Source organism: Equus asinus, chromosome 1 (genome assembly GCF_041296235.1).
Source record: "Equus asinus isolate D_3611 breed Donkey chromosome 1, EquAss-T2T_v2, whole genome shotgun sequence".
NCBI lineage: Eukaryota > Metazoa > Chordata > Mammalia > Perissodactyla > Equidae > Equus > Equus asinus.
In genome coordinates, this window is record NC_091790.1 from 189,289,965 (window position 1) to 189,406,794 (window position 116,830).

Here is a 116,830-nt window from a genome sequence, read left to right on the forward strand (position 1 = left end):
CCATTCGATCCAGACAATACATGAAGCACCTCCTGTCACAGAAGGCAGTTCTATTGCTTCCTAACGTGAGGACTTACTAATTCCTGCCTCTAGGCCTTCAGTCAAGAGTTTCCACCAACATAAAAGGTCGTTCTCTTTCCCTGCTGATAACTCAAATCCAAGATACCACAGTACGAATCAATTCCTACTTCTTCAGTAAAGCCTCCCAACATTATAGGCTCCACCGATGTCTCTCAGATTCCAGTATTACATAGTTACCATTTTCATCCATAATCTGATTTTATCTCTTCAACTACACTGTGAAGTACTTGAAAGTAGTGTCCATATTTTAGACTTCTTTGGTATTACCCACATGGCTTAGTTTATTGTTGGGCAACTAGGAACCCAAATAGTCATTGTAATTGATTTCATATTTTATTTTTAAATGTTTACAATATTTAGGGGAACTTAATTTTAAATTTGTGTGTGTGTGAGGAAGCTTGGCCCTGAGATAACATCTTTGCCGATCTTCCTCTATTTTATGTGGGACGCCGCCACAGCAAAGCTTGACAAGTGGTGCTAGGTCTGCACCAGGGATCTGAACCTACAAACCCTGGGAGCCCAAAGTAGAGCATGCAAACTTCACCACTACGCCACCGGGCTGGCCCCAAATTTAACTTTTAATGTTATAAACAGCTTTGAGATACATTACTAGTAATTAAAATGCCACGTTTCTAAATGATTAAAACAAAACATAATTATACTGTAATATACTTTCTTGAAGAGAAGGAAAAACAGAGTATCAGGAACTGAACACTTAGTGTTTCATAAGTGAATGTCACATAGAAGGAGAGGATTGAAAAATGTCACACTGGATTACCTACTAGCTACCATTATCAAATGAACAAATATCATGAGTGCCACTGATGTGCAAACGACTATGATACGTACTACCAAGCTTACGTAAATTAACTTCACTGTATCAACTTCTCACTTCACTGTGTCAACAGGCACAAACCATACTCTCTTAACCCACCTACTTGTCTTGAAAATGAAATGTTGTTGGTCACAAAGGAAATAGAGCCAAAGAATTTTGATGGATCTCTGTAAATTCATCTACCAACCTTGCTAAAAGCAGATGAACAAATGCCTTGCTGGTAATAGCACATTATTATAATAATGCTGTGTCATGCCATATCTTAAAAGTCATGACAAGGGATAAAAATACATTTTATGAGTTATGTTACAGAGAGAGGAACTACTCTATTTTACTTGAGAGAATCAGGATAGGAACAAATTCTCTTTTTTTACCAATCATCTCTAAAGCCCAAATTAAATGAAAAAACTACAAATAAGAATGATTCCTTTATATATTGTCACTTGACCTAAAATATGTTATATTGGACCTTAAAACGCAAAGTTTTGAAAACTGCAAGGACAGCAGTACAGAATCAGAAGTATTCTGAGCTCACTTACAGAAACCTAGTATTTTCCCAAGAAATAAAAACATAGATCAAAAGGGAAAATGCCTCTCGTTGAACAATTTCTTTTTCACAGAAAGTATACTTATGCACATATGATATGTCCGTGAAACACTAATAATCAGAGTTCTCAAATATTAAGTATTTTAGTAACATATAGTATAGTTTTGAGGTGTGTGTGTACATGTGTGTATCAGTTGAAATAAGCAATTGCCAAAAGTAGCTAGAGAGAGGCTTTATCCCTCATGCTCTCACTAATTACAATTTTTAAACATTTTTCTGAACCAGTTTACTTTTAGAATGTATATTCAGAACTTTTACTATGTGTTGGACTTTATAGCACCATAATTTCAGAGCCCATTTTTTTTCTTTTTGCATTTATATGCCATATGAAGGGTTAGTAACTATCCTATAAGTAAAATGCTTCCAAGCAATAACTAGGTATAATACTCCACCATCCTTATAAAGCTCAAATTACAAGGCATCCATCCAATTAAAAGTTTTCAGATTATGGTAAGAACTTTAATTTTTTTCCCCATAGAAATTTCCAAGACCAATGATAAGTACTCTCTGGTATTCAATAGTACCCTCCCTACCCACCCAACGACCTGAAGATGTGAATTAGTCACAAATTCTCAAAGGCTGTAAATGAACCTACCTGCTATAGGAATCCCTCCCAGACCTGTGTTGTGCTGTGGCGGGAGATTCAAGTCCAAGAAATTACTATTTGAGGTGGGGTTTGCTGTGTGGTTCAAGTGCATGATGCTATTGCATGGAAAAGCCATCCAAGGATAGCGGGCTGCCTAGCCTGGGAAATTGAATGAATTATAAACCGCTCGGTGCTGCTGAAATTGAGGGAACCTCTGTGGCAAGACTGAAAAGGTACTATTGAGAGAGTTGGCGTTTGCAGGTGCAGCGGGATGCAGGAATCCAGAGCCCGGACCTTTGGTGGTTGTAGTGTGTGAAGAGGAGTTCTGAAGAGATGTGGGCGAAAGGGAAGGCTGGTCTTGGACTGATAGCTCCTTTTCAATCAGGTCTGCTAAGGCTTTTCGAGTGACATCAAAGGGATCAAAACCCAAGTCATCCTCTGGTTGTTTAGAAGAACCAAAGCCAAACACTGCTTGCCAGTCTGTAGAGGGTGATACTGGGATTGTTTCTATTGTTTCTGTTGGGAAGAAAATTCGTGATGAATTGAAAATACATAAGCTCACTTTCATGCTTAATGAGTATCCACACTAGCTGAAGTTAAACATGTCAGATGACAAGATAGTCACATATATGCAAAATCTGTATGATTTCTTAGCATATTAGGACTATAAAATTACAAACACCTCATATACTTCTAGCAATGAGTTCATTCTTAATTTACTAACTTCAAAAGCTGAATGATATAGACTGATTTTCATCATTAATCCAAGAAAACAAAGTATTTGATATTCAAATTATACTCTCAACTACTCATAATCAAAACCCAGAATAAGTCATTTAAATGGAATAAAGTAATAGCAAATATGATGTGACAGAATTCAATTAGTAAAGTTTATTTTTATATGTATTTATAAAAGATAAAGTATAAATAACTTTGAATATATGCTTTATATACTGCTAAGAAAAATAATGAAAAAATATCTATTTAATTTTTGTAGTTTCTTAACGTTGTCTGCTTCATAGCTGCTATTGTCAATTTTAACTTCATGCCATCCTTCACATTAATAAGAGAACTTACAATGAATAAAAATGGAAATGGCTCAAAAATGCCAAATAGAAGTTTTAATATTAACTAACATACCTCATTGTCAACTGGAGAAAAAAATCTTAAATATAACTATACAAATACAATCTGATTAAAAATGTAAGTCCTTAATAATTCCTTGAGGAATAAGCATTTTATTACCAGGAATATGATCTAACCCTTGATTTCTAGAGAAATCTGTCCATTAACATAGTAAGGTCTAGGTCATGCAACAATTTAGGTAACCATTCAATTCCATGCAGTTTAAATGTTTACATTTTTATGAAGAAGGGAGTGGGGAGGAAGAGGATAAAAACATATCCACCAAGGGTCTCATGTTAGGCTGAGCACAAACACCAACGCGCAGCAGTACTGTGACCTACCCGATGTGAAGAGGCTCTGCGGCTCTGGTGCTGTAGGCCAGTCACTGGATGTCTGTGGGGAGCTGGGGAAAGGAGGAAGCCCACTGGGGATCGGGTTGGGATGGCGGAAGTTGTCTGAGAATAACGACTGTGACTCAGTTACTGCCCCTTCAAAAGGAGACCGTGCACTGTGATTGGATGAACTGATGGGGAGGACTGGATTGGATTTGGATAAACCAGGTGGTGGTGAGGGCTTATCACTGTTGGATATCTGAATAAAACAGGAAAAGAACAGAAGAGTCAATACAGGTCCATACATTTTAATAAGCCACAGATAGAAAGGCTTGCAACTAAAGGGAGTAGAACAGCGGTCTTCAAACTGGCATACTAGAAGACATTTTTATGAGCATGAATTTTCAGAAAATCCATCAACTTACATGTGTTCTCTTTTCTAAAACTGACTCTCCTGGAAAGACTAAATCAGACTCCTCTCCTTTTATAACCTAACTTCTCTCACTTTACAAAAAAAAAAGAACATTTCTTAATCTCTGGAACCTGACTATAGAATTTTGCCAAGTGTGAACACTTTCTGGGAGCCAAACAAAATTTATTAAAAATATTCAGATTGGCAATGAGAGAATGACTGACTCTAATGACCAGATTCTTTTGCAAAGTGGGTGATTCCTGATACTTATTTTCAAAGAAAATGCAAGGAAGATCTAATCATGTTATTTCCAAATACATCCTTAAAAAATAATTTTTATGGTAAATCTTTACATGATTCTTAGGTATTTAACTTAGGAGTTCAAAGATTTGAGTGATACTGACGTCAAACTCTTCTTCCATTTACTTACTTAGGAACAAGACGTCTCAGCACTTACATTTAGAAAAATGCCTAGAACTGCTGCTGAAACTTGTCTCCTTTTCCCAGCAGATAACATTTGTCTAGGGATACATGAACACTAATTCTAAAATGGCCCTGTCTATCTCATCAAGAGAGGAATTTCCAATAGAAGTTTAGTGTTGATTTTTAATGATTAATTTTTATCAAAATCTATGCTTATATAAGTTGCTTTGGTCAAATCAATACTACAAATAAAAATTCAGAAGAAAGAAATTTGGCAATTAAAGCCTTGTATCAGCAAAAATACTTTGGCTTTCATTAAAAATTTATATGTCTATTTTCATTTGAGAGAAGTTAATACCTATCACACATAAAAACTATATTGCATTAAGATAAAATTCTGTAGTGGCAGTGGAAATAGAAAAACAAGTTCAAGGAGAAAAAGGAATGATGTAAAAGTCCTGAATTTTAAAGGAGAGCTTGTGTATTTTTTTCTAATGGATGATGGAGTAACAAAACAATCTGAGATTTAAATTTCTTAGATATTTATTAACAAGTAATGTAGCACTTTTATTTAAAAGTACCAATACTGGCAATCTGCTGAAAATTACATCCTTTGCAATTATTTTTAACTTGTTATAAAAAAAAACTCTAATGTTAACCTAAAATATACAAGAGGAGAAACAGATTTTCAAATTGTTGTATGGAATTTATGAGCAAAACGTTTGGGAAACCACTGTATTTTAGATCTCTAAGTTTCTCACAAACACTGTGGGAAACTGGCCATTCTTTATGGAAGAGATTAGAAGTACAACTTTTCATCAATGTAAGAAGATGGACAGAAACATAAGCAGTGAAAAGCTAGCAGCTAGACAAGATCATGCAAAGCATGTTTGAAAAGTCAGGACCTCACTCAGTATCATTAAGATGCAACTTTCAACTTGACTATTTGGTTTATCATTTGGGGAAAGGGGAAAACTTTGGGGGGCAAGTACACTGAAAGAAATAGAAAATTTAAGTTGACACCAAGGGACAAGGGGAACATATGGTGGAGAAATAATTCAAAATCAAGAATGCACAAGTCATGTTAGTCTGGGACCACTTGGTATAGGGTCAAAAAGACCAATAATATCAGCAAACTCTAAGGACACTGATGTATTGCCACACAATGTAATAATATATGGTCATCATAGTAATTCTGAGTCATCAAGAAAGGGTTAAATTATGCTCTATATATTCTGTAGAGGAAAAGAAGGCTAATATAATACGTTTAACAAAGATGTCCATGAAAAGTGCTTTTGCAAAATAAGCACTATATAAATATATATCTTTGGCCAGGAAAGATTACCCTGAGCTAACATCTGTTGCCAATCTTCCTCTTTCCTTTTTTTTCCCTCCCCAAAGCTCTCAGTACATGGTTATATATTCTAGTTGTAAGTCATTCTAGTTCTTCTACGTGAGTCACTGTCACAACATGGCAGCTGACAGACAGGTGGTCTGATTCTGTGACTGGGAAGTGAACCTGGGCCATTGAAGCAGTGAGCATTGAACTTTGATTACTAGGCCATCAGGGCTGACTCTCAAAGAGTTTTTAAATTGTTTCAGAAAAGTATTTTTCACTATCTAGAAAATTCACTTGTATAGAATACCTTGTTTTCAAGGGATGGCAGATAAATGAAGTGATACAGTGTCAAAATCTTACCAGCTGGGAATTATCCCCATTGCCTATACTGAGAGAATCTGAAGGTTTGTCGATGGAGCTGTAAAAAGAAAACAAATCAAATAAAATCAAAGTCATTCTCCCACAATAAAAACCAACTCCCCAAAAGCCAGAAAAACAGACATTTTATCATCGTAATGTTTATTGAAGCACTGTGATTTAAGACATTAGGTTAGACATTGAGGACACAAACAAGTGTAAGATGAAATGCCTACGCTTGTGGAACTTATATTCTGATTAGATTCTCTAAAACAATGGGTGATATAATAGCTGGAAAGGAAAAGATACCACTCTAAAATAGATATTACTCTAATTAATAGGTCAAAAATTTAATCCATTATTTAGTTTTGTGCATGTGATAAACATATTCCTCATTAAAATTCTTGAAATAATACTCACCCATTTTTCTCGGTGTTTGACAGAAGGGCATAAAAGTTATTGAAATGTTCTCTACATGTTCTTAAGAGCAATAAATTTCTTCTAATACTTCAATATTCTAATCCTAACCCTAGAGAAGGCAAATGCATGTGTGTACACACACATGCACACACAAGACTAACAGAAGCAAACTTTTGTGTAAACTATTGACTCAAAAAAATCCATTAAATCTTAACTACTATATAGAGAAAATTCACTACCACAGTAAAGCAACACATAACTGCTAACTGCAAGTCCATTTTAAGTCATCTGACAAAATATAACTTTTATAAGCATTTCAACACTGACCCAGGGAAACATTTCTATAACTATTTAACCCAGAACATAAACAAAAGTATTAGTACCCAAATATTAATACTTATTTCAGATACAATAGTATAGCCAAAAACAAATAAGATTCCAGATTTCTCAAAATTATCTTATTGTCTGGAAATATATACAAAGTCACCTTACAGATGGGCAACTTACTCATACCACATCTGATTCCTCTAGAAAAATTTAACAAAGTCTAGTATCTCATCTGAATACCAACTGTATCTTCTGCAGAAACATTGCCAAATGCTCATGAATTTGACAAATAGGTCTGAAATTTACTTGAAAAGCATCTTTAGTCATTATTCACAAAATGTCAATAAATCAATTCATATGATTAAGTCAAGTGGGTAATACAAATAATTTTAAGATATAGCTCTGAGGCACCCAGTCTTCACCCAGTGCTCCAGCCCTGCTCCAGCTCCACATTTTCTGGGAGAGTGGCACAGAGAGAGAGGGGCTGGCCAGGGGAGGGGCACAGCTGGGGAGAAAGTGCCAGTCCCCAGCGAGCACTCCAGCCCCACAATCGCCCAGAGTGAAGCACAGTGAAGGGGGCCACTTGGGGGAGGTGCACAGCTGGGAAGAGGCACTCCATTCCCACCCTGCACTCCAGCCCCACACTCCAGCCCCACAGTCACTGGGAGCAAGGCATGGAGAGAGAAGTGGTGGCTGGTGGAGCCCCATGAGCACCCAGATCACCAAGCAGAGAGAGAGGCAGCAATTGGGAGAGGCATGTAGGTATAAGAAAGTGCCCCTTCCCCCACCTGTCACTCCAGTCCTGCTATCACCCAGAGTGAGAAGTGGAGGCTGGTGGAAGCATAGGGGAAGAGGACCCTTCCTCCTGCCCAGTGCTCCAGATCTGCCATCGGCCAGAGTGGCACACAGTGAGAAAAGCAGTCAGCAGCTGGAGCTGGGTAGCCCCTGATTGTGCCAGGCCCAGAATTCACAGCTCCTGATCCTCACCCAGTGGAGGCATGTGGCAGCAGTGACAAGATAATAACACCATGCAGAGGCAAAAATCCACACCTTCAAGCAGTATGAGAAAGTATATTAAATCTCCAGACCAGAAGGAAAATGGCAAGTTCCCAGAAACCAACCTTGAAGACACAGAAATCCATAGCCTAAATGACAAGAATTGAAAATAGCTATCATAAAAGAACTCAATGAGTTACAAGAAAACACAGAAAGACAAATTAATGAATTCAGGAGCTTCTTCACAAAAGAGATTGAAACGTTAAAGAAAAAACAATCAGAATTAGTGGAGATGAAAAAGACAATGGATGAGATTAAAAAAGATCTGGACTCCCTAAGCAACAAGACTGACAATATGGAAGACCAAATTAGCAATTTAGAAGACAATACTATAGAAATGCTTCAGAGGGTGGAGAAGAGAAAACTAAGACTAAAAAGAAATGAAGAGGCTCTCAGAGAAATATCTAATTCAATTAGGACATGCAACATAATGATTATAGGTATTCCAGAGGGAGAAGATAAGGAGAATGGAGCAGAAAGCTTGTTCAAAGAAATAATAGTGGAGAATTTCCAAAACCTGGGGAAGGAGACAGAAATCCACATGAAATAGGCTACCAGAAATCCCAACTATGTTAATGTAAAAAGACCTACTGCAAGGTATATAGTAGTGAAGCTGGCAAGTCAATGACAAAGAAAAAATATTAAGGGGAGCAAGGCAGAAGAAAATAACTTACAAAGGAACCCCTATCTGGCTTTCAGCAGATTTCTCAGCAGAAACCTTACAGGCTAGGCGAGAGTGGAACGATAGATTCAAACTCCTGAAAGACAAAAACCTTCAGCCAAGAATACTCTATCCAGGGAAAATCTCCTTTAGATATGATGGAAAAATAAAAACTTTCCCAGATAAACAAAAACTAAGGGAGTTCATTGCCACAAGACACACTCCCTCCAAGAAATCCTGAAGAAGGCCCTCACACCAGAAAGGAATAAAAGAACACAGGAAAGGGGCTACAAAGCCTGTAGCAAGGAGATGAATAGGTAGGTAATAGTCAGAAAATGGCAGCTCTCCATCAGATCAGGTTGGTAAACACTTAACTCCTACATCAAGGATAAAGAAAAGGAAAATACCAAAATAAAAATTATATCATCATCTTAATCACAAACTCACAACACAAGATGGAATAAGATATGACGAAAATAACTTAGAAGGGGAAGAGGAAAGAGATGGAATCAGTATAGTCTAAGGAAATAAGAGGCAATCAGAAAATGGACTATCTCATCTATGAGACTTTATATGAACCTAATGGTAACCACTAAATAAATAATTAGAACAGAGACATATATGATAAACAAGGAGAAAATGAAGGAAACAAACATAGAAAACTACCTAATCAAATCGGTAGCCTGAAATACATGGGACGAGAAACAAAGGATATGCAGAAGAACCAGAAAATGTGCAACCAGATCAACTTAATAGACATATAGAGAGTACTCCATAAAAAACAGCAGAGCATACATTCTTCTCAAGTGCACATGGAACATTCTCAAGGATAGACCATATATTGGGAAACAAGGCAAACCTCAATAAATTTAAGAAGATTGAAATCATATCTACTATCTTCTCCAACTATAATACTATGAAACTCAAAATCAACTACAAGAAAAAAGCAGGGAAAGGAACAAAAATGTGGAGGCTAAACAACATGCTACTGAACAACCAATGGGTTGTCAAAGAAATAAAAGGAGAAATCAAAAAATATTTGGAGACAAATGAGAATGAAAACACACCATACCAACTCATATGGGATGCAGCAAAAGTCGTCCTAAGAGGGCAATTTATAGGCCCATCTCAACAAACAAGAAAAGCTCAAATAAACAATCTTAAACTACAACTAACAGAATTAGAAAAAGAAGAACAAACAAAGCCCAAACTCAGCAGAAGGAGGAAAATAATAAAAATTAGAGCAGAAATAAACAAAATTGAAACAAAAAAGACTGTAGAAAGCATCAATGAAACAAGGAGCTAGCTCCTTGAGAAGATAAACAAAATGGGCAAGCCCTTAGCTAGACTCACTAAGAAAAAAAGGGAGAAGTCTCAAAAAAATAAAATTAGAAATTTAAGAGGGAAATTACAATGGATACCACAGAAATACAAAAGATTACAAGAGAATGTTATGAAAAACTATATGCCAACAAACTGGACAATCTAGAAGAAACAGATAAATTCCTAGACTCTACAACCTCACAAAACTGAATCAAGAAGAAAAAGAAAATATGAATAGACCAATTGCAAGTAAAGAGATCGAAACAGTTACCAAAAACTTCCCCCAAAATAAAAGTCCAGGACCAGACAGCCTCTCAGGAGAATTCTACCAAAGATGCAAAGATTTATTACCGGGCCGGCCCAGTAGCACAGTGGTTAAGTTCTCACATTCCACTTTGGCACCCAGGGTCCATGGGTTTGGATCCTGGGTGTGGACATGGCACTGCTCATCAAGCCATGCTGTGGCAGGCATCCCACATATAAAGTAGAGGAAGATGGGCATGGGTGTTAGCTCATGACAAGTCTTCCTCAGGAAAATGAGGAGGACTGGCAGTAGATGTTAGCTCAAGGCTGATCTTCTTCTTCAAAAAAAAGATTTATTACCTATTCTTCTCAAACAATTCCAAAAAATTGAGGAAGATGGAAATATTCCTAACACATTCTATGAGGCCAACAACACCCTGATACCAAAGCCAGATAAGGACAACACAAAGAATGAAAATTACAGGCCAATATCACTGATGAACTTAGATGCAAAAACCCTGAACAAAATATTGGCAAACTGAATACAGCAATACATTAAAAAGATCACACACCATGATCAAGTGGTATTCATACCAGGGACACAGGGATGGTTCAACATCCACAAATCAATCAACGTGATGCACCACATTAACAAAATGAGGAATAAAAACCACATGATCATCTCAATAGACGCAGAGAAAGCATTTGACAAGATCCAACATCAATTCATGATAAAAACTCTCAATAAAATGGATATAGAAGGAAAATACCTCAACATGATAAAGTCTATATATGACAAACCCACAGCCAACATCATACTCCATGGGGAAAAACTGAAAGTCATCCCTCTGAGAACAGGAACAAGACAAGGGTGCCCACTCTCCACTCTTATTCAACATAGTACTGGAGGTTTTGGCCAGAGAACTTAAGCAAGAAAAAGAAATAAAAACTATCCAAATTGGCAATGAAGAACTGAAACTCTTGCTGCTTGCAAATGGCATGATTTTACATAGAGAAAACCCTAAAGAATCCATCAGAAAACGATTAGAAATAATCAACAACTACTGCAAAGTTGCAGGGTACAAAGTCAAGTCACAAAAATCAGTAGCATTTCTATACTTTAATAATGAACTAACAGAACAAGAACTCAAGAATACAATCCCATTTACAATTGCAACAAAAATAATAAAATGTCTAGGAATAAATTTAACCAAGGAGGTGAAAGACCCATTCAAAGAAAACTATAAGACACTACTGAAAGAAATCAATGCTGACATAAAGAAATGGAAAGATATTCCATGCACGTGGATTGGAAGATAAACATAGTTAAAATGTCCATACTACCTAAAGCAATCTACAGATTCAACGCAATTCCAATCAGAATCCCAATGACCTTCTTCACAGAAATAGAACAAAGAATCTTAAAATTCATACGGGGCAACAAAAGACCCTGAATAGCCAAAGCAATCCTGAGAAACACGAACAAAGCTGGTGGCATCGCAATCCAAGACTTCAAAATATATTACAAAGCTATAGCAATCAAAACACCATGGTACTCATACAATAACAGACACACAGATCAATGGAACAGAATTGAAAATCCAGAAATAAAACCATACATCTATGGACAGCTAATCTTCGACAAAGGAGCCAAGAACATACAACGGAGAAAGGAAACCCTCTTCAATAAATTGTGCTGGGAAAACTGGACAGCCACATGGAAAAGAATAAAAGTAGACCATTATCTTTCCCCATGCACAAAAATAGACTCAAAATGGATTAAAGACTTGAAGGTAAGACCTAAAACCATAAAACTTCTGGAAGAGAATATAGGCAGTACACCCTTTGCCATCAGACTTAAAAGGATCTTTTCGAATACCATGCCTACTCAGACAAGGGAAACAAAAGAAAAAATAAACAAGTGGGACTTCATCAGTCTAAAGAGCTTCTGGAAGGCAAAAGAAACCAAGATAAAAATGAGAAAACAATCCACCAAATGGGATAAAATGTTTGAAAATAATACATCTGACAAGGGGTTAATCTCCAAAATGTATAAGGAGATCACATAACTCAACAACTACAACAAAAACAACCCAATCAAAACATGGGCTAAGGATAAGAACAGACATTTTTCCAAAGAAGGTATACAGATGGCCAACAGACACATGAAAAGATGTTCAGCACCACTAATCATCAGGGAAATGCAAATCAAATCTACAATGAGATATCACCTTACACCTGTCAGAATGGCTATAATTACCAAGACAAAAATTTAAAAATGTTGGAGATGATACGGAGAAATGGGAACCCTCATACTCTGCTGGTGGGAATGCAAACTGGTGCAGCCACTATGGAAAACAGTACAGAGATTTCTCAAAAAATTAAAAATAGAGATAGCATATCATCCAGCTGTCCCAATTCTGGGTGTTTAACGAAAGAACTTGAAATCAACAATCAAAAGAGACTTGCCCACCCCTATGTTCATTGCAGCATTATTCACAATAGCCAAGACGAGGAAGCAACCCAAGTGCCCATCAACTGATGATTGGATAAAGAAGATATGGTATATATCTACAATGGAATACTACTCAGCCACAAAAAAGATGAAATCATCCCGTTCGCAACCATATGGATGGACCTTGAGGGCATCATGTTAAGCGAAATAAGCCAGACAGAGAAAGACAAACACCATATGATTTCACTCACATGTGGAATATAAACAAACTTGTGGAGAAAGAGAACAAATTAGTGGTTATCAGGGGAAGGGTGGTGGGGGGGGTGGGCACAAGGGGTGAAGGGGAATACTTATATGGTGTATGGCAAATAATAATGTACAAGTGAAATTTCACTACATTATAAGCTATTATGACCACAATAAAAAAAAAGAGAGAGCTCTGAGTCCACTAAGTTTAGAGATATTCAGGGAAATAAGACAGGTGCACAGCAACAAATATCAGCCAATGCCAACTATTCAATGAATTGTTTAAACAATAAATGCCATAGGTATTTAAGAGAAAGAGAAGTCACCACAAATGGGGCAATTAGGGAACCTTTCCTAGAGGAGTTCAAATTTAAGTAGGTCCTTAAAAATATTTACACATTAGAAGGAAAAGAGGGAAAGATCAGCACTAAAGGAAGGAAGAGCAAGTACATCAAGAATCAATAGGTCGAAGATAGGGTTGGGGGAAAGTTAAGTAATTAGGTAGCTAACATATACAATGATTTTAGCAACAATAGGAGGTCAGGATAGAAAGATATACTAAGGCCAGTCATCAGACGCCAATGTAAATTTGTGAGCACAGAAATGACATACAGCAGTGTTTTAGGAAGTATAATTTGGTGGTAGCACAAAGACAGACTGGAACATAATACAGATAATATGGCATAAATTTGTAATATTTTTAAATATTTTCTTGTTTTGTTAAAGTACACATAAAATTTACCATCTTAACCACTTTTAAGCGCACGTTGAGTAGTATTAAACACATTCACGTTGTTGTGCAACCAACATGACCATCCATCCCCATAACTCTTGTCATTAGGTAAAACTGAAACTCTATACCCACTAAATGATAACTTCCCATTTTCCCCTCCCCCTGGCATCCCACCATTAAATTTTCTGTCTTTGTGATTTTGACTACCCTAAGTATCTCATATAAGTGGAATCATAAAGTATTTGCCTTTTTGTGACTGGCTTATTTCACTAGCAATAATCTCCTCAAATTTCATCCATGTAGTAACATATTGCAGAATTCCCTTCCTTTTAAAGGCTGAATAATATTACATTGTATGTATATGCCACCTTTTGCTTGTCCATTCTCCCATGAACACTTGAGCTGCTTCTACACATTTTAACTATTGTGAATAATGTTCTTATAAAACATATGTATACAAATATCTCTTTGAAATCCTGCTTTCAATTCTTATAGGCGTATATCCAGAAGTGGAATTTCTGTATCATATGATAATTCTATTTTTAATTTTTTGAGGAACCACAAAAATGTTTTCTACAGTAGCTTTACCATTTACATTCCCACCAACAGTGCACAAGAGTTCCAATTTGTCCATATCCTTGCCAGCACTTTTTGCTCATTGGATAGCAGCCATCCTAATGGGTGTGAGTGGTACCTCATTGAAGTTTTCGTTTGCATTTCCCTAATGATTAGTGATGCTGAGCATGTTTTCATGTGCTTCTTGACTATTCATATATCTTCTTTGGAGAATCGTCTATTCAAGTGCTTTGCTCATTTCTGAATCATGTTGTTTGATTTTTCTGTTGCTGAGTTTTAGGAGTTCTCTATATTTTCTTGATATAAATCCCTTACCAGATATATGATTTGCAAATGTTTTCTCCCATTCTATGGGTTGTCTTTTTACTCTGCAGATAGTGTCTTTTGGTGCACAGAATTTTAAAATTTTCACGAAGTCCAATTTGTCTATTTTTTATTTGGTTACCTGTGTCTTCAGTGTCATATCCAAGAAATCATTGCCAAATCCAACGTCAAGAAGGTTTTGTCCTATGTTTTCTTATAAAAAGGATTTTATTGTTTTAGGTCTTACATTTAGGTTATTGATCCATTTTGAATTAATTTTCATATATGGCATTAGGTAGATCCAACTTCACTCTTTTTGCAGGTGGATATCCAGTTTTCCCACTACTACGTGTTGAAAAGACTGTCCTTTGTCCATTGAATGGTCTTGTCACTCTTGCCAAAAATCATTTGACCATATATGTGATGGTTTATTTCCAGGCCCTCTGTTCTATTCTGTTGGTCTAAATGTCTGTCTGTATGCAAATACCACGCTGTTTTGATTACTGTAGTAAGTTTTAAAATCAGGAAGTATGGGTCTTCTAGTTTTTTTGTTCTTTTCCAAGATTGCTTTGGCTATTTGGGGTGCCATGAGATTACATGTGAATTTTTGGATGGGTTTTCTTTATCTCCATTAGTTGCTTAAAAGTGTTGCTTAATTTCCAAAACTTTCTGAATTTTTTAGATTTCCTTAAGTTAATTGTTTCTTTGTTAACATCTTGTTGTGGTCAAAGAAGATACTTCATCCCATTGTGGTATATCTATCTTTTTAAATCTATTGACACTTAATTTGTGGCTTAACACATCCATTCTTCTGAGTGGGGTATTGAAGTTTCAACCATTATTGTAGAACTATTTCAAAATCCCTTCTCTTTTGTCAGCTTTTGCTTCATATATTTTGATGGTCTGTCATTAAGTGTGTAAATGTTTATAACTGTTATATTTCTTGCTATATTTAACATTTATTAATATATAATGTCCTTCTTTCTCTCTTGTAATCTTTTTGATTTAAACTACATTTTGTCTGATAGTAGTATAGCCACTCCTGCTCTCTTTTGATTACTATTTGCATGGAATATTTTTTATCCATCCTTTCAGCTTCAACCTGCTTGTGTGCCATCTACAAGAGATTCACTTTAGATCTAAAGACACATAGTTGGAAAAAGAAGTAAAATTACGTGTTTGCAGGTGGTAAGGTCATATAGTTGAATCATGTGTTTTTATCCATTTTTTCTCTTTTGATTCGAGAGTTGAATTAATTGGCATTTCAAGTCATTATTGTTAGGAAGGGAGGTACTTATGTCATTGTGCTATTTGTTTTCTATATGCCTTTTAGCTTTTTTGTCCCTCATTCCTGCATTATTGTCCTCTTTTGTGTTTAGTTGATGTTTTGTAGTGAAATATTTAATTCCTTTCCCATTTCCTTTTGGGTATCTTCTAGAGATAAATTCTTTGCTGTTATCATGAGAATTACATGTAACATGCTAATGTTATGACACTCTAATTTAAATTCATACCAACTTCAATAACACACAAAATCTCTGCTCCTTCACAGCTATGTCCCCACCCCTTTCAGTTACTGATGTCACACAATTACATCCTTAGGCATTGTATGTCCAAAAACATAGACTAATAATTTTTTAAATGCATATTCTTAAGTTACGTAGAAAACAAGATTTGGAATTAGAAATCAAACTTACAATAATACTAGTTTTTACACTAATGTGGTTTTTTTCCTTAAATGTATTGACCTCAAATCATGTATAAAACAAAAAGTATACTTACAAACCACTGTACGATAATACTAAATTTTATGTGGCCATTGATTTACCTTTATTGAGATCTTTCTTTCTTTCTATAGCTTCAAGTTATTATTCAGTGTCCTTTCATTTCATCTTGAAAGACCACCTTGAGCATTTCTTACAGGCAGGTATAGAAGTCACAAACTCCCTTAGTTTTTGTTTACCTGAGAATGTCTTAATATCTTCCTCATTCTTGAAGGACAGTTTTGCTGGATATAGGATTCTTGGTTCATAGCTTTTTTTTCTATTAGCACTTTGAGTATATCAGCCCCCTGTCTTCTGGCCTCCGACGTTTCTGCAGAGAGATCTGCTGACAATCTTGAGGATCCCTTGTATGTGATGATTCACTTCTCTTGCTGCTTTGGAGATTCTCTGTTTGTCTTTTCAATGTCTGACTATAAGGCGTCTTTGTGTGGGTCTCTTTGTGCTCATCTTACTTAGAGTTTGTTGAGTTTCCTGGATGTTTATATTCATGTCTTTCATTAAATTTAGGAAATTTTCAGGGAGTATTTCTTCAAATATTCTCCCTGCGCCCTTCTCTCTTCTCCTTCTGAAACTCCATCAATGCATATATTGGTCCACTTAATGGCGTCCCACAGGTCCCTTAGGCTCTGTTTGCTTTCCTTCAACGTTTTTTCTTTCTGTTCCTCATATTTGATCATCTCCATTGTCTTATCTTCAAGGTTGCTGGTTCTTTCTTCTGCCTGCTCAAATACGCTCATTGAATCCCTCTACTGAATTTTTGTTTCAGTAAATGTAATTTTCAGCTCCAGAATTCTTTTTGGTTTCCTGTTAGGTTTTCTACTACTTTATTGATATTTCCATTTTATTCACATGTCATTTTCTTCTCTTTCTCCACATCTTTTAGTTCTTTACAAATTTTTAAGAGAGTTGTTTTAAAGTCTTAGTATATCTACCATTACGTGTTTTTCAGGGACAGTTTCAGGTGATTTATTTTTTTTTATTTTGCATGGACCTTACTTTTCTGTTTCTTTGTATGCCTTGTGATTTTTTTGTTTGAATCTAGTAATGTGGTACCTCTGGAAATCAGATTCTTCCCCCTTCCCCAGGGTTTTTTATTATTGTTGTTACTGTCTTTTTTCATTGTTTTTGTTTTGTTGCTTGTTGTAGGCTCTCTCTGTGCCAAAGTTCAGCCTTAGGTGTAAACTTAAGGTCTTCTCAGGTCTTTTCTGAGCCTTTCCCTGGACATGCACAGTCACTTTCTAATTTTCCCTGTATATGCAGTTGTTTTTGAATGTCATAGTCTTTAATGGCTGTCTCTGTAAAGAAAATGAAAATTGAGAAAGGGGGGAAATGGGCACTGGCCTTATAAATCCTCTGGAAATCACTTCAGCCAGAGAAAGTGGGGCTTGCAACAATGGGGTAGACGCAAGAACAATGGCTACTCATCTCTTTTTCTGCACTTCTGTGATCAGAAGCAGTAATCAGCAACCAGAGCAGAGATCCCCAATAATTGGAGGACAGGGTCCTTTTTGCCCACTCTGACTCCCCCAAGCTGTGTGCAAGCTGCTCCAGGAAGATGTGCACAGCTATCTGAGACATGTCTAGGGGGTGGGGAATGGGTAGCTACTACTGTGCTAAGAGCTAAAATTGACCAAAGTTAACCACCAAATCTTCCCCTGGGAGTTGCAATCCTTCAACGGACTTCAGAGTTCCAAAACAGTTACATGAGACAGATTTTGCCAGTTCAATTGTTGTCCAGGTAAAGAGATGGATTCCTACATCCCCGTCTTCCTCATGCTTGCGTTTTTCTTACAATATGGGAATTGGGGCTTAAAGTTGATAAAAAGCACTAGTAATAGAAATAAAAAAGTGAAAGCAAGATATTACAAAGGAAGAATTGAAGTGTCTTGATCTTGGTTCACCTTCCCAGCCACCATGATTAAAGAACACTAAATAATAATTTTCAATATAGTGAGGTCAGTCTTGCTAATGTCAAAGGCAACATGTGAAAATATTATTACATTCAAAACAAATCTTAAGACTGTTTCTGGATTTAAACTTTGATGATGAAGATTTGTAAAACAGAAGGGCAGAGATGGGGAGGAAGGAAGGAGGGTAGGCAGTTTCCAAGTTTGAATGCAGGCAGCCAAGGTTGCCCCTGCCTCAGCCTTCTGGGAAGTTTAGAGTGGGCTGTCCCAAAAGCATTTTGATGGTTTTAGTTTCTGATTATTATAAAGTATTTAAATGTAGCATGGGCCCGTGTTGGCCTTTCAGGGTTGTCTGGTGTAAGAGGTTGGCCTGCTGCAGGGCACACTCCTGCTTTCACTGTGCTCCTATTCAGGGGGTGCTGGGTGCAGCTGAGGTACAAAAAGAGGACATGCAGGATCTGTCCCTGGAGCTGCCATAACATTGGCTACTTGCAGCACACCCTGGGTTCAGGACATTATTCTGATGGGTTCTAGAGGTTATCTACTCATCCTGCATGTTCTGGGAGCCCAGGAATGGTGCTGACCTCAACCCTGTGCTACAGGACATCAGGGTAGAACCATCTCCATCTGCTTCTTCTGGTAATAAAATCTCCTGTTGGAGTCCAAGGCAGATCCCACAGTGTTCTGAGCACTTTCTGGTGAGGTTCCTGGGCAAAGAATGTATGTCCCTGGATGTGCATGTTGGACGTGATAGTGAATTCTAGTGTCAACTTGACTAGGCCACGGTATCCAGATAGTGGGTCAAACATTATTCTAGATGTTTTTATGAAGATATTTTTGGATGAAATTAACATTTAAATCAGCAGAATTTGAGTAAAGCAGATTACCCTCTACTATATGTGTTGGCCTCATCCAATCATTTGAAGGACTGAATATACCAAAATACTGACCTCCCCAGAGGAAGAGGGAAATCTGCCAGTGACTGCCTTCAGACTTGAACTGCAACTCTTCCCAACCTGCCAGATTTTGGAACTGTTAGCCTGCATGATCACATAAGCACACTCCTTCAAATAAATCTCTTTCTCTCTCTCTGTCTCTATATATACATATACAGTTATGCATGTGTGTGTATATATGTATATGTGTGTACATGTAGGTACATACACATCCTACAACCTGTTGGTTCTGTTTCTCTAGAGAACTGTGACTAATCCATTGAGTGTACAGAGAGAATGGGTTCACCTGGCTCTTTACGATTTACACATCATGACAACAGTGGCGCCCCTCCACTGAAGGCCTCCCATATCCTTTGACTTTTTCATCTCCCCATGAGAAACTGACATGCAGGTTAAGTCTTAAGATCAAAACCCACTCTGTCTGACACCACATCCCCAGCTCTCACCACCTCACCGCACCATCCTATGACACATGAGCTGAGAGACCCTTAAGGATCGCCCTGGTTATATGCAGGGATCAGAGCTTTGCCAGCACTTCACTGTCCAAATTAAGGGTCAGGAGGGGGTTTCCAAGCAGCTGGGTGGGCAGGGCCTTCATGCTTGGAGAGTGCCCAAACTTGTGTTGAGAAGAAAGGAAAGAGGAGTGCTCCTGTCACTGCAGCTCAGGCCAGCCACCCCCAGCAACTCAGGAACAAGCCAGCACATGGGAAAGAATAAATGTGTTGTTACAGAGGTCCCTGCACATAGTAGGCCTTAAAGGAACATGTACTGGCTCTGCATAGCCACTCCCTCGTTGCAATACCTTTCACCCCAATCCTATTTTGTCTAAGGCTATGACTTCATTCCCAAAGCAGTATGTGCCAGTGGGCCCCTGGTCAGAGTGGACCTCAGCAAATATTGTGTTCTTTTTCCCCACAGTTAAGTGCTAGGAGTGTTGTCCTGACATTCACTCCTCAGCCCCAACAGCCCTCTGCTTCCCTGCCTTCTCCTGCAGTGTGCATTGGATATTGGCACAGCCTGAGTTGGATTTGTTGCATCAAACCACCCTCAGATGGTCCTCATTCTCTTTTCCTCCCCACCAAGGACTCTTCCTATATTAGTCAGGTATATTTTTCTATCTTGACTGATGATATCTTTCTGTATCAGCCAGTACTCTATCTGTCAAAGAAATAGAATCAATAGTATAGGTATAGGTGTAGGTATAGAGATTTATTTTAAGGAATTGGTTCACACAATTGTGGAGACTGCAAATGTGAAATTTGTAGGACAGATCAGCAGGCTGCAAATTCAAACAGGAGCTGATACTGCAGTCTTGAAGCCTGTTAAAATAATTTAAAAAGGAGGCCATTAGGTTGAGGGGGCTCTGATGCCTTGGTAGCCTACATAAGCAAACCAAAACCTAAGCCAGAGTCAGTGCATTCAAATCCAAGAAAGTGAAATTTCAGACCAATCCATCACAGAGTGATGTCATAGTGGACTGAGTTGTTCCTTTTTCCTCTCTCTTCTAAGTTACAACTAAATGTGCATTCATTAAACAACAGAAGATTTCCTACACAACACAACACAACAAAATGCCTAAGAGATCCATGCAGCTATACATCTGAAGGTGGGTGGACTGGATCCCCAGGAAGCCATGGAACTAGGTGAGCAGACTCCTCCCCCTCCTCAGCAGCAGCACTCTAGGTCGTGGATCCTCACACAGCAGCCAGTGTGACTGTGAGTGGAGGTGGGGGCAGCCTGGCCCACACACAGATGCTTTCTGAGTGGTAACTCATCCTGCAGGAGGACCCACTTACCAACATGGCCATGCCTCTGCAAACTTTCCACACCAAGTAGTAGCTCAGCCCCCACAAAGCACCCCACCTGCCAAGTGAAGCAGATCAGCTAGACCAGCCCACAGAGCACAGTTGCCCCACTGGCATGAGCACAATCCCCAGAGTCAGTCCATGCAAATGTGGAGCAGCCTGAGTGGCACAACTACCAATGGAGAGGGTGGGATCAGAAAAGACAGCTCCTGCCACCCCGTAGCAATGGCAGCTGTAATCTGAGACCTGATACTACCACAAATGAGCTGGCAGAGGATCAATTCATCAAATACCATGAAGACCTACAGTAACACTGAAAAAAAAAAGGAAAATGACAAGTCTTGAGAAACCAAACCTGAAGTCACAGATTACAATCTGAACGACAAAGAATTCAAAATAGTTGTCATAAAGAAATTCAATGAGTTACAGGAAAACACAGAAATACAGTTCAATGAGCTCAGGAGTAAAATTAATTAACAGAAGGGATATTTCACCAAAGAGACTGAAGGTCTTTTAAAAAACTACACAAAAATTCTGGATATGAAGAACACAATTAATGAGATAAAAAAATAATCTAGAAACCATAAAAAATGGAGCAGACTTTATGGAGGACAGAATTAGTGACTTAGAAGATAGAAATATAGAAATGCTTCTGGTGAAGGAGGAAAGAGAACTAAGATTTTTTAAAAATTAAATTCTTCAAGAAATGTCCAACTCAAGTAGGAAGAGTAACATAAGGATTATAGATACTCAGAGGGACAAGAGAGGGAGAAAGGAGAAGAGAGCTTGTTCAAAGAAATAACAGCTGAGAACTTCTCAAACCTGGGGCAGGAACTGGACTTACAAGTACATGAAGGCAGGAGAACTCAAATTACATCAGTGCAAAAAGTCCTTCTCCAAGGCATATAATATGAAAACTGTCAAAAGTCAATGACAAAGAAAAAATATTAAGGGCAGCAAGGCAGAATAAAATAGCCTACAAAGGAACCTTCATCAGGCTTTCAGCGGATTTCTCAGCAGAAACCTTACAGGCTAGGAGAGAATGGAATGATATATTCAAAATACTGAAAGACAAAAACTTTCAGCCAAAAATACTCTATTCAGCAAAATTATTCTTCAGATATGATGGAGACATAAAAGCTTTCCCAGATAAACAAAAGCTGAGAGATTCATCACCACTAGACTTGCCTTACAAGAAATGATGAAGAGAGCCCTCCTATCTGAAACAAAAAAGACAAAGGCCTACAAAACTTTGAGCAAGGAAATAAATAGACAAAATAATAAAATTGAGGCTCTCTATCAGAACAGATTAGCAAACACTTGATTAAAACATAAAAGATAAAGGAAAGGAAAGCATCAAAAATAATTATAAAAACTTCAATTTAGTCACAAACTTACAATGCAGAATAGAATAATTTGTAACAACAATAACTTAGATGGTGAAGAGTTAAGGCATGGCATTTGCTTTGGCTAAGGAGATAAGAGCTATCAGAAAATGGACTATCTCATCTTCGAGATCTTTTATACAAACTCATGGTAAACAATAAGTAAAAAATAAGAACAGAACCACATTCATAAAGAGAAAACTTAGAAAATCATCACAGAAAACCACCAAACTGAAATGGGAGTCAGAAATACAAGGAAAAAGAAACAATAGAAAAATAGAACAACTGGAAAACGAGATAAAATGGCAGTATTAAGCCCTCATATATCAATAATCACTCTAAATGTAAATGGATTCAATTCCCCAAACATGAGACACAGAGTAGCTGGATGAATTAAAAAACAAGACCCAACAGTATGATGCCTCCAGGAAACACATCTCAGCTCTAAAGGCAAACATAGGCTTAGAGTGAAGAGATGCAAGAAGATACTCCAAGCAAATGGCAAACAAAATAAACCAGGTGTCACCATACTGATATCAGATAAAGCAGATTCCAAGATAGAAGAGACAATGAGAGACAAAGAGGGACAGTATATAACGATAAAAGAGACATTCCTCTAAGAGGACAAAACTCTTGTGAATACATGTGCACCTAACACAGGAGCACCAAAGTATAAAAGGCAACTATTAAAAGACCTAAAGGGAGAAATTAACAGTAACACAATAATAGTAGGGGACCTCAACGCCCCCTTACACCAATGGATAGCTTCCAGACAGAAAGTCAACAAGGAAAAAGTGGCCTTCAATGAAACAGTAGACCAGATAGACTTAATAGATATATATAGAACACTCGATCTAAGAACGGCAGAATACACATTCTTCTCAAGTGCACATGGAACATTCAGAAATATAGACCATATGTTAGGAAACAAGGCAAGCCTCAATAAATTTAAGAAGATTGAAATTATATTGAGTATCTTTTCTGACCACAATGCTATGAAACTAGAAATCAATTACAAGAAAAAAACTAGGAAAATCACAAACATCTGGAAATTAAACAACATGCTACCGAACAGCCATTGGATCAATGAAGAAATCAGAGGAGAAATAAAAAAAATCTGAAGACAAGTGAAGGTGAAAATACAACATACCAATTCTTATGGATGCAGGAAAAATGGTACTAAGTGGGAACTTTATAGCAATACAGGCCTACTTCAATAAACAAAAGAAATTTCAAATAAGTATCTTGAACTATACCTAACAGAACTAGAAAAGCCAAAAGTCAGCAGAAGGAGGGAAATAATAAAAATTAGAGCAGAAATAAATTAAATAGAGAATTAAAAAAAAACAATAGAAAAGATCAAAGTAACTGAGACATGGCTTTTGAGAAGATAAACAAAGTTGACAAACCCTTAGCCAGACTCACTAAGAAGAAAAGAGAGAAGGCTCAAATAAATGCAATTAGAAATAAAAGAGGAGAAATTACAATGCATATCCCAGAAATACAAAAGATAATAAGAGAATACTATGAAAAACAATATGCCAACAAACTGTATAACCTAGAAGAAATAGATGAATTGTTGGACTCATACAACCTCCCAAAACTGAATCAAGCAGAAATAGAGAATCTGAATAGACCAATCACAATTAAGGAGATTGAAACAATAATCAGAAACCTCCCAAAAAACCAAGTTCAGGACCAGACGGCTTCTTGGGAAAATTCAACTGAACTTTCAAAGAAGATTAATACTGATCCTTCTCAAATTATTACAAAAAGTTGAAAAAGATAGGATTGATTATAACTAATTCCACAAGGCCAACATTATCGTGCTACCAAAACCAGACAAGGATAAAAAAAAAGGAAAATTGCAAGCCAATATCACCAATGAACATAGATGCAAAAATCCTCAACAAAATATTAGCAAATCAAAAACATTCAAAGGATCATACACCACAGTCAAGTGGAATTTATACCAGGGATGCAGGGATGGTTCAACATCAGCAAATCAATGTGATACACCACATTAACAAAATGAAGAATAAAAACCACATAATCATCTCAATAGTTGCAGAAGAAGCATTTGACAAGATCCAACATCCATTTATGATTAAAAACTCTCAATAAAATGGATATAGAAGGAAGGTATCTCAACATAATAAAGGCCATATATGACGAACCCACAGCCAACATCATACTTAATGGTGAAAAACTTAAAGCCACCCATCTGAGAATGGGAACGAGACAAGGGGGCCCACTCACACCACTCTTATTCAACATAGTATGGGAAGTTTTGGCCAGAGAAATTAGGCAAGAAAAAGAAATATAAGGTATCCAAATTGAAAAGGAAAAAGTAAAACTCTCACTGTTTGTAGATGACATGATTCTACATATAGAAAACACTAAAGAATCCACCAGAAAACTATTAGAAATAATCAACAACCACAGCAAAGTTGCAGAGTACAAAATCAACTTACAAAAATCATTTGCATTTCTATAAACTAATAATGAACTAGTAGAAAGGGAACTCAAGAATGAAATCTCATTTATAATCACAACAAAAAGAATAAAATATCTAGGAATAAATTTAACCAAGGAGGTGAAAGACGTATACAATTAAAACTATAAGACATTGTTGAAAGAAATCAAAGAAGACATAAAGAAATGGAAGGACATTCCATGCTCATGGATGGGAAGAAAAAAAACAGTTAAAAAGTTCATATTACCTAATATTAGTTCATATTACCTAAACAATAAAGTTCATATTACCTAAACAATCTACAGATTCAGTGCAATCCCAATCAGAATCCCAATGACATTTGTCACAGATATAGAATAAAGAATCTTAAAACTTATATGGAACAACAAAAGACTAAGAATAGCCAAAGTAATCCTGAGAAAAAAGAACAAACCTAGAGTCACCACAATCCCTGACTTCAAAATATACTACATAGCAGGGGCCAGCTCCATGGCTGAGTGGTTAAAGTTTCACACTCTCTGCTTCGGCGGCTGGGTTTGCAGATTTGGATCCTGGGCAAGGATGTACTCCATTCAGGAGCCATGCTGTGGAGGCATCCCACATATGAAATACAAGAAGATTGGCACAGATCTTAGCTCAGGGCTAATCTTTCTCATGCAAAGAAGAGGAAGATTGGCAGCAGATGTTAGCTCAGGGAGAATCTTCCTCACCAAAAACAAAAGAAAAAATACTACAAAGATAATAGTAATCAAAATAGCATGGTACTAGCACAAAAACAGACACACAGATCAATGTAACAGAACTGAATGCCCAGAAATAAAACCACGTATTTATGGACAGCTAATCTTCAATAAAGGAGCCAAGAACATACGATGGAGAAATCAAAGTCTCTTCAATAAATGGTGATGGGAAAACTGGACAGCCACATGCAAAAGAATGAAAGTAGACCATTATCTTACACCATACAAAAAAAATTAACTCAAAATGGATTAAGGACTTGGGGCTGGCCCCGTGGCCGAGTGGTTAAGCTCGCGCACTCCGCTGCAGGTGGCCCAGTGTTTCGTTAGTTCGAATCCTGGGCGCGGACATGGCACTGCTCATCAGACCACGCTGAGGCAGCGTCCCACATGCCACAACTAGAAGAAGCCACAACGAAGAATACACAACTATGTACCGGGGGGCTTTGGGGAGAAAAAGGAAAAAATAAAATCTTTAAAAAAAAAAAAAAAAAAAATGGATTAAGGACTTGAATGTAAGACCTGAAACCATAAAACTCCTTGAAGAAAATATAGGCAGTACACTCTTTGACATTGGTCTTAGCAGCATCTTTTGGAATACCATGTCCACTTAGGCAAGGGAAACAAAAGTAAAAATAAACAAATGGGACTACATCTGACTAAAAAGCTTCTGCAAATCAGAGGAAACCATGAAAAAAAACCAAAAAGGCATCTCACCAACTGAGAGAAAATATTCGCATATCATATATCTGAAAAGGCATTAATTTCCAAAATATATAAAGAACTAACACAACTCAACAACAACAACAAAAAAACAATCAAATCAAAAGAATGGGCAGAGGATATGAACAGACATTTTTCCAAAGAAGATATACAGATGGCCAACAGGCACATGAAAAGATGTTCAACATCACTAATTATTAGGGAAATGCAAATCAAAACCACAATGAGATTATCACCTTACACCTGTCAGAATGGCTATAATTAACAAGACAAAAAACAACAAATGTAGGAGAGGATGTGGAGAAAAGGGAACCCTCGTACACTGCGGGTGGGAATGAAAACTGGTGCAGCCACTGTGGAAAACAGTATGGAGATTTCCAAAAGATTACAAATAAAAATATCATATGATCCAGCTATCCCACTACTGGGTACTTATATAAAGAAGTTGAAATCAACAGTACAAAGAGATTTATGAACCCCTATGTTCATTGCAGCACTATTCACAATAGCCAGGACATGGAAGCGACCCAAGTCCATCAACTTATGAATGGATAAAGAAGATGATGTGTATATACACAATGGAATACTATTCAGCCATAATAAAAGACAAAATTGTCTCATTTGCCACACATGGATGGACCTTGAGAGTATTATGCTTAGCAAAATAAGCCAGGCAGATAAAGAAAAACACACGTGATTTCACTTATATCTAGAAGATAAACAAACACATGCATAAGGAGAACAGATTAGTGGTTACCAGAGGGGAAGGGGTAGGGGAAGGGAAAAAGTGGTAAAGGAGCACATGTGTATGGTGAATGACAAAAACTAGATTATTGGGGGCCAGTCCCACATATAAAGTAGAGGAAGACTGGCACCAATGTTAGCTCAGGGCTAGTCTTCCTCAAGTGAAAAAAAAAAGAGGAATATTGGCAACAGATGTTAGCTCTGGGTAAAACTCCCTCAGAAGAAAAAAACAAGAAAAAACAAAAAAGCTAGACTATTGGTGGTGAGCACGATGCAGTCTATACAGAAACTGATATATAATAATGTACACCTGAAATTTATTCAATGTTATAAGCCAATATGACCACAATAAAATAGTTAAAAAAAAAAAAAGAACAACCCATCCCAAATAGCCAATTAGGCTTTCCCAAATAAGGCAACTGCGTAAGCTATAGCCCATCAAATAATGTCTTTGATTTGCTTCAGTGCCTTCTCTATAAAATCCAATGGCAGAATTGGACAGGATTTGAAGAACAGAAGGCCAGAAGAGGGGATATGACGACTCTTGGTTTGGGAGACATCTGGGCTCCCCTAGAGCAAAGCCTAGCTCCTGGATCCACAGAATATTTATTACAGCACGTTATATAGGCAGACCCTACCTCTTTAAGCCCACCATATCACACATTCACAAAATTAGACTTTATTTAAGATAATACTAATAAAATCAGGTGTATATACTGACATAAATTATTAAAAGAAAGAGAAAATTTTATGATGCAAGAGGAAAAGGGGAGAATTTAATTTTTTTGCTGCAGTGAATCCTTGAGTAGGAATGAAGGGATGGGCTCTGGAGCACAAAGGGAGGGAATCAGCTCTAGAGAAGAACCATATGGTCCATTCACTGTAACAGGAGGGAAAACCGAGGATAAGGGTGCAGAAGCTGGTAGATGGAGAGATGCGGATGCTGCTGATTTCAACCCCACAGATCTCTCAGTGAAACAGGAAGCTGAGAATCAGGATGAGGACAGAGGTAGAAGGAGTTTCTTAAGTGAGGAAAAAGAGAGAGCAAATGGACTTGGGAAAGGTAGCATGACTGCCAGGCAGCATTGAGGACCCACGTGAAGTTCATGGTCATGAATCTAAGATAAGAGCAATCAATGCAGTTCAGCTGCATGGGTGCAGGCACAGAGAAGGTGAAGGTTGTTTTTGATCAGCATTAAGGTTTTGCCAAGACAGTGTGATGAAGAGAGAGCAGACCAAGGGCATTAAGGATGCAAGAAAGTGATTATTATGATTGACCAGGGAATTGAAGCTGAGCGAGGAGGGAGGAGAAGACAAGAAGGGGGTGGGAGGACAGTAGACTCAGATCTTGGCCAATTAAAGTGTCATTGGACTTGAGGGACTAGAGGTAGTGAGCCAGAAAAATAGGAGGAAGTGGTCAGAGATTGCTTGAAAATGAGACTGTAGGAAGTAGATCGCAAGGTCTAGACTAGAACGTGGCCACGGGAATGAGCTGCTGAGATGGTGTGAAGGACCAGGTTATTGGAGGAGGAACAAGAGGCCAGGGTGGAGGAAGGATGAGCTATACAGATATGAAGTCATCAATTATTAAGACAGAGGACTGTTGGAGAGACAGTGCCCAATGCACTGACATCCTCAAGGAAGGGGGTTTAGTAACCAGGGTCTGGAGATGCCATCAACAAAAAGGGGCACAGGCAGAAAGTCTGATGGCACGAGGTTCAAAGCAGAAGTAGAGTGGAGATGTCCTGAAGGAAGTGGAAATAAAATTCCTCCCCATTCTCGCTATCCTAAAATAAAGTGTTAATTTCTGTTTGTTAATCACTTCTGGTAGAGTTTTACAAAGGTTACATTTCATTTGAGAATGTTATCTAATTACAGCAAAAAAGAAAATGTGTAGAGGCTCATCACAGATTTTGTAAAGAATATCATCAGTTTTTCACAGGCTAAGACTGCAAAATGTCTTCTAAGAACAAACAGATTCGATACTTATAACAGTAACACAAGGATGTATATTGTATACATGTGTATCTTAGGAATGAAAAACTGTTCAAAAGAGCAGAATTGGTTTAAAAACTTCACAGGCAAATGGTGAAAAAACAACATATGACTTTTCATCAACTAAGGTTATACGAAAGGGGGACACCTTCCGTGTTAACTCCAGCGGGTGTTTTTAGAAGTGTGGAAGTGACAAGGTGACCAGAAAACCATATGGCCAGTGGGAACTGACTTGGCTTCACAGGGAGAAAATGTAGTCAATGAAGCAGATTTGTAAAGGCTTTGATCTCTGTGCATATCAGTTTCCCCCAGGGTGGCAGGGACTTCAGGCTCATACTCTTAAGGAACAGCTGCCATACTATAAAACCAGTATGATAGGATTTTTAATTAGGGATGATAGTAAGCTGAATAATGGTTCCCAAAGCTATCCATGTCCTAATCACTAGCACCTGTAAGTGTCATCTTACATGGCAAAGGGACTTTGTAGCTGTGACTAAGCTAAGGATCTTGAGATGGGGAGATAATCCTGGATCAAATGGGCAGGCCCTTAATGTAATCACAGTGTCTTTATAAGAATGAGGCAAGAAGGTCAAAGGAGAGAGAAGAAGATGGGAAGATGGAAGCAGAGGTTGGAGAGAGACACTCTTTTCTGGCTGCATGCCCAGTTGTGCAAGCAGTGCGGGATAGGTTGTGGAGAGACCGAAGGAAAGACCCAGAGACAGTATAAGAGACATAAGGGTTTATTGGGATTTACTTACAAGGAGTGTCCAGTGGCAGCCGGCTGGACAGAGTTGTGCACCCGCTACCATGGGCAGAGAGGGGGTTGCTTATATAGGCATGGAAATAAAGACTATGTGCTTGCCAAGAGGGACTGTCCTTGGTACGATCAGCATTCCCAAGAAGAGTAGCTCATGTGGAAGGTTTCCGTGTTCCTTCAAAACATGATGTTCTTTGAGTGAAATAAGTTAAGATCTGGGCTGGCCAGGCCCTGGATCATTACAAATCTCTGATGGTTGGTGTACTGCCCAGAAGGGGGCCAGAAGGACACATGGTTGCTATAGGGCACATAGGCCACAGCCCTACACTCCACCCCCTTGTGTCTGAATGGCCCTTACAATCTTAACGCGCCATTCTTCCGCAGATACCCTTGAGCCAGACACATAGAACATTGTAACCATATATCACAACAGCAATAGAGAGCATAGCAAGAAAATAAAAGTAATACCAAAAAGGCAAGAATGCCAAAGAACACTCTCCTCCATGGTAATTCTGTGGTGGAAGAGAGAGGCAGTTGGCTGCATTCCCAGCAGGTGGAGCAATTTTGTATGTCAGCAATGGTGTATGCCCAATCAGCAAAGAGGTTGGGAGATGTTGTCCTAAGGACAAAAGTAAGACATTCACTGGGAACTAAAACAGGGAGGTCATGATCATCCAAGAAGACACACGCGGTTGGAGTGGTATGAGATAAGGGAGGAACATCACACCAGAGGGAAAGAATGAAAGTGCCTTGGGGAATTGGAGTCTCTGGATTAGAGAGTTTGGACATTTTGGGTGGCCTCAACACAATAAAGGATATTACCATGATATCCTGTTCTAAGCCTGTCCCCCAAGGGGCTAAGCAACCACACCAGCAGGGCCAAACCTGCAGTCCCAGGGCCAAGTTACCACATGGGTACCAGTAGGGAGTTCTTGTGGCAGAGGCAAAAGCAAGTTTTTTTGAGTGCCTAACTGTGGATGTAGTTTTTCCGCTTGGTGGGCTCTTGTCTGGAGATGTACTGTCACATCAAGTCCTTGCATCAACATCTGATATGCACTGGGTCACGTATGTCTTTCATGTTCATTCAGTTGACAAATTGCAGTTGTTAAGCATCTTGTCCAGTGAGCTAGGGTCCTGTCTTCTGTCCTTGGTTGTTGTTTCAGCAAGCCGTTCATTCATTCCTCCAGCCTGGTGGCTGTGGGATTGTATGGCAGGTGGAACTGCCAATGTATGTTAATTTGGTCAGCCCATGTTTGTACCTGGTGGCCAGTAAAATGTGTACCTTGGTCACTGTTGATGTCCGTGGGGATACCATAAGTGGCACAGAGGTGTTCTAGGCCTCTTATGGTGGTCTTTTGGGTGGTCCTCTTGGTGGGGTATGCCTGCAGCAGTCCTGTATACATGTCCACACAAGTAAGGGCATACTGGCAGCCATCAGAGGAAGGCAAGAGCCCAACATAGTCCACCTGCCAGCATTGAGCAGGTTGGTTGCCTCTGTGATTTGGTCCACATTCTTGGGAATGGCCCAGGGTCTGTGCAAGGAACAAGAAGGGCATGCCTGTACCACATCAGCTTAGCGTAAGGGGAGGCCCCAGGCCTTGGCAATAGCCCATAGAGTCCTTTGTCCTTTATGTCAGTCTCCTTGTGTAACCATTCTGCCACTCTCTTGGCTGGTGCTTCTTCCAGGACCCACTGCCAGATATCATTTCAGAGCCCTTCCCTCCACAATGGGCAACCATTGATAGTCCATGTTTGTCATGCCCATTGGGCCATCCATAGGGTGAGCCCCTTGTAGACTGTCCAACTGTCCACACACAGATACACTGGATTGGGTTCTTGAGTCAATACCATCCAGGCAGCCCTCAATTCAGCCCACTGGCTACTGTACCCAGAGCCAGAATCCAACCACATGCTGTTGGTTAAAGGCTGGATGGCCCCTGCCATCCACTGAGGGGGGTTGCCCACTGCAGAGCCATCCATATACTAGGCCTCTGCCAGGATGGTCCTCTGCCTTCCCGTACATTTGGCAGGTTTTCAGGCATGGACACCTCATCCAATGGGGTTGTTTTCTCTGTGGTATATGTTACTGGTCCTGGGATGGCATGGAATTCTGCACTTAGGAGACTATTGGTCAGGGTCCCTGATTGTTGTAAGTATGCATGCTACTTTGCCAATGTCTGTGTTTGAGCCATTCCTGAGGGGGGCTTTTTGAAAACATCCCACAGCCACCCTGCAATGGGCAGATGAGTACAGACTGTGACCAGCAGGGAATGGGTCATGGGCTCCACCTGCAGGAGGGCCAAGTCAGCAGCAAATAATTGTTCCAGGGCACTGTATTGGTCTTTAGCCCCTTTCCACAATTGGGACCCGAAGCCAAGGGGAACTCGTTTATCGCCTTGGCCCTGTCAGAGACTGCATCCAAACCCCTCTGGGTAACTGGAAACATCCAATTCACACAGTTGTCCCTGTTCAAAACACCCAAAGGATGAGTTTGTTTTACTGCTATTTTGGCTTGGGTGAAGGCTTCCTGATCGGTGGTCCCCCAGTCCCAGATAATACCCTTTCGCACGAGCTGATAGAGAGCACAGAGTAGTTGGGCTAAATGAGAAACGAAAGGGCACCAGTAACCTAACAAGCCTAGAAAGGTCTGTAGTTGCTTTGGGGTATTGGGTGTAGGGAAAGCCTATATCTTAACTATAACATCAGCAGGAATCACTCTGGTCTTACCCAATCAGACAACACTCAACTATTTGACAGATAACCCAGGCCCTTGTAATTTATTGCCATTCACCGCCCATCCTTATTGGCATAGGTGGGCAACAAGTGAGCAGGAGCCTTCCTGGAGGTCTGAAAAAGACTCAGAGGTTAACACAACATCATCAGTATAATGGGTCAGGCCAGTAAGGACATCCATACGCAGGAAGTATAGGGTATGGGGGCAACATACATGGTATACAGTTTTGGCAGGAGACTCCCTATCTGAAGTACCAGCACCATCAATTTTACCTTGACTTTGCCCCCACCATAACCATCTATGATAGAAATAGGGCCATCAAAATGGGGTGGATTTCCATAAATCAGTATTTTGCTCCTGTATCCACCAATGCTAAGACCATCTGTTTATTTTTAGTAGACCAATATTTGTTATCTCCACATGTGGCCTCCAGTACCCTGATATCCGAACTACCTGCACGGCATTGCAGGAGTGGGTCGAGTCCCTTGGCCTTCCCCCAGTCAAAGGAGCTAGGGTGTTCCCAGGCTGTCACTCAGGGTGCTATTGGTTTGGGGCCCTCTGTTGGTGGCCTTGTGAATCTTTTGTGGCTCCAGCTTCTGCCACAAAGCCACCAGAACAGCATTTGGTTGCTTATCAATTTCCTCCAGAGGGATGCCTGCTGCCACCAGAGGAGAGGCCTTGGTATGTCCCCCTCATTAAGCCATGCCCCCTTAAAGGCAGCCATTAACCAAGTCAAGAGGGAGACTGTTAGATCTTTGCTCATCTCTACTCCTGACAGCAAAATACCTTCCACTCCAGTATCCCAGAGACGTGAAACCACCCCAGGAGCCTCACTGGTTGCAGCAGCTGCTCAGAGCCCTCAGGGTGGGCAGCCAGCAAGGCTTGGAGTAGGAGCAGCCAAGGAGCTGGAAGCAGCTACACAGCAGGCCCAGTAGCCCTCACTCTCCTCCACCTGGCCCTATCTGTTTCCCCCCGGGTTCGCGGTGGTGGTGCTCCAGCAGAGGGCGGGAGGCGGCCCCCCACAGCCGATCCCTCTGTTACCTGGCCACTGATCTCAGCACCCTGCCACCAGGCAGCTCCAGTGGCTCCTGAGGGCAGCAGGTCTGGTGCCCAAGTGCCAGTCAGACCGTGCTCCTCTAAGAGCAAGCACTTTCTCCTGCAACTGTTTTACTTTTGCTTCCATCTTGGCTTCAGTTGTGAGCCAACCCATGGTGGGGAAGGGCCTCCTCACAGCTGTAGCATCTTCCTCTAGGTCCGTTGACATTTTTTGTACTCATGCAGTGGGCCCCATCCATCCAGGATGGTGGCAAACAGCCCCTATACTGAGGACACCAGCCAAGCCAGGATTTCCCCTTTCTGTCGCCCATAATCTCAGCGATCAAAGAGTTTTCCTCGGTCTCCTGGCTGGTTCACCAAGTGTCTGGCCACATGCCCGTTGTGCCAGCAGTGTGAAATAGGTTGCGGAGAGACCAAAGAAAAGACCCAGAGGTGGTGTATGAGACATAAGGGTTTAATGGGATTTCCCTACAGGGAGTGTCTAGTGGTGGACGGCTGAATGGAGTTGTGTACCTGCTACTGAAGGCAGCAATGGGGTTGTTTACATATGCAGAGGAATAAAGAGTACATGCTTGCCAAGAGAGACTGTCCTTGGTACAACCAGTGTTCACAAGAAGAGTAGCTCACGTGAAAGGGCTCTGTGTCCTTCAAGATGTGATGTTCTTTGAGTGAAATAAGTTAGGATCTGGGTCAGCAAGGCCCTGGATCATTACAAACCCAAGAGGGTTGGCATCCTTCCCAGAAGAGGGTCAGAAGGACACATGGTTGCTATATGTCATGTAGACTATGGCCCTACAGCATTAAAGATGAGGAAGAGGCCATGAGGCAAGAAATATGGGCCAACTCTAGAAGCTAGAAAAGGCAAGGAAATACATTTTACCCTGGAACCTCCAGAGGAGTCAGCCCTGCAGACACCTTGATTTTAGCCCTGTGAGACTCATTCCAGACTTCTGACCTCAAAAACTATAAGAGAATAAATATGTGTTGTTTTAAGGCACTAAGTGTTTGGTAATTTGTCACAGCTGCCCTAGGAAACTAATACAGGGACAATTAAGATCAAGTCTTCAAACTTGGCACTTATGAAATTTCTTTGCATAGGATACCCTGAGATACCATAGTCCTCCCTGGGATGTTTCTGGTAGAGCCAGTGGGGAAGGCTCTCTTCCTTTTGCCTTGGCAGTAACAGGGGAAGGATGCAGATGTGGGTGGTGTGTGACCATCGTCCTCAGCTGCAGTGGGAGAGAATGAGGCTAATGGGCAAGGGGAAGCAGTGATGGGAGATGGACGGAGTGTGTGTGTGTGTATGAGAGAGAGGGAGAGAGATAGAGACAGAGACAGAGACAGAGAGAAAAAGAGACAGAGATAGAGAAAGAATACATCAGTTCTCATCCTTAAGGCTCTGGTTCATACGATTCATCGGATGGTTTTGTAAGCTCTCCCAGTGTCCTTCCTTTCCAGTTACAAGAACCAATAAATCCCATCTCCTATTGTATGACTTACACTTTTCTCATTTCCAATCAAAAGGGGCCTAACCAATTCCACAGAGATCTCCTGAGTGGCTCAGCAGGGAATTTGGACACTGTAGCCACACCTCTGGCTACACAAGGGCAGAAGTCTCTGACTTATTTCACTTAGCATAATGCCCTCAAGGTCCATCCATGTTGTCACACATTGCAATATTTCATTCTTTTTTATGGCTGAATAATATTCCATTGTGTATATGTATGTATATATATATATATATACCACATTATCTTTATCCATTCATCCATCACTGGACACTTAGGTTTTTTCCCTATCTTGGCTATTGTAAACGATGCTGCAGTGAACATGGGGATGTATATATCTTTTCGAATTAGTGTTTTCATTTTCCTCAGATAAATACGCAGAAGTGGAATTGCTGGATCATGTGGTAGTTCTGTTTTTAAATTTCTGAGGAAACTCCATACTGTTTTCCATTGTGGTTTTACCAATTTACATTCCCACCCACAATGCAGAGAGTTCTCCTTACATCCTGGTTTCTGTGGCACCTTTGAGGCACTCTCCTGAGGAATCCTGGGAGCAGAGGGTAAGCTGGCACGCTCCCACCTCACCTTTCTCATGATGTTCCGGTCTGGGACAGAAGGGGAGGTACCGGGTATAGGAGGAAGTGCAGAACTTTGTGCCAATCCCACAGGGGAGGCCATAGACCTCTGACACCTTCGCAGTCTCCTCAGACTCCTTGTGGATTTGATTCCATGTCAGGAGGCCTCTCTCCTCTGGACTTCCTAATAGGAGACAGTGAGCAGTCAAGACTAGGCCCTGTTGGAGCTGGGCGGAGGTGGTCTGGAGGGAGCCTCCGGCACCCTCTGTAAGCACTCATGAGGTCTCCTCTCATTGCCCACCACCTGCCAAAAAGGCCTCCTCCTCCTCCTCCAAGCCCATCTCAAGAATCACAGCTCAGTTCATCAAGCATCCCTGGAGCACCCCCTATGGGGCTGATGTGGTCCAGAGCTCCGGGGCACAACCTTATATGAAACACCATCCTGTCCTCATCTTCAGGAGTGGGCCTTTCCACATTTAATGTTTCTGAAATGAAGATGCATTTTACATGCGGTAGAGAGAAGAAATGTGGAAAACAGAATACCATGAGGCAGGGGCTATCCTAGAGGGCCTGTCAAGAGGCCGTAGGAGGATCCAGAAGGGAGGACTGAAAGCCGTCAGTGATGGCAGCTCTGCACTCTTCACTTTCAACGTCCTCAGCACTCATAGACTCATTTGGCTCACCATCACAGATATTAACGTGTACTATAATTGTCTGTTTTCTTCTTCTTTCTTTTATTTTTTTGCAGGGAAAGATTCGCCCAGAGCTAACATCTCTTGCCAATCTTCCTATTTTTCTCTTTTCCTTCCCAAAGCCCCAGTGCATAGTTGCACATCCTAGTTGTAAGTCATTCTAGTTCTTCTACATGAGCCATTGCCACAGCATGGCAACTGACAGATAGGCAGTGTGGTTCCGCAACCAAGAAGTGAACCCGGGCCACCAGAGCAGTGAGCGCTGAACTTTAACCACTAGGCCATCAGGACTGGCTATAACTGTCTGTTTTCTTGTCTCTCTCCCCTATTAGCCTGTGGGTTTCTGAAGGCAGGGGCATGTCTTTCTGCTCTTTGTATTCTCAGTAAATAGCATCTGGAATACAGCAAGTGCTCAATGGGTTTTTAATGAAAATATGAATGAATGAATGAATGAATGAACGGATGTGTTCTCTCCCTCACCAACTAGACTGCAGGCTCTAGGGGTGAGCTTGTGTCTTTTTCTTTTTGCTTCTGGTGTATTTCTCAGCTTAGGGCCCTGTTATGGTCTGAATCACATCCTCCCAAAAGTCATATGTTGAAGCCTTAATGCCCCATACTTCAGAATGTGACTGTGTGTGGAGATAGGACCTTCAAAGACGTAATTAAGTTAAAGATGTGGTCTTCAGAGTGGGCCCTAATATAATCAGACTGGTGTCTTTCTAAGAAGAGGAGATTAGAACACAGAGAGAGACACCAGGGATGCACATACACAGAGGAAAAGGGATGTGAGGACACAGCAAGAAGGTGGCCATCTGTAAGGAAGGAAAGAGGTGTCAGGAGAAATCAACCTTTCCTATACCTTGATCAAAGACTTCCAGCTTCCAGACTGTGAGAAAATACATTTCAGTTGTGTAAGCCCCCCAGTCTGTGGTATTTTGTTATGGCAACCATAGAAACCTAATAAACACCAGCACCACCCTTCCTCCCTGGGGCCTCCTCAAGGTACACTGTGGCCAGCCTGACATGGTAATCAGGGGCAGAGAAGCAATGTGGGTGGCCCAAATGCTGACCATCTACCCAAACTGCTGGCTTATAGAGCAAAGGTGAGCCTTACCTGGGATGGTGTTGTCCAGTAGAAAGCCCAGAAATCCACCTACAAACATGCTTGTGGTCAGCAGCACCTGGAAGACCTGGTCCAGTTGGAGAATCCCTAGAGTGGAGACAAAAGCGACAGGGATTCCCAGGGACAAAGGGCCCCACTGGATCTGCCCTTGGAGTGGTCACAGTCTAGAGGAGGGAGAATCACCTGTTTGGAGCATCTCAGGGTTCTTGTTCACCCAGTTGGGAACGGTAAGCCCACAGAAGATGGAGAAGCCAAAGACAAAAATGTTCCTGGACGAGTTCATGTCCACGTACTGCAGGAGAGAGGCCCCCGTGGCAGCCCAGAACCATCAGCACCTGTACTGCACATCAATCTAACACCCCTCTAATGCCTCCTCCCCTCCCAACACCACCAGAGGTAGGGAGGGAGGCTGGACTCAGAGTGACACATTCTCTGGGTAGGCAAGCCAGGGCCCAATTCCCACTTGACCTTGGGAGTTGAGTGGTTTACATAATCCAATTCAAGCTGATGCAATCTCTGTTTTTCAGAAGTTTGGATGCTTCTGGCTATTTATTTCTTCCATCTGGGGGCCAGTGTAGTTTCAGGAACCAAGGAACCCCTTCTCCTACTTCTCCCCTGCCCCAGCCCTGTTCCATTCATCTCAGTCCCCATGGGCTCCTTTCAGGGGATGCAAGGCTGTTGCTTTTCCAAAAGTGCCTCGCCTCACCTGCAGACTGGAAATCCCCACAGCAGCGATGACCCCGAACATCACCAGGAACATGCCTCCAATCACAGGTGTTGGGATGGTTGCAAATGCAGCCCCAATCTTCCCAAATACTCCCATCACGAGCAGTACGCAGCCTGCAGCGACAATCACCATCCTGCTCCCCACCTGCAGTGCTCAATGAAATGGGGGACAAAGAGCTCAGCACCAGCCAGGCCACATGCCCCAGAGGCCTCTGCCCTGCTTCAGGGGCACCTCGAACATTGCTCCAGTGGACTTGCAGGAACAGCATCACCTAACCCCAAAATGGCCCCCCTCTGCTCCCACATGGGGTTTGGGAAAGGATGAGGGCATGACCTTGGATCCAAGGCTGTGCTCTCACCTCTCCACTCTGCTGTTCTCACACTTGTCTTCAAGTCCCAACTCAAATGCTCCTCCTGTAAGAAGCCTTTACAGCAGGGCAAAAAGTCTCTCTTGGGAGGCAGTGGTCCAATGCTTAAGAATGGAGGTTTGGAAGCCAATTACAGCTCTGCCTCTAACTAGCTGTGTGACTTTGGGTACATTACCTAACCTCTCCAAATGTCAGCCTCCAAAATTACCAAATGAGATTAATAATACTTACTTCAGAAACTCATTGTATGAGGCCATCATTACCCTGATACCAAAGCCAGATAAGGACACTACAAGAGAAGAAAACTACAGACCAATCTCCTCGATGAATATAGATGCAAAAATTCTCAAAAAGATATTAGTGAACCAAATTCAACAGCACATTAAAAGGATCATACACCATGATCAAGTGGGATTTATTCCAGCGATACAACGATGGTTTAACATCTGCAAATCAATGTGATATACCACACTAATAGAAAGATAAAAATCATACAATCAATCATCTCAATGGATGCAGAAAGAGCCTTGGAGAAAATTCAACATTCTTTTATGATAAAACTCTCAACAAATTGGGTATAGAAGGAATATGCCTCAACACAATAAAAAGCATATATGACAAACCCACAGTTAACATCATACTCAACAGTGAAAGGTTGAAAGGTTTTCCTCTAAGATCAGGAACAAGACAAGGGTGTCCACTTTCACTACTCCTATTCAACATAGGAGTGCAACATAGAACTGGAAGTCCCAGCTAGAGCAATCAGGTAAGATAAAGAAATAAAAGCCATCCAAATCAGAAAGGAAGAAGTAAAACTGTCTTTATTTGCAGATGATATCATCCTATGTGTAGAAAATGTGCAAAAAAGACTCAACCAAGTAACTTTTAGAACTAATCAACAAACCAGTAAAGTTTCAGGTACAAAAACCAACATACAAAACTCAGTTGCATTTCTGTACAATAACAAAATTCTGAAAAATAAATAAAGAAAACAGTCTTCTCACAATATCATTAAAAACAATAAAACACTTAGGGATAAATTTGATCAAGGAAATGAAAGATCTGTACCCTAAGAACTATAAGACTCTGAGGAAAGAAATTGAAGAAGACACAAGTAAATGGAAAAATAGCCCATGTTCATGGATGTGAAGAATTAATATCATTAAAATGCCAAAACTACCCAAAGCCATCTTTAGAGTAAATTCAATCCCTATTACAATTCCAATGGCATTTTCCACAAAAATAGAGTAAACAATCCTAAAATTCATGTGTAATCAGAAAAGACGCTGAATAGCCAAAGCCATCCTGAGAAAGAAGAATAAAGCTAGAGGCATCACAATTCCTCATTTCAAACTATCTATCTGCAAAGCTATAGTAAGGAAAACAGTAGGGTACTGGCATAAAAATAGACACATAGACCAATGGAACAGAATCAAGAGTCCACAGATCACCCCTGCCTTATACAGTCAACTTATATTTGATAAGGGAGCCAAGAATACTCAATGGGGAAAGGATAGTCTCTTCCATAAATGGTTTTGGGAAAACTGGATAACCACACACAGAAACATGAAATTGGATCCCTATCTTACACCACTCACAAAATTTAACTTGACATAGATTAAAGACTTGAATGTAAGACCTGAAATCATAAACCTCCTAGAAGAAAGTGTAGGGAAAAATCTCCTTGACATTGGTTTTGGCAGTAATTCTGTGGATATGATACCAAAAGCACAAGCAACAAAAGCAAAAATCAAGAAGTGGGACTAGATCGAACTAAAAAGCTTCTGCACAGCAAAAGAAACAATCAACAAAATGAAAAGGCAATCTATGGAAGGGGAAAAAATATTTGCAAACCATATATAAGATAAGGGTTTAATATCCAAACGTATAAAGACCTCATACAACTCAGTAATAACAACAACAAAAATGATAAATGATTAAAAAATGGACATTTTTACCAAGAAGATATACAAATGGCCAAGAGGTACATGAAAAGATGCTCAACATCACTAATCATCAGGGAAACACAAATCAAAACCACAATAAGATATTATCTCACACATGTTAGAATGGTTATCATCAAAAAGACAAGAGATAACAAACATTAATGAGGATATGGAGAAAAGGGAATACTTGTACACTGTTGATGGGAATGTAAATTCATGCAGCCACTGTGGAAACCAGTATGGAGGTTCCTTAAAAATTTAAAATAGAACTACTATATGATCCAGCAATACCCCTTCTGGGTATTTATCTGAAGAAAATGAAAACACTAGCTGGAAAAGGTATATGTACCCCCATGTTCATGGTCGCATTCTCGACAATAGCCAAGATATGGACAACCTAAGTGTCCATCGATGGATGAATGGATAAAGAAAATGTGTTATATATATACACAGTGGAATATTATTCAGCCATAATATACAAAGAAAATCCTGCCATTTGTGACAACATGGATGGACCTTGAGGGCATTATGCTAAGTGAAAGAAGTCAGACAGAGAAAGATAAGTACTGTATGATATCATTTATGTGTGCAATCTAAAAAAGCTAAACTTGTGGAAATAGAGTAGAATGATGGTTACCAGGAGATGTGGGGTGGGGGATAGGAGGAAATGTTTTCCAAAGAGTACAATTTCCAGTTAGAAGATGAATAAGTTCTGGGGACCTAACGTATGGCATTGTGATTCTAGTTAACAATAGTGTATTATATACTTGAAAGTTCCTGAGAGTAGATCTTACATGTTCTCACCACAAAAAAGTGGTAATTAGGTAATGTGATGGAGGCATTAGCTAAAGGTTGTCATCATATGTCAGCATGTGAGTGTAGCAAATAAACACATCGTACACCTTAAACTTGCACAATGTTGTATGTCAAGTATATCTCAATACAGCTGGGCGAGGGGGCAATAAAAGGAAAATCAGTGCGCCTAGAGCACAGAGAAACAAGGAGAGAGAGGAGACGGGACGGAGAGCAAGGCAAAGCCTCTGTTGTGAAGGGCTTTAAGGGCCAGAGAAAGGAGTTAGAATAAAATCCAAAGACAGGGCAGAAGCAAACGTGGAAGGTATCTACAATGGAATATTAGTGAGCCTTAAAAAGGAAGGAAATTCTGACACATGCCACAAGGTGGATGAACATTGAGGAGTTATGTTAAGTGAAATAAGCCAGACGCAAAAAGACAGATACTGTATGATTCCACTTATATGAGGTACCTACAACAGTCAAATTCATAGAAACAAACTAGAATGGTGGTTGAGGGGCTGGGGGAGGGGAATACGGAGTTGTTCAACTGGTTCAGAGTTCAGATGAAAAGAGCTCTGGAGATTGGCTGCACGACAATTTGAACGTATGTAACTCTACTGAACTGTACACTTAGGAGTAGTTACGATGGTAACTTGTGTTATGTGTACTTTACCGCAATTAAAAATGAAAAATCCAAAGACAAAGGAAACGCTCAGTAGGGTGTGTTAAGCAGGGTGGTGACAGGAAGTGATTTACATTTCAGAGAGTTCCCTCTATAAAAGTCACTTCATTATTGTTAATTGATACATTCCTCAGTTAGGACAAACTAGATTTTCTCAGCTAGCAATTATTATGGAATATGTATAAACTATGATTTCTCCTTAATCTCTATGGGGGTCCACTTAGGATACAAAACTAAGACGAGGCCCCCTCCCATGGTATTATACAGCAATAACCAGTCCTATCAAGAGTCTTACAGGTGAGTTTTTTCCTAGTTCGCTTCTCCAGAGGATCAATTGCACTAATGCCACTACTGATTGCTATTACCTGGTTTGCATGGAGTTTTTCGAGTAGCTAGGAGTTTGGGAATGCTAAGGAAGTACGGTTCACCCCCTTATAGCAGATCTTAAAATAAGTTTCTACAAAGGTTAAAAAAATGAAACAAACACACTGTTGTGAGGATCATGGGCTATGGTCGACATCCCATCCCATCAGGGAGCTCACCCCAGTGCCAGGTGCACACAGTTGTCACACTGCTGGACATTACTGATTGTGGTTCTAGTCAAGGTTTATACCTGTGGTTTGAGTGACAGCTACTGAGATAAAAATGACCTCGGACCTTGAGGCATTCAGCAGCATCCTCAAAAGTCAGAGCTGTACTGCAACTGTCTGAATATCCCATCCTGAGTCTGCAGTCAGTGAATATATGTAGATAGTTCCTGAACCTTTCTCTTCCATTTTGTCTACTCTCAGTCCTTAAAAGTTACTCTAATGTAGTTTCAGTTTTGTAAGATGAAAAGTTCTGCAGATCTGTTGCACAAGTATAGAGTGGAGCATATTATGATATATTATTATAGCATATTATATAGCATAGTATAGTAAATAAACATACTTAACACTACTGAACCGAACACTTAAAATGGTTAAGATGGTAGATTTTATGTTATGCATCTTTAACCACAATTAAAAATATTTTTTTAAAAGATACACTAATGTCAACTGCTTGAAGTCCATGAAGGTACTGATAGAGTAGCAGATTATGCCTCTGCTTATTTTTCTTTCTAGTCTAAGAGCTTATTTATTTAATGTCTTCATTAAAAGAGATGTGGTAAGAATTCACCACATCAGAAGAACTTTTTGCTTTGTTCTGCTTACAACCCTAACAATGCACTGTGGGAACAAGGGCATGGATCCAAGCACAATACATCAGTTTGTCAGGTTCAACCAGCGCCCTTTGGATATGCTGATGATCTCATCAAGATGGCAGTCATCCCTAATCCTGCTGCCACTGAATTTATCATGCAGCCTGGGCCTCTTTTGGCCTCAGGATTGACATCTGAGGTGGGAGCACGGGGGTCCCTACAGAAGTAATGGGAGATCTCTGGCCTTCAGTCAGATTCCACCCCGACCCCTGCCCAAACACACACACACAGGGAGAGGACGAAGAATTGGTCAGAGCTCTTCATTGCAGGTGTACCACAAAGCAACATCTTAAAAGGCCACAAGCAGGAGGTGTGAGTCCAGAACAGGGTTAATCTGTCTACTGCTGGATTCACAGCTTGCTCTGTGTATATGTATGTTTCTCTCCTGCTTTTTCTGTCTCCTCTAAAGGCCTTAATTTAGAAATGATACATCAAAGAAATGTTTATTCTGTTTATTGAATATAATTTTCTGTTCTGCGTCAGATTTGTTCTCTTTAACAGGAAGACTATGCGCTGCTTTATACTCACATAGCCCGCCGTGGCTATATTTCTGTGTGGTTCAGTGGCCCTCGTGTGGAAAAACATTCCCCTCACTTGCACTAAAGGTTTTGAAACCAAAGTACCAAAGAGTCCACAGTGTCACAGCACACAGGACTTGCTGGAGGGGCGGGTGCTGCCTCACTGTTTGCTCACAGACTTTAGCCCCTGCTGGGTCCCAGAGGCCATGCGGGGTACAAAGGTGGACAGATCTGCTGCTAGAAAGATGCGATGCCACCTGCCTGCATGTCAGAACCACTGAGGGCGCTATGAGAAAATGCAGGCTGGGGGATGTGACTGGGAGATACTGTATGTTCCAGAGCTCATAGGACTTCTGCTGGAGACCATTGCAAAGACGCCTGAAGCATGTGGAAAGCAACATCATAATGTTATTCTTTTCTAAATCACCTTAGAGAGCACCATCCTGAAGAATTCTTGCTGACCTCATGGAGTTCTCCTGTGGAAAGTTGGGAGCCATGAAAAGATTTTAAGCAGGGACTAATCTAATTGAGTTCTAGAAAGATCCTTGGGAAGCCATATGGTAATTAGATTAGAGATGGGCAAGATCCTTAGAAGGAGACTGTTAGTGAGACTGCAGTGTCCAGATGCGAGATGATAAAGCTGTGGCCCTGGGAATGGAGAACAGAGAACAGGAAGGACAGCGGGCATGTTGAGAAACTGGAATCTACAGTGAGGACGCAGAACAGCAAGAAGTTAAGATGACTTGGGTGGACTCCATAAGACAAGGTTTCCAGGAGGAGAAGTAAGGATCGGGGCATGTACTGGGCATCACAGAGGCCATCTTGAGTGTGTGCCCTTGGGATGTTCAGGTAGAGATGACCAGGTGGCCTTTGAATATTCAGGTTTGGAGCTGCGACACAGGGTCAGGCTGGAGGTAATGGACCTCCCACCTAAACTACAGAAAGTAAGGATTTCTCCAGTGCTCATAAAGCCACTGATGTCTGCCAGTGCCAGGATAGACTTTCTGCCTGTGGAATCACCACAACCAAGGAAGGTCAAGTATGGTAGGCAGAGAAATGACCCCTCAGAGATTCCATGTCCTAATCTCTAACCTGTGAATATGTTACCTTGCTTGGCAAAAGGACTTTGCAGTTATGATGAAACTAAGTATTTTGAGATGGAGAGAGTATCCTGAATTACCTAGGTGGGCCCAGGCTAATTACAAGAATCCTTATAAGCAGCGAATCTTTCCTGGCTGTGATCAGAGGGAGATGTGACCATGGAAGAAGAGTCAGAGAGATGCAACACTGTTGGTTTTGAAGATGGAGGAAGGGGGCCCTGAGCCAAGGAATGTGGGAAGCTTCTAGATGATGGAAAAAGAAAGGAAATGGATTGTCCCCTGGAGCTTCCAGAGAGGAACACAGCCCTGTGAGACCCATGTTGGACTTCTGAACTCCAGATCAGTAAGATAATAACTTTGGGTTTTTGAAACCACTAAGTTTGTGATAATTTGTTACATCAGTACTGAGAGACTAATACACTGATGACCGATTCAGGTGCCCAGCCTGCCCCAGGAGCCACCGTCAGCAGCCTTACCTTGGTGATCCCCAGAGCCCCGACATTCTCGCTGTAGGAGGTGGTGCCGTTCCCTGACCCCCAGGCCCCTGCCAGCAGGCAGCCAAGGCCCTCAATGCCAATGCCACGGTTGATGGCGTGCTTCGGAGGGGGTGGGGCCCCCACCAGCCGGGCACAGGCATAATAATCGCCTACTGACTCCACCATCGAGGAGATCACCCCTGCCATGATCCCAAAGACCCCAGCCGGGCTGATGGTGGGCAGGCCCCACTGTCCTGAAAGGCAATGCAGAGGGAATACTAATCCACAAGACAACAGGCTGCTGAACCCCAAATAATTTCTTTGACAGAGAGGTCTCTGAAAGGCTTTAAAGCCCAGGCATGTCCTCCAACCCCACAGCTCTCCAGAGGCTTTGGCTCAGATCCTGCCCTACCATTCCTCCCTGAGGGAGGGTCAGATGCCCTGTCCTTGAGGTCGCTGTGCCCAGAAAGTGCCAGCAACAGGGTCTCTTCCCAGGAGGCCTTGGAGTGTTTAGAAGCAGAGATTCTTCTTCAGGGAGGCCCTAGCACCACAGTCCATGAGGGTAGCCAAGCCATCCCTGGAACCTGGTTATTTATACACCTTGAGCCAAGAACTTCAGGGAAAGGAGACCAGTAGTGGCATTGACCTTGTCTCCTGAAAAATGTCCTAATTCAGTCCAAGGCCTCTCGTGTGGTTCGGCCAGCTCAGAGGTAGGTCTGGGAGTGGGAGCCTTTGGCCTAGCACCCCCAAAGGATTCTTAGGATAATCTAAGGGTCTTCTTCTTCTCTTAGGGTTCTGATTTGGACTCCCTAGGGCCTGTCGCTCCTTGAAAGATCCCTTGGAGGAGATTCCCCCCAGCCCAGGCCCTATTCAGCTCTCCATCCCATGCCCTGGGCCCCATGGGCAGTCCTGGGAATCATGTGTCCCAGGCAGGAAGGGGCTCATCTTGTCATTACCTGGGTAAGGAAAGCGAAACCAAGGCGCCTGGCTGAGGACATTGGCTTCAGTGTTGGTGCGGGCCTGGTACCCATAGGCTGTGGGGTCCTTGGGGAGGGCATTGGTGACTGTGAGCACGAAGCAGAGGAGCCATGAGATGCAGAGCGCCAGCAGCACCTGCCGAAGGAGCCACCCTTCACCACGGGTCTCAACCTTGCCCAGGCAACCACCTCCCAGGGAGCGGGGTAAAGGAGGGAGTTCAGGAAACCTCTTTGAAATCAGGACGTGTTGGGTTACTCACCCTTCCAGTGACAACAGCAATCTGGTGTGTCAGTGGATAATTAGCACATGAAGGGAATGTAGCAAATAAACTATGGGGAGACCTCGTGTCACACAGAGACAGAAATGTCTGGTAAAGTGGGCACAGCCTGGGTCAGAAGGATTACCCTCCGGCTCCCTTTCCACTGATTGTTGGTCACATGACCTTGGATCAAACTCTGAGCCTCAGTTTCCTCATCTGTACAATGGAATGACAACATTGCTCTGCAGAGCCTGAAACAGGATTCCTTCAAGTAGAATCCTCAGATATATTGATATTTAATCTCTGGTGGCAGAACCCCAGAAATGTGTATTTTTAATTATGTCCCCAAGTGATTCTTACAAACATTGAATTTTAGAACCACTGGCCTAGAGTGTTGTTGAAGGAGCATTGAGATGATTGTGTGGAAGTATCTTTTTACAATGCAAATGTAGTTTCCAGTTAAATGAAACCTGCAAACATATTTGTGTAGGTGACAGCTACACTTACTTGACAGGGTGGTTCAAAGAGATTTCAACAGGGAAAGCTCTGAAAAGGGAGGTACCATCCTTATCTGGGGGTATTTGGACTACCCATGAGCCACAGAGAAGAACCTGATCTATGCAACTTGGTCCTAAGTTTTGTGCAATTAGCAGTGAAGCTGGCTGTGTCTCTTGGTACCTTGCTATGAGGACGGCCCGGGGAAAGTGAGAAGGCTGTCCCACACGGGAGCCCAGAGCAGCGACCTAGAGCAGGGTTCTCTGCTCCGAGGAAAGAAGGATAGAGGTAGGACATGGGATGGCATTCCACCAAGGGTCAGGAAGTGCCCCCATAGGCTGCCGGCCTTCTCTCGGCCTCCTTCTCTTCTCTGGTGGATGAAGGAAGGCTGAGGAGGAGAGGCCACTGCAGATGGGGGAGCACTTGCTTTGGGGGCCATCTGGGAGTGTGAAAGGCTGTGCCTCACTCTCCAGGTGAGTCAACTCAGCATGGAAGGGGGTGGGGAGTGCTTCTTACAGGGAAGACCTGAAACAGGTAGAACTTCGAGGTGTGACCCTTCTTCTCTCGTCCATAAATGGGCATGGGCACTGCGACGTTTTTCAGGTACTGAGAAAACAGCACGATGAGGAAGATGGTCCTGAAACAGAAACAAACCACACCCAAGCTGGTGAGCTGGGGCTCATCCCGAGTGAGGGTCCTGAAAGCTGGGCTACCACAGGTCTCTGGGATTCGGGGCCATGGCCAAGCTGGGAGGGTCCCATCTAGACCCCACTCTGCAGCACAGGCAGCATCCTGCCATCTCTGCAAGGGTGGGCTGTTGTCTTCCAGAAGCTGCTGGTGGCTGAGGGGGAGGAGTGGGAAGGGAGGCTGTTAGTCCCTGGGGATAAGCAGCTCAATGGTTCCAGCAGGTGGGGCCAATGAGGCCAGAGGCAGAGAAGGCCTTCTCTCCCAGGTCATTCTGCAGGTCCTTGTGGTCAGACCACAAGAGGCAGAGTGAATGACAGTGTCCAGTGTCATCCCCAACTCCATTCAAAGCTCCATTTAAACGCTTAAGGCCTCTTTTTCCAGGGAGCCTTCCTGATCCTCCCAGCTGGCTGTCCTCACCCGCTCCCCTGAACGTGCATGTCATTCTACGACTCTCATCACTGTCTCCTGGTGTCATAGGTATGTGGATCCCAGTCTTGTCTCTCTCCCACACACTACAAGATGCTTGAGAGCTGGGGCCATGTCTTTGTAGCCTTCCTGGGGGCCAGAAAGAAGTTTACAAACATTTGCTCAATGAAAACCTAGGAGGCAGGGGACCAGCAGTATCAACTTTTCATGAACAGTACATCAAGTGTTCTTATACACTGCCTGTGATGAACTCACCATCTGTGAGTACTAATAATGTAATAAGTAGTAAGAGTAATAAATTAGAAGTAGCAGTTTTCCTGCTTCTTAAGGTATCATAATGCTCATGAAAGTATTTCTAAAGCACAAGAGTTTGCCAACAGCAAGCACTCTTACTATTCTTCCTGGGTAATCTTCCACCAAAGAGAACTTGATGCCACTCCCTGCCCAGAGAGTACTTACATGGCAGCAACCCCCCAGTGGGTCCCGGCATTATTGCCCGCAGAATCGAAGAGAGGCAGGGCCACCAGGGAGATGGTCGGAGCAATGGTCAAGGGGCCAATGAAGCGCATGAGGAAGCCAATGAGGCCTGAGAAGCCCACTAGAATCTGGACACAGGAAGCGACCATGATGGCACCCTGCAACTGAAGAGGAAGAGTGCAGCTCAGGCCCCTCACAGCTTGCAGCAGGACTGTGGGCCCCAGTCGAGCCCAGGCCACCATGACAGGCCCAGCTGCTGCAGCCCACTTCTAGATCTGGTCAGCCCTAGGTGGTACATTCAGAGGCAGTGCAGGGGCAAAGCTGGACCCCAAAGGAACCGAGGAAAGAAGAGCTCTGATCTTGCTCCTCTTCCAGCTGTGGATTTCCAACGAGCTGTTGGACATTTTCACTTAATGGGAAGTTTTTCAGGGAGTTGCCTTCAAAATTATTTATTGATCACAGTGATGATGATGATGACTCAATACAAGCCTCACTCAGCAGTGTATTGAATACCTTGCTGCTTTATTTTTCTGTTTTCTTTCTATTGAAACTACTTTCTATTGCAGGAGTTGGCCACTTTTTTTTTCTGTAAAGGACCAGATAGTGAATATTTTAAGCTTTGTGGCCAATATGGGCTCTATCAAAACTTTTCCAAGCAAGCAGTAAGCAAATGAGCCTGGCTTGTTCCAATAAAACTTCATTTACAGGCACTGAAATTTGAATTTCATGTAATTTTGTCATGTCACAAAATACTATTCTTAATTTGATTTTTTTTCAACCATTTAAAATATAAAACCACTTTTAGCATGTGGGCTCTACGAAAACAGGCAACTGGCCAGATTTGGCTCCTGGACTATAGTCTGCCAGCCCTTGATCTCTTGGACTGATAGAGTTTGCTTTACTTCTCCTGTTTTACTTTACTGGTTTGGATGTTATACATTCTATTTTATCCCTGAAAAGTTTCCTTGCTTTCAAGTCTTCTCTTTCTGCAGGTAACATAGTGACTCCCGCTTTCTTGCGATTTGTGTTAGCATGGTATATCTTTCTCCATCCACCTACTTTTAATCCATCTGTGTCTTTCTAGTTAAAGTGGGTTTCTTGTAGACATCATATAGTTGGGTCTTGTTTTTTGATCCACTCTGACATTCTCTGCCTTTTCATTGATGCATTCAGACTATTGATGTTGAAAGTGACTATTGAAATAGTTGGGTTCATATCAACTATATTTGTTACTCTTTTCTATTCGTTACCCTTATCCTTTGTTCCTATTTCTGCCTTCCACTCCTTTTCTGCTTTTTGTGGTTTTACTTGAGCATTTTGTATGATCCCATTTTCTCTCCAGTTATACTTCTTTTTCTTACTTTTCAGTGGTTTCCCTAGAGTTTGCCACATACATTTACAGCTAATCTAAGTCCACTTTCAAATAACACTATACCACTTCATAGGTAGTGTGAGCACCTTACAATAACAAAATAATTCTAATTTCTCCCTCTCATCACTTGTATCATTCCTGTCATTTATTTCACTTACATATAAGCATATATAAGTACATAAATAAAAACTACCATGATACTGGAAGGTGAAGTTTAAATTGGTCTAATCTGTTGAAAACTGAACTTGCCATCTCTTCTCATGGTTTTCTACTTTTTCTGCTACCACCATTTCCTTAAAATAGAGTCATTGTTCACTTTTACCTCTCCTTTACTTCTTGTATCTGTTAAGTGAGGACATTCCTATTGGTCCTGTGTTCACATCACTTTCATCTGGGGCTGGGATTGTGATGGACAATTGGCCTGCCACCATCAGTGGTTTCAAGACTTGAGAGGTGTGTAGACAAATATAACTCAGCGAAATATGGTGAATGTACCTTAAATTCCAATAGACTGGCTCAGTGAATTTAACCAATCAATCAAACAATTAATAAAACGAGGGTGAAATTGATAAGAACTTTTTTCTCCTGTCATAGCACTGGAGAAACATTGGACCAGCAGAGGGAGCTACAATACCACAGAGAAGACTGCGGGTTTGGGCTCACTGTGTTGGACACTTGGAGGTGATGTGGAAAAAGTAGTAGAGACTACTGTCTGAGCCCTGCGCAGGAGGAAGCCCTTCCCTGGGCCCTGTGTCTTAGAGTATGGGTTGGCAAAGTTTTTCTCTGAAAGGCCAGAGAGAAAATATTTCAGGCTTTGTGGGCCACATGTGGTTGCTATCACATATTCTTTTTTTAAACAACCTTTTAAAATGTAAAAACCATTCTTAGTTTGTGGGAAGTAAAAAAACAGACCACAGGCTGATGTGGCCCAAGAGCCATAGTTTGCTGACTTTCACCTTAGAAGACTCCATGTATCACAAACACAAAAATAAACCGTAAATGTATTAAAGAAAATATGGTGTCTCTGACCCTTGGGATGCGGTGCTCAGTGCAGGCGCAGCATGGCCCATATCCCTAAACATCTCTTTCGTGACTAATACTGTTCAAGCCCCAGGGGACTTCTTTCCCGTAACTCTTGCCCAGTGTCCTCAAAACACAGGGTAACTGCTTCTGAATGTGGTGATGGTTCGTGCCCTTGCAGTGGTGGAGGCAGACACCTCATCAGAACACAGGGAGGATTTGAGCAGCGGAAGGAAGTGCTCAGGTGGGAGAAGAGAAGGATTTCCCTGTCAGGTCTGTCTTCCTGGATAATATGAAGGTAAGAGATTCTTGCCTAAGGAATTATAGTTCTCAGGAAGGCTGAGTGAAAGGGAAATCCCGCCCCTGGCATCTAGCAGGGCAGGGTAAGGCAACCCTGCTTCTCATTCTTTGCTTGGTTTTAATCTGGATTTACTAATGCCAAGTATAGGATCCCTGGAGGACAGAAAAAACAAAAACAAAAGAACGCCTCCACCAACTACATGCGTTCTGTGATTCATTCTATGATGAAATAATAAAACTAGGCTGCACTGAAAAAAAAAAAGCCTAATTTGGAAAAGGTAGTGCAACCCACAATATTAGGAGATTAACCAGTCAACCTGGAAAAAATCCAGGGCCCACCAGCCTGAGAAGTGAAATTCTTAACTATATCTTGCTCTGGAATTACATGGAAAAGTTCTTTAAAAAAGCCCTGTTAACTCTGGGTCCACCCTGAGATAAAAAGGAAGCACAAGGACTTGATGAGATTATTGAAGTTCACCCACATCTGGGTGCCCTTTTGGACTGCATATGAGAGCACAGGCACGGGTAAAGGGCTGTTTTGGAGAGGGAAGAACAGCAGAAGGTGTTGGCTGAGAGTCACAAGTCCTGGCCCAGACTGTCTACTGTGATCTTACAAGTCAGTGCTCCCTGAGGAATCGGAAGTGTTGGTGGTGGAGTGCATGCTGAATGAGGACTGACCCCGATAGAAGCCAGATGCTTCAGTTCTGCCATGGGGCTTTTGGTGTGGATGTGGCTTGGAGCAGCTACCCAACCACTCTCCCTCTGAAAGACCATTGCTGACTAGTCTTCTACTGGGTGCTGTTTAGAATTAGACCACTACTGAGTGTCACCAAATAACTCTGAGGTCAGAGATCCCAATCACATTTTGACTGATGTCAGGAAAATATTCAAACAAGGAAGGGGCGATTAAAGGGAAATAGTTATATTCAGGAGAAGAAAAGGTTTTACCCAGGATGGGTTCATAGGATCCATAAGCAAGTGACAGTCCCCTCTCCCCTGGGGTGGACACCACCTCACAAGATAATCTAACTCTAGCAACACAGACTTGGATGCCGCTGTGTGAGTCTTTGCATTCAAAAAGCACTGGTTGGAATCTTGCTAAAGGTGCTGCTCACCCAGCTGAGAAAGTCTGAGACTGGAAGAGTATAGTGATACCAACCCTGATATCTGTTTCCCCACATTAAACCCAGCATATATGGGGTTAAAACCAAAACACTCATTCCCTGCTTACTCTCTGGCTTCCTGGCTCCAGAATCCACTATCCTCCATGGAGACTGACACCATCAAGGACAAGCACCTGGATCATCTCCTCCCCACAAAGAGATACAGGCTGGTGGGAAAGCTGCTGACCAGCAACTTTACCTAAAACCCCAAATAAAAACCCTTCCTCTTAGCTTTTCGGGGAGTTTGGGATTTCAGCGTTAGCTGCCCTCTCTCCTTGCTCAGCGCTGTGTAAAAATAAAATTCCTACTTTCTTCCACCACACTGGGTGTCAGAAATTGGCTTGCTGTGCAACGGGTGAGTGAACTCACTTCAGGTTCGGTAACAATAGCATTTCCACAGAAGGACCTTGATGGAAGAAGTAAGGCACGTCTAAATCCAGCCAGTGGTCCAAGTTATGTGTGATGTGACTGACTGCACACATAAATACCTGGAATTATCCCTATGTAATTATATAGATTCTTGGACTGTGGCCGATGGTCTAGCAGTTTGGTCTGGCAAGCGGATCACAGAAAGCTCAATTGAAATATCACCTCTTGTAGGATAGGACTTTATACTCAAATTTCCATTACTGGAAGTTCATGTTGATGCCCCTCAGTCTTAAAAAGAAGAGAGAAGTATGATTTTGAATGTAGTCACTAGGCCCAGGAGATGACACCTTGGGCCACAAGCCACAGGCACATGGACTCACAAACAACATAATCCTCATCTCCACTTGAAGTTGCTTATGTGGCCCGTGATGATCCACATTGCCAATAGCAGTGGGCGCATGTGCCTTTGGTGGGAGAATATGAGGATACATGGCCCACCATAGAGCTGGTAGGCTGGCCATACTGGACATTTCACAGAACATGGGAGATTCGAACATTTTTTAAACTGGTATTGACAGTGTTTCTGAACTGAGCTTTGCCTCTTCTGCAAGTGAAGCCCTGGCCCAGACTACTATAAGAAGGCTGGTGACCCAGATTGACCAACATGAATATCAATTTATCTATCTAACAGCTTAAGGATCACTTTTCACAGCCTGAACAGGACAGGAGTGGACCAAGAAATACCATATCAAGTGATCTTTTCGTGTGTCATATCACTTCGGAAAAGCAGTGAAATTATTGCAAATTAGAATGTGCTTGAACCAACAAAATGTGTGAGACAAAAGCACAAAGGGCTGGCTTTCCAGGCTAGGATAATGTGAAGCTAAACTGTGGGGCACAAAAGTGAGTTGTCAGTGTAGCAGGTCCTAAATGATGGGTGGAGGAATGAGAAGGTAACGAAGCCTTATTTTCCCAGGACTAGGGATTTGGTCATGTTCCCTAAAAGATAGAAATAATAGAAATCAATTTAGTTCAATTGTTGGAATTCTGCTGGTACTTATGGGCCAGATTGGAAACTCCAGTGTGTTCAGGGTGAAACTTAACCAATGGAGAGGATCCAGTGACAATACACTTATTAAATCATTTGAAAGTACCTAGGGGAAGGAAACACAAGAGGGTTTAACAGTGTTACTTTTGCTGCCCACTATTTAAAGTATAGAAGAGAATGACTCAAAATCTCTTCCTCCAACAGAAGCAAGGGAATGGGCTAAGAAGGGCTCCCAGTGGACAAAAAGAAAGATGGCGGCAGAAATACAAATTACTGTTTCGAATAATGCTCCTTTGCCCTTTACATTTAAAATAAGTTGGATATATGGACAGCTAATTTTTGACAAGGGAGCCAAAAGCATACAATGGAGAAGGGAGTCTCTTCAATAAATGGTGTTGGGAAAACTGGGCAGCCACATGCAAAAGAATGAAAGTAGACCATTACATTACACTGTGCACAAAAATCAACTCAAAATGGATTAAAGACTTGAATTTAAGACCTGAAACCATAAAACTTCTAGAAGAAAACATAGGCAGTACACTCTTTGACATCGATCTTAGCAGCATATTTTCAAGTACCATGTCTGACCAGGCAAGAGAAACAAAAGAAAAAATAAACAAATGGAACTACATCAAAATAAAAAGCTTCTGCACAGCAAAGGAAACCATCAACAAAATTAAAAGACAACCTAACAACTGGGAGAAGATACTTGCAAACCATATATCAGATAAGGGGTTAATATCCAAAATATACAAAGAACTCATACATCTCAACAACAAAAAACCAACAACCCAATTAAAAAATTGGGCAAAGATCTGAACAGAGATTTCGCCAAAGAAGATATATGGATGGCCAACAGGTATATGAAAACATGTTCAACATCATTAACTATCAGGGAAATTCAAATCAAAACTACCATGAGATATCACCGCACTCAGGTCAAAATGGCTATAATTAAAAGACAGGAAAAAACAGCAGTATTTTAAAGCCGGGAATCTTGCCCAGCCATGAGCTGAACAATGAAAGTTGAACAAATGAGTCATCTCGGGAGCCCCTGTTGAGTACCCCTCCATTCCTCCCATCCACTTCCCCTGCCCCATTACCTCTCGGATCCTCTTCTGCCATTCCTCGGTGAATTCAGGAGAGCTGGCGTTCACCTGGCTGGCATTGAGTGTCCACTCGGGGCATTTCCAGGCAGGAAGGGAAAGCATGGCCAGGGAGGGCGCCACAAAACCAAATGACCCTCCCTGGAGAATGGGCAGCCTGGAGGAGGGGAAAGGATGTGGTTACCCATAAGATCCTTTAGTACTAGTCCGTCACTGGCCCCTTTTAATCCCAAGTCCTACCTCAATTTCCAGGCAACACATGACCCCTGTTGTCCTCAGTTTACAGGGAACTCCTGCCAAGCTCCAAGTCAGACCCATGAACTCTGCTACACTTTGGACAGGTAGGAGAGGTGGGGAGGGGAAAGACAAGCAGACCTAACCCCAGTCCTGGAGAGGCAAGCCCAGGAGGAGAGAGTCAGGTGCTGGGAAAAGGTCTGGAGACAGCACAGAGCTCAGCAAACACAGGTAGTGAGTGCCATTGTCTACCCCAGTCCCAGAGAATCTTCCCTGACCAAGGATCAAAGCACAGCTCACACATGTGGAGTTCCCCACTGACAAGAGATGCACAGCCTAGAGTCTGGGTTGCCAGAGTCTTCTGTGTCTTCAAACTGAATAGCAGACCCAGACCTCCACCTACAGGCTCTTTTTGATCACATGGACAGAAGAGGACAGAGGTCAGTTGTCAGGGCGTGTCACCCATCCAGGCCCCTCTCACTCCTGGTCGGTGTCTCACTCTAGCCTCTGTGAGAACTTCTAGCAGTGCCTCCCTGGCTTGTCCTCCCTTCAAGGTGAACACAGCCTCACAAGTCAACCTCCACCAACCCTCTCTTACTAGAGGTCAGAAGCTATTAAGTCTGCCCGCCCTGGATGCTAGAATTTGGAGGAGTGGGGATGGAACAGGGGTACCCCAGCCTCTTGATTGCATTTGTCAGCATGGCCCACCCTGGTCAAGTACTTTTTCTTAACAATACTAGCTGGGTATTTTTGAACTCAGGATTCCATGAAGACAGCTTAAAGGACTATTCTGGAGAATGACTGAACATAGTTTATATAATAAAATATAAAGTGTATGAAAGAATTTTGCTGTCTAGGTGGCCCTTGTATCCTAGCTGAATATTGGAATCAGCGATGTCTGGGCATCACCCTCAGACAAGTTAACGGGCTTGTCTAGGAGCGCGCCCCAGCAGGGCGAGTGCATAAAGCTCTGGGTGATTCCAACGTGCAGCCGGGGCCAAGAACAACTGATCTAGATGCATAAATCTAGACCCATAACGCTCCAAAATAGAATGGAATACATTGCACATCTAAGTACCTTGACAGAGAAGGGAAACTCGCTATACTTAGATCATTGCAAACTTCCTTTTGAGCTTTTAAAATGAACATAGACATCTTTGTATAAAGGTATAACCAGAGAGTACATAATATAGGACTTGTGTTTTAATTTTTTGCTGTAATTTTCTATGCACATTTCATTCATTCAACAAATGTTTTTTGAGGACCTGCTGTGGTGGCAGGCACTGGGTGCCAGGTATTGGGAATACCACAGTGAGGGGGAAAAAGCTCCCAGTGCTATTCTAGTTACACATTTCTGTTAGTCCTCGTACTAACTAACCATGTATATCCCTGACTGCCTCTCAGGGATTGCTTTGAACACCTTAGCAAGCACTTTCAGGGAGGCTTACACACACCCCACCACGTTAGTGTGCCACCACTGCCTCAGCCATTTCGGTATTACTGGGTTCCATGAGGGCTGGGATTCAGTATTTTTTTTTTCTATCCCTCCAGCGCTGAGGCCGGTGCCACAAAAATCCTTCCAACATTGGGTTTTATTATTATTACTTTTTTTCAGTTTAATAAGCATATAATGAAACCCTAACAAATGTTAATTTGCATTTCATTAAGTCAAGAAAGATGTGCACTCATTCATGTGATTTCATGTGTTTTTCCTTGCCTATAAGCTGTCTATTCATTACATAGAATTTGAATACTGTCAAAATATATTTATAATAATTCTTTACTTACAATAGTGAGCTTTTCATTTTTAAAAAGTGTTTTCTGTTATTGTATGTAGGAATTCATCCCTAACTCAGAAATTATTTAAGGGAGTATTTCAAAATTTTCAAGTAGCTGAGCACTTTTCTAACTCTGTTCGTGTTATTTTCTTTCAAGATTATTGCATGTACTTGGGATAATATGATATGGACTTTGTGCCTTTTTGTATTGCTAAATACCTTTTATGTTCAAGAGCAAGATGAATTTTTTTCCATTTATTTGCTTCAGTGTATTATCATGTCTTAACTTTAGGTTCACACAGTATATCAATAAATTCTTCCCCCATTATTCTGTACTCAGACCTTCCAACTCCATTTTCCATTGAGTCCTCTCTTTCCTCACTTCATTTTGTTAGCATTCCCATTTCTTTCCCATAACTTCTTATTGGTACCCTTTTGAGAGAGAGGTAGATAAGTGATTGATAGAATAGATACATACATAGATAGATCTACATATATTTCCTGCATTTCTACTAGGTTTTCCATTATACACTTTCCTGGTACATGTTTGGGATATACGTACCAGTATCATTACTAGGCTTTCATTGTTTAGCATCTCTCTTACCTTTTATGATGACCTTAATGTGTATCTCAGTGCTCTTTTAAATTTCATATTAATTTATCTGGTACCATGGCAACTCTTTTTTTTTTAAATTTTCCCATGAGTATGATTCACTATTATTATACACGTGCCTGTTGATTAAAACCTCAACAACTTAGAACTAGAAGAGCCTGTGAAATGTATGCAGCCTGGCCTTGTCACTTTATAGATAGGGGATCTGGGGCCCAAGGTCACAGAGTTAACTAGGACAAGTACTTGGGTCTCCTCACTTGTCATCACTGCCCTGTGACACCAATTAACATCATGGCATAGACCAAAGGCGAATTTAAATCTGGCTCTACCTTATTAGTGTGTGACCCAGGCATGTTGCCCAACTTCTGCAAGCCTGTGTCCCCTTCAGTAAAGTAAAGACAACAGACTCTCCTCAAGGAGTAGCTGTGAAGAAAAAATATATGTAAATACTTAGCCCAATGCCTAGGGCATAGAGAGCTCAATAAGTAGCAGTAATTGTAATTCTTATTTCCTCTGAAATGTGTGGGTACTTCCTGAGAATGTAGTGCACATCAGGACATTTTCTTAATGTTTCCCTTAAATAACAGATGTTATCATGTGAGACTGTTTTTACTGTTGTTTCTGGATTTCCATTTCTTGCAGGTTGGTTCTCTAAGATTTGTCTTCTATGATCCCTGTTTTCTTTTGCGTTGTTGGACTCCAGGTGCTTGGGTGGGTCCAAGGCTGCATCTCTGCCTCAATGACCCCTTGCTCTGTGGCATCCTCTCAGCCCCTCAGGTAGCACGGCATTACCTGCACAGCCCTTCACAGCTTTCACTTTACTCCTCTGTGTTATTTCCTCTGATCTAGCTCTTTTTTTCTTTTTTTTTAAAGACTGGCACCTGAGCTAACATCTGTTGCCAATCTTCTTTCTTTTTTTTTCTTTCTCACCAAAGCCCCCCAGTACATAGTTGTGTATTCTAGTTGTAGTTCCTTCTGGTTGTGCTATGTAGGACACCGCCTCAGCACAGCTTGAGGAGTGGTGCCATGTCTGCGTCCAGGATCTGAACCAGGAAAACCCTGGGCCACTGAAGCAGAGCATGTGAACTTAACCACTCAGCCAAGGAGCCGGCCCCTGTTCTAGTTCTTAAAGTAGACAGTGTCTGTCTACTTTAGGGGCTTATGTTAACATTTAAGGGTTAATATCTGATGTATAGCTCTCTTCACATGGTGTCACAACATATATCAATTGGGATGGAGTTGCTTTTATTGGATCTACTAATTATTTGGAAGCTTATCATCCTAGTATTGTTGGATCAATTTCAGATCCTCTCTCTCTCTCTCACTGTCTCTATCTCTTTTTTTGTTTGTTTTTGTTGGATTTTATTTGGAGGATGTGCTCTAGTAATGTGCCACAAGTCCCAACATAACAAGTATTAACTTTAGCTGTTGATTTACACTTCATCTTGTTCCAAGTAGGGTTTACAGGGACTTACAAATATGTTACAGTAAGGACCTGACTTGCACTCTATACTCAGACCTTCCAATTTCATTTTCCACCTATTCCTTCTCCCTCTCCCTACCCCATCTCACACACAGCCAGCCTCATGAATCATTGCAGACAAAGCAAGTCTGGGCTCAGATGGATTGAGTCTGGGTGCAAATCTCCACTGCCACCCTGACAACATCCCATAGAAACATGGGCAGACTCTCTCTGTCCATCCTCCTCCTCTCTCCACCCTTCACCATCTCATCAGTCTGCTTACGTACAAACAAGAGAAAACTCCCGACCATTTTCCTTTACAACAGTGACTTTCATGTTTTCTAAGAAGAAGTAAAATGTCAAAATCTGCAGCCTCGGGAATGTATCCTAAAAGTCTGATAGGATTAGTATTTTAGGTTGGCAAAGCCACAGAAATGTGTCCCTGGGGGTCATATTAACATCTAAGTTTATAGAGTACTTAAAAACTGCGCAACATTTTCATTTCGTTACCTCAAGAGTACTTCAGGGTGGGTAGGATGACACTGTACTGTCTGTGTATGAGGAAATTGATGCCAGGAAGAAGCCAGTTGCAGGGTTCAGCTGGGAAGTGGGGGAGCCCTGATGAGAAAGTCTGAGTCACGGGCCAAATTGCAACAGTGTGTTTGTTATAAGGACAAGTGACAACAGGACTTGTGTTAAGAAAAATCTACTTGAAGGATTTATGCTAACGATTAGGTGGGACATTTTTCTCCTCTCTTTGTAGTCCCATTTTGGCCCATCAACTAGGAACATCTAAACTTTTGGAAGTATTGGGAAATTAAGCCTCAACCCTTCTCTCTGAGCTCTCATGTAGTCCTGTTAAAGAAAATATTATTCATGAAACTTGTTAAAGATGTTAAGGCAGACTTTATTCAAGGGAGGGGCTCTACAATGGGATTTTGTGGTGGGAGAGAGATCAGGCTCAACTTCCAACACAACATGAAATGTGGGAATTTATCACCAAGGAGCAGGGTGGGGGTCAGTGGATGGAAAAGTACTAAGAGGAAGTCTACTGGGTTTAGCAACAGGATGCTCATTGTTGATGTTGTGACTTAGACACTGTGACTAAAAGACCTCTCCCAGTTAAATGCTAAATAGACAGAAAACCCAGCACAACTTGGGCCTGTACAAAATCTTGCAGAGAGAGAGGAAGGGCATATAGGCTTAGGACTTCTTAAAATCACATTGGAAGCTAGAAGACAATGGAAGAATGCTTTCAAGATTCTGAAAGAAAATTATTTCCAACCTAAAATTCTATACCAAGCAAAGCTATCAATCAAGTGTCACAGAAGAATCAACACATTTTCACTTACACAAACTCTTACAAAATTTACCTCCCATGTACCCTTTCTCAGGAAGCTACTAGATAATTGTGTTCCACCAAAGAAAGAGGAAGCTATGGGAACAAGAAATCTAGACTTGAGAACTGGCATGAAGGGAATTCCCAGCATGAGGGTGAAGAGGCATCTGAGGATGACAGCTGAGCACCAGGCACAGGCAGCCACCATTCCAAACTCCAGCAAGTCAGAGGGCTCCAGGAGAAATTCATCAAGAAGATGAACCTGATTGACTGTGCGATGTGAATGAAATTATTAAGAAGAGATTCAGACAACAAGAAGAGAGTTTAAAATTGAATTAGAAGTAAGAACTTAGAAAATTAAGCATATTAAAAACAAGAAAGATTTTAGCTACAGGGTAAACAAAAAGTTGAGCAGGAAAGGAGCTTTGTGATTCAGATCTGAATATCATCATAGTCATTATAACGTAAGCACCGAATAGTGATCTGTGCTGGGAATGTAGGAGAACAGGAGGATGGGAAATGTGCTTGTATGTGGTGGGAGGGAGAGGCTGTGAGAGAAAAAGAAATTGTACTCATCCATGTCGGCACATCAACCAGGAATGCCTAAAACAGAGGCGTGTTAGTTAGAGACTTGGAGGAAAATGCCTAAATAATCAGCTTGGAGGGATGAGAGTGCTTGCCTCTGCCTGGAAGAAAACGGGGAGATCTCTGGTGGCGAGGGAAAGCCTGTTCATCTGTCTTCTTTAAACCCGTCGCTACCCACTGCCCTGAGTGTGCCTTTGACACCTGTCCCCTCCCCCATGAACTGACGGTGGACTGCGGGCCATTGCTCCAGTCCTTCCTTCTGTTCTGCACCGAATACATGCACGCCTGCCCTTTCTTGTTTTTAGGGGCTTTAATGCTGATCATCACAGGGAAACAGATCAGGGAAACAAAGATAAAAGCAGGTGGGGTGACAAAGGTTGCAGATTGTCATAAGTTATCTCAAGGCAGGGGTCTTGCTCCATAGCTCCCCGGCCCCCTTCCAAGAAGGTAATGGGCAGCCTTCTAAACCTTTGCTCTCAGGCACAGATTCAAAGGGTGTAGCTCACAAAACACACCCTGATACTTTTCTAAAATAACATTTTAAGTGGTTTTTATTTTTCCCAGTTATAAAGTAACACATGGACTTTGAAGAAAAACAAATGGCAAGTAAAGAAAAGTATAAAGAATAAATTTGTCACCCTAATTCTACAACCCAGAAATAATCATCAAAATTTTGTTTCGGTCCTCTTTTTATCTTTAACTAGATAAACTTTATCAGCACATATATAATATGTACCTTTCATATATAATGTATATCACCCAGAAATGTATAACATTTCTTCCAGTTCTTTTTCTGTCTTTAACTAGATAAATGATTATCAGTACATATAAAATTTACACCTCTCATAATTATGAATTACATTGGTCACTATTACAATAGTGAAAAACTTGAAACAACTTAAATGTTCTTTAATAGGAAATGGTTAAATAAGCCAGAATATACTTATATATTCTAGAATATGGAATACTTTGTTATCATTTTTTAAAAAGTTCTGTTGTGGAAGTGTGTTTATTGAAACTGAAAGATATTTACAATGCTTTGCATATGTTTATAAAAGGGGGAGGAGTGTTTTTTGCCACAATTAAATTTTCTTAATTATTAAAAAAGGAAGGGAGGGTGCAAAATTGTCTGTATGGTACAATCCTTTTCTTGGTGTGAAAAATAGATTTTCTGTGCTGAGCTAAGCACTTTATGTGCATTATCTAATTTAAGACTCAAGGCTTTTCAAAAATTAAAAAACAGTTCCTTTTCACAGAAATGTGTGGACTCTGAGAGAAAAGAAAAGCAAATATTGTCAGGAGTAGAAAGGAGAGGGAGCACTAAGTCCCCACTGGGCAGGGCAGTATGTCCTGTGCATCCAGGAACCTGGAGGGATGAGGAGGAACAGGAACCAGGAACCCTGAGGAGGTTTGGGGTGGGGCCATGTGGAGTTTGAGGGGCCAGTGGGTAAATGGGGAAGAGGTCCACAGTTGGGAACAGAGGCATCTGAGTCACTGGAATCCAATCTCACCTGTGACATCATTCTGACGTCCCCTTCTTGGAGCCAATCCAATGAGTGGGTAAAAGAGAATGTCAAAGGGACTTTTCTTTGAAATAGGTCAGGATGGGGAGCAGAGCCTCAGGAATGTAGGAGGGGACTGATGAATTCTTCTTGAATTTAAAAGGGTCACTGGGTTCTGAGAAATCCTGGGCACCCCAAGAGCCCCAACTACTTCGCTCTTGGACAAAGAGCACTTTGTTCATGTTTTACTGGGCTCCCTACAGCAAGCAGGTAAGGACCTGCTAAATTTCGGGAAAGCCCATCGCGCACCTTCCCTGTGGATAACCGTCCAACTCAAACCCACAGGAAGCAGAAGCACCAGCCCCCTCTTTGGGACACATCAACCCCTCTCCCTCCTCTGATGTGTCTGAGGGCCAGGTCACTCTTCCACCCCAACGGCCACCACTGTTGCTGCTCCAGCCAGAGCTCCAAGGGCACATCTCGTGACCTAGCTGTCAACAGGGCAGGAGCAAGGTGGCTGCAGACCTCTTGTGATGGGTGTGGCCTTTCTGCATAACGAGGGACAGGTGCAGAGCTAGGACACGGCGGGGCTCGGCCCACAGGGAAGTAGGTGGATGAAAAGGACCAAGGGCAGGGCTGACTCAGGCGAAACTGCATGCAAGCGAACACTTTGTGGCGGGAGTGCTTGCTCCACACTTGAGATATTCCCAGGAAAATCGAAAAGCAGTCATATCACCTGGAAGCACTCCAGAAAAAGAAATCAGCTGGTAAAGTCGCAAATAATTCCAGAGATGGAGTTAAAACCCAGAATTACATATAGTCAATATTAGATTTCCCCCTGGTGATTGCCTTTCAAACTTAACCTCTTATTTTGAAATGAATGGTGAAGTATGCCCTTCCAGGAATTTCAGAGGTGAGCACCTGAGCGAGGAAAGCCCTAAAGTCATAGCAGGGAGCAGCTGTCAACGCTGCCAAGGCTTACCACTCCCTGCCCCACACTGGGCATGGCGCTCATGAGCTCTCATATCAGAAGCAGCAGTGATGGCCTCTTACCATTCCTTTTTGATTATTTAACATGGTTTTAAGTACTAAAACGTTCTGAAATCTTACTGCAACATCAACATTTTGTTTCTAATCTAGAAAAGTACACCATAAAATCCTGGTTAGCTGATAATTGATAATCAAATCGACTTGGCCTTTGATTCATAAGCTGTCAGTAAGGTTTTACAATCTGTAATATCTTAGGCAGTTACTCATTAGCATCTGAGGTGGAAATCCATTTTCATGGGCAGAACCAAAATCAAGTATATCCCTGCCCCCACCTCAGTCTAATGACATTAGCATGATTTATTTCCCTCTTTCTTTGCATGTTTAATTAGGGTGTAAGTTCTTTGAACCTTAGCTCCTGATTAGTTTGTGTCTCTCACAGAACTTACCAGAAGGCTAGGCCCACAGGCACTTTTACTACTGATTATTCACTTGAAACATGGCACTTCCTCATCTTCTCTGTCACCATCATGGGTGTCTACAATATTAGAGATGTAAGGGGCTTTTAGATATTATATAGTTCAACTCCTTCATCTTACAGATGAGAAAATTGAGCCTTGGAGAGCATCAATGACTTGTCCAAGTTCCCACAGCACAGAAGTGAGGACTGGAATTCCAGCCTCCAGTTTCCAAGCTCAAAGCTTTTCCATAAGGATAATTAACACCATCTCAGGTTTAAGGGGAAGGGCTCTTCCCTTTAATGCAGAAGAGTTTGTATTTGTAACTCTCCATGGAGCTGGGGCAGGGCTGAGGGGTTCTTGGGAATCCAGGCAGGCTGCTGCAAGGCCTGTCTAATGCTACTGTAGCATCTGACATTCCAGGGGCCAATACTGGGAAGACGGGAGGGTTCCTGGACCTTAGGGGCCTAAGAGACAGACCAGACCAAACCCTGTACCTCTTTGGGTTCTTGATGGGGAATTTGTATGAAATCTTGGCTCACAGAGATGGTGACAGGAGAAGATAGAGGGAGAAGGGAAATAACCTGCCAAAGATGTAGGTGCTAGTCTCCCACTCCTCGGCAGAGAATGGGAGAACTTCAGCACTGGCATAGCTCCTGGACATGACTTGCAAAGGAAGCACTGTGGAAAGTGCCCTTGACTTGATTTAGCAAAAGACCACGGTAGGAAGGAATATTCTCCTCTGGATGCTGCCTGCAGTCAGCCTGTCCTGGAAACAATGGGCCAACCCCGTATCAGCCTACACCTGTGGAGCTTGATTCAGATAATTGATAAGGAATAAATGGGTATTAATTTTTCGTGTCCAGTCATTTTCTCTTAAGACAGGTCAGGCAGAAGCACACTGTAGGGAAGATTTTCCATGTTCCTCTGCAGCTCCAGGGCTGATACAGGCCTGGCACAGATTAGATCAAAGCAGATTCAGAGTGACGGGCCCCTCACTTGCATGGCTCCTTCTAAAGCCCAGGGAGGAGCCCTGCAATGTGTTCACTAGCCATACACCTTCACAAAATTTGCAAAAGTAAAAGGTTTCAGCCACAATTGTCTATAACTACTATGTCCTTCCACCGCCACCTCCCTAACTCTAACCCTTGCATCAGATGGCATTTGAAGGGCCATGGGCCCTTTTAGGATCTGGCTAAGGAGGAGTTGAGTCAGGATAAATTTAGTTTGAATGTAGTGGGATATATTTTATGGTTCGAGACCCAAGTGTTGTTAATATATTGCTAGCCATCTTGGAATAATCATGGTTTCTAGCAACACTCTATTCCCAGTGTGCCAGCTCATTCTATGTCATGAAGGTGCAGGACCAGAGGCCACATTATGATCTGAATGTGCCCTACAGCACCTGCCACTTGACACATGTGGGTGGTACATGAGAAACAAGGTTTGTAATGTATGCATTCAGAAGCTAGTCTGTGGCAAATTGGCCAACCCAGCAGCTACGCCAAATTACTGGAGAAGGTCTGGTTCTCATTGACGTGCAGGCAAAATGGAAGTTTTCTCCTGTCGGGAATATGCTTATTAACGCAGCATATACAATGATAAACGCACCGTGCATTTATAAAACATTGATAGGAATCATGTGCCATAGAATTGGTCAGAATTCCTGTGTTTTGGGGCACAAAGCTACAGCAGTACTACAGTTTGCATGTGAAGGCATGATAATGAGTCCCAACTAGCAGTCATAACAAACAGATTTGGACTGACTCCTGCTAGAGGAATTACTGAATTATCTATCCTTCTCTATGTGAAATGAAGAGGGGACTGAAGGGTATGCAACCATAAAATGTGGGGAAAACTGTATTATAGGGGATTGTGAGAAAGTCAAAAAATGAAAAATACCAAGGTATGTTTTGGAAATTGTGGTGTTTATCTGCTTTTAAACATATGGAATTTGTTGTGATTTTTTTCAATTTAATACTATTTTCTTTTGTACATGATATGTGTACATGTAGGGTGTGGCAGGTGAGCAGGCAAGGTCTGGAGGACCCACAGAGAGGACTTTCCTGAGGAGATGGTGACCCAAAGGAGACACCATGTGGTGTGCAATGCAGGCAGGGCCGGGGGTGGTGGTGGAAAATGTGAAGACAGGATGTGTGGAAATGAGGAGGGAATGTTCCAAACATGTGTTTTCCAGGTTTCGTTCACAGTTTTGTCCAGGCCAGCTCCAGAGAAATAGGACCCCATTTTATTCTGGCTAAATTTATGAGCCTGCATACTGAACTTAAAAGACTGGATGGTTTAAAAAAAAAAAAGGTGACTCCACTGATAATAACAATTGATTATCTCAATGACACTGTAAGGGAGCAGGGCACATATTATCATGAGCCTCATCTGGCAGATCCCAGAGCACATATCTGGTTCAGTGAATGTCTGCTGTCTTCTCTACTCAGAATAGAACTTTCTCACTTCATTGGGAAACCTGCCCAAATGGGAGTTGTCATATTTGCTGCCCTAGTGGGTCCAGGGCTGGGCATTTGGCTTAAACTGGGCCAATCAGAGCTCTCCCCTGGAATTTTAAAATGTGAGCCCAGCCAGAGTGGTACTCACCTGCTTTTGAGGGGTTAGTGTGAGGCCTGCCAGCAGCCCTGTCTATGCACACGTGCAGGAAGTGTGTCTGCGAGAATGAAGCATTGGCACTGGCAGAGTAATGAAGAGACAGCCTTGTTTTCAGACTAGGAGAGGAGAGCCCCCTGCACTTAGCCTGATGCTCTAGCGGGCTCCACTCTGGCCTCCTCTGGGGAGGCGTCTGCGGGGTGAAGGGGCTATACCCACGTCAAGTCTGTGCGCCCCTCTCATTTTAGTCCCAAGAATTCTCTGTCCAAATACCCTTGAGCCTCTTCCAGAGCCTGCTTGGGCCTCGTCCCCAGGTCTGTCCTGCTGGAGGCTGACCGTGATGCTGGTGTGCAAACCCCCTAGGACTGAAGGATGGCCAAGGGGCAGCTGTTTGGGGAATCTGGTGGGGGGTGGGGTGGATGGAACTTGGGTGTGCAGTTTGGGGTGTCCACATTCACGCATGTGAGACCATTTGTGATCTGGAGCAAAGCTTGTGGTGGGAAGAGAAGGGAGAAGCCCACAGGCTTGGAGCCAGCCCTCCCCATGCTGTAAGTTTCCAAAGCAGAACTTGAAGGAGTCAGAGACTTCTTTTTTTTTTTAAAGATTGGCACCTGGGCTAACAACTGTTGCCAATCTTTTTTTTCTTTTTCTGCTTTATCTCCCCAAACTCCGCCTGTACACAGTTGTATATCTTAGTTGCAGGTCCTTCCACTTGTGGGATGTGGGACGCCGCCTCAACGTGGCCTGACGAGCGGTGCCATGACCGCGCCCAGGATCCGAATCCTGGGCCGCCGCAGCAGAGAGCGCAAACTTAACCACTCGGCCACGGAGCCGGCCCTGGAATCAGAGAATTCTAATTCAAACCTGGCCTTCCAGGTGGGATGATCAGAACATATTTTCTTTAGGAGTTTGTAAGTTTGGTCTATACCTCTCTGATATTTAGACACGGAGTGTGTGGGTCTGCATTTGTACTCTTGCCCTGGGTCTCACAAATATTAAGGGCGGACCTGAGTAGAGACAAGAGATGGAGAGAAAGTCCCAGTCGCATTGAGTCTCTGGTTCAACATGTTCCTGATGCACAATGCACTCTGCCTTTCTCTTGGCTTGATCTTATCAGTTAATAATGAACAAATTTTTGCCTAAATTAATTTCGATTTGTGTTCTTCAACCAAGAATCCTAGCCAATATAGATAGGAAGTGTTGAAGCTAGGACTTGAACCCAGGCTCTGACTCCTGGGTCTGTGCTCCCTCTACCATGTCACACCAGCTTCCTAACTGCCTCTCCTGCTACAAGCCAAGCAAGACTTACTGATACTATGGCAGGTAAAAGTCTGAACCCATGGGGAGGATTTTACTTACCTGACTCCGAAAAAGACTTGCAGGAGAGTACAGATGCCAGAGACAAAGAACATGGTGCTGATGAGGTAGCTCTTGGTCAGGGGGTCGTGCTGCAGACACAGGTCCTTGGCCAGGATGAGCGGCACTGCCACAAGCCCCCCCAGGGCCGTAAGGAAGTGCTGTGGGCAGAGCAGAGAGAGTAGATGGACATGTAGATGCTGTGGCTGCCTGCTCCACCCTCATTCCCTTTGCCACTGCCAGAGCCAAGAGCTCCATCTCTGGTCTCAGAGGAGCCCGGCCATGAGTGACAGGCAAAGATCTAGGCAAACAGTACAAACTAGGAAGACCTGACAGGAAGAAGCAGGGACCCAGCCAGAGGGTCTGGGGTTCCAGGGCAAACCCTGGGCAGGACTCTAGTGCTGAGAACAGATATTCTGGGTAGAAACCAAAGGAGAGACACAGCCCAGGTGGACATAACAGGAACCAAGGAAAGGACTGCAAGAATAAGAACAAGGCAAGAGGCTCATTATTAAAACAAGGCAGAAGGTGAGGGCAAGACCATTGACCAGGAAGGCCTGAGCACGTTCTCCAGGATGGATCATGTATTAAGTCCCAAAACAGTCTTATCCAACTTAAGAAGACTGAATTCATACAAAGTATCTTTTCCAACTAAAGCAGTATGAAACTAGGAATCAATAATGAGAGGAAAACTGGAAAATTCACAGATTCATGGAAATTAAGCAACAGACTCCTGAACAACCAATGGGTCAAAGAAGAAATCAAAAAATACCTTGAGACAAATGGAAATGGAAACATAAGATACCAAAACTTATGAGCTGCAGCAAAAGCAGTTCTAAAAGGGAAGTTTATAACAATCAATGCTTATATTAAGGAAAGAGAAAAATCTCAAATAAACAATCTAAGTTTACTCCTCAAGGAACTAGAAAAAGAAGAACAAACTAAGTCCAAATTTAGCAGAAAAAAGGAAATAATAAAGATCAGAGAAGAAATAAATCAAACAGAGATCAGAAAAACAATAGAAAGATCAACTGGCTTTCTGGAAAGATAAACCCTTAGCTGGACTAAGAAAAAAAAGAGAAGACTCAAACAAATAAAATCAGAAATGAAAAAGGAGCCGTTACAATTGATACAACAGAAACACAAGAACCATAAGACACTAGTATGAACAATTATAGGCCAACAAATTGGATAACCTAGAAGAAATGGATAACTTCCTAGAAACATATAACTTACTAAGAGTGAATCACAAAGAAACAGAAAATGTGAACAGACCAATGACAAGTGAGGAGATTGAATCAGTCACCAAAAACCTCCCAACAAAGAAAAGTCCAGGACCAGATGGCTTCACTGGTGAATTCCACCAAACATTTAAAGAAGAATTAACACCCATACTCAAACTCTTCCAAACAACTGAAGAGGAGGGAACACTTCCAAATTCATTGCATGAGGCCAGCATAACTCTAAAACCAAAGTCAGATAAGGACACAATAGGAAAAAACACTATCCCTGATAAATAGAGGTGCAAAAATTCTCAACAAAATATTAGCAAACTGAATTCAGCAGTACATTAAAAGGATCATACACCACAATCAAGTGGGATTCATCCCTGGGATTAAAGGATGATTCAATATATGTAAATCCATAAATATGTCACACCACATTAATAAGATGAAAGATAAAAATCATATAATCATCTCAATAGATGCAGAAAAAGCACTTGACAAAATTCAGGATCCTTTCATGATAAAATATCTACATTATCCATTTGATTGGCTCATCATAATATTTTAAAAATATTATGACATGTGTTCTTATTTTATAGAAAGCACAAAGAAGCAAACAAAAATGTTTATCACGTTCCTGCTGTCCCATACTGAACAGTTTGTAGTAGTAAAACAAACACATCTATGAAATTAGACAATTCATCCTATAAAAAGTTGCGCAATAAAAAAATGAAAGTTGAAGGCTACCCTGCCTTTCCTAGTTCCTCTTCCCAAAACTAAACACATTTATTAGTTTCTTGTGAATCCTTCAAAACATATGAAGTTACTACATATACTTATTTCTACCGTTGTACCCCTTTTTTTTGTTTGTTTTTAACAAAAAAAAGATCATACTATATATAGTTATCTACATTGCTTTTTTCATTTAATATAACTTGGGGAACATTCTCTAACTGCAAGATAAATATATCTTTCTCTTTTTAAGAGCTCGATAAAAAAGTCATTTGTTAGGATGTGTCACAATTTATTTAACCTGTTCCCTGTGATGGATATTTTGGTTGTTTCTAAGGTTTGTTTGTTTGTTGTGTCGTTTTGATTTCATTATTACCAATAATGTTACAAGAACTTCTTTGTACTGATCTGAACAAGCCTTGTCAGCACATCCACAGAGAAGTTCTCAAGCATTGGGAACTGGGTGAAAGGGTATATGTGTTTTACATGTTGATGGAAATCACCAACCTTTGTCATCCAGAAAGATTGCAGCAAATAACACTCCAACGAAAGTGTTCAAGAGAGCTCGCTTCCCAAAATTCCCCAAGCATTGGTTAACAAATTTTTTAGTTGTTGCCAATCAAATAAATTAAAATTAGTTTCTTGAAAAAACAAACAATGGCCCAGTTGGTGTTCTTGATGTGACCTATCAGCCCAGCATGAGAGAGATTCCTAGCTAATTTCTCCCCCGCCCCCCAAACTCCTGGACAGAAAGAGAGACCAGAGGAGCTCTGAGCCCCCCTAGAGCTCAGTTACACGGAAGACAACAATATCAGCAAAAGAAGTTGTGGATCTTGACTAATTTGACCCGGGTGTGCACTGATGTGGCTTTTGAGGCAGAGTCTCTTTGGACCCAGTGTTTGCTGGGTGGCATTACCTGGATCCCCAAGAGGATGCAGAGATACCATGGTGGGACGTCCAAGATGCCATAGGCCAGGTGGCTGCTGCTGGGACTCCCGGGCTGACCATCCTTCTTCTTGCCTCGGCCATCATCTTGGGAGTTGAGCATGTTATCATCCTGCTGCTGAGAACAACAGAAGGACACATGTGGGCATTTCCAAAGGAATCAAATGGGTTTCTTGATTTGAACCACACAGATGGAAAGCCTTCCAGAGGCAAGAGGCAATGAGACAAAGATAACTGTTGGCCGGCTTGGATTTCTAGGTCCAGACTCAAAAGAGCAGTGATTTTCTTTATTATATATCTGCACAGGGCTCTGTGTGAATCTGGGCCATGCAAGATGAGTGGATGCCTTGCCTGAAGCCCTAGCAGAGAAGCAACTATGTGCAAGAGGGGATGGGGGCCAACTCCAAGGTCAGAAAATGGGCAGGTTTCCCTTCTAGATAGGTAAATGGGGATCCTGGCCCCAGAGTGGTGTAGCTGCCCTCAGGCTCTGGGCTCACATCTGCCAAAGCCCTCATGACAGGATGATTACTATATGGACCGTTTCCTTATCCATCTCTTCTGCTGGGCTGTGAGTTCTTAGAATGCATTGATTGTGCCTTACTCTTCTTTGTTGTCCCAGCTTCTAGAGTAGTCCTTGTGCTCAGTGTAGACCAAATGAATGGATGTCACACACAAATGTAAATGAGCGCAGTGCATACAGAATGTTCTACGGGCAATAGCCAACTTATTCCTACCAGTTTAACCAAAATTAACTTTGAATTACTGTGCACTGTAGGATGTTAAGCATCATCTGTGGCCTCTATCCACTAGATGCTAGGTGCACCTCCTCCTCTACAGTTGTGACAACCAAAAATGTCTCTGGACATTGCAAATGTCCTCGAAGTGGAGAAGTAAATTCACCCCTAGTTAAAAGCTGCTGTTTTGATTATTAACCAGTTCCCACTACAGAAGTCCTAACTAGGGACAGTGCTGCCTGTCATGGGGAGGTGGGGCAGGTAGACCATCCCATCTCCTGTGTGGAGATGGAGGAAGCCAGACTGCCTCCTCCACGGGGTTAGAACATTAGCAAATACTGATCCTAATTCCTTCCCAGAGCCACTGTGGGGCCCGCATCACTGGCCATGGAGAAGGCGTGGCATAGCGCGCTGAGCCTCGGTGCAGCCGGGGGAGCCCAGGGCTATGGTCAGGCTGCTGACGGTGGGCTGACTGATCCAGCTGCAGCCCAGCTCTGCAGAGTTATCTTGTTGCTGGGGTTCTGAACAGTGTTTGCTCATTAATTTTCCAACATTTAAGTCCTAAAAGATTAATGTAAGGGTTTTGCTTCTGCTCATCTGTTTAGCAATGGCTGGACGTATGCATCCCTCACCTACTCCGGGAAGCCTTCCCTGGCCTCACCCAACCCCAGCCTCAGACTAAAGTAGCCCTTTCCTCCTCAGAGGCTCCTACAAAACCATGAGCACATTTACCCTGGCCCAAAACAGGCCTGAGTGCCCCGTGTTTCCTTGTCCAGAAGATCATCAAGTCCCATAAAGTCTCTATGGTCATCCCAGCACATAGTTAGCGCTCATACAACTATCTGCTGACTGATGAATTAGATGAATGAACGTATAAATTAACGACTATAGAGAGTTTTTCTCACTGATTTTCTTTTAAAGATTGGCCCAGAGCTAACATCTGTTGCCAATCTTTTCTTCTTCTTCTCCTCCTCCCCCTCCCCCTCCCCTCCTCCCCCTCCCCCTCCCCCTCCTCCTTCTCCTTCTTCTATCCAAAACCCACCAGTACATAGCTGTATGTTCTAGTTGTAGGTCCTCCTAGTTCTGCTATGTGGGACACCGCCTCAGCATGGCTTGAGGAGTGGTGCTAGGTCTGTGCCCAGGACCTGAACCAGCAAAACCCTGGGCCACCAAAGCAGAGCAAGTGAACTGAACCACTAGGCCATGGGGCCAGCCTTTGATTTTTTTTTAAGTACATCCCTAACTAACTGGTAGAACTCTTCTGAAACATCGTGCTTATCCTATCTAGACTTCTGAGAAAAAGGATGTATTGCTGCTGCTTGGTACTTGGGTTGCACAGGAAAGTTGTTTTTGCCGAAGGAGGTTAAGGCTGGGCCCAAGACAGACTGCAGGGTGCAGGAGGGAACGAACTCTGGGCCCCTGAGCCCTTGTCACGAGGTTTTAGTGAATGTATGGAGGAATCAGTGAGGGCAACAGAGGAAAAACAGGTGGAGGAAAAGAGGAGAGGGAGAAGGAAAGAGAGATTGATCGATCAATCGATTGATTGATCGATTGACTGATTCTGGGTAGGCTACACAGAACAACGGACCATGCAGTTTGAAGCTGGGCTGACATGGTCTGTCAGCGCCCTGCTTGGAGGCCAAAGGCACATCACTTCACCTCTCCCAGCCCCAGTCTCCCCATCTCAATCTGCGATGGTTGTAAGGACACTTGAAGACTCCAGTGTGTGCAGTGTATGTGGCATCCTGCTGTGTGCGCCCATGCGTGAGCTCACAGGGCTGTGGCTGGTACAGCTGTGTGTGTTCTGCCAACAAGCTCACCTCACATCCTCTCTCAGGACCTCCCAGAATTCTCAGGAGGGTGACGGGGAGGGAAACACTGACTGGAGAGAACTGTTGGCTCTGGACCTTCTGGTCTTTTTCCCTCACAGGAGCCAATGACTCCAAGACTATTTCCAGCCTGAGGACCTCTTAATAATCTAAGGTGTGTCTGAATATCAAATTGGACCATCTGAAGATTATGGAAACCACTCCTGCATCCGCTTTAAAACAGTTATCAGGGAAAGTGACCTTGCATGAGGCCCCACGTAAACAAAAAATTCAAGAAAAATTGTTTAGGACTTAGAGTTGGGAAAATCCTGTCTTCCTTGAGAACAGCTGGTTCTTCTCTTCTGATAAGAGTGTGTGACTTCTGGGAAGCCCGTCAGACACAGCTGGTAGTCTGGTGACCTCATGTCACTTAGGCAAAGAGATGGAACAAAAAATAAAACAAGCAGGTACACAGAGTGCTAAGATTCATGTGGGTCAGAAATGAATCACTAGCATATTAAAGACATACATAGAAACAAGTGACATTAGAGCAGCCTTCTCAGACAGAGGCGGACACTGTCCCATCCTGGGGCATATCTGAATCTGGAAGGCACTTTTCTCCCAGAGAATCCCCTGCAGGGAGAAGTCTGTGCCTGTGACTCACGCAGCTGCAGACAGACTCTTGCGAGCCCCTTCTTGGAGAAAGAATGGATTCTTAACGCAGCGTCCCTGCCAGTGAGCACTGGGATGAGAAGAGAGGCCACAGCTCTGCTTCTGCTTGGAGGTGAGTCCATCAGCTCAATACATGGCTGTAACCTCACTGAAAGACTTGATCAAAAGAGGAGTTCTGATGCGCTTTGGCATTTTATGGAGCTTTACAGTTTACAAAGAGCTTCCGATGCATCCTCTCATCTGCCCCAATTTACAGGTGGGAAGACTGAGGCTTAGTGAGGCTCATGGCTTGTCCAAGGTCCCACTGTAAATGGGAGAATGGAACCGTCCTGTTTTGGCATCAAGGGCAGTCGCCTGCAGGTGCGTCCCCTGTGCCTACAGCCCTCCAGCTCCCAGGACAGATGAGCAGAGCAGGAGGAGACCCTGGTGCAGGGAGAGCAGCAGTGGGAAGGGGGAGTTCCTGGGGGAAGACGGATCCCTGCCCTCTGACTCCATCCGTACCCCACACAGCCTTTGTGCCCCCACCGGACCCTCTAGGTTCGTTTCCTAACATTCCCGTTCACCAGGCTCTAGCCAATCAGATCGTCCAGGTTTCTCCAAATGTGGCCTCGATGATCCTGCCTTAGAGCCTTTGCTCCCCCTGTGCTCCCCACTCAGTGCCCTGCTTCCCCTACCCACCCCCTGCTTCCAAGAGCACAGTGCCTCCTCCCCATCACCTCCCCTGACCCCGCACCCCCACGCGATCTTTCTCCCTAGTACTCCAGCACATGTTGCCTCTGTGTTACGTAATTTACCGTTTTCTCCCTTGTACCATAAGCTGTCTTCCCCGTGTTTATATCCCCAGAAGGTTCTAGCAGAGAAACATGCATGTGAAAACCAAAAACATCTCAGAAAAGTGACTTCTTAATCCAGGTGCTGAAACTGAGGTTTGGAGGAAAATGAAGAGAAGACTCCACGGAAGAGGAGATGGATCCGGGCCCAGACCTCCCCTCCCCACTGGCCACAGGTAAGCCCCAAGTGTGGCAAAGATCCCAGCCTTCAGAAAACAGAGTCTTCAACTTATTTCCCAAGACCTTTTTTTCTTTTAGTTTCATTTTGCTTCCATGAGGTGGTGGCAGAAAGGATTCTGAGGAGAAGAAAGGGGAATGTTCTCAGGGGCCTCCCACAATTTTCCAGAAGAGACGGCCAGGGCCTCTTTACCAGATGGCTGACCAGCAGTGGGCAGGGTCTGGCAGCCTGGCTTCAGGGGACAGCTCTTGGGACCCAGCCCAGGTGCGCAGGTAGCAGATGTCCTGCAGATGCATTGGCTGGGTCTCACTTGGGCGACAGGCCTGGCCTGGTACAAAGGGGCTCTTTCTGCCTGTGGTGTGAGTGGCAAGAACAGAGGGGCTCTGCTCAGATCCCCTGTTAGTCTCAGGTGGCCAAAACAGGTGGGAGAGGTGGTGGGCCCAGGACTAGCTTGCGAGCCTCCAGATGGGTCACTGTGACTCTACTCCTCTGGGTCTCAGGTTCCTCATCAGGCAAATGGGAACAGAGGTGCCTGTGGCATTGGCTTGGAGGGAAGGAAGCCAAGTACATGAAGTGCCTGGGGCATGTGGGTTGTCAGCAAACATTAGTTCTCTCTCTCTGCTTCCCTCTCTCCTTCCCTTTGCTTTGTTCAGAAAGGGCTTCTGAGCAAAGAAATTGTAACACTGAGAACCCTGGAAAACAAATATTTGGATTCAACAGAGACAAACCTAAGGTCAAAGGTAGAGCAAAGCGGCTCCTCCAGCTCTTCCTCAGTCCTTGTGGTTCATCCACAGGGTCAGCCCTGGGAGGAATCTCTGCCTCTGGGGACCAGGTTGGAGGGCAGCCACCACCCCTGTTTAATCACCTAAAATCTTGTCTAGACTGTGGGGCATGGTCCTTAGCACTAATAAGGAATGGGGGCTTTAGGACTCCCTGCTGGCCCCTCGGGGCCTCTCTCTCCCTTTCTGCCTGCCCCCCTCTTCTCTTTCCCTCTCTCTTCTACTAGCACTCACCAGGAAGTCGGGGTGCTCACAGCTGGTCATGGCAGACTTCACGGCAACTGGAGGACTCCTGTTGGCGTTCTCCCAGGGTGAAAAAAAAAGGGAAGCTGCTCCAATAGAGAAAGATTAACTTCTCAACGCCCGCCAAAATAATAAAAGAGAGAGGCCCACAGGGATCCTGGACCTGGCTCTGAGGAGGGTGGGGCCTCCTGGCTCCAGAGGCGGATCTGCAACAGACCCGCACCACTGCCCCACCCCAGCCCTCTCCAGTCATAATTTGGTAAGTTTGGGTAATTGCAGAGAAGTTGATACCCCATGACGCTAAGGGACGAATCAGGGCACAGCCTGTCAGGGTGTGGCAGGAGCTCACTTTGGGGAAGCCGAGTTCCTGGGGGCAGGAAAGGAGGGGGCCGGGGGAGGCTCTGGCTGAAGAGGCTTTTCAGTTTCGAAAGCTGATTTCTAGTGACTGGCTGAGCTGTGATGAAAGCACTGCAAAAACAGCCTAACCAGCCTGGCCTCTGAGATGCATTAATCAAGTCACCAATGAGGGAAAGTGTATTACTGTTGACCTGGGAGCAGCCACTAGGGCTCAAGGGTGCAGCAAAGCCTCAGTGAGAGACTGAGGAAAAAATGCTTCTAATTCTTAGGTGTTTGTCTCCCTAACACCCAGAAACATCTAATAACTCAGCTTTTAGAGAGACGGGTCCAGGAAGGCGTCGTCTTACTCTCATTTTGCAGAGGGCGCTTGACAGGCTCTCCTCGAGAACGCAAGATAAACCCCATTCCACGAAGTCCAAAGGAAGCCAAGTACTGGCTACTCGTAATGGTGTCATGTTCTCGAATGGGTGGTGCTGGGTCTCAAAGTTCAAAAAACACGCAGGACACACATAGACATCATTGGGAATTGGTCCAAGAGGGAGCACTGAGAAAAGCAACAATGAGATGTTTGACCAGGGAGAAGACAGACCTGATTTGGACTGTGACAGAAAGCCAAGGTTGGAAGACAGTCAAAGGTCACCAAGTAGCTAGCTTTACTAAATGCTTAACTATGTTGACTTGCTGCACCTTTTTTGTATTATCTTATTTAATGTTCGCCGCAAACTAGCACCCACATCCTTACCTTATAGATCAAGAAACTCGGGTGTTGATGGGGTGAGCTCTTTGCCCGAGGCTCATAGCAAATGCAGGAGCTGAGGTTCAAACCCAGACAGTCTTGTTCCACAGCCCACAGGGCTTGAGGAGATGCCAGATAGAGACCTGCGAACCCTCTGGGTCTGGAGATCAGAAGGACAAGGTTCCAGGGGAGATGGCCCGGAGGGTGTGGATGCAGAGGGGCTTCCTCAGGCTGCCCCTGAGAGGAAACGTGGGTCCTCTACAAATGGTACCCAGGGGCTTAACAGTCACCTTGGAAGTGAAGGTCATTGCTCAGCCTCAGAAGGGCGCTTCATCCTCCCCGCCTCCCCAGAGCGTGAGGAAACATGGTGCAGGCTTAGCTACACAATTGAGGTAAATCACAAAGATGGTCTCCTGTTCCCACTTCATTTGGCTGCCTGTTCACTGGGTACCAGAACCCTCCTCACTCTTCATCTTCAAGTCCTTTCTTCTGGGCCTGATGCTCTTTGTTTCACACGGTTCTCTGCACAAGTCCTTTCTGTGCTCGCCCTGTGGCCTATGGTCACTGCTGCTGTCCATGTAGTCCCCACTCCCTCAGCAGCTCAGATGAGGAGCCAAGCTAGCATCACTCCCTGTCCTCCACCTTCCGCCCCTCAGAAGTGACTTCCACAGACTGTGGTCTCTCCACTCATTGCCTGGCCTGGCTTCTGCCACCATCTCTCACACTAAAGCCACTGTGGTACCCAACAAATCTCCCACAGCCTCAGCTGCCTTGCCCTCCTGCCCCAACTGGAATCATCCTGCCACCCCACACACACAACAACCCGAGGTTACCATACACCCCCAACACATTCACATTAATTATACATGACTCCGTGTTTTGAGTTACAGAAATCCAGTTCTGGTAAACAGGTCAGGCAATGAGAGGAATTTGTTTTAAGAATATGGGACTGGGGCCGGTTAGGTGGCATAGTGGTTAAGTTCCCATGCTCTGCTTCAGCAGCCCAGGGTGCTGAATCCCGGGTTCATGGGTTCAGATCCCGGGTGGGGACCTAGACTGCTCACCAAATCACGCTGTGTGGCATCACCATACAAAAAAGACGGGAAGATTAGCATGGATGTTACCTCAGGGACAATCTTCCTCAAGCAAAATGAGGAACATAGGCAACAGATGTTAGCTTACAGCAAATCTTCCTCACTTAAAAAAAAAAGGATATGGGATCTCTCTGAGAACCAATGATCTTTCCCCAAACACATGACGGAATTAAAACTCTCCCATTCCATTGTCACATAAACTTCTAATCCCAAATTTGAGGCAGTTCCTCAGGCTCCAGGCCCTTTGGGAGGAGAAGGGAGTTGGGCCTCTCCGTATATAACGCATGATGGCCCCACTGGATGCACCATCTTTGCATGTGGAGTAGGCCAAGCAGGAAGGCTTGACCTGGACCTTTTCTCCGCTGAGGTCAGATTAATTGGCAGTTGGCTGTTGTAGGAGGGAATTTGCCAAGACATGGCCATGAGGAAAATCACGCCTGACAGCAAGCATGAAGAAGGCCAACAGAGCTTCTCAATTCTAGGTCAAACTAAACTGTGGGTGCTGCTTTTGGTTTTGCCATTCAGAATCCATTCAGCCTGCCCTCATTTTCCTCTTGGGAACCATCCTGATCCACAGCAGCCAGCTCACGTGCTTCAGGCAGAGTTTACTCTGCCCAGTGGTTGCCCTGCAGGAGGGGGTGGGGCAGCTGGAGCACCGCAAACGCCTGGCCACAGCCTTGGTTGGATTAGCGATGGGTATGGGACCCAACTAGAGCCACTGAGGTGCAATGAGACTTCTGCCGGGACTTTGGGGAGAGAGGCATTCTCTCTTTTTCACTAAACTTGAACCTGGAGGATGCCGCTCTATAGCTGCTGGCAGCCATCTGACAACTGTATAGACCCTGAGAAGGAAGCCGACATGGAGAACAGAGCAGAGATGGAGAGAGACTGGGTACCAGTGATATTTGACCCCATGTATCTAGCCATATACTTCAGCTGGTAAATTCTCTTTTTGGGGGCCGCCCCGTGGCCGACTGGTTAAGTTGGCGTACTCTGCTTCAGCAGCCCAAGGTTTTGCTGGTTTAGATCCTGGGCATGGACATGGCACCACTCATCAGGCCATGCTGAGGTGGTGTCCCACATAGCACAACCAGAGGCAGTCACAATTAGAATAAACAGCTGTGTACTGGCGGCTTTGGAGAGAAGAAGGAAAATAAAAAAGAAGATTCATAATAGATGTTAGTTCAGGTGGCAATCTTAAAAAAAAAAAAATTCTTTTTTAGCTTAAACCAGTTTGCTTTGGGTTTTCTGTCATTTGCAACCAAAATACCAATCCACAAACTTACGCTTTTATCTCCAATCTTAATCCAGTTCTTTTTCTAGAATTACTTACACAATATTTGCTAAGTTTTACCCTTCACTAACAATGATTGTTACATTTATAAGAGCATTAAAAATAACTTAAACATTAGTTCTAATGGTAATCACCTCAACATATTTTTCCACAACAGAATTGTCTAAAAAGTGGCAAAAACAATACAAGAGACTATTGGGGAACAATTTAAAGCCCATTTGTCCAAAAGATGCTTCACTCAAATGAACAGTCATGCACCGCATAATGACATTTTTTGTCAGTGCTGGATCACATGAACAACAGTGGTCCCATAGGATTAGCACCATATAGCCTAGGTGTGCAGTAGGCTCTACCATCTAGGTTTGTGTAAGTATACGTTGTGATGTTTGCACAAGGATACTGCCTAACAACACATCTCTGAGAACATATCCCATAGTTAAGTGACCCACAGCTGTGCCTAATTTCATATACTCTTGTTCTAGAGGGTCAAGAAACCAACATTAGCCATGGACAGAGGGGTTTCCTAACATCTTTATACAGCCCTGGCTTGTTTCACCAGAAATTAGAGTTGTAGAATTTTAGGTTTGGATTTGCAAAATTATTTACCTCAAATTTTGATATCTACAGCTTGGAAACACTGCCGCAATGGATTGTGGCTCTTGATTTCTGACTTCCTGGTCTAAATATTCCAATACTCATGCTTAATTGAATCTCAGTTTCTAGAACAGGGGTTGGAAAACCACGACTCACAACTCAAATCTGGCCCACTGCCTACTTGTAAAAAAAAGAGCTTTACTGAAACATATCCACGGTCATTCGTTTCCATCTTCTCTATAGCTGCTTTTGGGTTACGATGGTAGAGTGGAATAATTGTGAGGGGCCCACAAAGTCTAAAATGATTACTACTTGGCCCTTTACAGAAAAAGTTTGTTGACTTCTGCTCTAGAACATCAGTACAAAAAGTTATGTTTAAAAAAAAACCCAATTTAAAAAGTCTTCAGCATATAATTTTTCATCTTTAACTACACAATGTAGGCATGAGTTAAATAAATTTAAACAAAGTATAAGTACTTTTTTTAAACCCTATGATCTCCTCTTCAGCTGATATCAGCCTTTGTGCTCCTCTTCCAGAGCTCAGCATCCCACAGGCATTTCTGTGCGTTCACTCTCACAGAGCACAGGCCTGACTCTGGGGCTGCTTAACTGGAACATCCCAACAGGCAGTTTGCCATTTATAATCATTGTTCTCTGCTCTTAGGGAACTAACTGCTTCTGCTAACCCTTCAGCTTGTCTCTGTCTCTGTGTTCAAGCTCTTCTGTTGGACAAGCAGGGCCCAGGGAGGAATATCCAGGTGGGGTCCTAGGACCTGGATTCGATGGAACTGACCTGAGGGCTGTGGAACCAAGAGCCGAAACCAGCTTATGGAGAGTAGGGTTGAAAACCACTACTCTAATATAAGCAGGAAGATTCCAAAGTGGGAAGACAGGTTGCGAAATTTAACTGCTGCTCCAAGCTGCCCCTTCTTAGCAGAGGCAGGTCCTGCAGCCAGCTTTGGTGTCTTTATAGTTGCAGCTCTTCCTTATGGCACACTCTGGATCCCCAGGCCGGGTCACTGAGGCTCAGAGTGGAGGATGGGGCTTCAGGGGGCTGGGCGAGCAGAGACCAGGGAAAGTCAGATGGATTCTCATGCAGAGCTGCCTCTGGCAGGAGAGGTCCTGGCCTTATAGACTCCACCACCTTGAAGATGTCTGATGGTGGGCCCCATCTGCAGCTTTCTCAGGTCACCTCGTGACCAATGTACCCAGAGGGCAGTATTCCAGAGCCCTTCTGGGCCACCCTGCTCCTGTAGGTCATCAGGGGATCTGGGAAATCAGAAGATGCTTGATAAACCATAGGCTACTAGTTATGGTCTTAGTTGCAAGCAACAGAAACCAACTCTGACCACCTTTAGCAAGAAATGGGTATTTATTTGAAGAACTCGGTAGCTCACAGAATGAAGAGCTGAACAACCAGGCACTGGGAGGATAGCGATAGTGGGTCCGGAGATCACAGTGGCAGGGATCCATGGACTTTCTCTTGGAGGGTATTACTGTGAGATGACTCAGCCCCACCGACCTTCTCCTCCTCGTGCCATCACTCAGAAGTCAAATTCCAAGGATATGGGATTTGATTGGCCCAGTCTGGGTTGTGTGTCCTGCAGGCAGCCCACAGGGACTGGGGTGGAAGTGGGGTCCTGCCACTGGCAGCTCTCCAGAAGGCACAGAGAATGGGGAAGAGGCAGTATTTCCAAAGGAAAGAGAAGAAACGCAGAAGGAAGATGCAGGAAGGAGGGGGCCACTCCCCACAGTCACCGTGATAGGGAACATCCTGGGTGGAGGAGCCCAGGGAGTTTTCCCACGTGAATTCTGTGCTGTTGCAGCAAGAGAACCTGCCACGGGGTCAGTAAGAAGTACAACAATGGAGTGTGCCTGCTTCCTGTGCTCCACTGGCCGCTGCAGAGGCACCTTCCACCTCCGTCTGCCCTGCTCAGCACACACCTGGAAGGCGACAGTCTGCTGCCCACCCCCTTCCCCAAGAAACAGAAGTTAATGCAGCTGTAGACACTATTTTTTTTTTTTATTTTTTTTATTTTTTTATTTTTTATTTTATTTTTTATTTTTTATTTTTTTAAGATTTTTTTTTTTTTTATTTTTTCCTTTTTCTCCCCAAAGCCCCCCCGGTACATAGTTGTATATTCTTCGTTGTGGGTCCTTCTAGTTGTGGTATGTGGGACGCCGCCTCAGCGTGGTTTGATGAGCAGTGTCATGTCCGCGCCCAGGATTCGAACCAACGAAACACTGGGCCGCCTGCAGCGGAGCGCGCGAACTTAACCACTCGACCACGGGGCCAGCCCCTTATGCAGCTGTAGACACTATTTTTGCACGATTGATGCATGCTTTCTGGGCAGGCATTTTCCTCTCCCCTGACCGCCCCCCATCACCTATTCCAGAAGACATGTCACTAAGGGAAGAGGCAGGGACCCAGAACTGATCGAGTTTTAGAACAATAGGCTTAATTCCTTGCACACCTGATTTTTCAGACTGAGAGTCCTACCCTCCAGTGTGGGGACTCATCCTGTTGGCCGAGACCACTCACACACAGCGGACTGATGACAGACCCAAGAATGAGAGCCCTGCCATTCGAGGGCACGGGGAGCTGGGTTGAATCGTACGCAGTGATGTGGAGCCTCTCAGAGGCCAGGTTCAGGGTGACTCACCCTGGCTGCGTGGGGGAGAGTCCCACAGAACACTAAATGCCCTGAGCAGATCCAGGGCCAAGGGCAGGACCAAGAAAGGGAGTGGTGCAGACTGGTAGAGGCTGCAGACCAGATGAATTCCTCATTTCTAGGAAAATACCAGAAAAAGAGAGGCATGGAGGGGGATTTTAAGTCCCTTATATCAGACTTGGAATTTCTAGAAGAATGGACCATCTTCCATGAGAGAGAAGGAGCAATTCCAAAAGCAGCAGCCAGGGGTCTTCCTCCAGGACAGAGAGGTTTTTACCAGAACTGGCAGCCCTGGTGGCACCTGGCAGGTGTCACGGGCCATCAGACAGGGGCACCTCTACCTAAGGCAGCCAAGACTGAGGGCCCCAGTGCTCACCAAATGTTCAGGGAGCTGGGCTTGATGCAAACCGAATTCAGGGGAGGATTCTGAAACCACAGCAAAGCTGGAGGGAACAAGGTGTAGTTCCAAGACAGCTCTTAGGAACTGAGGCCCTGTAACTGTCTCTGTTGGCTGTGCTTTGAGGAGTGATTGACATTTCATGGAAGTCTTCACCCATGAAGCCGTAAACTCTCAGTGAAATATGTGGAAGTGAGGTGTGCTTGGGAAGGTCTCAGGAGACAACGGGGAGCAGAAGCAGGAGCCATGATGGGCCCCCAGGATTCTAGACCCCACTGACCCCTAACCTCTGCCATGGCAGACAGCCGAGGCCCAGGGACAGGACAATAACTGAGGAAGAAGCAGATGTGGCTGGAGATTGGGGGCAGGAGCTAGCCCACAGTTATTGCTGCCTTTAAGCAAAGACCACAGGGAAAGCGCCCCACTCAGGTGAGACACTCAGAGGCTTCTCTGGATCCAAGAAAAGTTCTGCTGGGCCCCTGGTAGTAGAGGATAGGAGGAGGGACGGGCACAGTGCCCAGGAGGGAGGAGAGAACTTGGCCCAGTGTGTAGGGTCCAGTGGCTGTCCCTGAGAGACCCTGAGGAGTGTCTCACCCACAGGGCTAGGCACAGTTCGTCTGGGGCAGAGCCCAGTGTCCCCCGCCATCATAGAGACACAAAGACTTATTAGGAAAAGAAAAAAAAAAGACTTATTAGGAAGACACTGTGGAAGGGTAATGTTTGGAAATAATAATACAGATGGTTCCTCAGGCAAAATTTCAGAAGATGACACAGCCCCCCAGAGAGGGGCACAGCTTGACCAAGGTCTTTAGCCTCCATGCTGGTTTTAAAATGTACCTGGGGTTTTGCTTTCACTTAGGTATGGTGAGGCCAGCAGATCAGGAGACGACTGCCATTGAAAAGATAGTGTGCTACTCACAGTTCCCAAGAGGACAGAGCACAGCATGCCACATAGGGCCACACGGAGAGGCATGAGGGTCAGACAGGAGTAAGAGGGAGCAAGGGGAAAGCACTGGCAAAAGCATTTACTGGGGTTTCTGCAGGGAGGGATGAGCAACGCAGGGTAAGTAGCTGGCCAGGCTGAGGACTGGTGAGTTTGAACAATTCTGGAAGGCTCTGGGGCTTAGCTGTGCCCCTAGTTGTCTGGTATGCAGCGCTGGGATGATCAGGGCAGGGGGACAGTGACTTGGCCAGATAAAGGAGGTAGTTGAAGGTATGGGCTCTGGATTGGTTGGTTTGCGTGGAACAGGCACCCTCACAGGGAAGTCATTTGCTCCCTCTGGGAACTGGCCAGCAATGGGAGAAGCCTTCTTCCCCTGGTCAGCAAGCCCCAAATGCATCAGGAATCCAGAAAATAAGAAAATATCATTAACGCAGGGCTAGGTACAGAGGGTTTGAGTTTCTCACGAGCTCACTGCTCTCCAGAGCAGCTACTCGGTGGCCTTCCCTTTTGCCATCATCCCCTTTGCAAGGACCTCAAAAGTCCCTTCTTCCAAAAAAGAGGTCCATGGAAAAGGGGAAAGGAGGACTTCTGGGAGAGAGAAGTGAGTGTTAAATAAAACCTTTCCTCACCATTCCTTCTAAATAAGCTTTGCAGCTTGGCAGAAAAAAGAAACGTCAGAGCTGAGAAAGAAGGGAGAGAGGGTGCCAGAGATCTCAGAGGAAAGTGGGTGCAAATAGCTTAGCGCTCAGGAGGGTCACTTGGCTTTTGGTCTGGGGATCAACGGGACCATCGCAAAGGCCCGTCCTCACTGACATCTCCTTCCCTCCCTTAGATCTGCTCTGCGTTGAATCGAGGTGTGCAGAAGACTGGGAAGGGGGATACAGCTGCGAATATCAAAGCAGCACACAGTCAGGCTTGGAAACTTGGGTTTGTGGAGAGGGAAGATAGCAAGGATTGCAGAAAGAGCCCTGCAAACTATGAACAGCAGAGGGAGGAGTGCACGGGAGAACTTCCGGTCAGGGCAACTGAAAAGTGAGGGGGACAGAACCTTCCCACGCTGAACTCGGAGGTCTAGTCAGTCCAGTGTCCCATGGAAGTTTCTTTGAAGGAAACTCGTGCATGCCTGCATAAGTTTACACACCCTCCTCTTGATATGTCTTGTTTAAGTTTGGGTTTCTTTTCTTTCCCAGGGTATTGAAAGTGCTAGACTTAGACCTTTATCTGCTCTGCATCTGATGTTCTGGAGAGGTCTGAAAGCCCCTCGGCTGCTGCAGGAGATGTGAATGAATTTCCTGAGCAAGTCCACTCCTTGGACCAACACTTTAAAGAATTTTGGGGGTTTTGCTCAGAATCCTAACACCAAGTCTGAGAGCCCTGGGCCACCAGGTCAAGCACACTTCTTCTAAGACAGCCTGGTAAAAGTGACTTCACTGGCCAGGACACCCTCATTGACCAGAGGGGATTCAGTGGGTGCTGTGCGCGTGTGTTGGGAGGGTAGGGAAGCGGGAGAAGGATAAACTTGAAATGGTGGGGCAGGGCAGGTAGAAATCCAAAGGCATCCTTAATATTAGGTATTTTTTTGTGGTCATGTTAACTTTTAGGCTTAAAGCACACTCCCTAAGTAGAAGTGATGGCTTAGGAGCCTTGGGAATTAGAAGTAACTGTCTTGGCATAAAATGATCAAGTCACAAGCAGAAGCATGGGAAGAAGCCAGGACCCAGGCCAGGACAACCTGACTGAGCTGTGACACAGGTCTCATCTTCCCTCCTGTCTTGGAAGTGGCAGCCACCATCCTTCATACAGTATCACTCCCCTGGTGAAGTCCTGACCCCATTACCTCCTGAACCCAAAGTCAGTTGCTTTAATGCAACAGAGCATCCTCCTTCTGAGCACTGAAAGATGACTAGCCAGCGCTCAGAGCTGACACTAAGCCTCCAATAATTAGCTTAAAATATGCTCCCAGACTGATGGACACTCTGGGAATCCAGATGGGACACATTAGAAAATAAAGGAGATGACTCAAATCTGAGAAAAATGATTTTTGACTGGAATAAAAAAAATGTCCTGTGGGGAGGGCTGCTGTTTATGCTGCATCTTGTTCAACCTGGGAGGGCTTCATGGAGCAAGGAGGCTGGAGGGAATAGGAGGGAGGCTGTGAACTGAAAGAACTGGAGGTGGGGTGGTGCTGAGGGCTCAGAGAGGTTAAACTCTGCTCTCTCTGCTGGATCCCCCCATGAGTCCCCACTGAAGTGGCTCGGGTTGCCATTCAAAGGATGGTTCTGTGGGGTGAAACCTCTCATGGTCCAGTGGGTGGCACTTTTGTTGATTTTACTCTTGATGACACACTTTCTCCCACAATCGTTTCCTGGCATAGAGACGAGGAGGTGCTTCACTGATCTGCAGGCCTGGCCAACGGAATATGAAACCGATCTACGTGCCAATTTGGGGGTGATGGGAGCTGAAGAATGACTTCAATGGGATCATTTGGGATGTTCCGTACTAGAATCACTCCTGGGTTTTCTGCCAAGAAACATGTTTTCTGCAACTTTGGAGGCTTGTTCTTTTTGGCATTACTTCTCTTAATTCTGGCCAGCCCTTCTGAGTTGCTCCAAAGAGCTCCAGTGCCCAGGCAGCTGCCCTCTCCCTTTCAGCTCCTACATCATTAAGACAGGCTCAGGCCACTCTTTGGGCTCTGGAGTGACCTTCTTGGTGCTGAGTGTGATGTCAGCTAACAGGCAGCACAGCGTTGGCCTGACCTTGGGGGGCGGTGCTGCAGTCTGGAGCCCCCGAGGGTGAGCGTGCAGCACAGCAACACGTTGTGGGCTCCCCTCCATGCAAGTGAGCCACGTGTGGGGCTTTGCCCTCAGCTCTCTCAGTCTTTGTCCCAGTCACTCCTGAGCCATCCAAGGATGGCTTCCACGGAGCAGTGAGTGCCTCTCTCTCAGCAGTGCCATCATCCATTCTTTACCATGTCGTTCCTTTGGGAGAAGGTGCCAAGGAGCAGCTCTGCAGCTGCCTTTTCTGTGTAAGTACCTTGGATCTGTGAAGCTGAAAGCCCTAAAGCGTGGGCACACTGAGCACACACCGGCCCGTGCTGACCATGTGGGTGGATGGGCCCAGGGAAGGGAGGGGAACCGGCCCCAGCACTCCTTCTCAGAAGTGCTCATGCCCACTTCCCAGCTCAGAGGTTTGAGAGGATGCTGTGGGTATGACAGGAAGCACTGGGGCTGAGGAGTCCTGGCTGCAGGAAACAGCATCAAGCAGAGAGTTCCGACAGAGAGCTTCCCTCCACCCTAACCTTACCACTGAGGTCAAGTGGGGTTGTTACATGGTAAATAGAACATGAAGATTATAACCCTTGACTGGGTCCCCAGTCAGTATTCCCTGGGCTGACCCATGTAATTCCTTCTCTGTTCCCTAGTTGGGAGACAGTGAGCAACCTCCTTTGCTTTATCACCTTGCAGCCTGCCAGAGCTTGTGTGATAGAGAACAAGGGTAGCAGTGACACCCAGTGGAGAAATAGACAACAGCTCTCTTCTCCCTAAAGACACGCATTGGCCTGCCCTCTGCTTCACCAGAATTCTGAACAGATCCCATCTTCCTGTGCCTGGGCTTGAGTGCTGTCCACGGTTCTGACATCCTAGGGTTGGGGGAAGGACAAGCTGGACTGGAGGGCAATGGAAGGGCCTGACGTCTGACGTCTGCTGTCTCAGGGGCCTCAAGGCCACAGTTCACACAGTTGCTAATCACACTTGACTTCCCAACCCTCTAGTGCTGTTTCCCTGAGCCCAGACCCAAGGCCTGGCTTTTGTCAAAGGGCCTATTCTTCTTCCATCCTGCAAGGAGAAGGCAAGGAGAGAAAAGATATTTTTCTCAATCTACAAAGCCATATTAACTTATATCAGAAATCTAAAAGAGAACTTTAGCTTCGAGGTTTAGTTCAAGCACAGCTGGTAATGAGCATTCCTTCCTTCTTGGCATGCTCCCTGTCTCCCAGCCACTGACCATTCCACACGTTACAGAGCACTTACCATCACTTAGTATGTTTTGAGCATCGTGCCAGGTGATGAGTACATCCTAGTGAGCAAAAACAGACACATAGGTCCCTGTCTGTGTGGAACTCATTGTCTAATGTGGGAGACAGACATAATTAAGACTTATACAGATCAATATATAATTTCAACTGTGATCAGTGCTATGGAAGTGAGATGAATGATGCTGTGAGACTCGGTGTTAAAAGACAGTGGCTCAGACCAAAGTGACAGTGAAGATGGACAGAACTGAGTGGAACAAAGAGATACTGGAAGGTAAAATCAACATAACTTGATGATGGATTGGGCATGGGGGTGAAGCAGGGCTCAAGGTGCCTGCCCTGAGGGTGCACACATCAGTCCTTGGATGGTAGCTGGAAGGAGAGGAGAACCACTTCTCCTGCTGCCCAGGCTAGAGTTCCAGTCGCTGTGGTCCCATCTTATTCAAGGACTGTTGGATCAGATGCTTACAAGCAGAGAGAGAAAGTGGAGACAAGAGAGAAGGACGCTCATGCTGCACGTACATGACCCTGTGGGGCTAGCTTTGTTTCCTTCCATCCCTCCATCTGTGGTGGAGTGGCCCCTGGCTGGGGCTCCCTCCTGATAGGGCAGAATCCCACTAGGTGCTGACCTGACTCTGGGGAGAGTAGACATGGGAAATGTGGGACTGGGTGACCTCCTCATTCCCCTCCCAGCTCTGCCCAAGTGGTGATGAAGCAGGGGTCCCTTCCTGTGCTGAAGTTCATACTCTTGGCAGGCAGGGCAGCGGGCTTTGTGGGGCCATGTTGCCCATGAAGGAGGGAGGGAAGCCCACTATCCATGCCCGGCTCCAAAGTGCCTCTCCCAGGACCAGGCCCCTTCTCTCCACCTTCCAGGTACTACCCAGGGAGGTGGCCCCACACATGAGGAGGCCTGGCGCTGGGGAGGTACTTGCGGCTTATGGACAAGGCTGACCTGGGGACACGGAGCCACCTTCCTGACCCACTCTGTGCCCTGATAACTGGGGCTGTCAGAGGTAATGTTCTTAAGATGGACCACGCCCTGATCTCCAGGGCCCCCAAGGCCTGAGCAGCTGGCCAGGGGGCAGTGTGGGTCACGCAGAGGCCAGGTTACCAATTTAGCATTGTTAGTTGGGGCTGGGAACAGTAAGAGGAGGGCGCTGGATGTGGCACAGACATGAGATTCAGGTCTGCTTTCTTGCACCCAATTTTTTCCAACATCTTACAGCCCTCCAAGCCAGCTTCTCATATCAGAGGCCAGGGTCCCCACATGGTGTCCATAAAACACCCTCAGTCGCCCCACAAAAGTGGGCTTCGCTCCCTGGAGCAGCCTTCTGACCTCTCCCACTCATGTCCTGCCCCAGCAACCTCACTGCTCCCTCCCTTGCAACCAGGTTCCCAGCAGGCATCTGGGCCTTGAGCAGGGGTCACCAGCAGCAGGCCTCACCTCATTGCTCATCCCTGAAACCTCTCTTTCTCCCTTTTATGCCCAACAATGGGTTACCCGGACTTCACTTGCCTCAATAACAGTAAGACAACGTGCACAGACCTCGCTCCCATAGCCAATCGATGCCTTTAATTGAATGGTAAGACAGCTTCATGGTGATAGTGGGTGTAGAGGAGGAGGAGTATATGACTGGAAAATGGCTGGAATAGGTACCTGACTCTGCTCTCAGTGGCACTTATCATCTATTAAGAGGGGCTGGGAAAAGCAGTGAAGGGACATGTCACAAGAGAAAGTGCCTTTCCCCTAGACCAGCGAAGACTAGGGGAGGAGCCCCCACACTCTCCTAGGGGTAAGAGGCAGCATTTGTGTCTGAAGAGCAGGACGGCGAGTAGATGCACAGCCGGGGAGCAGCCCCTCTCAACCCAGCCCCAGGTCTACTCCGTTCTCATCCAGATCACTCATATTCCCTTCCTTCCTTCCTCTTTCTTTGCAGCAGTTCCAGGGATGCCTCCTCAGGCCAACAGGCAGGCCAGAGTCTCCCCCAACGGAACCTGCACCAACCAACACGCAGCCACCTGCTCCAGGAGCTGAGGGGCCTGCCCCTGCTGCTCACGCCTCAGAAAATACTCATCCCCAAGAGCCGCCTGCATCTGAGCTCCCCTGGGAGAGCTGGGAGGAGCAGCAGCAAGATGCCCATCTCCCTGGGCTCCTGCCGTGCTCCTCTGAGCACAGCAGAGGTGTCCTGGAGCACGCTGCCCTCATGGGAGTCATCCCAACCCCAGCGTCTGTGGTGAGCATGGCATGGCAGGAAAGGGGAACTGTCACCAACTCACAGCCATCTGTCCTGTCTTCTCCATGCTCCCTAGACCCCATCCCGACCTTTTCTAGTGTGGGCTGGAAAGCCCAGGCCAGGATTCTAACTGCAAGCTCTGCCCCTGTCAGCGGCTCTCACTGTGCCCTCAGAAAGATCTTTCTAACTCACTACATCCTGTTTATCACTGTGTCATCAGAAAGGTCTTTCTCCATATCCAATTTCTTAACAAAACTAGACTTAGGAAGGAAAAGAATGTCCTGAGAAGGCTGAGTTTACAGCAAGGACTAATGAGGTATTGGATGACTCTCTGTTCCTATAAGTCTTTAGGAAGAGGACAGGCTGCCTGCCATTGAATAGGAGCACCTGGGGACAGCACAACTCTGAGGACAGCCCACTCATAATATTTGCAGGGTCCAGGGCACAAGCACACATGGAGGCCTACCCACCTTGCATCCACTTATTGAAAGGTTATAAGTCAAGTTAGCAAACTGTGAAATAAGTATGTTCTATCATCCTGCCCTGACAAGTGCACCCTCATAGCAACCTGCTAGCCGGCTGGCATTTAGAATTCCCTCACTCCTTGGATTCTGTGCTCAAATGCGGTGGCACAGAGAGAGCAGGCCTCAGCTCACAGCCCTGCTTTCCTCACTTGGCTCCACCACACAAGATAAGAGCCTTGGGTGCACGCTAGTGGATGCCCAGTCTGCACACCCAAGCCCTGTACACCCCTCCTCCATGAACATCTGCCCTTGGCCACTCCTTGGCTGGGCCTAGGGGTAGACACCTGGGGAAATGGCCTGCACAGGCTCTGCAAGTGACCATTTGGGCAGGAAGGCCAGGGTGTTGGAATAAGAGTGTGGTCCTGGAAAGAGGGCTGTAGCTCCAGGTCAGATGTCCCCTTGGACCCATAGACTCCTTGCCACATGCGGGGAGGGCATACCCAGAAGAGGACTAGAGTGGATCCCTCTAGCCAGGCCTAAAGGTGGTCCTGGGCACTTCAACCACTCACTCTGTCCTCTATTGACAAGTGATCAGAAGGTGGCCCTTTGAGCCTTGGAAATGGTGCCTTTATGTTCTCCTGTCCATGTTCTCCCTCTCACCCCTGTGCTCCAATGCTCTATCAGTCAGACTCCCACCAGGAGACAAAGGGCACAATCAGATTAGATAATTTGCAAAGGTAGAGATGGAATATAAGGCAACCACAATGGATATGTAGTAACCCAGAGATAGTAAGAGTGGAGGAGCCATTTCGACTCTTAGGTCCAAGGACTAGGGGAGTGAAGAGATACTGGAACCCAGGAGGAGAGAGTCATGTGGAAAAGGATGATTTGCAAAGTGCAGGGACCTTGGTTGAGGGATATAACCAAGCTAAGGTGCCTCCCAGGTAGGGAGCCAGGAAATTAAAGATCATGGCCTCACTCTCCTTCCTCCCTCTAATTTCCTACTGGTGCTCTTCATGGGCCAAACTCAACCAAGGCCAGACGGCACAGGAAGTTGATGTAGCCCATAAAGGTCGGCCTCCTGGGGCTGAGCATAGGATAGAGAGGGGTGAAGGTGGGTCTTGAAGGGAAACAGAAAATATCCGGCACAGACACTAAATAATGACTCGGATAGAAATGATCAGTAACAGGAGATGAAAGGTGGGTATTTATGAAGAGAATTTGCTCTCATGACCAATTAAAACTGAAGTCTTGATAAAAATGAATGTGTGTGTTTAGTGTTGTGCACCACAGTGATTAGACATAACTGGCATGCAGCTTGCATAGATAATGCTACACCATGGTTTCCCAATTCCAAAAGGTCAAGAGTCTGCCCAAAGACACCCAGCTAACTGTAAGACTCAGACTAGAATCCAGGTCCACTTCCCAGTCCACAGCTTTTCCCACATCCCTCTCCAGTACTGACAAGTGAAGTAACAAACAGGGTAGGGAGCAGAACAGGTTGGGGAAAGATGCAACCAGGTTTCATGCATGTTTCGTGTGAAAGGACACTGGACATCTGCATGGAAATAGCCAGTCAGCAACTGAACATGCAAGACAATACCCATAGAGAAAAATTTCTTACATGCTCCCTATGCTTGAGCACCACACCCAGATGTGGGAGAGGTCTACACTTTCTCTCAACAGAAGCCGGCTCAGGAAGAATGTGGCTTCCCGGGAAGGTGTCCAAATGAAGGCCAGGAAGCTACATTCTAGGAAGGAGCATCCCACCATTTCCTTTTTGCACCTACTTGCTTAACCCGCTGACTACTCCCCCACACATCCTGTGCCTTTGCCCTATGGTCAGCACATGGAGGGGGCTACTGCCGTTTCCTTAGTTCATCTAAAACCCAACAATGAGTAGTATACACCTATAATGACCAGATTGAAAATGAGACATCATACAACTGAGATAGGCAAATGAGAAGAAAATTAAAGGCATGATGCAAACCAGCAGCGATATTGGACACTATAGTGGAAATCATACATGGTTTTCCACTGAAATGTCATCTGATCTGAGCATACACACCAGCAAGAAGTGAATTTTCCTGAATCTCTGACATAAAGACTACTCCAGAGAGCGGTTCTCAGTCTGTGACTTAGCTCAGCCCCCCAACGAACACCAGCTAGGCTCATCTTGAACTGAGTTGATCTGAATGGGAAAAGAGTCATCTTTCTCATCATTACTGGTAGAATTCTTTTCTTTTTTTATTATTTTATTTAGGTCATAATAGTTTATAACATTGTGAAATTTCAGGTGCACATCATTATTTGTCACTCACCATATATATGTGGCACTTTACCCCTTAAGACCCCACACCCTTCCCCTCTGGTAACCACTAAACTGTCCTTTTTGCCCATGTGTTTGTTTACCTTCCACATGAGTGAAATCATGCGATGTCTGTCTTTCTCTGTCTGGCTTATTTCACTTAACATAATACCCTCAAGGTCCATCCATGTTATTGCAAATGGGATGATTTTGTCTTTCCTTATGGGTGAGGAGTATTCCATTGTATGTATATACCACGTCTTCTTTGTCCATTCTTCAGTTGATGGGCACTTGGGTTGCTTCCACATCTTGACTATTGTGAGTAATGCTGCAATGAACATACGGGTGTGTAAGTTTCTTTTGATTGTTGATTTCAAGTTCTTTGGATAAATACCCAGAATTGGGACAGCTGGATCACATGCTATTTCTATTTTTAATTTTTTGAGAAATCTCCATACTGTTTTCCATAGTGGCTGCACCAGTTTGCATTCTCACCAGCAGTGTATGAGGGTTCCCTTTTCTCCACATCCTCTCCAACATTTGTTAATTTTTGTCTTGGTAATTATAGCCATTTTGACAGGTGTAAGGTGATATCTCATTGTAGTTTTGATTTGCATTTCCCTGATGATGAGTGGTGTTGAACATCTCTTCATGTGCCTGTTGGACAGCTGTATATCTTCTTTGGCAAAATGTCTGTTCATATCCTCTGCCCATTTTTTGATTGGGTTGTTTTTTGTTGTTCTTGTTGAGTTGTATCAGTTCTTTATATATTTTGGAAATTAACCCCTTGTCAGATATATTATTTTCAAATATTTTCTCTCAGTTAGTGGGTCGAATTTTCATTTTGTTCCTGGTTTCCTTTACCTTAGAGAAGATCTTTAGCCTGATGAAGTCCCACTTCTTCATTTTTTTCTTGATTCCCTTGCCTGAGTAGACAGGGTATTCGAAAAGATCCTTCTAAGACCAATCTCAAAGAATGCATGGCCTATATTTCTTCTAGGAGTTTTATGGTTTCAGGTCTTACCCTCAAGTCTTTAATTCATTATGAGTACATTTTTGTGTATAGTGAACGTTAATAGTCTACTTTTATTCTTTTGCATGTGGCTGTCCAGTTTTCCCCACACTATTTATTGAAGAGACTTTCCTTTCTCCACTGCGTGTCCTTGGCTCCTTTGTCAAAGATTAGCTGTCCATAGATGTGTGGTTTTATTTCTGTGTTTTCTGTTCTGTTCCATTGATGTGTGTCTGTTTTGTACCAGTATGATGCTGTTTGATTACTACAGCTTTGTACTATATTTTGAAGTCAGGGATTGGGATGTCTTCAGCTTTGTTCTTTTCTTCTCAGGATTGCTTTGGCTATTCGGGGTCTTTTGTTGCCCCATATGAATTTTAGGATTCTTTGTTCTATTTCCATGAAAAGTGTCATTGGGATTCTGACTGGGATTGCATTGACTCTGTAGATTGCTTTAGGCAGTATGAACATTATACCTATGTCCATTCTTGCAATCCATATGCATGAAATATCTTTCCATTTCTGTATGTCATCATCAATTTGTTTCAATAATGTCTTATAGTTTTCAGCATATAGGCCTTTTATCTCCTTGGTTAAATTTATTCCTGGATATTTTATTCTTTCTGTTGCAATTGTAAATGGGGCTGCATTCTTTAATTCTCTTTCTGTTACTTCATTATTAGCGTATAGAAATGCAATTGATTTTTTAAAGTTTATTTTGTACGCTGCACTTTTGCTGTAGTTGATTATTTTTAATAGCTTTCAGATGGATTCTTTAGGGTTTTCTATATACATAATCACGTCATCTGCAAACAGAGAAAGTTTCACTTCTTCCTTGCCAATTTGGATACCAAGCATTTCTTTTTCTTGCCTAATTTTTCTGGCCAAAACCTCCAGTACTGGTGCTGGACCTCCCAGAGGAAGTGGAAGGAGGTAAAGGGATCTCATCTCCTTCCCAAATGGCACTGTGAACCAGGGCACAGGAACACACACAGCTCTAAGAGGGGGGAGGGGCAGCTTTCTCTGGGAACACCTTTGTGCTCCAAGTTCCCTCACAGCCCAGAGGAAAGCCCCACAGAGAGGTGGCTAAGCTATTTCAGGGGTGTCTCCATTAAGCCAGAACTGCAGGAGAGCACATAGCAAGGGCAGAGTGAGAATGCCCCAGAGATCAAGCACAAAAGAAAGTGCCCCTCACCCTGCCACTGCTCTAGCTCAGTCAGCCAGAGCACCCATGCATAGGTAAGAAAAGCAGCAGCTGTGAGCAAGTGAATCAGAAATCACAGATGGGACCTGTCAGCATAGATTCTAAGATCAGGCACAGACATGAGGGGTCACAGCAGACTCGGGCTACACAGGTCTTGTCCCCCACCCAGTGGCAGCAGATGGAAGATGCAACCAGACACTATCACTATGTGAAGGCACAAATCTGTGCCAAAACAGTAGGAAGAAATATATTAATACTACAGACCACAAGAAAAATGACAAGCACCCAGAAATCAACCATGAAGGCACTGAAAATTGTAACCTAAATGACAGAGAATTCAAATTAGCTATCATAAAAAAATCTCTATGATTTACAAGAAAATACACATAGATAGTTCAATGAAATCTGGAACAAAATTAATGAATAGAGGGAGTTCTTCACAAAAGAAATCGAAATTATGAGGAAAACCAATCAGAAACATTGCAGATATAAAACAAAATAGGAGAGATAAAGAAAAATCTGGAGTCTCTGAATAACAGAGCTGATATTATAGAGGACAGAATAAGCAGTCTGGAGGACGGAAATAATGAAATGCTTCAGATGGAAGAGGAGAGAGAATTAAGACTAAACAGAAATGGAGAAATTCTCTGAGAAATATCCAACTCAATTAGGAAATGCAACATAAGGATTACAGGTATTCAAGAGGGAGAAGAAAAGGAGAATGGTGCAGAAACCTTGTTCTGAGAAGTAATAGCTGAGAACTTCCAAAACCTGGGGAATGAGCTGGAATTACATGTAAATGAAGTAATAGAACACCTAATTACATCAATGTAAAAAGACTTTCTCTAAGGCATATAGTAGTAAACCTGACAAAAGTCAATGACAAAGAAAAAATATTAAGGGCAGCAAGGCAGAAGAAAATAACCTACAAAGGAGCCCTATCAGGCTTTCAGCAAATTTCTCCACAGAAACCTAACATGCTAGGAGAGAGTGAAATGATATATTCAAAATTCCAAAAGAGAAAAGTTTTCAGACAGAATATTCTATCCAGTGAAAATATCCTTCAGATACAATGGAGAAATAAAACCTTTCCCAGATAAACAAAAGTTAAGGGAGTTCACAAGCACAAGACTCCCACTACTGGAAATGCTCAAGAAGGCCCTCATAGCTGGAAAAAAAGAAAGGGTTTACAAAGCCTTGAGCAAGGAGAGAAATAGGTAGACAAAATCAGAAAATTGCAGCTATCTGTCAGAACAGGTTAGCAAACCCTTAACTTAATAATGTTATTATCAAAACAGTTAACAATAACATTAAAGATAAAAGGAAAGAAAACATCCAAAATAAATATGATCTTGTCATTTTAACCACAAACTCAAGACACAACAATAACTTAAAACAGAAGAGGAAGGGATGGAATCGGCTTAGCCTAAGGATATAAGAGGCTATCAGAAAATAGACTACCTCATCCATGAGATTTTTTTTCTACAAACCTCATGGTCATCAATAAATAAATAATAAGAACAGAGACACAATCATAAATGAACAGAAAACTGAAAAAAAAATCATAGAGAATTACCAAATTGAATTGGTAGTCTAAAATGCACAGGAAGACAAACAAGGGAAATGCAGAACAACCAGAAATGGAGTGAAGAAATGGCAGCATTAAGCCCTCATATATCAATAATCACTCTAAAAGTAAATAGATTGAATTCTGCAATCAAAAGACACAGAGTCGGGGGATGGATTAAAAAAAACAAGGCCCAACAATATGCTACATCCAGGAAACACATCTCAGCCCTAAGGACAAGCAATGGCTCAGAATGAAGGGATGGGAGATGATACTCCAAGCTAATGGCAAAAAAGAATAAAAGACCAGGAGTAACAGGTAATGAGAAACAAACAAGGGCAAAATATAATGATAAAAGGGTCATTCCACCAAGATGACATGACGTTTATGAACATATATGCAGCCAACACGGGAGCACCAAAGTACATAAAGCAACTATTAACAGACCTAAAGGGAGAAACTAACAACAGCACAATAACAGTAGAGGACCTCAACACCCCACTTACATCAATGAATAGATCATCTAGACAGAAATTCAACAAGGAAATAGCGGAATTAAAGGAAAAACTAGACAAGATGGATGTAATACATATGTATAGAACACTCCATCCAAAAACAGCAAAATACACATTTTTCTCAAGTACGCATGGAACATTCTCAAAGATAGACCATATGTTGGGAAACAAGGCAAGTCTCAATAAATTTAAGATTGAAATCATATCAAGCATCTTTTCTGACTAGAATGCTATGAAACTAGAAATCAACTACAAAAAAAAGTTGGGAAGGTGACAAATATGTGGAGACTAAACAATGTGCAACTGAACAACCAATTGGTCATTGAAGAAATTAAAAGAGAAATCAGAAAATATCTAGAGACAAATGAAAGTGAAAATACATCATACCAACTCATATGGGATGCAGCAAAAATGGTCCTAAGAGGGAAATTCATAGCAGTACAGGCCCACAATAACACACAAGAAAAATCTCAAATAAGAAATCTTAAACTACACCTAGCAGACCTAGTAAAAGAAGAACAAACAAAGCCCAAAGTCAGCAGAAGGAGGGAAATATTAAAAATTAGAGCAGAAATCAATGAAATTGAAACAAAGAAACAAAAAACAGTAGAAAGGATCAAAGAAACAAGAGCTGTTTCTTTGAGGAGATAAATAAAATTGGCAAACCCTTAGCCAGACTCACTAAAAAAAAAGAGAAGGCTCAAACAAATAAAATTAGAAATGAGAGAGGAGATTACAACAGATACCACAGAAATACAAAGGATTATATGAGAATACAATGAAAACCTATATGGCACCAAATTGGACAATCTAGAAGAAATAGATAAATTCTTAGACTCACACAACTTGCCAAAACTGAATCTAGAAGAAATAGAGAATCTGAATAGACCAATCACAAGTAAATAGATTGAAAGAGTGATCAAAAACCTTCCAAAAAACAAAAGTCCAGGACCAGATGGCTTCTCTGGAGAATTCCACCAAACTTTCAAAAGAGATTTAATACCTATCCTTCTCAAACCATTCCAAGTTGTTGAAGAAGATGAAACATATCCTACCACATTTTACGAGGCCAACATCACACTGATCTCAAAGCCAGATGAGGACAACACAAAGAAGTAAAATTACAGGCCAATATTTCTGATGAACATAGATGCAAAAATTCTCAACAAAATATCAGCAAATGAAATATAGTAATACATTAAAAAGATTATACACCATGATCAAGACAGATTTATGCTAGGGATGCAGGGATGGTTCCACATCTACAAATCAATCAATGTGATACACCACATTAATAAAATGAGGAATAAAAACCAAATGATCATCTCAACAGATGCTGAAAAGCATTTGACAAGATCCAACATTCATTTATGATAAAAACTCTGAATAAAATGGGTATAGAAGGAAAGCACCTCAACATACTAAAGGTCAAATATGACAAATCCACAGCCAACATCATACTCAACAGGGAAAAACAGAAAAACATCCCTCTGAGAACAGGAACAAGAAAAGAGTGCCCACTCTCACCACTCTTATTCAACATAGTACTGGAGGTTTCGGTCAGAGCAACTGGCAAGAAAAAGAAATAAAAGGAATACAGATAGGAAATGAAGAAGTGAAACTCTCACTGCTTCCAGACAACATGATTCTATATATAGAAAATCCTAAAGAATCCATCGGAAAACTATTAGAAATAATCAACAACTGCAGCAAAGTTGCAGGGGACAACATCAACTTACAAAAATCAGTTGCATTTCTATTCTCTAATAAATGAACTAACAGAAAGAGAACTCAAGAATACAGTCCCATTTACAATAGCAAGAAAACGAATAAAATACCTAGGAATAAATTTAACCAAGAAGGTGAAAGACCTGTACAATGAAAACTATAAGACATTACTGAAAGAAATCAATGATGACATAAAGAAATGGAAATATATCCTACGCACATTGATTGGAAGAATAAATATAGTTAAAATGTCCATATATTTTATAGCAATCTACAGATTCAATGCAATCCCAATCAGAATCCAAATGACATTCTTCATGGAAATAGAACAAAGAATCCTAAAATTCATATGGGGCAACAAAAGACCCTGAATCGCTAAAGCAATCTTGAGAAAAAAGAACAAAGCTGGAGGCATCACAATCCCTGACTTCAAAATGTACTACAAAGCTACAGTAATCAAAACAGCATGGTACTAGTACAAAAACAGACACACAGATCAATGGAACAGAATTGAAAGCCCAGAAGTAAAACCACGCACTACAGACAGCTAATCTTTGACAAAGAAGCTAAGAATATACAACAGAGAAAGGAAAGTCTCCCCCATAAATGGTGTTGGGAAAACTGGACAGCCACATGCCAAAGAATGAAAGTAGACCATTATCTTTCACCAGGCACAAAAATTAACTCAAAATGGATCAAAGACTTGAAGGTAAGACTGAAACCATAAAACTCCTAGAAGAAAATATAGGTAGTATACCCTTTGACATCGGTTTTAGAAGAATCTCTTTGAATACCATGACTACTCAGACTAGGAAAACAAGAGAAAAAATAAACAAGTGGGACTTCATCAGAGGTTCTACAAGGCAAAGGAAACCAGGAACAAAATGAAAAGACAGGGGCTGGCCCCATGGCCAAGTGGTTAAGTTCACACGCACCATTTTGGTGGCCCAGGATTTTGCCTGTTCAGGTCCTGGGCACAAACCTAGCAGCACTCATCAAGCCATGCTGAGGTGGCATCCCACACAGCAGAACTAGAAGTACCTACAACTAGCATATACAACTATGTACTGGGGGGCTTTGGGGAGAACAAGAAAAAAAAACCGAAAGACAACCCACCACCTGAGAGAAAATATTTGAAAATAATATATCTGACCAAAGGTTAATCTCCAAAATATATAAGGAACTCACACAACTCAACAACAAAGAAACAAACAACCCAAACAAAACATGGTCAGAGGAAATTAACAGACATTTTTCCAAGGGAGGTATTCAGATGGCCAACAGGCACATGAAAAGATGTTCAACATCACTAATCATCAGGGAAATGCAAATCAAAACTACAATGAGATATCACCTTACACCTGTCAGAATGGCTATAATTACCAAGACAAAAGAGAACAAATGTTGGAGAGGATGTGGAGAAAAGGGAATCCTCATACACTGCTGGCGGGAATGCAGACTGGTGCAGCCACTATGGAAAACAGTATGGAGATCTCTCAAAAAATTAAAAATAGAAATACCATTTGATCCAGCTATCCCACTACTGGGTATTTATCCAAAGAACTTGAAACCAACAATCAAAAGAGATTTATGCACCCCTCTGTTCAGTGCAGTCTTATTCACAATAGCCAAGATGCAGAAGCAACCCAAGTGACCATCAACTGATGAATGGATAAATAAGATATGGTATATATATACAATGGAATACTACTCAGTCATAAAGAAAGACAAAATCATCTCATTTGCAACAACATGGGTGGACTTTGAGGGTATGATGTTCAGTGAAATAAGCCAGACAGAGAAAGACAAACACCACAGTATTCGCTCATATGTAGAAGATAAACAAACACATCAACAAAGAAAACAGATTAGTGGTTTCCAGAGGGGAAGGAGTGTGGGGGCTGGCATAAGGGGTAAAGTGGCACATATACGGTGACTGGCAAATAATGTAAAGCTGAAATTTCACAGTGTCATAAACTACTATGACCTCAAAAATTTTAAAAAACAACCAACAAACCAACCTTCAGTACTATGTTGACTAAGAGTGGTGAGAGTGGTGATCCTTATCTTGTTCCTGCTCTCAGAGGGATGGCTTCAGTTTTTCCCCTTTGAGTATCATCTTGGCTGTGGGTTTCTCATATACGGCCTTTATTATCTTGAGGTATTTTCCTTCTATACCCATTTTACTGAGAGTTTTTTTTTTATCATAAATGGATATTGGATCTTTTCAAATGCTTTCTCTGTATCTATTGAGATGACCATGTAGTTTTTCTCATTTTATTAATGTGGTGTATTACATTGATTGATTTGCAGATGTTGAACCATCCCTGTGTCCCTGATATAAATCCCACTTGATCATGGTGTATGACACTTTTATTCATTTTCTTTTTAATTGCTTTTTTATTGAGGTTTTGATAGTTTACAACACTGTGAAATTTCAGTTGTACATAACTATTTGTCAGTCACCATATAGCTGCACCTCTTCACCCTTTGTCCCCATCCTCCACCCTCAATCTGTATGATACGTTTAACGTATTACTGCATTCAGTTTGCCAATATTTTGTTGAGAATTTTTGCATCCATGTTCATCAGTGATACTGGCCTCTAATTTTCTTTCTTTGTATTGTCCTTGTCTGGCTTTGGGATCAGGGTGATGTTGGCCTCAGAGAATGAGTCAGGAAGTGTTTCATCTTCTTGAATTTTCTGGAATAGTTTGAGAAGGATAGGTATTAAATCTCTTTTGAAAGTTTGGTGGAATTCTCCAGAGAAGCCATCTGGTCCTGGACTTTTGTTTTTTGGAAGGTTTTTGATCACTCTTTCAATCTATTTACTTGTGATTGGTCTATTCAGATTTTCTATTTCTTCTAGATTCAGTTTGGGGAGGTTGTATAGTCTAAGAATTTATCCATTTCTTCTAGATTGTCCAATTTGGTGCCATATAGGTTTTCATTGTATTCTCATATAATACTTTGTATTTCTGTGGTATCTGTTGTAATCTCCTCTCTCATTTCTAATTTTATTTGTTTGAGCCTTCTCTTTTTTTTCTTAGTGAGTCTAGCTAAGGGTTTGTTAATTTTATCTTCTCAAAGAAACAACTCTTTGTTTCTATGATTCTTTCTACTGTTTTTTGTTTCTTTGTTTCAATTTCATTGATTTCTGCTCTAATTTTTAATATTTCCCTCCTTCTGCTGACTTTGGGTTTTGTTTGTTCTTCTTTTTCTAGGTCTGCTAGGTGTAGTTTAAGATTTCTTATTTGAGATTTTTCTTGTTTGTTATTGTGGGCATGTATTGCTATGAATTTCCCTCTTAGGACCATTTTTGCTGCATCCCATATGAGTTGGTATGATGTATTTTCACTTTCATTTTTCTCTAGATAGTTGCTGATTTCTTCTTTAATTAATTCAATGATCCATGGGTCATTCAGTAGCATGTTGTGTAGTCTCCATATATTTGTCACTTTCCCAGCTTTTTTCCTGTAGTTGATTTCTCATTTCATAGTATTGTAGTCCCAAAAAGATGCTTGATATGATTTCAATCTTCTTAAATTTATTGAGGCTTGCCTTGTTTCCCAACATACAGTCTATCTTTGAGAATGCTCCATGTGTACTTGAGAAAAATGTGTATTCTGCTATTTGGGGATGGAGTGTTCTATATATATCTTTTAAGTCCATCTTGTCTAGCTTTTCATTTACTTCCACTATTTCCTTGTTGACTTTCTGTCTGGATGGTTTATCCATTGATTTAAGTATGGTGTTGAGATGCCCTACTATTACTGTGTTGCTGTTAATTTCTCCCTTTAGGTATATTAATAGTTGCTTTATGCACTTTGGTGCTCTTGGGTTAGTTGCATTTATACATATAAGTGCTATACCCTCTTGGTGGACTGTCCCTTTTATCATTATATACTGCCCATCTTTGTCTCTAATTGTCTTTTTATCTTGAAGTCTGCTTTGATATAAGTATGGCAACACCAGCTTTCTTTTATTTCCCATTAGCTTGAAGTATTATCTTCCATCTCTTCTGAGACTGTGTTTGTCTTTAGAGCTGATATGTGTTTCCTGGAGGCAGCATATTGTTAGGTCTTGTTTTTAATCCATCCACTCACTCTATGTCTTTTGATTGGAGAATTCAATCCATTTACATTTAGAGTGACTACTGATATATGAGGGCCTAACACTGCAGTTTTACATCTTGTTTTCCACTTGTTCTGTATTTCCCTTGTTTCTCATCCTGTTTATTTCCAATTGCCAATTCAGTTTGGTGATTTTCTATGATGGTTTTCTCTTTATTTATCATTTGTGTCTCTCTTCTGATTTTTTGTTTAGTGGTTACCTTGATATTTGTATAAAAGATCTCATAGATGAGATAGTCATGTTCTGATTGTCTCTTATTTCCTTAGCCTAAGCAGGTTCCATCCCTTTCCTCTTCCCTAAGTTATTTTGTCACAACTTATTCCATTTTGTGTTTTGGGTTTGTGATTAAAATGAAGTGATATATATATTTATTTTTGATGCTTTCCTTCCCTTATATTTAATTTTATAATTAAGTGCTTGCTAACCTGTTCTGATAGAGAGCTGCAGTTTTCTCATTTTGTCTGTCTATGTATCCACTTGCTAATGGCTTTGTAAACCCTTTTGGTTTTTTTTTTCAGGTATGAGGGCCTTCTTGAGCATTTCTTGTGGGGAGGGGAGTCTTGTGGTGATTAACTACCTTGGCTTTTGTTTATCTGGGAAAATTTTTATTTTTCCATCATATCTGAAGGATAGTTTCACTGGATAGAGTATTCTTGACTAGAAATTTTTGTCGTTCAGAATTTGGAATAAATCATTCCCCTCTCTCCTAGCTTGTTAGATTTCTGCTGAGAAATCCACTGAAAGCCTGGTAGGACTCCTTTGTAAGTTATTTTCTTCTGCTTTGCTGCCTTTAATATTTTTTCTTTGTCATTGACTTTTGCCAGTTTTACTAATATTTGCCATGGAGAAGTTCTTTTTACATTGATGTAATTAGGATGTCCATTAGCTTTATTTACATGTAATTCCACCTCCTTCCTCAGGTTTGGGAAGTTCTCAACTATTATTTCTTTGAAGAAGCCCTCTTCTCCTTTCTCCCTCCCTTCTTCCCCTGGAATAACTATGATCCTTACATTGCATTTCCTAATTGAGTCAGATATTTGTTGGAGAATTTCTTCATTTCTTTCTAGTCTTAGTTCTCTCTCCTCCTCCACCTGAAGCATTCTATATTACAGTCCTCTAAATTACTAATTCTGTTCACCATTGTATCAAGTCTGTTTTTTAAGGAGTTCAGACTTTTTAAAATGCCATTCATTGTGTTCTTCATCTCTAAGATTTATTTATTTTTTTAGTTTCAATCTCTTTTGTGAAGAATATCCTCTTCTCATTAATTATATTCCTGAGTTTATTGAGCTATCTTTCTGAATTTTCTTATAACTCGTTGGTCTTTATTATAACTATTTTGAATTCTCTGTCATTTACAGGGTAAAATTCTGTGACTTCAGCATTGGTTTCTGGATACTTGTGCTTTTCCTTCTGGTCTGGAGTGTTAATGTATTTCTTCATGCTGTTTGAAGGGGTGGACATTTGATGTCACACAGTGGTAGTATCTATCCACAAAGTCTACCACTACTGGCAGAGGCAGCAGGAGCTGCATTTTCTGAGCCCACTACGACCCCTGGCAATTGTGCCCACAGGAAATTGTGCCAACACAGCACTCTGCATCTCTCTGCTGCTGCTTCACACATTGCAGGCATGGGCAGTCTGGTGGGGATCCCCTGCCATGGCCACCAACCTGATACACTAGGTGGGAGGTGGGAGGAGGCGTCCTCTTTCCCACCCAAGCTCTCACTCTGCATTCACTGGCTGCCTGCCTGGGCTGCTTAGTTTGGTAGGGGTGCCCAGCCACCGTGGTGTGGAGCATTCCCACAGGCTGGGAAGCAACTCCAAGAGGGAATGCGTTGCCCACAGAGGGCTGCCTTTGCCTCCTTCTTCTCTCAGAATTGCACGCCAGTCACCACACGAGGACTAATGCCTTAGATTGCTGCCATTGGGGAGGGGGAGGAGATCTGCTGTCTTCCTTCCACTCCCTCCTGGGAGGTCCAGCACCCCCACCTTCAGATGGATGGCTGCATGGATCTCTCAGATGTCTGTTGTGTTGTGTGGATGTCCTCTGTTGGTAAATGAATGTCATTTCCATTGTATCTTAGGGGAGAGAGCCTAGGAGAACAGCTCACTCTGCCATGATGGTGACGTCACTCCACTGGCAGATTTCTTAATAACCTGTGATACTGTCACTATTTGGAGTTGAGCCCTACCTCCACTATTTTTAGGAGTTTGTACTAGAAACCCATCTGCCCCTTAGCCAGTGTGTCCTCATGTATGTCTTGAATGTGGGTACTATGGGACACACAGGAAAGGGATGCTGTCTAAGTGAGGCACCCAGGAGAATCTCACCTCACTTTTTAAGGGCTCTTTGGCCCCATATCCTCTTCCCATCTACCCTACCCCACAGTTTCCAGATCAGCTCCTAGCCTTAATAAATCCATCGACCAACATCATGGCCCTAAGAAGCTGGCCTAGGAGAAAGGCTTAGTAGATTGGGCCAAGGATATCAGAAGCCAATAAGACATGAGGCCTTGGAGAGCCACAGGCAAGAGAAGTAATAAATAGTCAATGATAGTGAATCATAAATATCAAGTCCCAGTATGGACTAATAGTTTTGCCATATTCCCCAGTCATACACAGCACCCCTGGCCCTGGCCAAGCATCTGGCAAATGGTGCCACAGTCACAAAGGTAACTGAGTGGGAATGCACTAGAACTGGAAAGGATTTTCAAAATCATTTAATCCAAACACTTCATTTTATAGATGAAGATGCTGTGACTAGAAAAGCAAAATGACTTATAACGTATTCAGTGTTACACAGGTGATGAGGCTAAATGGAAGTAGGATTCAAGTTTTTTAATACCAAATTTATTACATGTCAACAATATGTATCATGACCACTGGATACATAAAGTTGAAGTCCTGATTTAGAGTCAAGAGAATTATCCTCACCTACACAGAGGAGAGAATCATTTCATTATTAAAGGGATTCTCTGAAGACATAAAGAGTGGCTCCCACTGAAATAGGAGCCATCTTCACAATATCATTTATAATTACAATAGAAGATTCAATTCAATGTTTTTCTATAGTTGAACACCTCATATTTAGACTAGAGAAGAGGGATTGAGGGTATAATAGAGGTTTCACTGAAGACAGCGACAAACAACAGTAAACAAGTAAGATCGGGCTTTAATCGAAATTATGCGTGAACACATAAAGAGATTAAGAATGAGGATTAATAATAAAGCTTCTAGTGTTATTTCCAAAGGAGATGAAGACCCTCATATTTAAAAAAACTTAGTCTCCACTGACTACTTCCATTTCTTCACTTCCCATTTGTTTCTTATCCCACATATTGCGCTTCTACCTTCCCTCTGGGAAAGGTCATCAATGACCTCCAAAGATCCGAATCTACCAAATGCATTCAGTGTTCATCCTAACCAGTCTCCATAGCATTTGACATAACTGATAATGATACTCTCTTCTCTCTTAGCCTCCATGAAACCATTTATTGTCTGGTTCTTCTTTTCTCTCTATTTCTTCTCAGTCTCACCAGTTGATGTTCTCCAAGACCCCACTTATGGCTCTTTTCTTTTTCTCCCTCTGCCCTAAATGATTTCAGCTCCATACTGCCCACACAGTGATAACTCCTAAATGGTTTTCTCTAACTCTACCCTCTTTCCTGAGCTATAGTTGTGTGTGTATTTGTCTGTGTGCATGTGTGCATATACATTTTTTTTTCACTGTATAGTAGACCCCACAAAATCAAACTCATCATTCTCCTCCTCCTAAACCAGCATACACATGGCTGTCCAAATCAAAGACCTCAGTCATCTCTGTCCCCTTCTCTTCCTTGACCTCTTTATCCAGACATAAGTCCTGCCAATTATTTCTGAGAAATGTCTCTCAAATTTAAATTACTCTTACTGGGGGATAAAGAAAAAAATTTTAGCTACTCCTTTCCTTTTTATCCTCATTGTCTCAATTCAGACTCACATGCACTTTCTTACGAGGACAACCACAATAGCTCTGCTTTGTACTGCAGTAAAATATACATAACACAAAATTTACCACTTTAACCCATTTTGAGTGTACAATTCAGTGGCATAAAGTACATTCACATTGTTGTGCTATCTACCTTCAGAACTCTTCAATCATCTCAATCAAAGATCTGTCCCTATTAAACAGAAACTCATTTTCCCTCCCCCCAGTAACTGCTATTCTACTTTGTTTTTCTGTGAATTTGATGATTTTAGGTACCTTATATAAGTGGAATCATACAATTTTTGTCCTTTTGTGTCCTGATTATTCTCAATAGGTTTTTAACTGCTTTCATTACCTCCAGTTTTCTTGTCCTCCAACGCTTTTTGTATCGGACAATCCAAGTTACCTTTCTAAGATATGGAAAGACCTACTTTTCCGTGTTGACTACAAGAAAAAATCTACACTCCTTAGCATGGTGGTCAAGGCCTTTCAAAATCTAGCCACCACCTACCTTTCCAGCTTCACCTCTTGCCGCTCCTCCAACAATGCCAAAATCACACCACTCTACCTGGCAAGCCCTTTCATGTGTTTCTCCAGAGCATTATCCATTTCAACAACATTTTTATATTAATTGACATAAATTCTCACTCTCTTGCACCTGCCATCTCCCTTGCTTGGAATGTCATATACTCTCCACCCTCTGTGCTCTCTTCCAAACCCCTGTCTTCACTTAGCAAACTCTACTCATCCTTTGAAGCCCAGCTTCCATGTTCCTTCCTCTGGGAAGTTGGCCCTGATCTTCTGTGACTAAACTAAACCCTCCCTCCACCATGTTACTATGCCACTTTGCACATCTAGGCTTTATGTACGTTTGTTATTACTTATATTTCTCAATCAAAAGCTTTAAGAAATATTGACGTCAGTCTCCCCTTTGAGACTCTGATTTCCTTAGTGGTCAGGAACACGTCTTTTCATTGTTGGCACTCTAGCTGGTGGGTACTCAATAAACATACATTCAAGGAATAAATAAACAAAATATTCACACATCTACATTGGATTAAAATTCAACCTTCTCTGATATATAAGGACACATTAGGTGGTCCCTAAAGGGCTTCGTAGACACAGGATTCCAAAATATTCTTTAAATACTCTGCCACATACCATATAGGAGCATCTTCTCCCAAAATGAAAAGCGGGATAACAGCTGTTATCACAACATCTGGTTATGATTAGTATCTCTTTAACTGTCAAACATAAGGGTAATCACTCAAAGTGGTCGTCTTGATAGTCTGAGGCAATGAAACGCAAACCATTGGCTTTCCCCGCGGAGGGCTGGTAGCAGAGCTCAAAACTGGAAGCCATTTGAACTGAAGGTCTTCTTGAAGGGAAATTGTGGGTGCCATTCCCAGGAAGAGTGATGTCCAAAGTGCAATGTGGCCTCTGAGGGCTGCCTAGAGGCTCCTTGAGTGACACTAAAGAAATCCATGCAAGTGAAGTTATTCCTACATTCCCAGCCACCAGCCTAAAGCTTGGCAGCAGTATTTCATGAGAAAAAAAGCATTCTGCAGGAAATTATGATATAATCATTCTTTGCATTTGTGTTTACTTTAGTTTTCAGAGCACTTTCATTTACAGTATTTCATTTGAGCCTCACAGTCACGTGAGTATAATGATCTTCATGCCTCAATGAAGACACAGAGGCCAACATTGGTCTTGTGGTCTTCCCAAGTACATACAATAAGAAGGAAGTCTTTTTGCTGTTTCATATCAGGGGCCTCTCAGCTAGAGCCTGGGAATCTGGAGGTTATTTAAGGTTATTGATACATTAACTTGTAAGTGTTTTCTCCCACTCTTTTATTGGTCCAATTTTGTGTATGATGTTTTGTTTTATAAAAGTCTTAAACTTAGGGGCAAGCCGGGTGGCGCAGCGGTTAAGTTCGCACGTTCCACTTCTCAGTGGCCCAGGGTTCACCAGTTCAGACCCCAGGTGCGGACACGGCACTGCTTGGCAAAAAGCCGTGCTGTGATAGGTGTCCCAGATATAAAGTAGAGGAAGATGGGCATGGATGTTAGCTCAGGGCTATCTTTCTCATCAAAAAGAGGAGGATTGGCAGCAGTTAGGGCTAATCTTCCTCAAAAAAAAAAGTCTTAAATTTAGGTTAGTAAACTGATCAATATTTTTTCTTTTGGGTCTTGTATTTTGTATTTTGCTTGCAAATGCTTTCCTTATCCCAAAGTGATAAACATTCTTCAGCATTTCTGATGTCACTACTGGACTCTTTCTTTAGTGGTCATCTCCACCACTCAAGTGTGAGCTCTAAGAAAGCGGGAGTGGTGTCTGTTTTATTCCCAACTATATCCCTAAAGCATATCACAGCCTAGTGACAGTGTGCTCAATAAATGTTCAGAGGGAGAAAAAGGTCAATGTGGTATTATTAACAAGAAAACACAGATATCTCTGGAATAAAATCAATATATGGAATTTGGTTATTTTATAAAATTGTATGTACATTCTGTTAAATTTTACACTTAATTCTAGCTATTGCCAACTTCTGCAGTAATCCCCAAATAATCATAATTGAATTTTGGGAGAAACTTCGGGGATCTTAGAGGGATCCGACTTCTTAGTTGGTGTGGAATTGCCCTACATGGCTCCGTCCCGACGATGGGTTGTGTAGTCTGTGTGCACAGCTTCATGGAAACCAATCCCTTTCCCAGGAGCCTGAAGCACAGTTTAAGAGCGCCCCCTACTGTTGGCCTTCTATGGGCCCAAACCTCACAGTGAGCGCTGAGACCTCCATCCCTCCGAAAAGCCCGGACCCAGGGATTTGCTGCCTCATCTATTTACTAGAAGCTCCTGCTAACCTCCACCACCTCCTTGCTTTTGATTTAAGACTGACGAGCATTTCTGGACAACACTAAATTATTCTGATTGGGTCCAATTCAGATAAATGCTAAGCACACCCAGGTCCTTCCTCTTTGCTTACCAATCTTCCTATCATTCACTTACCTTCCTGCTCCATTCCCCAAAGTGGTGGCTGCACACCTGGTATGCTCTGAAGCTCCAAATCCAGATTTTACCTCTGACCCCTCACTATATGAGCTGATGGGTTCCTTTAACATTTCTTGTCTTTACCTCAAAACCTTCTCTCTTATTTGGACTATCTTGGAGGGAAAATTATCCCTCTTCCTAAGAGTAAACCTCCATGTGTGCTCTTGATTCCATTCAATTCAGCTTTCTTGTTCAAATTTACCTTTTCAAATAGATTTGTCTTCTCTGACTTCCAACAGGCTTATGACTTCCTTTGGAGAAAAAAAAAAAAAGCTTCCTTTACTCTGCTTTTGCCTCTCAAATTGTGTTATCATTAGCCCTTTATCAAACTTTTTTCAGTACATTATCTCCAATTCTTTAATTCCTCATCATTCTTTATTCCTGAATCTACCGCAAGTGGCTTCCACTACCCCCACTGCATTAAAACCAGTCTCTTGAAGATCTTCACTGATCTCCTGCCAATGAAATTTAGTAACAACCCACCACCAAAAGCTTCCTTCCTTCTTTCCTTCATTCATTCAAACTGAATGTTAGGCACACGCTGAGCCCTGGGTATATGTAGACAAAAAGAAGTGTTCCTTCATCAGTGAGGCATCTACAAGGCACAAAGGGAGGTAGAACCACCTAAATCTCCCTAGGAGTGTAAGAGAAAGCTTCAAGGAGCAGATTGCCAGGCTGTGGGTAGGAACGGTGTGCATATTCCAGGTTGAGAGAACAGATATGCAAGGAACAGAGGCACAGTCACATGAAATAGAGAATATTGTTCTGTCTGTTAGGGGAGACAGCTCTAGGGGTCACAGCAGCAAAACTGAAATTTCTGTGAAGGTATTGGGGGTAAGGGGGTGCTGGAGAGTTTTGACAGGGAAGTGACATGACCCATTTTAGATGCTCTGAGCCACAGGTGCTAGCTTGTCTGCTGACAGTTAATGAGCTCCATGCCCTGCTACCCTCTCCTCTGTATCACAGTCCTCAGATTCCATCCAACTGGATTCCAGGTTAGATCCTACTGATGAGAGGCATGGAGGTGAAATTGGAAAGGCGGGAGAGGAGAAGCTCTATTTCGAGAGGTGGTAGCTGTGGGCAGCTGGGTGGCCCCTGACAAAAGTGGGGTTTTGACAGCTGCTTCCCAGAGAGCTGGTGCTGCGGGCAGCTGAGAGCTCTGTGGTGGAGGCTTTCCTATGGCTCCCGCCCTTCCAGAGCTCCTGAGCGCTGACATGGGTCCTTCCGACCTTTCCTCTCCAGCCCTTCCAGTGGCTGTGAAACCCTTTGTTTCCTGATGAAACCCTGATACAGAATGCCATTTTGAAGAATTCTGCCCTAGAAACAGTGCCACATCAACACTATACACTCAGTTCTCCCTCATTTCAGACCACTCATCTCTATTTTTCCCAAGATTTCTCTCTTATCTCTGTCCCTTCTAAAGATGAATCCAAAACTATATTTCTACCTCTGGCCTTTCTCCTAAGTTCCACATCCAAACTTCCAACTGTTTCCTGGACACCTCCACCTGGATGATCTGCAGAAATCTAAAACTCAACAAAGCCAAAAATAAGAATCATTCTCCTTTTAATGTAGGCCCTTTTCATAAGTCAATGTTTCTTTTAAGCACAATACAATTATTTATTCCACTTATCTGGCTCAAAACCACTCTCATAGTGTATTTCACTCTCATTCAAGTAAAATAATGGTGGAGAGGCCACTCTGTGCCAGGCCCTTTGCTAAGTGCTGGGACTCTCTTGGTTAACAGGCAGATGTGTTCCTTGCTCTCCAAGAGCCTACAGTCCAGTGGAGGATCTAGGAGAAACGCAAGAAAGTTCTGACATTGTTTTTCTTTTATCCTTTAACTATGTCCAATAACATGCAACAATTCAAGATTCTGAAATCTCTCTTGAAATCTTTTACCTTCTTTCCATTCTCCATCCTCCGTGTCAACCAATAACCTACACCGGGATATTCCTCTGGTTTACTAGCTAGACTTTTTCTTGTATCATGGACATTTTCTGTTCTGATAAAACATAGATGCACATACCATATTTTGCAGACAATTTCAGGGGGTCATGGACAGCCCTTTTGAGACCAAACCCTAATCCCTTGAGTTCTTCCATTAACCCAGAGAACATCAGCGTGCGTGCTTCCCATCTTCATCATTCCTGCCTAGGGCTCTATATGTTAAAAGCACAATCCTGGCATGTCTCTCCCCTCATTAGAAATTGTCAGTGGCTCATTTCCAACAAAAGCAGTGCTCAATCCACCCTCAGGCCCTCCCTCTCACAGTTCCCTCACAAAGCCCTGGTTCCTTCCAGACTGAGATGCAATCCCTAACCACGCCCTATGTGAGGTCATCTTGGAGACCTTCTTTGTTCAGGCTGTCCCCCTACCCAAGTCTCAGCTTGTCCAAGGCTCCCGCTTTGAGCTGCTTTGACACTGTGTACCTCTGGCACTCCCACTCAGTCTTGTTTTAGAGTTGACCACACAAACTTCCTCAGAGCGTGACAGCAGGGACCATCTTATCTTTGCACCCCCTGAACAACTGGCACAATGCCCAGCCCAAAGTAGATGTTTGGAAAAAAGTTAGACTAAATTAAGCCCAATCTCTTTCACATCTTAGTCCCAGTTGCGTCCTTCATCCTATTTCCTCTCCTACATAACTGTCCTTCAGACATTTGAAGACAATTACCTTGTCCTTGTTCCTTACCTGTACAAAATCCAGAAGACACTGGCTAACTTGGTAGTCTAAATTCACTGTAAACAAAACTCAATATAAGCACGAAATAGTGAAGAAGTCCCTAAAGCTTCTATTTCCCAACCAACCTTTGACTCACACTCTGATTTGAGATAAATACAGTATCTCTTCATAATCTTTCTTGCACCACCACTTAGCTAAAATAAGGTGGACACAGATAATACCACCCTCATCGTAGTCATTTTATAAATATAAACAAGAAAGCTGGCGCAGCACTTGGAACTTTGGAACAGAGGCCAAAGTCTCGGACAAACGTAGTGGAGGACAGGGAGCAGTTAGTTCTAGCTCTGCTATTAAATCTGTGTGACCCAGGACAAAAACCCAACTTTGGGGGCCTATTTCTCTACTTTTTGCATATTATGGAGACCAATAAAAGCTGAGAAATTCATGCTACTGAATCAACATTTTTAAAAACCTTCTAGACTGGATATAATATACCAGGCATTTTATTAACAGTATTTTAGTTTTGAAATACTCAAGCTGAAAATAAGAAAGCCATAGATCATTGTTTCTCTTTAATGCTCTTAATTATTTCTGAACTTTAGAGTGTTTAAACCACTCAACAGAAATAAAAAAAATTCTATTTGGCCTCTTACTTTCTATTGGTCTTGTTCATCTACTTCTTTCAACCATGAAGGGAAGCTCTGGAAGGAGGGGGCAATGAGGATACTTACAAACACCTGCCTTCTACACACAGTTTCCCGGAGAGATGGATCAAATGAGGAATATATTTAGAATGCACACTGAACTTTTGGGCTAATGTTTATGTTCTTTCCAAAATTATTTGGGTTACTACCAATAGAAGTAGTTAGTTCTTCATTTAAAGGGATTTTTCTAATCATACACTCATTTCTTTAAATCAATTTGTTCAGAAACAACTTTGGAAACGTATTTTCAAAGGTAGCTCTTCCTGGCAGGCAACTACCTAAGTGCCTGGAGGCTGTATCTGAACTCAATTAACAATCTGTCAACAAGCACAAAGAAGTGAATACTGATTTTTGCGACAAAATAGGTATTTGTCTTTCTAAAGCGTTCATGCTAATGACCTCAGTCATCTTTCACCACTTGGGCAGAAATAGCTACATATCAAAGGATATGTCTCACAACTATGTTTAAGGCATATAAACTGTCCAACTTTTTAAAGTTTACATACCGTAAATATAATAAGGACCTTAAATCAAACAATATTGGTAAAACTTGATAGAAAACTCAGTAACATGTGCAGTGTGTGCCATGTCGTCAAGTTCAGGCAAACCTTGTTGGAGAGCACTAACTGCATTCAGCTCTGTATTGGGTCATCACAGCATAATCCCCGTGGAAATACAGGGTTGACACTTGTTATCTAATCACAAAATACAATTCACATATAGTTAAGGATAGGCTATTTTTTCCTCTTCTGCAATTTCTAGAATGGTTCTAATGCAGTGCAGCCTAGAAAATGAGCCACATCCATCTGACTTGCAATCCCTCCCACCAAAGCTGCAGCAAAACCTGCCTTTAACATCTGGACTAAAATTTAACCATTAAAATAGTCCCCTGTACGATGTCCTTTTGGAAAACAAACTGTTGACTGTAAATCAGAGGAGCTTCACTGGAAAAGAGGATGTTAAAAAGAGAGAAACCACTTCAAACAAAACAAGCCCATGGGCAGGAGCCATTCAAATCAAGGACTATACGACATGGCAGCTAGCGCTCACTGGCCAACAGCATGAAGATCCCTCGACGTTATTGCCAGACAAGCTATGCCTGTCAGCTTACAAAATCAAGGCACAAATATGGGCTAAGATGGTAGATTAAATCTACATATTTAATTTCATTTCTTCCTAAAGGTCTACTAAAATTAGAGTAAAGAAAAAAGCAGGGGGCACGTGAGAGGAAACAGAATAAAATGTGGTGACCTAGAAAGCAGATGGTTGAGGGAACTTATTTGGCTGAACTGAGAGAGGCCAACCTCAAGCTAATGGTGAGGAAAGCTAAGACTCAACCCAGTTTATACCACAGAATCCTCAAGAGTGCAGTGCCAGGTACCTCCCTAGAACCAGGGATAAAGCATGTGGGGGGTGGGGCGATCTTAGAAAGATAACTGAGAAAGGTGTTTTAAGAAGTTAGTTCCCTAGATTCATTCCCAAACTCCACACCATACTACAACCACAATTCTCCTAAATGGGCAGAAATTTGGAGACAATCTCGAGAGAGGAAAGAGCTCAAAACAGAGGGATTAAGTAAATACATGCATAGTGAACACAGGGACCACTAATACAGCTTGGCAGTCAGACCCTTCCCCTCTAGGCCAGTCATTGTAAGACTCTTCTCTGTGGAATCTGACCAGCCCAAGAGAAAAGGCCTAAAGATATTGACAATAGGAGTTCCTCAAATGAAAGCCCATCCAGACCTTCCAACAGTGAAGCTCAAAGTTAGCAAGCCATAGTCATGTTTTCAAAGCTTCCCATCAGCTTTTTAGTCTTATTCCTGAGCAGATGACCAAAGATAACCAGGGATCTGAGAAGTCTCTACTATGGAACAGAGAGAGAAAAGCAAACAAACAAATAAAAACAACTTGGAGAAACAGAAACAACACAAGAATAAAATTATAAAGTTGAGATTAAACTTCCCAGAAAGAAGAGCAAAAGACAGAGATGGAAAATTGGAAAAAAGAAAAGCAGAAGAGAAGTCCAGATGGTCTGATATTGAAAATGGGGTAACAGAGAAAATAAGCGCCAGAAATTCACTAATGAAATAAGCCAAGAAAATTTCCCAGAACTGAAGGACACAAGTTGCCCGATTTTAAAAGTTTATTACGTGTCCACTGTGTCCACAATAGATTAACATGGAGCCACGCCAAGGAACATGATGGTTAAATTTCAGAACACAAAAGACACAACTTCTACAAGCTTCCAGAGGGGGAGGAAAAAGGGTTACTTATAAAGGATCAGATGGCTTTGGGTATTTTAACAGCAATACTGGAAGCAACAAGATAATAGAGTAATGTCTTCAAAATTCTGAAGGAAAAAACTATCTACAACTTAAATCCTGTACCCACTGAAATGCCAACTGAGACAGAATAATTTCAGAGAGGCAAATTACTGAGATATTTATCTCCCACACACCTTTCTTACTGGAGGATGTCACTCTAACAAAATTAGAGATTTAAAATATTCTAAAAAAGGCTAGCCTATGTCATATCAGAATATAGAGAAAACAAGACCCAAGGAAGGAGGGAGGCGAAGGGAAATGGCAGGAATGACAGCTGTGCACCAGATCGGAGTACTGTGACCCGAGAGACAGACATATCGAGTGCTGTCAGGACAAAGCTTCCCACTGCTATCTTTCTAACAGACTGCCTGACTCAGTTTGGTCCAGAATTTTTTCTGTACTTATCTGATTTTGACCAAACCTAATGAAAAATCTGTTCTCCCCTCCACGCCCTGGTGAATTGATCAGCTGATGCTTACTTTAAACCACCTACTCCCACAGGTTGTGCCTCGATCCACTCCAGAGGACTGGAGATGAGCCATGGTGAGTGTAGACACTGAAAACAGAAAGCAGCCCACTCTTTCCAATCTGTGTCTACCACACATCCAGGACCTGGCCCACACGACAGCCCAGTCAGACGCCCTGACTGTGCTGAACCCTGGTTTCCAGGATTTACCCATGAGCTCACCCCCAGTGTCTTCCCCAAAATTGGATCTTATAAATTATCAGAGAAGCTAAGTCAAACTATGACCCAGAAACTCTGTTTAGCTTATCTTCTCCTA

The 116,830-nt window shown here is 42.8% G+C and overlaps 1 protein-coding gene and 1 long non-coding RNA gene across 11 annotated transcripts; one reads left to right on the forward strand and one right to left on the reverse strand.

Moving 5' to 3' along the window:
- Positions 1-3,575: 3,575 nt before the first annotated feature.
- LOC106829999 (solute carrier family 23 member 2-like) lies at positions 3,576-76,156 on the reverse strand. 9 transcript variants are annotated; one of them, XM_070514133.1, is made up of 14 exons: positions 76,017-76,156; positions 70,753-70,896; positions 67,882-68,039; positions 54,946-55,105; positions 48,553-48,734; positions 47,497-47,617; positions 46,205-46,361; positions 45,249-45,502; positions 38,104-38,268; positions 37,581-37,689; positions 37,389-37,484; positions 35,593-35,766; positions 6,101-6,158; positions 3,576-3,825 (listed from the first exon to the last, which is right to left on the reverse strand). In XM_070514133.1, exons 1-13 carry the CDS (start codon positions 76,044-76,046, stop codon positions 6,124-6,126), a joined length of 1,785 nt encoding a protein of 594 aa, XP_070370234.1. In that variant the 5' UTR covers positions 76,047-76,156; the 3' UTR covers positions 3,576-3,825; positions 6,101-6,123. The 9 variants fall into 9 exon arrangements, with proteins under 9 accessions (XP_070370234.1, XP_044636090.1, XP_070370248.1 ...); XM_044780155.2 differs by having other exon boundaries at positions 70,753-70,899; positions 76,017-76,155; XM_070514147.1 differs by lacking the exon at positions 35,593-35,766 and having other exon boundaries at positions 70,753-70,899; positions 76,017-76,155.
- On the forward strand, positions 73,853-86,654 carry LOC123290058 (uncharacterized). 2 transcript variants are annotated; one of them, XR_006534357.2, is made up of 5 exons: positions 73,853-74,107; positions 74,252-74,355; positions 74,908-75,001; positions 76,010-76,284; positions 85,303-86,654. It is a non-coding gene; the product is annotated as an uncharacterized lncRNA (long non-coding RNA). The 2 variants fall into 2 exon arrangements; XR_011504727.1 differs by lacking the exon at positions 74,252-74,355 and having other exon boundaries at positions 73,871-74,107; positions 85,303-86,183.
- The last annotated feature ends 30,176 nt before the right edge of the window (positions 86,655-116,830 follow it).

Bases quoted from the DNA above. Each gene is read 5' to 3' on its own strand.
- LOC106829999 (XM_014839368.3), bottom strand. From the start codon at position 76,046: ATGACCAGCTGTGAGCACCCCGACTTCCTG. The intron at 45,503-46,204 runs GTAATGACAAGA...ATTGCCTTTCAG, and splicing joins GTTTCGCTTTCCTTACCCAG to GACAGTGGGGCCTGCCCACC. The intron at 37,485-37,580 runs GTGATTCTCCCT...TCTCCACTCTAG, and splicing joins CCCTGAGATGCTCCAAACAG to GGATTCTCCAACTGGACCAG.